Here is a 144,179-nt window from a genome sequence, read left to right on the forward strand (position 1 = left end):
TTTCAAATCTTTTTGCCACCCTTTGCCTGTCATGTTTACTCTAATAAAGTCTATGTTAGTTCGTACGTAATAGTTTAATTGTGTTTCATGTTATCATATCTTCTTTATAATATTTCTGTTATAGGTACTGCCAATTTTTACCACATTTCTATGGTAACTTCTTTCCTTATCTCTTTACACTTTGAGGACAAAGCGTTCGATTGTTTGGGGGAGGGATAGAAACATTTGCAAAAATTAGGCACTTTTAGGATGTAAATTACGCACTTTTTTTTTATAAAATATTAAAAATCATAAATATTGTTTATACTAGGCACTTAGTGCTAATGGTATTGTTCCCTTCTCCATGATGATATTAGTTTAGAAATCTCACATATTGTTTGAATTAGGATTTAATTTTTGAAACTTAGATTAATACGTAGGTAATAGGCATTGCATCCTTTCACGAACATCTTGCATGAGCATCTTTGATTGTATTTGGTAGTATTTTTCTGAGACCTAGATTAGAGTACTTAATACATATTCTGTGAGCATTCAGCCTAAAAGCCTCATAAGAGTGAAATATCTGAGTAATGACACAAGGGAAAAGTCAAATCCGAGTAGAGAAATCATACATCCACTTGCTTGATCACCACACCATATCCTAAGCGAGAATTTAGGCCCTCTTTGGATCGATATAGCTAAAAATTCACACCTATATGAAATTTATTATCCGTTAGTCGCCCCACTGAGCCTTTCATTAGCATTTTCACAAACCACAAATCATTTGCCCAATAAAACAAAATAAAAAATAAAATCAGCCTACCTATCTAAATAAGTCTGAGAATAGGATGAGTGAAGAAAAGAGAAGAAAAAAAACCTGTGTAAACAAAAATTAGTTAGTTACTTCAGAAAAGAAAAAGAAAAGAAAATTTCCATCCACAGAAAAAGAAAAGAAAAGAAAGTTTCCAAAAAGAAAGAAAAATAAAAGTTAAAACTCCAAAAATAGAATCAAAAGGAGTCAAAAGCCAAAATAAGGGCTAAGTATGGAGCAAAAAGTGTAGAAGTAAAAGAGCAAGGTTTTCTGTAGTTACATAATATGAAGACCCTATTTTCTAAGACTTGTCTTTTTGAATATCCATTTCCTTCCTTCTTTAACCAACACCTACGCCCCGTATCACCAAATAAAGACCTCTAGCTCAATTAGGAATAGGTTGGTCTGATAGTAAGTGGTAGATGTGTTTGATCGACCTCGGCTTCTGTAGGGGGGATTTTCCGTCACTTAACAGATGACACATGTATGAGAAATAACCTAAGACTATAGATGTCCAGAATGAGACTTTGACCATCGGATTAGTTCTGTGAATAAGTAATCTCGTGCTTAGCACGAGTGTTTAGTGGACATGTGTCAGGCACATGTCTGACCGCCTTCAAACATAATAGTTACCCCAGTCATTAGGAACTGATATAGACAGTTCCTGAACATAAGGAAACTGAAGATGACAATCTTTGATGATAAGGAAGGAATCATGATGACATATCTTAGGAGTTACCTTTTAGATATAATCTTCCCATACACGATGGGACATTATGATCAACAAGAAAACTTACCTCTCATAAGATATGGTCTAAATTCAAACTTCCATAAGAAGAGGAATCCTAATAGGAAGACAGAGTCCAAAGATGGAAGGGAACTCACAAGCGGTGAGGATAGCCCTAGCCTAGGACTCTCGTTGCCATTCCTATATAAACCATAGGGATTCGCTCTTAGGAACTACGCAAAATAGGGTTTGATTCTCCAATAGGAGATACGTAGGCAGCCGTCAGACGGTTCAACCCTGAACTCACCATCATCTCATCCCTTCTCTATTTAGCAGAGGATTCCAAATCACAAGGCACAAAGAAAGATTAGGGGATACTTGGAATTTGCCCTACAACTTCCTTGGATTGTCATTGAGATTGTGAGGAAACGTGTGCCCACTGCACACTAGAGTTAGCAAACTTAAATGGAAAAATCAGAGTGTTATGTGTTTTGACACATTCCTTGTGAGAACCTACTTAGGCACCCTACCCAAAAGTTTCAGAAATGGACCTGCCATTGCATTTCATATCATAGTTCATTGTATAGTTGTTTATCTTAAGATGATTTGATTATTATGCATGTATTCGTTTAACTTTTAGAATGATCATCCTTGTTTAAATACTATAGTGAGATGTATAGATTCTGAGATAAATTAGGAAACAATTACTTTTATTTCTTAGTCGTTGTAGTATAAATAAAGTTTGTGTGTACTTTCTCTAGAAACTCTCACGATGCTATAACTCGTCTACTCGAGAATTCCTAGTGGTTTAAGGCATTATTGTATATGGTCAATGCAGTCACACTCAGCGAAATGAGACTAGTTAAAAATGCATTTTTGGCCACTTATTTTAATTTTACATATTTGCTTGAGGACAAGCAAAATGATGTTTGGGGGTGGTTTGATAAGAGCCCAAAACTGTAGTTTAAACCCTTTAATAATATTTCTATTTAGCCAATTATGTTATTAATAATATAGGTTTATCACTAATTACGTGATTTGAGTATTTCAGGCTTCGGAGTTGAATAAATATCAATTCGTTACTAATTGGGCGCTAAAATGAGCTAAAGTGATTGCTAGAGAAGTTCCATGAAAAAAGCCTAAGTTTAATGGAGAAAAAGCCCTTAAAAAGCCCAAGTCAACACTGTTAAGTGAAAGACAAACTGGATTAGAGAGTTGAAAAAAAGTCAACAGAACTTCAAAAGGCCATATCTTTAGACGCAGACCTCGGATTTGGGCCTATTTTATATCAAAATAACCGACTCAGAAAGCTCTTTCCAATGGTCCAGGCCTTGACTCGATCAGAGTAGTATAAGTTTGTGAAAATTTGCACTACAGTAACACGACCAGAATTAGAAATCTTGGATTCAACCAATTAGGTTATGGACTTGATTTATGGGTCCATAACCTAACCTAAAAACCCATGCACGATTTTGTATCATTATATAAGAGAATAAAAACCTTAAACTCTCTCTCTCTCTCTCCTTTCCATTAGTTAGAATAAATTTGGGTTCTCTCTCTCTCTCTCTCTCTCTCTCTCTCTCTCTCTCTCTCTCTCTCTCTCTCTCTCTCTCTCTCTCTCCTTTTTAGTTTTAGTTTATGAGTTTAGTTTGTAGCCTCCATTAGAACATTTTAATAAAAGTTTAGTTTATTCAATTTAATTAATTCTTCTTTATATTTTGTCTTCCTTTCATTATTTTAGTTTAATTAATCCAATGATATTAGGCTAATCCCCCTATTAGAGGGAGTGATTATGAAGCCTAATGAGAAATATATTGCTTAGTATAATTATTTAATTGTGTATGTATTTTAATGAGTTTAGTTTATTGTATGACTTCCAAAATAAGCATATAGTAAATTAAACTAGGGATTGTTGTAATTAAGTCAAGAGACTTGGTTGTAATAATCCTACATGCTAGTAATAATGACTATAGAGATGTAAGTTGTTGATAGGGATGATAAAGTTTGAGGCTTTAGGTTGGATCATTGTGTAAAAACCTAAAGATGATCTCTTTTCAATGAATAATTCTATTCTTGCTTGAAACTAATCATTAGGTGAATTGATTACTCTTCTCTATAACTTTCTCTTCCATCAAAACCCTATTTCTATTAGTTTAGTTAATTTAAATTTATTTGAATCCGTAGTATAATCGTAGAATAGAAATCTCTCAACATAATATTACTCTCACCATTGTTTCTTTGTGATTTAAATTAGTTGAATTTCTTTTATGTCTTGGTAGTTTAGGAGTGGAACGAATCCGTACTTTTTATATTACTTCATTATTATTTGAGAGTAGGAATATTGATCTAAGCACTTGTTTAGTTAATTGATTATTTTTGTTTACGCATAGATAGTTAGTTTAAATAAATTAGTGAATATCACCTACCACCAATATGTTGTTCACCTTGCCAAGGTAAGACTTTCTTCTCTGTTCAATGTTCAATTTCTCTCATTGTGTTACTTACACATCCTATATTCTTTTCCAGTTAGTGAATGACTTTTTGGCCATGAAAGAACCCATCTTTGCAGCCTCCGCCAATACATCCACTGATGTCATGACCACTGGTGAGCTGATCTGGGCAAAAGAGGCTGCCGAGAAGAGAACTGAGGAGCTGCAGATCCAGGCTGACCAGCTCTTGGGGAAAGAGAAGAAATCTGATACTGGCTTCAAGAATATAAGAGACATTATCTCCAACCTTCGGAGCTCTCTGGAAAAAGCCCAAAAAAGAGCTGCTGATGCTGCCACTTGGAAAGTGAAGTTCTTGGAATTGCGCGCCCACTTCACCACCTTGCGAGCAAAACATGACCAGGTCCAAGGGTAACTTCATCGTAGGAACACCGAGATGGGAACCCTTGGCCAAGTCATTGCCCATGCAAATGACGTCATGTTAGGCTATGAGAGGGCTCTAAAAGAAAAGTGTATTCGCTCTGATAAGAAGGTTGGTGACCTCTTGGCGAAGACCACTGAATTCTATTCTCAAGTGGTGAAGGAGGTGAAGAAGAGGTCAGCTGAAAACGTCATTCGCTTTGCTCTGAGAGTGCTTGATGTTTCTGAAGAGTCTTTCAATGCTGCCAGACAAGTTAAGTTTGAGGAGGCTATTGAGGCTACGGGGTATGTCTCTCAGTTGGATGATTAGAGGCGAGTGACCAACCCTTTCATCTTGTTTTCTGATCTAGACACCAGTATCTCAGCTATCCAGGATGAACTTATGCCTGATGCCTCCTCATCTTCTGAATAAGACACCGATGATGACATGCCTCCCATTCAGCTTCCTTTTTTGCCAATTCCAACTTCAAGTCAGTGTTCTATTCAACCTTCAACCATTCCAACTAATCCAACCACACAGTCCGTTCTTGAGAGTGAAACAAGAGTTCTTGACGATGGTGCAGTAGCAAGCACTGATGGTGAACCAAAGTTTGATTCTACCCCTGCTTCATAAACCTTTCAGTTGATGATTCACATAAACAATTATTTTTAAACAATTATTTCATGGGTCCGTAATATGGAGCTATGTAGCTCACATACTATTTTACTTACTGAGCTTTGCAGCTCTTCTAGTTTATGTATGCATACTACTTACTTACTGATAAACGGTAATTTATGGTTTGATTCTTTTAGTCCGAAGTCCACAGTCTAAAGTCCAAAGTCCAAAGTCAGTAAGCGTCCGTTTAGTCAAGTTACCTTACTCACGTGGGTTGGTAGGATAGGTTGATTAAGGGATCGTCCATACCTTAGGGTTAATTAGGCAAGGTTCACAATTGGATTTACAATTTTTAGTAAGTAGGATTTTAGGTTATTTAGTTGGTTTAAGTAAATTAACGGTAATGCAAGTAACGTAAAATAATAACGATTGATTTCTACGTAAAATAAACAGGGATAGAGAAACAGGAAAAGGGTTAACCGTACTCATGCAAGAATCAGTTTCAACAGCTATAATACCACATCACTACAGCTCTAATCCGTCTCGAGTTCATAGACAAACCCGAGACAGCGTCGAGTATCGATCTCTAGTGAGATGCACGCATATCTAAGCTCATTTCACTAGCATAAGGAGTTGAACTAATATTCCATCTTTGGAATATCATTTTAGCTCCTGGTTCGATTCTACATCAGCTGAACAAAATCAGAGAGCTATCTGACACCATAGAGTCTCGCGCGAGACATTTTGGGTCTCTCGCGAGACTGTTTTGGAGCATCAGCACTCCAAACTTGGATAGTCTCAATCATTTTGTGACCGGATGCATAATCTACACCTAATTCCTAAGTAGTGATTCTAGAACATTAAGGTATCAATCTGGATCCTCACATGAGCATCATTAACCCTCCCCTTGGGAGGATTTTAGCTCATGGTCATAATGGATGGATTGATCTTATTGTATACACTAAACAAGTAAATAAAGAACAGGAATTTAACTTGAAAAGAACTGACTTTTATTAAGTAAAGAACTTATAGTACTTGAAGCTTGGAAAGCTACTAGAAGGAGAAAGCTACGTAGTGGAAATAAAAGTAATACAAGAATATAAAGCTAACCACTAAAGTCTAAAACTAAAACTGAAAACTAAAGTCTAACAAAGGTAAGGTCCCCTTCTCCTATATATATCTAGCCCCTCACATGAAGCCCCCATTTATATGTTTTGTTTTTATTCAAATAGCAACAATCTAAACTTTGTAATACAAAGTTTGTCTTATCTTGCTTTAATTTGGCTTTTTGTCTTTTTGTTAAATCAATTCATACATTGATTTGTTTCGTATTTTCCTCTTGCAAGGTGGCACACAATTGTGACCATCACTTGCCACCTGCCTATGCTAACTCGTCATGCCTTTTGGCCCCCACAGAGTGGGTCCACGCTGTATCCAGTGGCGGCTCGGATTTTGGCATTTTTATAACTTTTTGTCTTTGTGTAGAGCTCATCTCCCTGGTCGTTCTGGCAATTCACTTTCCGAACTTAGCGTCTAGTTTGAAAGATGTGAGATTCAGAAGTTTGCTGCTTCTTTACACGTGGACCCGTTCTGCACTAGTTTTGTCCTTTTGAAATCTTCGGCTCTAATCAGGCTATGTTGGCTTCACTGGGGCTGAGTGGGAAGACTTCGAGTATGCACAGTATTCCCATACTTTGATGCATGTTTTATCATCATATTCACGTTAACTACGAAAACCTACAAAAGTACGAAAATATAATTATTTCATGATTATTAAACACATAATTAACCAAAATACTATGTCTCTACGGGGTTTAGTACGTATTATAGTTTTGGGTGCTTATCACTTACTGAACTCTGCAGCTCTTCTAGTTTATGCATACATTTATAGCATTTTATGTTATATGAAATATGTTACTATGCATACTCTACCCCTGATGCCCCCAAAGTTCATTTGAAACAACAATAGGTGACCCTAGTAGGCTAAATAGATTAAAATGAGGCATAACCAGAATCTGATCAGGATATCATGGAAGCCATTCAAGTTAACTGTAATTAAGAGTTCAATCGCAATAGAGGCATATGTCTTTGCGAAAGTAACTTGGTGTCATGAGCACGACACTGTGTTTCATAACGACAGGTCCTATTTATTTAAAAAATGAATAGGTTATCGTCCAAATAGTAGTAAGGGAGTCTTCCTCAGTGCCATCATGTTGATATAGTTCCAGGCCAATGATTGCGTGCTAGGATCTGGATCCAACCAAGATCTTCCTAGCAACCCCTATGTTTGATGTATTGAGAGCTCTAGGAATTGGCATACAGTTCAGGCTCTCAAGAACACTATCTTTTGTTCCAAGTCAAACTGGCATACAGTTTACTAAACAGTTAGTGTGGTCCGATTCCCTAAAGGCTTAACCCATCGAGGATAATCGCAGTTTGAAAGAACTGGCATACAGTTCCAGGTGAGTGGGGATGTGAAAGGAACTGGCATACAGTTCACCTTTCCCATACTCAGTATCACTGGTTCTAAAACAAATTGGCATACAATATTCTTGAATAGATAGTGAGAAGATAATTCCCTAAAGGCTTAGTCCAATGTGGATCATAAATAAAGAACTGATGCAAGGAAGAAATTCGATGGCAAGGTAAGGAACTTTATTGATGACATGGAGAGGAGTAAACAATGCATAAAGACGCATAGAATAACAATTTACTGATAGTATTTGCGAAGGTGCTGTGCGTTTCATGGTTTGGCAAGAACATCTCCTTCAACTGTGCGTAGGTAGTAAAAACCAGTTTGACCAACCTTGTCAATGATGTATGGTCCTTCCCAATTGGGCCCAAGGTTGTTGTTGGGCTTTGGGATCTCGCGCAGAACCAGATCTCCAGATTTAAAAGATCAAATCCAGACTCTCTTGTCGTATGATCTCTTCATAATTTGATGGTTAGCGGCTAAGCGAAATGCAGCACCTTCTCACTTCTCATCTAGGAGATCTATTTCTCTACATAACAACTCCTCCTTGTCCAGAATGCGCACAACGTCTGACTTCTGAGTGGGATCTACCAGTTCAGGAGGTATGACATCCTCAGTTCTGTATGTCACTGAGAATGGGGGACTCACCAATTGATCGTCTGGGTGTAGTTTGGTATTCCCATAGGACCTTAGGTAGTTCCTCAACCCATAATCCTTTGGCGTCATCTAATTTACACTTCATGTTATCTAAAATGACCCTATTAGAGGCTTCAGCTTGACTATTCCCTTGTGGATACCTTGGAGTTAAGAACAGATGGGTAATGTGAAACTCCTCACAGAGTTCAACGACCATTCCTCCAGCGAACTGTTGCCCATTATCAGAGATGATAACCTTAGGTATGCCAAACCTGCAGACAATGTTGTTCCAAATAAACTTTCTGACATCCTGTTCTTGAATGAAGACAAGGGGAACTACTTCTATCCACTTGGTGAAGTAATCCGTTGCAACCAGTAAGAATCTGACATTGCCGGGAGCGGGTGGTAAAGGTCCTATAATGTCAGTTCCCCACTGTGCAAATGGTCATGGGCTGGCCAATGGGTGCAGTTCCGCTGCTGGAGCATGGATAAGCAGAGTATATTGCTGACACTTTTTACATTTGCGGGCGAAAACATGTGCATCCTTTTGCATATAAGGCCAAAAGTATTCTTGCCTTAAGATCTTGAAAGCTAGTGTTCTGCCCCCAGCGTGGTTGCCACAAATTCTTTCATGAACCTCTCGCATGCATAACATGTTCAGTGAGGACTGGGGAGAGACATCTGAGATGAGTTCCAAGAAAGGACTTCTTGTACAAATCATCTTCAATGAGGGTGAATCTTTGTATCTTTGTAAACAGACGCCTTGCTACATTCTTATCCTCAGGGAGTGTCCCATCTTTGAGGTAGGACTTGTATGGATCCATCCAATTTTGAGCGATGGCTAGAATAACTGGTGTAACTGTGAGTGCTTGGATGTTGGATTTCTCTTGGAACTCTATAGGGATGGAACGACACTCGTTATTGCCTAACATCGAGGCAATATATGTCAAAGCATCTGCGTGCTAATTTTTGAATCGAGATAGCTGATAAAACTGAATGTTTTCAAACTTGCCCTAAATAACCCTCACCAGTTCCAGGTATTTGGCCATTCGTTCGTCCCTGGCCTAATATCCTCCATCAACTTGGAACACAACCAGTTGTGAGTCACTAAAAACTATGAGGTATGTTAGGCCCAGGTCGAGAGCCATTGTGAGGCCAGCAAGTGTTGCCTTATATTCTGCCTTATTGTTAAAGGCCTTCCAACCCAGCCGAATTGATTTCTCCAATCGCATGTTGTCAGGACTAACTAACACAGCTCTCACTCCTGCGCAATCTCTGTCATTTGAAGACCCATCCACGAACAGTCGCCATCCGGAGCTTGACTCCCATGGGTCTGGACGGGCGTTTGGAGGTTCAAGTAGGATGCCCTCATCTGAACTGGGTGTTGTTGAGTCGTACCCAGTGTAGGCCATTGAGAAATCTCACAAGAATTCTGCTAGTGCCTGACCCTTCTCTGAGATTCGTAGAACATAGATAATATCATATTCTGATAGTTACACTGAGCACTTAGCTAACCTCCCTGACCTATTTGGCCTTTCCAGAACTGATAATAATTGGTATTCTGTGATTACCTTGATAGTGTGGGACTGGAAGGACGGTCGTAACTTCTCTGCTGCAAAAACAAGGGCTAAAGCAACTCTTTCGAGTTTAGGATATCTTGTTTCTGCTGGTAAGAGCGTTCGGCTCAAGAAATAGACAGGTTTTTCAACCTTCTTTTCATCCACGCGTATCAGTACAGAACTGATACCATAGTCAGATGAACAGAAATAAAGACCCAAAACTTCTCCCTCAATTAGTTTGGAAAGAATTGGTGGTGCCCCAGGTATGTTTTGAGCTGATTGAATGCTTTTTGGCATTCTTCCGTCCATGCAAAGGAGGTATTTTTTCTAAGTAACTGAAACAGAGGTTTGCACTTATCTGAACTCTTGGAGATGAACCTGTTCAGAGCTGCTAACCTGCTTGTAACCTTTTGAACCTCTTTCATATTCTTGGGTGAAGGCATTTCTATGAGCGCCCGGATCTGATCTGGGTTTGCCTCAATTCCTCGCTTAGTAACCAGATACCCTAAAAACTTCCCTGACGATACGGCGAAAGCACATTTCACAGGACTGAGTTTCATGCAATACTCTTGGAGAACGTCAAATACATGTTTCAAGTGGGAGAGATGATCTCCCCGTTTCAGACTCTTGATTAGGAGATCGTCTACATACACCTCTACAATGTCACCCATTAATTTTTCAAGCATTTTGTTCACCAAGCACTGGTACGAGGACCCCGCATTTTTCAATCTGAATGGAATGACCTGATAACAGTATAGGCCATCCTCGGTTGTGAAACTTGCATGCTTGTGGTCTTCCTCATGCAATGGGATCTGGTTGTAGCCAGATGACCCATCTGTGAAAGATAACAGTTCATGTCCAGCCGTCGCATCTACCAATTTGTCAATTCGTGGTAGAGGGTAACTGTCTTTTGGACATGCGCGGTTTAGATCCGTGAAGTCGATACAGATTCTCCATGACCCATTCTTCTTACGTACTGGGACAATATTGGAGATCTAGGTGGGGAAATTGATCCCCCTGACAAAATTAGTTGCCTTTAGTTTTTCAACTTCGGCTTTTACGGCTTTGGACCTGTCAGTACCTATCATTCTCGATTTCTACTTGACCACTACTGCATCACTGCAGACATTGAGTCGGTGGCATGCCACGTGGGGGTCAATTCCTGGCATTTCTTCGAATGACCAAGCAAACACGTCTGTGTGTTCTCGAAGGAAATGTATTAGAGCCTGACGCTCTTCAGAACTCAACAAGGTGCCGATGAAATTGGTTTTTGGTGAGCTATCTCCCACAATTTCCACTTCCTCTAACGGCTCCAGTAAGGGGGGACCCTCCCTCTCTCTTGGGACCAGATCTGGGAGAGGGGGATCCAACTGTAATTGCTATTTGGCGGGTTGCCCCACCTCCATTAGTTTAAAAGGGTGTGGGGACTGCTTCATTGCCATAGCATAGCATACTTCAGCAACCCACCTGATCCCCTCTGATTGTCTCAATATTCCCATTATGTGGGAACTTCAGACATTGGTGATAGGTGCTTGGAATAGCTTGGAGTCTGTGCAGCCAGGTCCTGCCCAAGATTATGTGATAGGGTGTATTAACTTTTACCACAACAAAGTTTATGATGAGAGTTACCTGACCAGTAGCTATGGATAGTTGGATTTCCCCAACTGTCAGAGCTTTATCCCCATTGAATCCATATAGGTTGGAGTTGGTGGCGACCATCTCAGAATTAGGAATCTGCAGCTTCTTGAATCCATCGTAGTATATCACATCTGCTGAGCTGCCTGGATCAACAAATATGCGATGCAAATCATAATCTCCAAAAGGGAGTGTCAAAACAAGTGCATCTTCATGTGGGCTTTGGATGCTACAATAGTCGGCCTCAGTGAAGAGGATAAGTGGATCTTTGTGGGGTATCGCGTTGACTTGTGCGCCCATAGTCAGTTTGCTATTCATGATCCTCATTTGCTTGGCGATGCGCATTTGATGTCGCGCACCCTTTTCAGTGACCTACCCACTTCGTTTGCTTGCCTTTCCAAAAATCATATTTAGCTAAAGGCGGCCATTGAGCGGTCCAGTTCCTGGGGGATCCTGAACTGACGTATTGATCTCTTCAGATTGTACTGCATTCGCCTGTTCATGTGCTACAAACTGCTTTAAATACCCCCTTTCAATCAGATCATGTAGTTCATTTTTCAGGGTCCTGCAGGCTCTAGTGTTGTGACCCTTACTCTTATGGAACTTGCAGTAGGTCTTTTGGTCTCTGGTACCCAAGGAGCCTGGCTTAAGCGGAGCTGGCCATTTGAGGTAACTCTGATTTTTTATTTAGTCCAGAACCTCATCTGGCATTTTGTTCAAAGGGGCGAAGTTTTTGTCCATTGAGGGAAGAGCTTCTTCAGCTCCTTCCACTCGTGGCTTTTTATGTGGTTTTCCATCGGCGATACTGGTTACATTCTGGTACTGTCCTCTGGGCATCCGTCCCTTTGATGGGGATTCAGCCCTTTAGCGGCCACGATTATGGTCTCTTTTCGGCTTTTGAGGGGGAGAGTTCCCTTCTCGAGGGGCCACAGGAGCTGTTCGACTAACCTTTTTTGCTTCCTGATGTATGTTCAAGACATCCTCCTCCCGCCCCGCATGAGTCTCAACCCTGTCTAGGAGTTCCTCTAAATCACGGGGTGGTTTCCTGGAAAGGGATCCGAATAAGGCGTTGTTTTCATCCAACCCTTGTTTAAAAGCTATTATTGCAGTCTATTCATCGTAAGACTCTATCTGGATTGAAATTTCCATGAATCATTGCATGTAGAACCTCAATGCTTCTCCGTCCTTTTTCTTGATATTGAACAATGCGTCAATCCGCTTTGGTTGGTGCTTGTTGCATGAGTACCTGTCTATGAAGGTCCTAAACATTTCTTCTGAGAACCTGATATGCCGCTCAGGTAACCTATGGTACCACTGGAGCGTAGATCCAGATAGGGAAGCTTTGAACTCTTGACACATGCCGTGGTCATACCTTTCATATTGTCACATGGTTGCTCGATATCTAAATACGTGATCCACCAGATCTGACTTGCCATTGAAGACACTAAACTTCAGTTGCCGGTAGCCGCGGGGGTAAGGCTTTCTCATTATTTGAGATCCGAAAGGAGTTTTGCCTGCCCCCATTATAGCATATTGAACAAGGGAGTCATGCATTTTTCTCCCTTTGCCTGTCATCCGATGCATCTAACGTATCAGGTCATTCTTCTCAATTTCCCATGCAGCTCCTTTGGTGGAATACTTCTTGGTCTGAGCTATTTTCCTATGTCTAGAGTCGACGTCACGATCCTGGTCAGTTGACACTGGTTCGGATGCCATATCCGAGTTTTCATCTAAGTTGTTGTATTCCAACTCAGATGTCTCACGTCGAGCTGGGCCTCCACGCCTTGGGTTCTTTGTACGACCACCTTCTGGAAGGCCGCATCATCAAGATCAATGAGTGGCTCCTTCCCTGTGTCAGATTGATACAAATACCTTAGCAACTATATTTCTAGTTCAAGATTGCTTTTTTGCTATTCCAAAGCCTATACTGCCTGGCTTGCCTGAACAGACTCTGGGTTGGTGAGGACAACATTCTCATCATCTTGACACACCTCTTGAGCGTTATTCCTGGGGTTTGCACCAGGAGCAGCTGGTCTATCGGTGCTGGTCATAGGTCTTTGGAGGGGGTTATTCACGTCATGGTGACCGATGTTCTCCCTTACTTCAGGTATCTCATGCTCTTCTTCTCTCACGGCGACGCTGCGCATGGTAGCGCCACCCTTTGTCTTCTTTGCTCCTGCAATCACAATGGTAAGAGTTTTTAAACTAAATCAATCGTTTGAATGAATCTTTTCCTGCTTTCATCCCCACAGACGGCGCCACAAGATCTAGGGGAGTTTTCGTGTATCCCCTAATCTACCTCTGTGCATTGTGATCCAGAAGCTTTGACTGAGTATAGAAGGGATGAGATGATTGTGAGTTCAGGGTTACACCACCTGGCGGCTGCCTATGTATCTCCTTGTTTATTTAGGAGAATCAAACCCTATTTTGCGTAGTTCCTAAGAGTGAATCCCTATGGTTTATATAGGAAGAGCTACGAGAGTCTTAGCGTTAGGACTGTCCTCACCTCTTATGAGTTCCCTCCCATTTTTGGACTCTGCCTTCCTATTAAGATTCCTCTCCTTATGGAATTCTGAATCTATTCCATATCTTGTGAGAGATAAGTTTCTTTATTGATCATAATGTCCCAACGTGTATGGGAAGATTATATCTAAAAGGTAACTCCTAAGATATGTTATCACGATTCCTTCATTTTCATCAGAGATCGCCATCTTCAGTTTCCTTCTGTTTAGGAACTGTCTATATCAGTTCCTAACGACTTGGATAACTGTCATACTTAGAGGCGGTCAGCCACGTACCTAGCACATGTCCACTAAACACTCGTGCTAGGCATGAGATCACTTATCCACAGAATTGATCCGATGGTCCTCATCTCATTCTAGACATCTATAGTCTTAGGTTATTTCCCATACACGTGTCATCTATTTAATGACGGGAAATCCCCCTTACAAGAGCCATGAATGATAGCATCACCCTCTTCGATAGGAAAATGCCGCACTGAAAAATTAGGTGGCAGCTCAGAACCCCAACGGAGTCACAGCTGAGGACAGTATTAACGAAGTGAACCAGCAAATCAACGAGCTATCCTAGCGAATCGACCAGAGTACTGTAAAAAAGGATGCCACTCAGATCATCCAGAAGATGCTGAAAACTTATCGAGCATCCTCGTTCACACCGAAGATACACAATAAACCCTCCCCGCACGATTTCATACAGTCGCTCTTCGCGATGTATGATGGCAGTTCGTGTCCAGGTCAACACGTAGCTCGCTACATCCAGAGACTCACACTCTATAGTACGCAAGAGTTCGACTACTTGCAGTGCCGCTTGTTTCCTGCAAGTCGGAAAGAAGGAGCCCTCGACTGGTTCTACTCACTGGAACCAAACTCCGTCGATAGCTTCGAGAAGCTAACTGACCAGTTCGCTAATCATTACGTCCATAACAGAGGTAAGAAGACCGACGTCGACTCACTCTTCATGCTGTTTCAGAAGAAGGACGAGTCAATCCGCTCCTTCTTATGGCGATTCAAGATAGACTTGTTGTCTATAGAAAGCGACCTCCAAGAGTCCTTTGCAACCTTGGCATTCACCAAGGCAATCCGGAAAAACACCTGGCTATATAGGTCGCTCATGAAAGAGCGACCTGAAAAACTGGAAGACTTGTACACTCGCGTGTACAAATATATTAAGCTACAGGAAGCTTTAGATAATGATAAGAGCCCAAAACTGTAGTTTTAACCCCTTAATAATATTACATATAGACCAATTATGTTTATAATAAATAAAAGTTAGTATTGTTTACGTACTTTGGTGTATTTCAGGTCTTGAAGTCAACTATGTGAAGAAATATGTCACTTTTATAAGAGAAAGGAACAAAGGTTGGTTGCTAAGAAGTTTTATGGTTAAAGCCCAAGTTTCAAGGAGAAAAAAAAAATTTTAAAGCCCAATCAAAATTGAAAAGTCAAAGTCAACGGGAGCAGAAATAGAACATAAAAGTCAACAGAACTTCCGCATGCAGTATATTTGGACTCAGACCTCGGAATTGGGCATATTATATGTCAAAACGACCGTATCAGAAAGAGCTTTCTAATGGTCTAGGTTTTGATCCAATCAGAGGAGAAAAAGTAGATGAAAAGACTGTTGTAGTAATTTCCAACAGAGAAACCCTTTTTGGACTTAAGTAATTAAGTTTTGGGCTTGATTTAGTGGCCCAAAATATAGCTTAAAAGCTTATGCACGAATTGTAAACCTAGCCCTCTCCTATATAAAGAGGATTAAGGCAAAACTCTAAATATCTTTTACCTCATATCTCTTACCTTTTCTCTGTAGTCTAAACCTAGTTTATGTTTTATTAGCCTAGTTTAATACAATTCAAGTTATTTTTAATCAAATAGTATTTTAATTATGTCTTTTTCTTCTTATTATATATTCAATGATAGTCTAATAATGAACCATAGCTAAACCTCCATTAGAGGGGTTTGATTGAAGCTTTGATGAAGACTTAATGTGTTAGTATAAAATAGTTGTATTTAAGAGCTTCAAGTCTAGAGGATAATTCATTCACCATGAGAATGGGTTTCAACTTCCTCTCATGCTAATTATTAGTTGGTTAGAGATGCCATGAATAATTAGGGATAAAAAGACCTAACATTTATGTTGAACCTTGTGTGAAAACATAAAGATTAGGGTTACAACAAACTCTATACTAGCATGTTAGGGATTAATCAATGTGGATTTCAAATCTCCCTAATTCTTTATTCATATTCACATCTTATTATTTAATTGTCATAGTTCAATTTAGAATACATTAAATCATAGTTTTCACCATATTAGTTATATTTAGAATCATTACTCTCGTCTTGTTTAATTGTTAATCACGAATTGAATTAGTATTTTCTAAGCAACTAGGAGTGGAACGAATTCTTACTCTAGTTTTATTGCATGATAATTGATAGTAGAAACTTTGATCAAAAGATTGGAAAGTATCGTTTACTTTTTCCTAGCCAAATTAGTTAAGATAGGTAAAAGAGTAGTTTTTGGTGTATCAGATAACGACGGTGAACAAGAGGAAGTCGCAGCAATCTCAGACGCTGCCCCGTCCTCAAAAAAAACGACCCAGATCGGAGGGACAAAAGTCTGGTATCAGGATGCACACGAAGCGCGAGTTTGTAGTGCTAACAAGATCTCCAAGCTACATACTGGAGAAAATAAAATCAGCGGCCTATGACCGACTAGAGGTAAAGCGGCCAGAAGACACATCAGGAAAGCCATACTACGTTTTCCACAAAGCAAAGTGTCATGAGACCAACGAATGCCACGGACTCAAGCACTACCTCCAAGACCTCATTGAGGCATGCCATATCAAGCATTATACTGATATAGCCGATGGCAACCTGCGCCATAAGCTCATGGCTCACAGAGAGCGAATCGAAGCTGAACTCCTCCACGCCACCACAACTGAGATCGCTCCCGCCCACGAGGACGCTCTATGGACCGATCTCGTCATGATCGTTGCCAACATTCATCTGATAGAGATAATAACAGAATGATCAACATGATCACCTTCCAGGACGACTCTGTCATGTTCACAAGGGAGAAAAGGAGACGGGTAGACGCCCTCTAAGAAGTCTATTAGTTCTCCTCACAAGTGGCTCCTGCCCAACACGCAACTGCCCGCAACTCAGGAGACATCACTTTCATTGAGGGCGACCACAACAAGGTGTGTCTCCCACACAATGATGCCCTAGTGGTCCACATCAAGATAAGCAACTGGACTGTCAAGCGTGTCCTGATCGACCTAGGCAGTTCATGTGACATCCTATTCTACCGAACTCTAAAGGAGATGAACATGCCCAGGTCAGTCCTGATTGATCCAATAGCCCCCCTCTATGGCTTCAACGGATCACAAGCTGACCCAATAGGAGACATCATTCTACCTGTCTCAGTTGGGTTGCACAAAGATAAGGTCAACATCAACACGCGCTTCAGCGTTTTGGATGTCAACTCGTCCTATACTGCTATTTTAGGGCGACATTGGATCCACAAGATGCAAGCAATTCCATCAACGCTCCATCAAGTTTTACGCTTCTCTGGCCCCAGAGGCATGATGGAACTCAAAAGCAACCAGCTCGATGCCCATAATTACAATCAGATCCTCTCAGTCAACAAGCCTACTGGGGCTTCACTTAAAAACAAGGGAGAGATCGCTAAAACTAAGCTAGCAGAAGACTTTATCTCTGAGGTCAAGATCCTGACTAAGGCCCCCTGAATCGAACTGACAAAGGAGAACATTGGGGGCTCAGTCCAAAATGTCCCTCCAAAAGTGAAGACCCCAGAGGTCGCCCCACCCCTTCCGGTCAAGGAGACACCTCCAGCGACTAAGACCCAGAGCTCGCTCAGCCTACTGAGGCGGCTACTCAGACCGAGCTGAAGGAAAAGGTCAACCTAGGAACCACGGATGACCCCAAGTTCGTTTATGTCAAGGCACAACTTGTAAGTTTTTTATCATTAAATAAAGATGTTTTTGCTTGGTCGTACATCAATATGCCTAGAATTGACCCAAATATTGCATGTCATAAATTAAATGTTAACCCAAATGCTAAGCCAGTTCGCCAACGACCTCGAAAGTTATCCCTTAGGTTCTAAAAAACAATCAAAGAATAAGTCGAAAATCTTAAAAAAGTTGGCTTCATTAGGAAGGTCGATTACCCTGAATAGGTCGCTAACATCGTAGCAGTCCCAAAAAAGAATGGCATAGTTCGTCTTTGCGTGGACTTTACCAACCTAAATCTAGAAACTCCTAAGGATAGCTTCCCCTTACCAAGAATCGACCGACTTGTGGACCAGACCTATGGCCACAAGCTCTTGTCATTTATGGATGCCTACAGTGGCTTCAACCAAATCCCATTAGCAGAAGAAGACCAAGAGAAAACCTCATTTGTAACAGAGCAAGGAATTTACTGTTACAATGTCCTCCCATTCGGCCTCAAGAACGCTGGAGCGACCTACCAGCGACTCGTCACCGATATGTTCCAAGACATGTTAGGTGACACTATGGAAGTCTACATAGACGACATGGTCGTCAAAAGTAAGAAAGCTGGAGATTACTTAGATCATCTCACTCAAGTGTTCTCTAGACTTCGGCGAACTCAGATGAAACTTAACCCTAAGAAATGCCTCTTTGGAACGTCCTCTGGGAAATTTCTAGGTTATCAGGTCTCACAACATGGAATAGAAGCAAACCCGTATTAGATTCGAGCGTTCTTGGAAATTCCCGACCCAAAAACAAATAAGCAGATACAGAAGCGGTCAGGAATGGTAGCAGCTCTAAACCGATTCATATCGAGAGCATCAAACAAATGCCGACCTTTTCTACAAATTCTCAAGAAGGGCGCACAGTTTTCATGGAACGAGCAATGCAACCAAGCGTTCTCTACTCTCAAGGACTATTTGACAACAGCACCTGTGCTAGCAAAACCGATTGATAGTGAAACACTGGAGCTGTACTTATCTGTTTGTGACTTCGCTATCAGTTCAGTTCTTTTCAAAGAGGAGCAGAACACAGAGAAACCGATCTACTTCACAAGCAAAACTTTATTGCCAGCTGAGAAGAACTACTCCCACATTGAAAAGGCAATACTGGCACTACTCTATTCAGCAAGAAAGTTCAGGCTCTACTTCCAAGCACACCCAATCAAAGTGCTCACCGACCTGCCACTAAAGAAGATACTTCTTAAAGCCAACAAGACAACTCGCATGGTAGTATGGGCAGAAGAACTTGGTGAGCACCACATTGAGTTCACCCCAAGAACCTCTCAGAAGGGTCAGGTCATTGCTAATTTCTTAGTAGATTTCCCAGTTGACGACCTAAACTGGAAACCCAAGGTCAACACCCCGACCTCAAAACAACATGACGCGTCAGTATGGTCACTCTTCGACTCTTCGTAGATGGAGCCAGCAACCCAGGTGGTAGCGGAGTCGGAGTAGTCCTAGTGTCACAAAATGGTTCTATGGTGGAAAAATCAGTTCGCATCAATTTTGCGACGTCCAACAATGAAGCTGGATATGAAGCCCTAATCATGGGACTTCACATGGCATTAGAACTCAACGTTCAGGAGCTCAAGGTCTTCAGCGATTCACAACTTGTCGTCCACCAGGTTGCCCATGAGTATACCACCAATGAAGGTAACCTTTCTAAGTACCTTCAAATTATATATCAATTACTGCCTTCTTTCAAGAAGGTCACCATACAACATTTCCTACAGGAAGAGAATCGCCACGCTAACAGCTTAGCGTACCTCACGACTCAAACACCGAACTGTGACCCAAGGAAGCTACTCATCGAGATAGTCGATCGACCTGCTTACCAAAATGAGCACGTCCTAAAAGTTACCGACCCGCCCACTCTCTGATAGTTAGATGAGTCAAACATGGATGCAACCTATCATAGATTATATCCAGCTCGGCAAAGCACCAACAGATCGCACCAAGGCCAGACAGGTTCAATACCAGTCAGGTCGCTATTGCCTAGCAAATGGCAAATTTTTCAGAAAATCCGCCGGAAGACCCCATCTGAGGTGCATAAGCCCAGAACAGGGTCAGATGATTTTCGCATAAATCCACGAAGGAGAATGCGGAAACCACGTAGGAGGTCACTCTCTGGCTCACAAAGCGATCTCACAAGGATACTTCTGGCCAAGAATGCAGATCGATGCCAAGAAGTATGTACTCAAATGCATTAAGTGTCAAACATTTGGCCACAACATCATCCAGCCAGCTCGCGAACTGATCAACATTGCCAGGCCTTGGCCATTTCACATGTGGGGATTGGACATCATGGGTCCATTCATTCCACATAAAAGCACAGCCTTTCGGTTCGTCCTAGCTGCAACAGACTACTTCACCAAATGGGTGGAAGCAATTCCCTTGGCTCATGTTGAAGAATCCAACATCATTACCAGATTTGGCCTCCCCCACACATTGGTGATGGATAATGGCTCTCAATTCAAGGGAAAAACAATCAAAGAATTTTTGGCCAAGTGGAAGATCGTTCATGCATTCTCCACTCTCCAGTACGCTCAGAGCAATGGTCAAGCAGAAGCTAATAACAAAGCAATTCTAGAGAACTTGAAAAAGAAGATCGAAAAGAACAAAAGCCAGTGGCTAATGCAGCTAGAAAACATTCTATAGCCTCATAGAATGACATCTCGTTCTAGCACAGGCGAGTCACCATTCTCACTATGCTATGGTACTGAGGCCTTTATCCCTACTGAGCTAACAATTACAACGACTCGATCTAAGATCGTCGAATCTGGTTAGAACGATTCCATTCTTGCATGAGAGGTCGACTTACTTGAAAAACGACACGACCTAACAGCCATTCGAGTAGCATCCTACCATCAAACTCTGAGAAAGACATATAACAAGTGAGTAAACCCTCAAAGCTTTCAACCTGGCAACCTAGTCTTGAAGTCCCTTACATAGTGGAACGAGTCGTTGGCAATTGAGCATATTGGATCAAAACCCAAGATGGACAAGCACTCAAAACCCAAGATGGGCAAGCACTTCCACGTCCTTGGAATACTTTCTTGTTAAAGAAATTTTATCAATAAATAATTCCATTTTCATGAGTTCTTACTCTTAGCATTATACATATAGTTCTTATTTTGCATCTCTCAAAGAGCAGAACGCTCACTCGAACTAAAACGCTCTACAAGGCTTAAACGTTCTCCACATTAAAACGTTCACTCGAGCTCAGGGCTACATAGCTCACATGCTACATAGCCTTAACACTTCTCGCTAGTTGGAGACCTATATTTCTAGGGCCAACTAAGTGCAGAACACTCTCTAAAAGCAAAACATTCAAACGAACTTAAACGCTCTCCAAAGCTCAAACGTTCTGAACGACCAAACGCTCACTCGAGCTCAGGGCTACATAGCTCACACACCTCTCACTAGTTCAAAACCTACATTTCTAGGGTTAACTTAGTGTAGAATGCGCTCTAAGAGCAGCACGCTTACTTAAGCTACAACGCTCACTCGAGCTCAAAGGCTTCATAGCTCCAACACTTCTCACCAGTTGAATACCTACAACTCGAGGATCAACTTATCGCAGAACGCTTACTCAATCGAGCTAGAATGCTTCAAGCCATCCTAAGTCTTTTTAGACGACAGAACATACGTCTCTAGGTCAAGTTCCTACTAAGATATTAAAGCAACATGCAACACGCATTCAGACAAAAGTAAGATCATACTTCAAAGTAAACATGCAGTTCATAAGTGCAAAATATAAACTGCCTGAACACACTCAGGAAACCAATTCTTTAAAACTACCGAACTTCCACTTAATTATGTGGAAACCAGTTCGTCAAGATCTTAAAATTAAAGCAGATAATAAAGGCGAACTGCCTAGGTCGCCCCAGGTTATCAACTTTTAATGTATCTGGCCAATGCCACGTAACAACAATAAATAAGGTGAACTGCCCAGGCAAGCCCAAGAAACCAGCTCTATTGTATCACAGCAACCAATCACAAATATAAGCCAAAACACGGAAACATTCATTCATAGCTGACAAGATTCAAGAAACATTCGGCAAATTCTCAGTGGCTAGGGAATCCAGCACGTCCTCCAAAGCAACTCCATCCAGGGAGGGATTCGAGGCAACATCATTCACAAGAACAAGACCTTCAAATACAAGAAGAACGGTACTAGCATCTCCAGGTGCGACTAACACTATTACACCTAAAGCCCCACGTTCTAGTTCCGGCCTCCTGTAAAGCAAGGTATTTCTGCTCCAGATCATTGTAGTCCTTGGCCAGCTCAGTCGCCTCTCCAAACAGAGTCTCATAGGCGTCTTTCGCTGCCTTGGCTGCAGCTGTTGCCTTCTCCACGTACCCAGTGTACTGTGCCACCTCGTCATTCGCTTCCTCCAACGCCCCTGCCATGACCATTTTTTCCAGAGCGACCTAATCGTACTGCTTCTTCAGTTCGTCAAAGCTAGACTAAAGTGAGACTTGAACAATACGTACGTTCTCCAGTTCTTCCTTCATCTTTTCTCGTTCGCTCTTTTCAGCCTCAGCGATCAAGGCCAGCTCTTTCAGTTTCTGGTACCTAGATAGTACCTACGAAGCAACAACACGCTTATACATCAACGTACCGTTCTGCATACGTATAGAAAAAAGCTAAATAACACAAGCACTTACCAGACAATACCCAAGATCCATCGCCATCACGTTGGTAGCAAGGTCTCCCATGGCGTCCAGGTTTTGCCGATCTCCATCGAGAGCAATGCTTTCTAGCAAGCAGCTTACTATAAGAGCTGACTGGAAGCTACAATCAGTGGTCAACACACCGAGTCTCACTAGTGTTAGGATCGACATAGGAGACCCCCTTCTCAAGAGCACCGCCCTTTCCAGAACTAGTCTTGGTACCAACCTTACTCAAAGCCTTTTCTTTGCCTCTACTAGCAGGCGGAGCAATAGCACCAGCAACACTATTTTTCTCATTTTCGAGGGAGTTTAGATCCACATCTCTCAAGTCAACCCTCTGGAACGACCTACCCCGGGAACTCGAGCCACCATCAGTTTGCCCACTCGTCCTCTCGACAGAACGATAACTTGAATCCCCCTGCATAATACCCTCCAGATGAGCCACCTTGGTTGCCCTATCATCATCAGCACCAGCCTTCCTCTTTAACAAATTGCCCGGTACACGAACTGGCACACTAAGTTCATCTATATCCACCAGAGCAGGCCTGCTCCTCCGAGAGTATTCCCGGGAAGTCGGCTCATAACCAGGGTGGTGACCTTTCCCACCAGAACGCTTGGTCACACCACCATCACCCCCAGAGGTCCCACCACCACCTACAGGCCTCTCCGGCCTACTTCAGCTCTTGTTCCAAGCCTCCCTCGTTATAATGCCACTCTCTTCCCTTTCCATAACAAGTTCATTAGAAGACTCACTATCAGCCTGACCACGAGCTTTTTTCTTCTGACTTCTCCTCTTCAGCCTTATACGATGACTTCCCCTCTCCACAAAGCAGGTCGCTACCTCGGGCAACTTCTCCCGCTTATCAGAATGTCTAAGCTTAGCGAACTTCTTGATCACACCATGGTTCAATCGCCTGGTAATAACGACCTCTGCAAAACAAAGAACACCGACGTTAATTCAGTAAAACACATATTACTCAATATACAGCAAAAGACACCAAAAGACACCAAAACATACCAGAAAGTTGCAAACCCTAGTTTGCACTCTAAACCCACTAGCGCAAAAATCTCCAATTAACAGCAAGGGCCTCCTCTCCCAATGCTCGTTACTCACACCATCCAGAACGCTCGACTTCCTTGTCCGCGTCTGCAAACTGAAATTATTGGCACGAGATCGCTTCACAGCAAAGTGCTCAAGAATATCAGCAATCTCAATACGATACTCCCCACTATCGTTTAACAGATCGAACACTCTAAGCAACCGCCAGGTGTTGCCAACGAACTGGCATGGCGCTTTCTTACAAAAGTTCAAAAATTTGCAAGTAAGTTTTGAGAACGGTATCCTCATACCAGCTCGTAATTGCCCCTCACAGACAACTACCCCAAAACCTAGTGGTATGTAACAGTTGCTAAACACGTCTGCATCCTCCCCCAGTTCGTATATCTCTAGGTCGCTTACATGTATATCATATGCTTCTCTTAACTCTACAAAAGCTTTCGCAGCACGTTTATCTAATACCCTAGGCGGTACACCACTAGAGGATGACAAAAACCTATTCCCAGAACTGCTCGCCACAGCGACCACAGAGGCAGAACCAACTTCTTCAACTTTCTCACTCAATGAAACCTCTCGAATCTCATCAGATCGAGTATCATCTGAATCAGACATACTTTCTCTTCTTTCACAAGTTACCAACAACAACTAACAACTACAAACGACCTCACAACCCAACAGAAAAAGTAAAATGGCAGAAGAAAAATCGCAAAACAAAAATGGCAGAGAAAAAGAGACTAACCTTACGCTCTCGTTCTCAGTAGGATGCAAAGTGATGAACCCTTCAGTTCTCCAGGCGTATATCACAAGCCACCGGTTCATTTCCCAAAGAAGTGTAATCATTTTATTTAACCCTAACGTGCCACGTCTCCCCACAAAACGAGGTGGTTCAGTTGCAACTTTTCAAATCAGTTGTCCCACGTGCCTTCCACGTGCCAACGTAAATCTCTCACCAGATCGCTATCAAAAAACAAACGACCTGCTAAGAGGGGGCTATGTGTGGGACTAATATATACTTATAGTAAATATTAAGCACGTGTCCAGCACACCAAGGCGACCACACTCATCCACATGACGAAGTCGCTTATTATCAGTTCATACAAGTCAAGCGACCTCATTAGCACCAGAACGTTAGGCGTCCAGAGCGCTCTACTCCCAGACGCCCATGTCCAGAACGTTAAGCGTCCAGAACGGTCACATCAGCTAGCACCACAACAACTAGTAACGTATGGCCTGGCTGTCACCTTAAAGACCGGAGCTTCAGATGTGCACACCATTACTCCACCACAAGACGCCTTCATGGCTCATTAAATGTCATCAAATCCAGAACTTGACCTGATGCTGGAGAGGAGGAAGCGCGGGCATCTTTGCCTATATAAAGAAGAGGAGGAACTTGATTCAAGTCTCCCCCCAACAGAAAGAACTTGATACGTAGGCAGTTCGCTCAGAACGAACTTGGTCAATTCAATCCCACAAACACCATTCCCCCCGATTATTGCCTACATTTGTAAGATCAACCAATTAGAACCTCTACAATATACATTACCTGGAGCTGAACCAAAGTCTAGTTTCTTTCTTTCATGATTCAAATTCACTTCTCATTTTGCACCCAACTTCACTAAAATGAACCTCATGACAGACAAACCGAATTTTTTTAGTCCAAACGACCTAGCTATGTTGCCCAAGAGAGTCCCCAAACGACCCCGCCATGTCGTCCTGGAGACTGCCCAAACGACCCCGCCATATTGTCTAGCTAAAAACCTAAGAGTTTTGTCTCAAATGACACGCGAAGACCGCTTGAGTGTAAACTGAAACGACATGGCGAAACCATTTGAGTGTATACTCAAACGACATGGCGAGACCGTTTTATTATACACTCAAACGATATGGCAAAACCGTTTGAATGTATACTCAAACGACATGGCGAGACCATTTGAGTGTACACTCAAACGACCCGAGGGTTTCGCTATGGCGAGACCGGTTGAATTAGTTGTTGGGCCTGGGCTTTGATGGCAAACTTGTAATATGGAAAACTTGTAATATTTCTTTTTTTTGGGGGGGGGGGGTTGCCCAATCCAATTTGATGAGTGCCCAATTAAATCACCATCTTAATTAGACAATGCTTGGGCTTTATCGAAAACATAGACTCTATTAGGACAGATTCGGGTAGATGAAAGGTCAAGTATACTCTTAACCGCCCGAAATTAAAAATGGCCCGAGTAGATGAAATGTCAAGTATACCCCTAGCATGAAATAATAAACAGCCTGACCCAACTGAAATTAACAACCCGACCCGATGTATATAGTATGAACAATTTGTTCATACCTATTTGGGGTCATTGTTCATACCTCAACATAATATATGATCAGTAATAACACTTATTATTTAGACATGAACAATCATTGTTCATACCTATTTGGATCGTTCATACCTTAACATGAGATATGGACACTCATTGTTCATACCTATTTGGGGTATGAATAATCAATGTTCATAGCTCAACATAATGTATGATCAATAAGAACACTTATTAGAGTATGAACACTCATTGTTCATACCTATTTGGGGTATGAACAATCAATGTTCATACCTCAACATAATGTATGATCAGTAAAAACTTATTGGAGTATGAACAATCATTGTTTATACCTTAACATGAGCGATGAACAATCATACATTAATATTTTGTATAAGGTACGTTCACCTATTTGGATATGAACAACCATTGTTCATACATCAACATAAGATATGAATACTCATTGTTTATAGCAAAACGACGGAAAAGGTCAAATCGGAAAATATTTATTTTTAATCCGGACTAGTTGTCCTTACGGGTTATTTTCACTCGAAAATTGATTTTTAGGGTTATTTTCATCTAAAAATTGTCTTTGAGAGTGATTAAAAAAAAACGTTGGTTGTAAGAGTTATTTTCATCTAAAAATTGTCTTTGAGAGTGATTAAAAAAAAACGTTGGTTGTAAGAATTATTTTCACTCAAAAATGGGCCTTGAGACCAATTTTTTGTTGAAAAAGTGTGCTTGAGATTGAAATTAAATACTGTTTTATCTGACAAATTTATAGGCACATATGCTTTTTTTAGTGCGACTTTTCTTATAACCTCGACAGAGGAAATGACATGAAGATGCAATGATAACTTGAAAGGGTTAACCTTGGTCGACAATTATTACATCAGGGTTGGAATCAAATTAAATAGAGAAAAAAAAACATTGTTATACAGTATCTATAGGGTGATCTTGGACTTGACACACTCATAAAAACACTCCCGTACCCCAACTTTCAAAATAAATAAATAAAATGATTTTAACACATTTAGGTTCATAAATTACCATTTTTTTTTTATTATTAAGTGTACTCAAGACCCAAAAAGTAATTTATTTAATATACATGGTGGGAGTCCATACGTACTAAACCCTAGATACTCTACGTTTTTCACTTGTAACTAAAAAAGAACGTGTTCATCTTTATTTTCTTCTTCGTGTTGATCAAAGGAAAAAAAAAATGCCCTTGATTTCTTTTTTCAATCAAAAGAACAAATACCCAAAAAACGTGTTGTTATTTTTCTTTTTTTTAATCATTTTGCTTCTATTGGAAATATCCCAAATTAATTTGAGAGATATTATTGGATTGATGCAGTTAGTGGTTTTTTGTTAATCTCGGTAGTAGGTATGGCAAAAACTTAAGTTGGTTATGGGTACGGGGAGTGTTTTTATGGGTGTGTCCAAGATCTCCCTATCTATATTCTTACTTTACACGAACAAAAAAGACTGATCTCTAGAAGTAAACTGCCAAACTGTAGGTCAAATATATTTACAATCAACGGTACCCACGACTGTTTCTTAATTTCTATTTGTCGCTGTATCAGAGGTTTACAGTAGTAAATTAGCCTCATCATGCCTTTTCAGTTTGTTCCCTGATAGTTCTGTGTTTTCTTTGACTTTCCAGACGAGAAGAAATTTGAGAGCATTTCCTTTTGGTTTCCTCTATCTCCTTTTCTAGCTCTTCAATCTGCAAGGACAAAATGCACAAACACATAATACATATTAAGTCAACCTTTCAGATGAAATATGTCAATAAATAAATATCAATCTCTAGCTATACCGTTTGTTTTAAGTCGGTCTCCTTCTCTCTGTGTTGTTCACACCTGTATAAAACAGTATTGTGTCAAATTTAGAATAACTTACAATTTTCTCTCCAACAACATATCTTGGTATATTCCAAACATAAAACACACAAGAAATCCAATAAAAATAGTTACAGAATGTTTTTACAACACCAACACCAATTTTGGAATATGCACACGAGATCAATGCATGAAAACGTACCTCATGAATAATTCTATGTTCTCATCACATATCTGATCAACCAATGCAGAACCTGTGCCATCTTTAGACGAACCCTGGAAGACAATAAATAACAGATTATGTTATAGATATCCGTTGTTCAAAACTGAAATATGATTCAACTATAGATTCATTTTGTGACTTACAGGATGCCCACTTCCTTCCCTTTGATTCCTTGCATTTGCTTGCATCTGACTATCCTGAAGAAATAATTGAGTGAGATATGATGTGTTAAGATCTATCACAAAAAACCAAAATTATAGCACTCACTGCTGCAAGTCCAATGATAGGTTGCACATCGGAGAAATCTCTATACATATCAGAAGTCTGTTGTCCATTGCTTGAAACATGCATATTAGCTGCAAGTCCAATCACAGGGTGATCAAGATTCATCCCCTGTTGCATATTAGCTGAAAGACCAATGACAGGTTGCCCAGTAGCCAATTCACTCTGGACATTAGCTACATCAATAGGACATTCCTTCTGCATGTTACGTATATAAGGAATCTGTGGTCGTGCTCCTAAAAAGTGGAAATGGCTTTTCCTACATTTTCCAGATAAAAACCCTAAGAATCCAAGTGAGGTAATCAAATAAAATTTAAAAAGCAGCATGAAGCAATGGCAAATAAAATCATTAAGCACTAAACTAGTGGCTACCTTGCGTGCTTCTCTAATTGTTGGTCATACACTCATGAGCATGGAAGGGTTTCAATGTTTCATGTTGTTTTGTTTCCCCTCCTATTGGTAAGAATTTGATCTTTTGAAGGACTACAATATTGTTTTTTGTAAGTTTTTTCTTCTTGTGATATAAGTTTTGATAGAGATAGAAAGCAACTTACCTACAACCTTTTCTCATACAGTTTTGTTTTTTATCAGTAAAGAGAAATTTTAATAAATCAAAGAAAGTAGGTCGTAATAACCTACAAGACTGCAAGTACAAAGCAACACTAAAACCTACAAGACTACAAGTACAAAGCAACACTAAGTAACACAACAACCCAAAGGGAAACCACATACTCCCCTAGTCCAGAATCTCTGCACATAATACCCTCTCATCTAGCTACAAATTGTTTAAACCGATTATTTCTAAGATCCACAAGACTGTGCTCCAATAACAAACCCTTTTATGGCTAACATGGTCTGATGGCCTTATCTCCATAGTTGTACTCTAAAAGATGCGTCTATTGCATTCCAACCCCACACATGATTGCAAAAGGTATCATATTCCATATCCTTTGCCCTCTAGATGAGAATGGTCATGTATACCAGTATACCACTGAGTAAGGACACCACCCAACCAGGACAAACCCAAACCAACCCAGACTGCCGATGAAAATAAGACCAAACTTATCAAGGCCAAGGACAACACAAAAGTACATGATTAATAGACTCCTTTACCATCGAACATAAGGACAATGGTGTAAAGTTTGACCCTAAAATTATTTTTCTAAATATTATCAACAACAATAAAACACTCTTAAGCTGCAGACCAATCAAAAGAAACAATTCTCACAGGAACCCTGGAGCCCCAGACTCTTGGACCTGGAAAAAGAGGAAAAGAAGGAACATCATTGGTTGGAGGATGCGAAGAACAACATCATCTCTTGTCAGGGTACCAAACCATTGAATCCAAGTCCTGTTGAATCAGATTCCTGAATCCAAGCCCAGCCATAAGAGAGGCTAATCGTCGATTACACAATCATTAGATGACACAATAATTGAAGGCCCCTTAAAATTCCGAGGGTCCAAGAAATACCTTTATCAAATCCGTGCGCCCTTTACGCTCGAGTGCTCAGACATGTCTAACAAAGTAACAAACACCACCTTTAGAGGTCCATCTCCCAACCAAAGGTCTTCCCAAAACAGACTATTATTACCAACTCCAAGTTCACGCCTCATTCCTCTTTTAAGCATGGACTACAACCTCATGATGCGTCTTCAAATGCCACAACCTCATAGAATGCGAACAGGACAACTCTCCCAAGTAAGATTTCAGGAAACCTTGACACATATACTCTTCTCCACAATCTATCCCCCTCTAAACCAAACCTCGAAAGCCCCCTAAAAGAGTCAAACTAAAGGTGCGGATATTCTCATATTCCTAAGACCTAATCCCCGTCTTTTTGGGCAAGCAAACCATATCACCATTAACAAGGTGAAACCTCTAATGCTCATGCTTAAACCCCACAAAAAGTTCTAATGAGCGACTCAATCCTATGGGCAAAACTCATTGGCACATGAAAAATGAACACAGAGTAAACAGGAAGGTTGAATATCGTGCTCTTAATGAGCACAAGCCGTTCCCACCATTGACAAGTACCTACCCGTCCAAACAATAAGCTTCTTGCCAAACCACTCAATATACACCGTTTAGTATCTACAGAGATGAATAGAATAGTTTCATGTGACCACAAGCCACTTCTAGCAAACTCTGCAACCAGAGAGGACAGAGACGCAAGAGAGTAGGGCTTGAGAACACGGTTTAAAGATTTGGGTCAGGTGCCTTGATGGGGTGAGAAACTTTCACTACAATTATGTTACAGTGGCTAGGTACTTGACTTTTTTAGATGCCCTAAAATTTATGTAGCTATAATTATATTTTGCTCATACTTAAAACCAAGGGTAGTGAGTTTCAGGAAATTTAGTACCAAGAACACAGCTATATTGAAACTTAAAGTTCTTCAGAGAAACAAGAGACCATAGAAAACACTTCTATTACTGAACAATGGAATGAAACTTCAGACTACCACCTACTCCCAGGTGATGCTTGTTCATTCTTGCATGTTGGAACATGCATCTTTTCTCTCTATGTGGGAGCAACCCTTTTCATATGCACTAAAACTATATTTTTTTATAAACAAATTATAACCAATTAGAACACCATGAAAAGAATTTTGAATTTTCATTTCCTTAATGCAAATTTGCATTAGAGTTTGTTGACCAGACATCAGACGCTTCGATTATAAAAACATATATCAATAAGTTGCATAACATTAACCTACCAGAAATCAATAATCATTTGTTTAAGCCTAGTTTCCAGCCGAATAAACAATGCTGATCTTTCAAAATCTTGTTTGTCGTGTGCTGGTTCAATAAAGTTTGCTTCAAGAACACCTGACATGCATACACCGAAGTGATTAATGTCAGTAATTGAGTAACTTTTATTATTATTATTATTGGTGTTAAAATGAAGTATATCCGTACCAATAACACCATTGCCTCTGCTACTGCCATCATTTGTGACTTTCCAGAAGGGCTGAATCAATGAAAATAGGGCTCATTTAGGGAATGTGAAGTCAATGCTTCTTATTTGCATCAAGTAGAAATGAAAAATGAAAAGATTTACAACTAACATGTAACATGTATTAAAACTTGTTACATAAAAGAATAAATTAAATTAAATCTTGTTACTGGTTATAAAAGCATACCCTGATGAGGCGATTTTTGTGATAGACATTGAACCCAGAAATAGGAAGCTCCGGCGCCTCTTTTGCAAATCCAATCTTTGTTTTTACTGAAACCTAAAAACCCAAATTGTCATGTCTACTTATGGAAAACATGAAACACGAAAGTGTAGCTTCAGAGGTATTCAATGAGTAATATGTCCCACGAGCAGGGTTCTTTAATAAGATCAAGCAGCACATGCCAAACGCTATAATTTGGGGTTTTTCAAAGGAGCGGAATAGAAGGGTGCTTGAGCATTAGATGAATTTGCGAAGAATCATTACTGATTTGAAGGACCTTCTCTTTGATTGGGCGTCCTGGAACCCTACATTTAGAAGGCTTATGTTTCAAGACTGATGGTGATAGTGTTTAGTATTTTACGTAATTATGGGCTGTTTTTCTCCATAGTGCCTTGCTAGCGGTGCAATGGTGCATGAGATGGGATCGTTTAACCCAATGTCTCTTTGATGCATTGCAATTTGCCTGCTGATTAATAATGTTCAATGACTTTAATCCCATCAAACAAAAAACAAGCAGCCTTTTTGTGGATAAGCGTCAAGCAGAACTATGAATATTAGTGAGTATCAAGCAGAAACATGAATAATAAAGAGCGGATATGCATCTGCTCTCCCATGAAAGGTTTAGTTTACATAATTGATATTGCGAAGTTCAGTCATGACTATAGATGTCCAGAAAAAACCTCTATATGCATGGATGAAAACCAAATACCATAGTACAACAGCAGAAATTTAGGCTAGCGTTTTTAGGCCATAAAGCAGGAAAGGAAACCCAATGCTTTGAACTTTATATTGCTTAGTTTAGTTAGTTATGAGTTCTTTAAATTCATAAAAGGATAGTGCTGACATAGGAAAGGATGATACCATCTCAGCTTTTAGGAGGACTAGTGATATGCAGGCCATCTGAAAAGTTGGTACTTTCTAGGTTTTATGTCAACCTGTATTTTAAAACTCCTCCTGGTGCTTAGACTCTACAGGCAGTATTCTAAAAATCGGTCTAGGCGGCCGCCTAGGCGGTGCCCAACCGAGTCGCCTAGGCCTAAGTCGGTTCAAAAAGCAGTCTAGGCAAGCTAGGCAGACTAATCGGCCTCTAGGCAGGCCAATTAGTAGGGCTACGTGGACTAATCGGCTCAATTCTTATTTTTTTATTTTTTTTTTCAAAAAATAATTAAATGTCAAAAATAAAAGGCCCGTAAAAAGGCTTAAGATTTGAATGAGTTTAAAAGACTAGAGCCCAATGTAAATTATATGCCACTATAAGAATGAGAATGTGTTTTTTAACTTTTTTATATGAAGTCACTCTTTGGTCTCCCTATTCAACTCGAGCAGATCACTTGCCATCTTCTTCAACTGTTATGCCCTTTTGTAATAAATACTTTTGTTTGTGTTTATTTTTTTATTTTTTTTAATTATGGTAAATGTTTGATTTCTTCACTTCTTGTAGTACAGTGTGTGCGACGACTATATATTATAATATATTTATTAGAAAAAAACCTGCCTAGAGCACAGCCCGCCTACCCACTGCCCGCCTACCACCTAACGTTTTTTAGAACATTGCTTACAGGTACTTCATTGCAATTTACAATGTATAGGCCACTCTTTGGTCTCCCTATTCAACTCGAGCAGATCACTTGCCATCTTCTTCAACTGTTATGCCCTTTTGTAACAAGTACTTTTGTTTGTGTTTATTTTTTCATTTTTTTTAATTATGGTAAATGTTTGATTTCTTCACTTCTTGTAGTACAGTGTGTGCGACGACTATATATTATAATATATTTATTAGAAAAAAACCTGCCTAGAACACTGCCCGCCTACCACCTAACGTTTTTTAGAACATTGCTTACAGGTACTTCATTGCAATTTACAATGTATAGGCCCAAAATGCAGTATAGACGTGGTGAACAGAGAAATCAAACTTAAGGTTGGGGATGTTGTGGGAGGAACCAAGCATGCAGGAGTAGAAAGACAGATTAGGATTACACTAACGAAACTATACGCTTTCAAGGGACCCCTTTCGAAAAAAACGATCCAAATCAACAAATCTATTACTCAAACTGCATCTTACCTCTTTTGAAGCCTTAGCAAGCTGCGGTCTGTACATAACCACAGTCATGTATTTCAAGTCATCCGCAATACTATATTGCTGAACAGGCTTTCCTCTTAATATGATACTGAAATTTTTAAACCTTCTAAGATATAAAACTGAAGCATATGCCTGCACGAGTAATCATTTACTTATTGACACATAAAAAACTTAAATATGATATTTGAAAATATATACCAAAACAAGGAAGGAAAAATGAAAGAGAAAAAAAAAGAAAAACGGACCCTTAGTGAAAAACGGATGTGATACGAAATATGAGACTCAATCAACACGTCACGTTTTTTCAGTGACTTACTGACTTCGTCCCTCAAACGTATATCCTGCATTTAAAATAACAAGAACCACGTCATCAAACATAAAACAACACTAAAATGCTCTATATACCTTGCAGAATTAGCACATATGCACCCATGGATTTTGATAACATGCAATAGTCCTTTTTAACCGACAATGGCTCTTAGATAACAATAACTATCTCAAGAGAAGTTTATCAAGTTTGAAATTCCCATGAAAGATTGGTAGGCCTCATTCATCTCTTTCAAGTATATTCATGAAATAACACTCTTAAGGATCCCGCTTAAATGTTTAACATAGCCACACATGAGATTGAAAGCCTTGCATAACAGTATATAAGCCCCTCGGCCTCTCCTTCATTGCCAATTGGTTTTGAATCGGATACTCCAAAGTGTAAGATGGTATCAGAGTGAAATATTGTATTTGGTCCAAAGCGCCCATTTACTCCACATCACCCAAGTATGTTTATCCATGCGTTAGCCTCAAGTAATGCCACGCCTAAAGGGGCTTGTTGAGATGTTTAATACAGTCTCACATAGGACACTGAAAACCATGTGTAACAGTATATAAGTTTTCGGCCTTTCCATTCATTTCCATTTGTTTTTGAGTTGAATGCAATGTTTAGAGCCTTGCAATACAGTTTCCAATTGCTTTTGAGTTAGAAGCTCTAAAGCTTAAAATGGTGTTAGAGCAGGCTGTTGTATTTGGCCCAAACGGCCCGTTTACTCCATGTAACCCAAGTATGTTTGTTTACATGAGAAGGGGCATGTTCAGATGTTTAATATAGTCCCACATGGGACATTGTAAGCCATGCATAACAGTATATAAGTTTCCTTCACCTATTGGTTTTGAGATTTACGAGATACAAAATCAGTAGACACCTACCAGTTTTCAACAATAAAAAATGACTTTATTCATTGGAAAGAGAAAAATGACTACTCTAAAATACAAACATGCATAGTGGCAGGTGCCAACGAGCAAAGTTGGTAAAATATAGGTCTGGGGATCAAACCCCGCCAGTATCAATGAGTTACTAATCTCATTTAAAAATAAAAAATAAAAATAAAATAAAGCATGCATGCATAGTGTCATTTTAAATAAAAAATGCAATCAAGAGGTCATGCAATAGGATCCAAGATGTATATAATATGCCTTGAAGATCAATAAATATGCAAGAAATGTCGTCAAGAAAGCTCCACTTGAAAATTTATTGGCATCGCATGCTCTTTGAGTTTCATTTACATTTAATCTACATTCCACTTAATAATCCATTGCTTATTATAACACACCACATCGTTGATGATTTTAAAATCATTGCACCAAGAAATATCACCGCTTCCACAAAAAGTAGACCAATAACTTTTTGTTGTTTTAATTATCCCAGTGCTAACCAAAATAATTAGTTATCCAAATGCTTCGTTTTAAAATATCTTTACGGCTATTCCTTGAGCATTATAACTTCTGAAAATTATGCTATTGAGAGCATTATCACTGTGGGATGAGGATACAATAGATGCAGTAGAGAATTAAATTTTTGTTAGCACAAATGCATGTTTCCAAATTAACAAATAAGTAATCCTTTATAATATGCCTTCAAGACAAAAAGATAACTCGAAATTGAAAGGTGACTTAGAGTAACAGATGAAAATATTATGGAGGCAACATGCATCAATAAGTAAAAGGTGGCATACCTCCTCATCAGCATCAAAATCTAGCTCCAGAAGACCATCATCATTTAGCCATAAGTTATAAACAACTATTTTGGTCCCATGAGCTCCAAGATCCTCAAACTACAAAGAACAAAGCAATCTAAGAGTTAAAACAAGGCCAAAGTAAAATAATTCTCAATAGAGTCAAATTAGACGCAACGGCAATAAAGTTAAAGTTTTTAAGACCATTTCATGACTGAAACATCTGCAATAGATATTTGGTGTGAAAGCTGGAGAAGGAAATAAGGAATAAGTGAATAAAAAAACTATGAATCACAATGAAAATTAAAAAAGTCAAAAAACAAAAACTTCGTAGAAACCCCTTTTATGAAAGAAACTGGAAATGACAAGAAATTTATAGAAATAATAAAGCACTTTAGATGGGCATTCTTGTCCATGGAGGACAATGAGAAAAAAATTGAGGTAAATTAGGTAAGCATCTAGTCTCAACTCTCAGGTATCAACCATAGGAGCCTTTATCAGCTGAGTCTTTATCCTCCTAATTGATGCAATCTACAGCTCCAAAACCACCATTCTGAGACTCAATCTGCCACCCATATCTTTAACAGTTTTATTGTTATTTAGAATTAGGACCTTTTTTTATGGGTATCTCCAATCACGAAATTAGTTTGATTAGTTTTAGGCTAGGCTTCTTCTTTCCACGCCGTCTAGAAGTAAATAAGAAAATAGGTGATGCTGAGCATCAGTTTGTTGCTACCAAGCTATAGGTGTGCGCCTATGTGTTCAATCAAGCTCATGGGTCGTGAGCCTACTAGTTTAGTTGATGTTTTATTGTTATTAGTATAAATAAGAGGCTTGTAATTAGGGTTCTTTAGAGTTGTGCTATTGAGAATATTTTAAAGAGAAATAGAGATTTGTTTTAGTTTTAATTGTTTTGTTTAATTCAAAAGTAGATTATGATAAACTGAAGCTTCCGCCAGTTTAATCTACATCATTTGGTATCGGAGCACGAATCATTCCCAAGTAAAATCCAATATTCTTTTTTCTTCTTCGTTCTTTGGGAAAAAAAATTTGTACGGTTCATAAGTATTGTTCACGGAAATACTGTTTACCGGACACTATTCATCTGGTATTGTTTACAGTGTTATCGTTCACCCGAAAATTATTTTTCCGTCTTTTATTTTTTTTTCTCATCAAAGATTCAATTTTTTTCCCTATTTAAAGATTAAAGCTTTAATCTTTACAGAGTTATGTCAACTGAGAATACAGGTATGACAGAGTTAGAATTGCTTCAATTCTATGAAGATGATTAGGATGAAGGATAGGGCACTAGCGCTCTAATTAACTGGGATGCGCCTAATCCCAATCTAGGTGAGCCTTTATGGGATGCACCAAATATTGAGGACACCGTACTAAGAACATCGCCGACTTCAACTGTTCAAGCAAAACCACTAGCTCAGAGTTACCCAAAACAACATCCACGAGACCTAGTAATGGCAACATCACACTTCTCCTTAGTTGCAACACCAGCAAGGATCATTGGGGAGGGTGATAAGGAGACATGGAAGCACCATTTTATTTTCAGAACCAGATGTATCAATAAAGGTAAATTGTGTACTGTTGTTGTTGATGGTGGTTCTATTGATAATCTAGTTTTCCAGGAGATGGTCAATAAACTAGGACTACAAACCATTAAACATCCTAAACCGTTTTCTATCCAATGGTGTAAAAAGGGAGATCCAGTGGCACTCAATCATCAATGTTTAGTTCCACTAACTATAGGACCTTACGATGATACAGTAATGTGCACTGTTATTCCAATGGACGTCCGTCATCTCCTACTAGGGCGTCCCTGGCAGTTTGATCACAAGAGTATTCACGATGGCGCTAAGAGCACTCACTCATTCTTGTATAATGGCAAGAGATTAATCTTGGAACCACTCAAACCACCAGACATAGAAAGCACTATGTGTACGACATTCTTGGCTAAAGCACAGGAATCCGGTATGTTTTTCTCTCTTACATCACATGATGAAAATAAGTATGATAAAAAACTAGAAATCGAGACAGCAGGCCCTGTTCAAGCTACACCAAGCCCCACAGTGGCCAGCCATGATGCATCCACTTCTATACCCGTTATAGCTTATTCTACTTCTTCTTCTAGTGAGGATTTATTTGTTGGCGATGGATGTAATATGGAGTTCAACTGTGTTGATTGGGATTTCCCTCCTATTTTTTATGATTGTCCGGAGGAACATGATAGTTTTTTTGATACTTCACCAATATTTGATGAATACGGAGTACATAAATCTGGATTTTGTGTCACTACTCCCTCTTTGTCTGAGAATCTTTTTGTTGAGTATGTCGATCCGGTTTAAGAGGATTTTGATATTCAGTATACAAAGCTCTTTAGTTATATACATCTAAAGTTACAATTGGAAGTATGCGTATTTTCTGTTTTGGGATATGGTAGTATTTCCATAGAGCAGAGAAATCATGTTGGTGGTTTTACATCTTTCTTCTTGCATCGCTTTGCATATGGTGATTTTGCAAACTTGCAGATATTATGGTGCATTCTTCTTCTTGTGAGTAATTATCTAGGCAAAATTCGAGGTCGAATTCGTTTGAACAGCGGGAGAGTGGTGGGCATCAGCTACAGTGAATTCTAGCAGTCAATTGCGTATACAAACTTGAGACGAGCTCTTTTCAAGATGAGGAGAATGATGCAGAGCATTAGTTCGTTGCTACCAAACTATAGGCGTGCACCTATGTGTTCAATTAAGCCCATGGGCTCATTAGTTGCTGCTTTATTGTTATTAGTACAAATAAGAGGCTTGTAATTAGGGTTCTTTAGAGTTGTGTTATTGAGAATATTTCAAAGAGATAAAGATTTATTTTAGTTTTAGTTGTTTTGTTTAATTCAAGAGTAGATTATGATAAACTGAAGCATCCGCCAGTTTAATCCGCATCAATAGGCCTATAGAGTACTAAGATAAGGGAGATAGCAAGAGAAACCAATTCTAAAAACAATTTTTACAAATCAAAATAAGCTAATTTCGTTTTACAACTTAAAGCCATATTTATAGACTTCCGACCACTTCAAAACGGAAAAAGAAACATCTAGAAAAAACCTAATTGATACTAATATCTAAAAGGATCTAAAACAGTCTAACATCCTCAAAACATCAATATAGAAACACCCTAAATAGTAAATACCTAAAAAACTAAATACATTAGAGAGCTGACTTTTGATACAAATGCTATCTTTTTGGACCGGATCTTCTCAATTTCTTTTTTCAATCAACCTGCATCAATAACAGTGTTATAAAAATCGGTCTAGGCGGCCACCTAGGCAGTCTCTATGCGCTAGGTGGTGCCCAACCGACTCGCCTAGGCCTAAGTCGTTTAAAAAATCGGTGGACCAATTAGGCGGACTAATCGGCCTCTAGGCGGTCCAATCAAGCTTTTTTTTATTTTTTTTTATTATTATTATATATATATTTTTTTAATGATTAAATGTCAAAAATTAAAGACCCGTGTAGGTTTAAGATAATTTGAATGAGTTTAAAAGACTAAAGCCCAATGTAAATTATATGCCACTATAAAAAAGAGTGTTTTTATATGAAGTCGATCTTCTTCAACTATTACGTCTTTTTGTAATAAGTATCTTTGTTTGTGTTTATTTTTTGAGTTATGGTAAATGATTTTCTTCATTTCTTGTAGTATAGGTGTGTATTACTATATATATTATAAGATATATATTAGGGGAGAAAAAACTGCCTAGCACCTAGTCTAGACGCTCTCCCACCGACCAACTACCGCCTAGCATTTTTTAGAACATTGATCAATAACTCAACATTTAATGACTGATTTGCATTCGAGATCCTGTAAGCAACTTAAGTTGACCTGTGTCCATAATCTGAATATGGATGTTGCGTCCTTTGTCCTTGTTCGCAAAGAAAAGGGGTTTTCGTGCCTCTTTTTATTGGTAAAAGTTATATTTCATTCTGACAAAGATGTGTTACATACTTACAAAGAGAATCTAAGAAGTTGTGCCTCTCCACAACAAACCAAATATCCCATTTAGAAAGAAAAAAAAGTTTCATAATTATATCATCCCATCTCCATACTTGGAATCTAAACTCCTTTAGGTACGTGACACCCATAGACCAATATTACAAGATTTTTTTCATGATCAAACACATAGCTTTGTCCTTGTTCACTAAAATTCTCTGATTGCGCTCGTTCCTACTCACCCACACTACTGCCATATTGTGATGTCTCGACCGAGGGCCTCCCTTATATTCTTCGAGGGGGAGGGAGGGTTCCAAGGTTTAATCAGACATGGTTGGCCATCAGACAACAAAGTAGCACATATTGTCATGATCCACATCCTCTTCTACCTCTCTACAAATTGAGCTTTCATTATCGATCTCTGTACCGCGATAAGTTTGTCCATAGATCGATTGCCTAAGAGGCCATCCAAGTAAAAAGTAACTCTACTCGGATATATTGCAAGGAAACTACATTATATCATGCCCCCTTTAGCTTTCTTCTACTCGGATCTTTGCAAGCTAACAACTAAAATCCGCTTCACCGTGAACGACCTGTCTTTGTTCCATTTCCAAGTTTTACTGTCTTCCCTCCCCAAACTCTTCACCTACTCGATAAATAGTCACCAAGAACTCTGCGAACATATTGATCTCCACATCATATAAATTTCTTCTCAAGGCCACTGGTTTAGGACAAGAAGGATGATTTTGGCGACTAGCATATTCTATTTTAGTACCAGTAGAATTAGGAATTGTTTTATTTAGTACTGTACTTATCCGATTAGAATTAGGATTGGTTTCTATTTTCAATTACTTGAAGTCCAAGGAACCATACCGATAAATATAGATTCTCTATTGTTTTGCTGAACCAACCGTAATGATCTATTGAATTGAAGAATTACTCTTCCAAGTTTGTCATTGTTACTATCTCTTTTCTTCTTCACATTATTCATGATCTTCTTTTTAACCATTAATCTAATTTCTTACCTCCCTTCTTCACTTCTTTACTATTCGAGATTTCCATATCTCTTTCTTCTAAATCCAACTATCGTTCTTCATTAGCCACTTCGCAAGGACAATAAATCACAAATAGTAAAACAAAAACAAAGGCTACCAACGAATTCATCGATAGAAAGAGAACACTATATACAATAAAAGATACCAAGATAGTCTAGAAGTTTAAGCAAAACCTGTAGCATTAGTTCCTGCTCAGAAGCAAATGGAGACCACTCAAGGATAGTTCCCAAGTTACATGACCAATCATTCAGTGAGCTATGAATTATCGGTTGCCTTCGATCTCCCAAACTTTCATAATCAATCTGCATAGTCAGTTTAATACTATGTTCAACATTGAAGATTGGAGAAGGCTTCAACATATTTACCAACAAAAGAGAGGGTAAAATGTAGATGTGACATCCCTGTTAGGAACAAGCTTCACTGAGAGGGAGTTGGAACTTAAATAGTGGGAAACTTACCATTGGAACGATAACATCATCCTGCCCAGTTTTCCTTAAGAATGTATATGAAAGAAGACCAATGCTTTGTGTTGAATGGCTAAAACAAGAATAACATAACATAAATGGAAATTTCAGCCAACCAAAAAAACAAGAAAATAACCAACCAGAAGCTTCTTTTAAGGGAGCACCACATTCATACTTGTGACTGGTACAGAAAAAATATATACAAAGCTCCAGACTGACTCATACCAACTACTGATTCCACTTCTTTCTTTTTGTTGGTAAGACTAAATTATTAATTTCATTAATGAGGAACCAAAGGTACACTGAAAAAATGGTGGAGAGGGGGAATAGGCATTTCGATTGAAGCTAAAACATCCCAACTAGGTTGCATGCCTTGCCTGGTGCAAACTTATCATTTGTCATTCCGCCTCTATGCTCCGTTAGAGAGGCACTAAGGATAGCAATACAACAATTTACATCACATCTGACTCCCAATTACAAAGGAGGTCTTAAAAGTTCAGTCGACTGAAATTCGAATTCCCCAAATGGCCAAATCGCATATAAAAAGAAACTCTTTGACCTGAAGGACAATGCACTGAAAGCTTTAGCCTCATAATCAAACACCATAAGAGAGTATTTGTTGTATTTTTGGATTTTTCGGTATCAAAACTCACAATATTGCAAATTTTTATCCGCAACATTTCCATTTTTGAAACTCTAGACTAGACTTTTTAAATGAGACCAGTCATGTTTACCAAAACGGGTATCTTTTGGCTTCATGAATGAGCCAAACAGTGCGCCATTATGTTGTGTCAATGGCTTTCATTTTAGTGGCATGTCATGTCATAGGCGCCCGTAGTGGGAAATAGTCACATGGGAACGCCAGAGCACGCTGTCATGTCATGTGTAGACACTGGTCACCACTAGTGTACTTAATTACTTATACATTAGTAACTCCTAAACAGAGCTGTTAGAATTAGATTGACTAGTATGATACACGTGCTACGCACCTGTGGGTTAAACACTCTCCTCTGAAATTTAATTATCAATAGAGGGGCAAAACCGTCACAAAAATGGACCAAGAGTCGCACATAAAAAAATAATTAAGTACTATTACAGTACTGTAGGTGGGAGCCGGATCTTTTTAAGTAGTTAAGATATCTTTACCGTTTATTTTTATCAGTATAACTCATTAGATTGACAAAGTATTTAAATTAGACAAATACCCGAGATATATGCTAGAGGCTAATACAACCAAAAATGTTCCAAGACCCTATTAAACAAAACAAAAAAAAGGAGTAAACTATTACATGGAAATAAAGTCCCAAAAGGCATAAAAGGAAAAAAATAATAATGAATTTGATGAATTTCCACTGTTCCACAATGCCAGCACAGCATTTGACCCACCAAAATGAATGACAGCTTTACAAGCAATGAGGATCCCAAATACAAAGCAATAGAGCTTTCCTGGGCTCATCGTTATATGGGGATTGATAATGGTCTCCTTCTTTATTTTGTTGTTGTTGTTGTTGTTGTTTTTTTTTTTTTTTTTTCGGTAAAAGTGATATTCCATTAAAAAAAGAAAAATAGGCTGAGAAGGCCTACATTACAAGAGAACAACCGAAAAATAAATATTTACAAGCGATGAAACAAACCATAAGAAAAAAACAAAAAACCTGACATGCACCGTCACCCCAAGTCTAAAAACATAAGACGATCCCATCTAGCAACAAAATCCTCAAAGAAGCATCCTCTAAACTCTTTGAAGACTTTAGACCACCGAAATACCAAAGCTTTTATCGAGAGAACTGTCTTCTTACGCGAAATAGAGATGTCATCAAAGTGACGACGGTTTCGCTCTAGCCAAATCCCCCACATGATCGCAAAAGGTAATAAGCTCCACATGCGATTTCCAGAAGAGGAGAAAGGGCCATGACTCCAACCTTTACGCAAATCCAATACCCGGCCCGGGCATACCCAAGTCATTCCAGACTCTAAAAGAAAAGCAAACCATATTTTCCAAGAAAAAGGACACCAAAGAAGTACATGATTCACAGACTCACCATCTTTTCTACACAACTGACAATAATTGACCAAACACATTTTCCGACGTCTAAGATTATCAATGGTAAGGATGTGTTCCAAAGAAGCACACCATGCAAAAAAAGCAATCTTGGAGGGAATTTTGGACTTCTAAATTATAGTCCCAGGGAATTCAAGAATGAGGCTAGGACTATTAGCATTAGACAACCAAGAAACGATAGAAAAATAAAAAGACTTAACCGAGAAGATACCTTTATTCTTTGGGACACCACACTCTTTTATCACCATTTTGTGCATTCGGGATAGTCACATCAAGCCTTGCCATCAGTGAAGCTAGGTCTCCAATTTCCCAATCATTCAAAGCCCTACGCAGTCCCAGATTCCAAGATATGCCTCCCTCGGATCTAACCATACAATCAGAAATGGGTTTCCCTTTGACCCTGGATAGACCAAACAACAAAGGAAAAGCAGAGGCTAAAGCCCCACCACCTGTCCAATGATCCTCCCAAAAAAGAATCTCATCTCCTGTTGCAAAACTGTATCGAATACCTCTTAAGAACAAAGGGAGCACCTTAAGAATTGCCCTCCACACTCCACACTCCACACTCCACACCCATAAACTATGGACACCGGACCACTCTCCCACCCAAAATGTCTCTCCCCAAATCGAGACACAACCACCTTCCTACCTTGTAAGATTGTTGTTTCTCTTGTATTTCTCTTTTCTCATTGTAAGATCCCTGCCTACCTTTTACTTTGTATTTGTTACCATTTCGTATAAATATTGACAGTTAACCAATCGGGGAAGAAAAAACCTTCTATCACTTCTAAGCGTCGCTAAACTCCCAAAATGTCTTCTTTATTTATTACGTGCATCACCCCCACCACCAGAGGGGTAGGGGACCTCGTTAACAACCTCGCTTGCCAATCAAAAAAAAAAACACCCAAAATGTCCACAATGTCTTCTTTATTTATCTTTCACGACCTCTTAAAAGGCTATGTGAAAACCATCACCCCAAGCTTGAAGCTCGTTCTTAGAACTTTAAGCAATAGTAAAAAGAAGATTACTTTTTTTATTGGGTAAAAGATATTATATTGATATGATTTAAAGGATTACATCAACAACCAAAAACTCGCCATGGCCAAGTTTCCAGTAAAAAGAGATGCGCCCTACCCTGCCTAACAGCTACTAAACCAAGTAACAAATAGATTACAAATAATAAAAAGACAGAATTAGTAAAAAGAACTGAAGAAGATAAATGCTATAATATGTGTTTTGAAAAGCATCAGTAACTTGGAAGTGTGCATATTACCTTCCATGAGACTTGCGACTGAAAACAATTACATCAGCACCTAGTCGCATGGTACTTGTTTTAAACCCATTACCATCTGCAGAAGTTGAAACATTAAATGGGTCTTATTAAAAACGCACAAAACAATTGAAAGTAGATCTAGGTGCTGAAATGAGAAGTAACTATGCAAGCATTTAAAAAGTTTGCTGCCATGATGTTGTGTGGGGTGGGTGTGTAGGGAGGGAGGGGACAACATAGAATTTTTGGATAGTGCAAGAGTACATAATGCCACAGACAATAGCACCGAATAGGATATGAACGTAATTTATCCAATTAAACCATAACTGAAGGGGAAAAAAAAGAGCACATGAAGTATACACTGTCCAATTGCGGTTGCCTTCTTATTTGAGTACCCTAAGCTCATACATTGGCGCAAGGACTCAGGATCCATTCCCCCACCATCATCTGCAAGGTCATATTGCTACAAGTGTTGTAAGCATATTACCAGAATAATAATTTCGTTCTGATTATAAGATATACGCATTTTACCTCGAAAAAGCAAAGCAGGAGAGTGATCCTTTGGGTTATATATTCTATCCAACTTCACAAAAGTTGCGCCTTTGCTTATCTGGGAAGTCATGCATTCACATTAGAGTGCAGAAAATGAGTGAAACGGGTCCATGGTTGAAGCTGTTTTATTTAAGCCCATGACCAGAATCATTAATCAGTTTTGGAGATAATTAATGGCTTTCTTTTCTTCTATTGCTAAGGATTGGAAAAAATGTTCCAACAATGAAAATGTAGTAACATGTTACTTACCTCATCAACAGCATTATCCAGAAGCTCCGCTATTGCTGTAAAAATAAAACTCCAAATACCATAACTGATTAACGAAAAAGAAACAAAAATTGTTTTAAAAAAAAAAAAAGGATTACCTCCAAAAGCCCATTTATGGGAGGTTGCGTTAGAATGCAAGAACTTAGGGTGCACACGTGCATGCTCTAACAGAGCTAAACATTCAATTTAGCATTAATTAGAATTTAAAATTGTAATAAAACAAAAAAATTATTAGAATAGAAAAGACAAAACAACCTTGTTCATGTAAGGATTTGGTTAAACCAACATCATATCCCCCAGCTTTCCAGAAACTTCTAAACTCCAATGAATGGTTATTCTTTTGCGATGACGATGTTCCTTTTTCATTATCATCTCCGTCATCACTACTACTACCGAGGTCGACAACGTTCATCTAGTTTTTATTGTTTTTCAGGTAACAAATTTTGAACAAGGTTTTTTATTTTTAATTGACAAAATCAGTTTAGTGGGCTTGGGCTTCAAATATCAACTGAAAGTACGTTGATTAACGAGCCCATCACAACAGTCAGCAGAGTTAAGACTTTCAGACAGTTTGCTGATAGATAAAAATTCCACTCTTGCCACTTTCCAATGTTTACAAAGGCTTGCAATCAACGTATTGAATCTAATGGTATCTTGATCAACACCTGCTAGCTCCAACATCAACCACTTTTTCTACACTTCTGTGTCTGGATAGACAAATCTACCTCAGTTGTAAATAGTTATCAAAATATTTGAAAGTAGTTAAATCAAAAAAGAGAAGGCTAAAATATGGTACCTGTGGACCAAAACCTTCGAAGAAAATTGGAACTTCCAAGTTTGAGACATAACATATTAAAAGCAAAAGGGAAAGCCTGGTGGGAGTTCATATTCTGTCTGTTGGATAGTTAGGAAATTCTGTAAAACAAACAAACAAACAAAAGAAGAAATAAAAAACCTTAGTTGTTTTGCCGAGAAAATTATTGCCGAAAAAGATAAGAAAAAATAATGATTAAGTTACCAAACGATTTTGTCTGTGATGAAAAGTATAACGGATAAAATGAAACAAGTTCAGAAAAGATGGTTCCCCGGGATCTTCGTAATGAGCATATCTTTCATGAATTACTGAACCTTCAGTAATGTAATACTGAAAATTGAAATACGGGTGTTCACGCTGAAGTCCTACCAACGCATCATTAATTTCATACCAAAATACTGAATTATGAGTCAAAGAATCTAACATATACACAAAGTCTCTTCTTCTGGCAGAACTCCATAGGCAATAGTGGTTCAAAATATGATCTGTATACAAAGCGGACTATATATATATATCTTATATATAATGGGAAAACTTTCCCCGTTTATTAGTCCCCGTATTCACTATTTTAGACCAATCTTTTAAATCAAAAGGATACCCAAAAGTTTCACCAATAAAATTTTCCCAAAACTTATGTCCAAGGGTAAATTTGTCATTCAACAAAAAAAAATAAAAAACACGGAAAATTAATCGGTAATTTAAAGCATCTTCCGGACTATAAAACTCAACGTCTTCGTAAAACAGAGACACCGTTTCGCGTTTTCCCAATTAAAAAAACAAAAACTGTTCGTTCCTCTTTTCCGTTCCTTTCCCAATTAAAACCCTGATATCAAATCAAGCCCTTTGCAACCAACCAACCCTGTTTTCCATTTTCAACCCATTTTTCCATTTTCAGAATCAAAGGTAATACTTTCTTTCATTTTCGTTTTCTAATCCTGTAACACTTTCTTCCCAATAAAACTTGACGAAAAGTTTTTGATTGCTTTGGTTATCCAGATTACCTTCCAACCGTCAATGACCCATTGGTTCACCACGGAAGAGGTGTCTTCAATTTTCCTCTTTCTAATTTTAGTGTTTTATCTTAGTGATTGAATTTTTTTCCAAATTACAGATAACCCGTCACTAATTGTTCGCACTAATGAATTTTAGGATGACTTATTTTCAGTACATTTACTTTTTATTGGTTTGATACTATTCTATCATTCTACTTAAATTTCTTTGTTTATACAGTGATAGCAGTCATTGTACATTTTCAGGACTTATCAGTTACTAAATGTGTTGTCCTGAGTTTGGCGATCATCAGGTATATTGACACTTCAGGATTTATATTTAATTTCATTGTCAGTTTCTTCGTTTTATACCGATCTTTTGTGGGTTTGTGTTTCTCTTACATGTTGATTCACGTCGTCATAAGACATCTCTTTCCATCTTTAAAAAAAAAAAAAAAAAAAATCCTTTTGCACTATGGATGCCTTGCTTTGCCATGGAAGAGGTCAGCTTAGTGTTCATATACTTTCAGCTTAGCGTTTAATTTACTTTTTCAGTTTAACCTATGCACCAATGGTGTTATGTTTAGCTTCAAAATTTAATCCACTTTCACTCGCCTTCTTTTAGTTCTTTCCTACCATTCTTCTGTGGGCTTGACCGTTTGACAAGGAACAAACTTAAAACTTATCAAATTCTGATCTCAGTTGAGTGTTTTCGTTTCTTGTATTGATGACATTCTTTTTTGGTTTATCCTGTTATGGTCCCTGTAGCGTATAATGCAATTCTAAGGATGATTTTTCTTCTTCCCAGAACTATCATTCCAACGTATTTTTTTAGTTAAGGTTGTTGATTCTTATGGTGTATAAAAAAAAAGAGGAGTGGAAAGCATGACTAGCTTGGAGAATTGAAGAGAAAAATAACCGATTTAGCACCTTTTTTTTTTACTTTTGGTCTCTTGAAAGAAAAATCGGTCAGTGTGTTTTCACTTTTTTTTCAAACTCAAAAACTCCACCTTAGAACTTCTAATATCAATTGCCCTTCCATCAATTTGATTTAGTTATTTCCGCTTACAACCAATTGTACTTTAACGATCAAGTGGTGTAGTATGCATTTCTCTCGTTCTTTTTCTTGTTTTGATTTTAATTTATGTTCGAGTTTCTATTTCCTAATATTTTTTAGTTTTTAGTTTTTATTAGCATAGTTCACTCCATCAGCGTTGATTTTATCAGGTTAGGAGTTCAACAGTCTAAATCTCGATCCTAATTACCCCCTTATGACTTATGATTGTGTTTGTTTCCTTTAAATGGTTTTTACTTTTTAGGAACTATATCATGTATAATTGACCGAGAATTTTTCTTATTTTATTTATTTGTCTGTTTTTAGATGCATGTCTATGAATGAGTTATTTGACACCATTGCTACACAATTTTTGGTCTATTTCTTTTCGATCCTGTAAGGCTTGCTTCTTTGTTTTTTATTGCTTGAGGTCTGTGATATTTTTTTGGAGGCACTGTGAAGTTTTGGTTCACCTTAAAACAACACAAAGTTTAAGTGGGTGAGAGTTGACTATTTGACACAAACCAACTTTGGTTTTACCGATGATAATTAAACCATATGTCGTGTTTTTAGTGTAACTCATTATGCAAGGTTGGGTTTTGAGCGGTGGTGTCATGCTTATCAGGTTAGGAGTTCAACAGTCTAATTCTCGATCCTAATTACGCCCTTATGACTTATGATTGTGTTTGTTTCCTTTAAATGGTTTTTACTTTTTAGGAACTATATCATGTATAATTGACCGAGAATTTTTCTTATTTTATTTATTTGTCTGTTTTTAGATGCATGTCTATGAATGAGTTATTTGACACCATTGCTACACAAATTTTGGTCTATTTCTTTTCGATCCTGTAAGGCTTGCTTCTTTGTTTTTTATTGCTTGAGGTCTGTGATTTTTTTGGAGGCACTTTGAAGTTTTGGTTCACCTTAAAACAACACAAAGTTTAAGTGGGTGAGAGTTGACTATTTGACACAAACCAACTTTGGATTTACCGATGATAATTAAACCATATGTCGTGTTTTTAGTCTAACTCATTATGCAAGGTTGGGTTTTGAGCAGTGGTGTCATGGTTATGGTTATCTTTTGCAGAACCCTTTGCAGAATGAATGTTTGCCGATTGCAAAGCAACAAAGTGAAACCAGTACTAGGTATGGTTCAATTATTCATTTTTTGTTGTTTGTAGTTATGATATGGTGTGAGATTTTCTGGGCAATTGCAGCAACGAAGTTCTATTTAAATTTGTGCGTATATATATACACACACACATATATATGAATGTGTGTGTGTATATATATATGTGTGTTTGTGCTTATTGAAAGAATTGGAACTCATTTTGATTAAAAGGTGGAGTTATTGGTGGAACTCATTTTGAATAAAAGGTGGAACTCATTTTGAACTCAAGTATGTTGCCAACATTATTCCCTCCCCCCAAAACCCTTTTCCATAAGTAAATAAGAAACTATTCCCTTGCAGTCTGTTGAATTTTCCCATAGAAAATTATTATTCTCTGTAGAAATGTGCCATATTTGAAAAGGATCTTTTCGCGTGCGAATTTCAGAGTCACTTAAGCTTTTCTTGCAATGGTTACTGGGAATTACGAGCAAATGAACAGCTAATGGTTGAGCAGGCTCTTCTAATTTAAGGGCAGAGGTGGAATTAAGGGCAAAGGGCAAAGATGGAATTAAAGGAGAAGGCTAACAGAGAGGCTGCAGAGACCAGGCTGCGGATGGCAGCGATGCTACAAGCAGAGCAAGCTCGTGCTGAGATGCTTGCTCATCCTATGCGAGGGAATGCTTTTGGGTATCAGGCTGATGTTGGTTCGGTTGGTCATAACTTGGGAGGACCTGAACAGGTAGTTCACATGGACGAGATGGTTCATGGATGAACAGAGAGAGGAACAAGAACCAACTGAGGATTTCTTGAATGATGAGAATGAACACGGAAACTTAATTTGGGATACAAGATGTGTGGTGGGGAGCAGGGCACTTTGATTTGAATTCTAGGTGACATAAATTGTGAGAGGAGCCTTGGACTTATTTGACATTTCTGCCTAGAACTGGACGACGATATTATATAGACAACCAAGATTCAACACTAACGCAATGGGGAAGAGCAGAAACAAAAAGAAATATAAGAAAAATGGTGCAGCTTCGATGGATATCTCGACGCCCACAGTATCAGACACTCCCCAAGCAATTGACATAACGAAGTTACTGACTAAAGATTCATTAGCGGTGTTCTCAAAGAGAAAGATCAAGAAGGGAGTGCCCATGAAGAGATCAAAGAGTGTTAGAAAGATGAAAGCCATCAAGAAGGCTATATCCAAAAATGAGAAGTCAGAAGAGAAAATCACGAAAAGTGAAAAAAAAATGTGGAGAACTAAATCTGCAAAATTCATGCTAATAGAGTTTAAACACCCTTAACATTGTTGAGAAGCGTTAGAATGCTACAAAGGAGATGGTGCATCGCGAATGCCCTTGGCTATTTGAACAGGTCCATCTCTAGATGAAGTGTTATTACCACTTTTTTGTGTGTGTCGTTGAGATATAATTCATTTACCCTGTACCAAGTTTTGCAGAACAAATTTTGGAATTGTCTGGGAAAGAAAAAAAAAATGAGCTCCACAATTGATATGTATATTCTTTACACATGAGGATGCTGATAGGGATCTAATTCGATAATTGTTTCCCCCCAAAACCTTTTTTTTCCCATTGAACCTTACCAAAAGCTTGCTCTTTAAGTAGGAAAAATGAAATTATTGAATTTTGTCTCTGTGCAACCTTACACGCAGTCTTTCTTTTTTTTTTTTTTTTTTTTTTTTTGGGTTTAGGGGTATGTGACTTTATTCACCTCTTTATGGTTCAAAACCTTTGTCCAATGCAAAGGTGAATACCAAGGTGACTATTTTCCCAAGTCAAAACGAGGGTGAAGCCTTTAATCGAGATAGTGGTGAGTTGTGAACTTCGGACGAGGCGTTGGATTCCGTTTTGTGTGTTTTTATAAAAAAAAGCGGTTTTTTTCGGACGGAATGTTTCATTCCGTCCTCGTGTTTTCGATTTTTTAAAACTTTAGTCGGTATGTTTCATTCCGTCCGGTCGTTTTTCGATTTTTACATTCGACGGAATCCAACATCTGTCGAGATTATTATTTTTTTCACCTTTGCATTGGGCAGCCTCACTTTGCTTTTCACCAAAGCGGTGGAAAAGAGGGGAAATCTTGTCGAGGTGAAAAATAGTAGCTTGCAATCCTTGCATTGGGAATGCTCTAAGGAACAGATACTTAAGTTAGCGAGGCCCAGGAAAGGAACAGATACTTAAGTTAGCGAGGCCGGAAAAAGGAAATAGAAAGGAAGGAAAACAAACAACAACGGACTTATCACTTTAAAATTGTTCCCGTTTTAAACCGTAATTATAAATACAAAAATTGTTCCGTTGTCAAGCCTAACTTCTTCTCTTGCTTCCCAATTTCTCATGTGGCATCTTTGGCACTGGGGAATAGCATTATCGCAAAAAAAAAAAAGGTTTGCTCATTACTATCTTCTTGTCTCTTCTACAACACTTTGCATATATCAAATTTAAATGGACACAATTTTATCATTACTGCATTGTTTCATCGTTTTTTTTTTTCATAGTACTATAGTGAAAGACATTAAATAGGTATGCATAAATTTGCATTTATCAATCTCTAAGAACGGACTTGAATTAGTTCTCAAGTATTGAGGGCCCTAGAAGTATGTATTTTTCAGTCCTTTTTCACTATGGTGAATTGTTTATTACTAATTATGGTGATGGAAGCAACTCATTTTTAGACTCTAACTTTATGACTATATTTGGTTTTTAGATATTTTTTTGTTGGAAGAAATGTTAGAGCAGTATTTAAGTTCATTTTACATATTTTCAAATTTGTTTCAGCTATTTTTTTTTCAAATTGGGATTGTTATAGTGCATTCTTCTTATATTGACAACTCATACGCAGATCAGGAGTGTATTAGTGCATTCATTTTGTAGCTACTGATTCACATATGAGTTATGTCGTGCTATATTTGAAATCAAATCCCAGGAGTTAGCAATTCATCTTAATTAATTATTTTTGCGTCTTCTACTTTGTGTCCTACTCAAACCTACCTCTCTCTTTTAAGAACGTAGAATTTAGGCGAATATATGACATGGTAAATAAGATAGAGAATTTGGACGAGAGAAACCAAATAAGATGGTTTGAAATTTGTGCCTTAGGTTAGTTTTCGGTGACAAATAGAGAATGTGTCTCATTGTTACCCGTCCATTTATCAGGTGAAATTTACTCAAAAGCAATTAACCATATCATCGTCCACAAGTCCTTTTTTCAAATCTGGATTAGCTTAATTAAATTGTTATTTGGCGGCAACGGATGCCGTGGTAGATTTTGAATAAATACTCTTTGATTTGTCATGCAACAGTTATGTTAATAATGGTTATTATATTTGGTTTGCCATGCAATGGTGATGCAACATCATTTCCGTAAATAGTTGTTATATAAAAGCTTGACCCTAGAGGGGTAAAAGGCTAGCCTCTTTCCCTGATGTCTAAAATTCTCAATGAGGGATAAGGTTAGGTTAGAAGCCTTCCTAAATAATCTGCAATCAAGTGATATTAAAGTGTGCAAACCAGTCAGGACTTAGATAAGTTACCTGTTGCATAACAGAGTCTGACAGAAAGTCCAATTTAGGTAGTTTTTCATCCAAGCCAAACCAACAGACATAACCCCCGAACTGCAACTATGTTAGTACCATAGGACTTTCCAACTGACCATCAAATCCTGGCCAGAGCATGCTTAATTTGGAGAACCAGGACTCAATAACTTATTCTAGAACTGACTGCATGACTATAGTTCCTGGTGTACATTGAGAAAGCTGCTAATATAAATGAACTGGGTATATGTATGCGCCTTGAACCTGATTCACAAGTAGCTAGCAGTTCAAGCTTTTGTAGGGTATGTCATGCCTTGGTAGCTGGAAGGAAGATGGCTACAACGTCAAGCCATACTCTCTTATGAGAACATTGATCCCTTTCTTTCTTTTGTAAATGGTAATGTTAGGGAAAGAGCTAATATTTGGCAACACTTCTCTTAACGAAAATGTTCCACGAGACTATCATTTGGGTCAAATTTTTTTTAATTCTCTTAAACCATTTGGGGTACACTGATATGAATCCAACAATGTTCCTCAATCACATATAAATGCTCGACAAGATAATTACACAACTAGCAACACAAAGGTTAACTTCATTAACATAATGCCTATTTTTTTGGTAAATTAGTTTGTGGCATATAAACTAATAATTATATATTGACTAAATTACCTCTTGAATATATTTAATGCATAACATGGCAGAGCATAAAAAGCGAATCGAACAAAGAATACAACTAGCGTATTGAAATGTTTTGTTTTTTTCTTATTGAACTTTTTTAATTTACTATTCTAATTTACATGCTTTCATTACTTTGATTTTCTCCACAACAAATTTTCTTTTATAGCACGTGCAACGCACGTGCCCATTTACTAGTATATATAATTAGAATTGTGTTTGAGGGTAGACGAGACAATGTGCAGAGTCCAGATTGCGTCTAAACTTTAAATACTGTTGAGGAAGTCTGCTTGAATAACGTTTTATGATTATTTTGAAACAGTAAATTAACGTGCTCTAAATAAAAACATCTCATACTCTAAAAAACACATTTTAGGTCATCTCCAATGGGGGTGTAGAATTGCACCTCCACGTAGGTGCCATACGAAAAACTCCCACTACGTATTAATCTTACATATTTGGATTGTAAAACGTGGGCGTCATTTATGTCACTCCAAGTGACACCGATTCTCACGTTTACATATAGCCAAAATTAGAATTAGAGAGGGGCGTCACTTGGAATGACATCCAAACATATATTTAAACTGCACACCATAAAAGCATTTAGTAGTTTTTAATTTTCAAAATTGTAGATCTCACTTCAATGGCATGAGCAACCATTGCTGGAGTTTGAAAGGAATAAAATATATTTTTCTTAAGCACTAGGATATGCAAACCAAACGAAAGTTTGCAATCAGAATGCACAAAATTTGGAAACGGCATCTTGTCGATGACACAAAATTTAAACACAAGTTTGCTTACCCTTGAGGATGATCTAATAGACTTTTAAGGCTCAATATCTCATTAGGTATTTCAACAGGTACGATATTGAAGTAGTCTTCAAAGAGTTGAATAAGAGTTTTTACTGCGGTGTAATCATGCTCCAGCGCCGGCATTTCATCTGCACAATTGGGCTCGTCATGATTAGAATCTCATAATTGATAAAGAGAGTAAAAAACTTAACCCATATTCTCTCTCTTTCTTTTTGTTTTGATTTGAAGTAAATGCAGGGTCGTCGTATACATCCCTTGAATAAGAAACTTGAGCAGGAGATACAGTGATGTAAAATGCAAAATATATATTATGCTACAGATTCACATTGATACTAAATTCAAATAATGTATCCATAACTTAAAGCGTCCTTTATCCACCTCTCCAGAGGACTATCCCTTATTACACAATATAAATACTATTGCCACAATTTCAAAAATAGCTCCTCTTCAACCCAACAACATCTACTTGACCAACTTTATTACATTGACAAATACAAACAAACACTGCAGAACTGTGGGGGTGCAAAGGGCAAAACTTCCTTCCACCAAACTACTGTGCATATCACCTGATTGCCTTCTCCAAACGGTTTAAATGAAAGAATAGACGGACTCGTACCAATATAAATTCAAATCCAATATTCTCAGAGCACTGTAGACTAGGAGATGCACATCACTCATCCCCGTCAGTAACCAATGCAAATGAAAATGGGTAGAACTTGTAACCATCCCCCTCATAGAACTTGTTCTGGAACTCTACCCAGTGAAGACGCAAGGCGTGTAGGAAGGCACTCAATGTTTCTATCACCAGCAATACACCAACAGTAGCACAGACAAAAACGATGATGCCAACAACAAGAATAAGGATATTGTTGTACCTGTCGGGAAGAACAAACATATCACTACTTCGAAGTTATGGAACTCCCTATCAAGTTATTCCTTCCCCTTAGTGGAGCTGTGTTTATTAATGTTACAACGAGAGAGAAAAAATATATAAAATAAAATTGAAGATGTGGCAGAAACGTACCCCCAAACAAGTAGTAAGACCTTCTCATAGAGTACTTTCGACAACTCTGAATGGGCAAGACTGGAGCAAAAGAAATAATCATCAACACACATAAGAAGTGAGAACAGACACTAAACATGGTCAGAAAATAAGAGAGCATCCTCCTTGCATACATCCTCATGCATAAAACTTCATGAATAAAGCGATGCAACAAACTAGGCGGAAAATATGAATCCTTGTCAGTTCAATTTCAAACTTAGTACATTGTACACAGTCCACATCCAATGGTGCATAAAGCCAATCAATGCACCAAAACACATGCGACAGACATGGAAGGAAGCTCCTCAACCATTCTTTCATCCCAACCTAAATCAACAACTATATTGGTGGACGTCAACACACGTATCTGAAGCAGTAAGCGTAAGGAGATTAAGCTTGCACTTCAAGTTTTACAACTTGTACAACACTTCAGATAGTAATGTTCTTTTACATAGACCAGGCGAACAAACGGCCGAATTCCAAGGGCAAGAGTGAAAGGATTAAGAAGTGAAGGAAGGAAAGTAAAGACCTGACTGATCCATAGTCAGGTCTTTGTTCGTTGCTTAAGAAGTGAAGGAAGGAAAGTTTTTTTTATATTAATTTACTCCCTCATTTACCTAACTTTCTTCGTTGCTTGTTCCTTAGATAGCAATCGTGTGGCCTGTAAGTCAGCGGGATTTAAGACAAGCAGTCAGTGCATAGAGCACAAATACGGACTCGTTCTGCGAAACAAAAGGTCCCAATATCTCCTCTCGTCACAACTTCATAGGCAAACATGGAATGAAGCTTATATGTTGATATTGTGGTCAAGAGGATCTTAATTATGAAGATCATCCTATATCAGCTCATTCATATTGTCAACCACATCATTGCTTTTCAATTTATGGTAATATGGATTAGTAACCTTCCATATTAGCTGCATACCTACATATGTGCACTGCATATAGACTAGCATACAATAACGCATGGAACACATCAGAAGAGAGATGATTCACATTGTACAGAGCATACCTGAGTTCCCACAACCGAAGATACGACGCCGTATTTGAGACAGCTCCAAGGACAAACTCTATCGTATGTATTAGTTGGTGTACAAAAACTTCGCTAAACTCGAATTCCTCGTGACCATGGGAATCATGATGCACTTCAACTTCAAGAGATTCATCAGCACTGTGAAGTGGTTGGTAAGATTGACCTTGGTGCCTCTGAAAGAAACTCAATCATTAGAAACAAAATAAAGTGCCTAGAAAATTTCAACAAAAAAGAAATTAATTGTACCTCTTGATGTTGTTTCTTCAAAATAAAAGGTTTTGGAAGTAGCATCCATGGTACAGCAACAAGAGCTAGCAACAGTAGCACAATCTGGTATTAAAACAGAAGAAACGAATGAGGCTGGTCTAAATTGCAAGCAGCCAGTCATATATAGATATCCTCTTAAACTAATTCATGTTGGTATCTAATAAGCCACGATGAACTGATAAAATTTGCTAAGAAGAGGAGTGAGCATTGGATTTATCATATTGTTGGTATCTTCTGTAACGATGAATCAAATAGATACACAGCAAGTTAGCAAAATATATATATAAACAGGTGCAAAAGATATTGACTTTCGTCAAGTTTTAGAAGTAATTAGAGCAATGGTTGGTTTTAGAAACTGAAAGCAAAAAACAGCTTACATAGTTTTAAGTATAATTGTTAACACATGATCTTTTGTCTACCATAAATCTCGGTATGCATACAATAAACGGATGTAAGTGATCAACCAAATAGCTTGCTCCAAATACTTTATACATTGAGAAAACTTAAGGTCATCAGGAATAAAATTAATGTGTTTCATTGCACAAAAAAACCCAGTTTTCTTATAGGTTAGAGTACTTAGTTCTCACAGTGGATTAAAAGACAATGAATAGACAAATAACCCATTGAAACAATCAAAGATCATTGACAAAACACCACAAAAAAAAAATCCTAGAGAATTCAATGATACTACATTCTTTCTGGTTCAAACCATTGATAAAACTTAATTCCCTTGTTGACTAAAAAGAGGAGAGAAACTTACTGTTATAGGAAAAAAATTGTAACCTAAAGGTAGTAAATAACTAACCCATATTAATCTACCAACAAAAAAGAAAAAAGATGAGACATTGTATAGAGATTGCGATAAATGAGAAGATAGATATGCAAAAACATTTTCAATTAATGACCTTTATTGCTTTCAACTTGATTCAATTTAAAAAACATTTAACTATGCAAATAGATACTGAAACATAAAGCCATTAAACGGAATAAAATTGCTTGCTTGTTGAACACCTATTGGTTAGAAATAACCGAACCAACAAAACATGGAAGCATCAGGTATCAAATGGGATACATCAAACTTGCGTGTCCAATAACTCATGTCTTTGCTTCTATTCTTTGATTGCCCTGTAAGTTAAATAAGGGTGGGGTAAGCCCTTCCCTTCCCTACTTTTCGGGTGCTGTGATGAGATCAATGATCAAAGAGAGCGACACTCAAGACATAACTAAAGTAAAACACATTGACATGTTTTACATGATCAAAGTTTTGGGTAGAGATGATAGAGCCGGTGCAGATACCATAGAGAGCTGCGTGGGTTCTTGAAAGTGAGAAAATAAAAAAACATTTATGACCGAAACAAATTTTCTTAAGAGTTTATGACGGAACAAATTAGTTTTGGCAAAGTTTCCACTTTCAACCAATTTAGGAGAGGTGATTATAATTGTGCGAATAGACGAAGGAGAATTAAACAAATGTAGGGAGAACTGATTGCCTCTCACCACTACCCAATGGTTTATTTAGAAAACTGATTCCACTTAAACTCATAGCATCCCAGTCCATTCTATATAAAGCATTTTCCTCCTCCAAACAACTATACCAACCCTTCAACTTCCTCCTTGAGGAAGAACAAATACCAAACCAAACTATGTTAGATTTTTCAAGAAGGTCAAGAATTGGAGCTATTATTAATTCTAGATAGAAAAGCAGTCACCATTTCAAATTCATTTAAAAGTTATATCTCAGCTGTTGTAAATTAGATTAAAAGCAGTCATATACATACAGAAACAATATGAAACTTTTATTTCCAACAGTTACAGAGAATTGAAACTAAAATGACAAACTTCTCAAAGCCTTTAACAAGCATTAATGCCTTGTCCAAAACTTAACTATATCTGATTATGAAAGATGTTTTTCCTCAGTTAGGAAAATCATATACTGCAACAAGTAAAAGAAGTACAAACGATAGGCATATAGACTACAGTTCAATACAAGAAAATAACAAACATACCAACCATAATGGTAAGAAATAACAGAGGCACAGAGATTATGTTTCACATCCATGAAGATCAGGCATCAGTATCATCAGTGGCTTTTCCCCCAAAAGGATCGTGGGTAGGGCCAACATCCTCCCCAATATGGCGTTGAACCAGGCTTTGCAAATCAGCCATAACCTTGTGCTCACGTTTTGCTTTCTCCTCATAGTTGAACATTGCCAATGCCCTCTTATCCTCGGCACTGTAGACTTGGTTTTCCTTTCTGATACGAATGGCATTCATCCTTTGATGCCTACTACCACTCATAACATAACCAAGGTCTTCAAACCTCTGAATCTCATCAGCCGAAAGACCCACTTCTCCTCTTCTAGGAATACGCTTCCCCTGCTGCACATACTGAGCAATAGCATCACCTTCACCAGGCCGCAAAGCTCCTCCATAACTTATATGCCCTTCAGCCCTCGGCAAAGGCATAGGACCCACAATTCCTGATATTCTTCCTTTTGGTTATTCGATACTCAATCCTTTTAATTCCTCATCAGATTCATCACCTCATATTCATCATTTTAGTTGTTGTTGTTCTGGTGAAACGCGGGGTGAGCTTCTCTCTCTGCTACGGTGGCCTTTTTCGTCGTCGTAATCGCCTCTTCTTCACATTATTGTGTGTGTTGTGAGGTTTTATTTATTATGGACGACTCAGTTGGGCTTATTTAGGCAAGGTCTAAACCATTTTCGTAGGGAAAAATTTGCGTACTAATAACAAGTGTCTATGTTGTGGTGCAATTAGGCCAATGTGCATCCTTGTTTTCAGAACGGGATTGCTGTTGAAGAAATCCACCGCTTATAGGGAAATCTTTTTGGTAAGGGACATGGTGAAAGCATAATAATCATTATCCTTATATATACTAGTGGAGGGCACGTGCTACGCACGTGAATGATGGCAAGTATATTGTAATTTGTTATGGTAAAGATCGCAATTTGATTATTATTATTGAAAGAACTAATTTACAACACATTCGAAAGTATTTTTAATGCCACAAAGTTAGAGCACCATCAATCATACACTCTTTCACTGGTGCAGTTCTTTATTCCATTTCTCATATGACTTCTCCAGCACTCACTACACTTTGAGATAATCTCAGAACTTAATAAACAAATAAAATGGTTGGAAATCTAGTTTGAGTATCTATCTAGGTTCTATTACAATGGTATTGTAATATATGAATTATGCGTAATAGTTTCTAGGTTCCCTTCTTTCTTTGCAACATCCGCTTGAAATTATCGGCCTCTCGCAATGTATGTGAGATGCACCCGATGCGTGGTCAAGTTTTTTGGCTGCCCTCTTCCATCTTCTTTGTTAGGGTCCATGGAATGGTAGTTTTTCTAAATAGGGAATTGCCGACATAGAGATGAGATTGAAATTGAGATCTGTCGAAGTTGAGACACGTGCTCTTTGATTGGGTTCTGTGAAGAGAATGATGAGATGATCTTGGTGTATGATTACATGGCAATGGCACTCTAAGGGAGCATATATATATAAGAGCAACAACCCTCAACTCTCATGGAAGCAAAGGTTGGGGATTTGCATTGGAGCCGCTAGAGGACTTTACTACCTTCATAAAGGTGCCAAGTACACCATCATTCACTTTCGGATGTAAAGACCACCAATATTACGGTGGACTACAATTGGGTCGCCAAGGTATCGATTTTGGACTCTCAAAACAGGTCAAAATCTCAACCGGACCCATGTTAATCTTGTGGTGAAAGGGAGCTTTGGTTACTTGGATCCCGAGTATTTCCGGCGACGGTAGGTTGACGGACAAATCGATACTCTTTTCGGTGTTGTCCGCTTTGAGGTCTTATGTGCAAGGCACGCACTAAACCCTACCCTTCCAAAGGAGCAAGTAAGTCTAGATGATTGGGCTCTGACTTGCCAAAGGAAGGGAATTCTCGAGGACATTATCGATCCCCGGCTAAAGGGAAAGGTGAACCCGAAGTGCTTAAACAAATTTGTAAAAGCTTGGTGAGAAATGATTATCCGATCAAGGGAAGGATAAGCCCATCTATGGGTGGCGTGTTGTGGAACCTTGAGTTTGCTCTCCGGTTGCATGAAAATCCAAATGGTGCAAGCCTCACTGCAGATGAAAGGTCTAGTAGAACAACTGGAGCCATTAACAGTGGGACTAATGGAAGCAATGGAGGCAAGAGCTCAATAGATGAACAACAGCACTTTTTATTGAAATAGTTTACATTACTGAACCAATTGACATCACATGACCACCAAGGGTTCTAGATGTCTGTTCAGACATTTATTGAAATAGAAAATATTTAGAGTCATCATCTCCTAAAATATTACAAAATCTTTTCTTTTAATCTTCTTCCACTTAGCACGCACCAAGCTTGATTCCTGTAAAACAAAGCATAAATATTAATATCAGTTTCAAAGGGTAATAGATAAATATTTAAGGTTGCTATTTAATGCATTTAATGGATGTCAGAAACATGCAATACCTTAGTCATATTTCTTCCGCATTCTCTTATATTTATGGCGTTTGGTGGTTAAACATTCTGAAGTATTATCCCCTTTTGTAGCAGGAAATTCCTATCATACAGTGTAATAAAATGTGAGTATAACAATATGTATACTAAATTTTTAAAAGCATATGTGGAATAGAAGTGTGACAGTGAACCTAACCTCACATTCAATTACTTCTATGTTTGAAGTACCACATTCCAATTGTGTACTAAGATCTTCATTTGCTTTCAATGAGCATTACCCTATATATACAATAATAATGTATTTGTTTAAATATATAGATATCTTGATATGCACATTATAATACAAAATGTTAGAATATATTTTACCGTTTCAAATTGGTGCGGAAACACTCTAGTAGTTGTCAATGACTGCCTCACTTCACCCAAAGTTTGTATTCATTGACTTTTAGTTCAAACACAAATGAGCGACCAATTAGCTTGTTCAATATGTCTTTAACAACTTGAGATCCATTTGGCTGTCCAAAAAAAAATGAGTTAAAAGGAATAGAGTTATTTTATTATGCGATTACACTATGTGCTAAAAAGGATAATATTTGATTTACCGATTGATTGATATCTTTCAACTTTCGGATCAGATTGTTGCACTAACGACTCAGCCTTATTTCCAAATCTGATCATTTCGAGGTATCCATTATGATCCTTAATTGCAGTACTTTCGTAAATGAAAACGATGCTTTTTTAGTAAGAAGATTGCACTAAAAAAGATTGACGATTGAAATATGTTATTATTTATACCTTGGTATTGGAGATGAGACAAATTTATTGCATTTGTTGCACCATTGATCAACCAGTTTCTTTCCGACATTTATTCTTATCATACGAAGTCGTAATAAGGTTCATATGCATGTATTACTTCACAAATTGTTGCTGCACATGTAAAGCTTCTTCCCTGCATATATCATAATTCTTATAACTCACACACACCAAGTTATTCTAATATTAATGTATACTAACCTTGCATATATTATAAATTATATATAAATGCATTACAACTTTAGTGGTTTCAGCAGCAATTTCTAAAAGCGTCTTTTTCTATTCCTTACGGATCTCTCTTCCACATTTGATTGAGTTGATGAAGAACCAATCAACACTCAACTTTTCCATCGTCAAAACTGTATAATCGTGAAAACAATCATGAAAGGATTTCATGTATCAACAACAATACACTATCAATGTGAAGACCATGTCTAGGAATTCATCGAAAAAAATAAAGAAATAAAAAAGAGCACTGTTCATGATACTTCTAACTTCAGGATTTCCAAGTTAAATAACAATTGAGTTGAATTTGTCGATGATGAAATGGTATTCATCTGTATTAACAATACTTATTAAATTATAAGCAAGAAGGGGTAAATAAATGATAAGCTTGAACATTACCAAAGAATTCCCCGATGTCAGTGAAGTGACAACCAAAACAGGGACCACTTGTAGCGGTTTCAATCACATCTTTGTCTATTAAATTGGTATGTATTTCCCGGAGAGGGTAACCTTAGCCGGCTTCGCTTGGTTGTTATTGTAGGCGTTAGCATATAGGTATATTTAAGAAAATAGACAAAATATGCTAACAAATTATATAAGCAAGAAAGGAGAAATGAATACCGGCCGTTGTCCAAATAAATTTCTCCGAGTGTGTGCGCCTGTGGTCTCCATTATTTCTGAAATTTTGTTAATCTTCCATAGGCATCTGCAACGAAAAGTTGTGTTAAAATAATGATCTAAACCGATAACTTTATAAATAGACAATGATTAAATACCGAGCAGTTTCTAATATCACCGAAACGAAGTAAGCTAAATCGCCAAATTCGAGAAAATCAAAGTCATACATTGGGATTTCGAATGTATTCCATTAATTGTCTTAACAATTGTGTCCCAATTGAAAAAAGCCTACACTTGTTTGAGCGGGGACGATAGTCATTGAGAACTGATGTAACACTAAAGTTTTCAATGTGAAGAACCTCGTCCTTCTTGTAGAAGAGGCGATAGTGATTGTGCATGCCGTTTGAGCGGTAGCATGTAATTGAACTCCCTGTAATATTAATACAAAAAGATCATAAGGTTTAAGTTGTTTTATCATTGTGTATTAAGAAATGATTAAAATAATAGTTTAACTTTTGCTACTTACAGTTTCATCAATTAATATCATATCTATCCTCATGTTGCCTATTTGTTTGTCTAACGGAATGTTTTGATCGACAACATTCCATTTTCTAGATAGTCGAACCTTGATTTTGCAACTATCCATTCCAATGAGATATGTCGGATAAAGGATGATATCGAGTCTCTTCCATATCCATTTGAAACTGAAGAATAAGCGAGGAAGCCGGCGTCAATAAATTCATCAAAGCGATCATGGAGGCGAGAGAGCATACAAAATTAATGTTGGAATTTTGAAATGAAAAATATATATCTAAAGCAATATACCTTTTCCATAAAAAGTGATGTAGTTTCTGAAGGTTTATGAGGATAGTATAGGTTATTTTGTCGATCTCCTCCCGAGGTCTTGAAAGAGAGAGCAAGCGAGGATTAAGCTTAAAAACGAGAGAATTGAACTTAAGTAGAAGCCCATATTTATAGTGACAATCACATTTCTAATGAGAACAGTTATAAACTTTTTTTTTTGTAGCAACTGATTGGAAGTTGGCAACGTTTGGAAAGTTTGAACACATTTGAGCGGACACATTTGAAAGGGTTCCATGTGTTGGTATACATGGACATAGGAGAATGGGCTATTTGAAAGTGATACACTTGTTATTTGACAAATTTCCATTATGCCTATTCAGGAGGTTTTAAGTTTTGTACATATGTCGGTGGGGTTACAATACTTATGCCAAATTCAAATTCTATTTGAGTAACCAATTTTTTATTTGGAGAAGTAGAATTGCCAATTTAAAAGGTAGAGTAATATCCGGTGCTAAAAATTAAAGTGAATATAAATATTGTGAACCATGACTTTGAAGTGAAATTATCTAATAAAGCCTTTGAAATAATTGACAGCAAAACCATGCCAGAAATGAGAGGGTCTACAATGTTTCAAAGGCGCATTAATACTTTTAATGGTAGCAATAAGAATACAATTTTCATATGATGGATCATTTTTCAAACATGATTGTCATTTTGCATCTCGGAAATATTCTGAGAGTGTAAAATCTCGAGGAATTTATTCTTCACAGACTGCCAACATCAAAATTGCCACTATGGTAAATATCCCAGAGTGCAAATGTGAAATTGCCAATTTTAATCTTATTAACGTGTCCGTGTCAGACACATATTGTATGTAATTTATCTCGAATTTTGATATTTTGCCGTGTCCAACAATTCTTTATCGTGTCCAATCCAATACGGAGTGTCAATGGAACCTAGTTTTATTTCTACTCGAGAGGGATATTTGCAAAGCGTAACACTTGATTGGTTGTGGCTCATAGGCAAATGGTGGTCTCCTGAATAAATAATTTCTGTATAGTGATAGAATTGAAGCGTCTTCCACAATATTTGAGTTAGTATTAAAGCTACTCTTGCTGAGTTAGTATCAATTGGGTGCAATCCTGTAGCCTTCAAGTAAATTTCTTGAAGTACAGCATATGTAGTAACAACTTGTCGAGAGTTATAGAGCCTTCTTTAATTAGTACAGAAAACCGTCATTGTTTTCATTTTCTGTAGTCTTCTAACCATCTCTTCTAAGAAAATGATCATTTTGTTTGGGTGGTTTTGGTGTTGCTAATGCGAAGTTACTTGCACGCATAACTGAACATGTGTCGTTTACATTGCCCAGAGAGCAATGTTAGCAACATGTACGCTAATGTTGGACCATCATGCTTTATGATATCTAGAATCAGAAGATCACTCTGTTTTGATCACTGTGGAACAAAAGTTACTAACTGAAGTAAAAAACTCAAGCTAAAGACATGGAGTCGCAAAATCTATTAGTTGTACACTTTTGTTTTTATACTTTTCCAATGAAACGAACGTATCGATTGGATCCCTATAAGAAAGTAACTTGTACATGCTTAGATCTTGAATAGATAAAGGTTGACATGTGTGGCATCAAACAAAAAGGCCACATAGTGTTTGATAAGCATGTACTTCGATTCGCTTTCTGGGTATTGAACTTGTAAAGTGCAGCTTTAAGTTCGGTGACCTACATAGTGTGCGGTGAAGCTCTTGAAAGGATTCTGTACAGATTATAATGATAGTACAATAATGTCAGCTATAACCATAATAAAATGACAATACAAAAGGTACACTATACTTTCGAGGAAGGTTATATAAGAATCTCTTGAAAATGCCCCTTTTACTATAAGTGTAACGCGTACCCTAACCGAAAGTAATTTGGGTTTGGGTTGAGGAACTTGCAATGCAGAGGAGATTACATCAGCTGCCTAACTGATTAAAGATGTAAGTGAAAAAAAGATGATTAGCCAAAGAAAATAATAACATTAACAATAATAATAATCAAGAATAATAGTGAGAGAGACATTACATTCTCGATTATTGGGAATGAGATGATTCTTCATCACCATTTGAAAACAATATGTCCCGATACGACACATTTCTTGTATATGTTCCACTATGTCTAGGTAAGTTTCCATTTTTCACCAAAACTTTTGTGTTATTCCTTGAAACGCCCTCGATAATGCAACATATAGTTGTCCATGTGTAAAAACATGATCATCAAGATATATACCGACAACTGGAATAGTTTGTCCTTGCGATTTGTTAATAGTCAAAGCAAAGCTAAGTTTAACTGGAAACTGTTTTTTTCTTGTGAAAGTGAAGGGCATCTGTTCATTTTCCTTTGGTTTGAGAGGTATACGTGGTATAAACTCGTTTACCTCTAAATTGTCGGATGCAATTTCAGCATATATAGAATTGTCATAAAACCGAAGACAAATTAATCTAGTACCATTACAAAATCCTATACTTGGATTAATGTTCCTAAGAAGCATGATGGGACAACCTTTTTTTAATACTAATTCATGGGGTGGCAATCCCCCAGGAGCAATAGAATTTAAGAATTCTTGTTGATATAAGCTACGAACATCATCAGGAACGCTATCAAATGAATAATATATTGTTTCTTCCCCTGGAAAAAGTCTAATAACTTTGTTGTTAAGTTTATCTACAACATCATTTCTTGGTGCTAATAACGCTCTGTTAACAACGTAGTCACTATTACATCCATTAAGACTTAGAGAGGGATAAACAAAATTTATTAACGCATCTATCGATTGTTCACCAGTCCATTGTATTATCATATCATCTGGCAATCTAATCATGTCATCAATCACATAAGGTTCTTCACCATTACCAATACGCAACAGAAATTCAGCAAACATTGGATCGTTTCTAGCACGCATATTTTGGTTTAAATGAATAATTTCAACTTTTGACCAAAACAAAGACTTGATTACAGATGCATCAATAGTTTGAGCTATAGTAGAACGAGGAACTACTGGAAGTGTTTGACGGAAATCACCTCCAAGAACTAAGACTTTCCCAAAAAAAAAAAGATCGAGATGCAGTAAAGTCTTTTAAGGATGTATCTGACCTCAAAGGCATGTCGATGAGCCATAGTTGCCTCATCCCAAATAAGTATGTCCCGAAGACACAAAAGCTTGGCAACATCGATTTGTTTGCTAAATCTACAATTTGGATGAACCATCTATGTTAATTGGAATGCCAAATCTAGAATGTGCAGTTCGTCCCCCAGGTAACGATATTGCTGCAATTCCGGATGTTGCAGTTGCAATTGCAATATGACCTTCATTCCTTAAGTAAGCAAGAATTGCTCGATATAAGAAAGTTTTGCCTGTGCCTCCTGGTCCATCTATGAAAAAAATAGAATTTCTTTTTTCTTTAACAGATGGAATGATCCTATCAAAAGCCAATCTTTGTTCAACATTTAGGTTTTGAATGGCCATGATATCTTCTTCTGGGATTTCCAAAGATATCTCTTCATTTATTAATTGTGATAAACCACTATCATGATTATTGTTCATAGTAATTTTGGGGAGATCGTAATCGGAAATACCTTTACCGCTCTGAACTTGGCCTAAAATATTATCAAGATCTTTAAGCAAGCGATTAACCGAATTATCAACATTAGCATTTCCATCGCTTGATGAGGCATAGTCCTCTATCATAAAAGGATGAAACTCATCCCATAAGTCTCGTACACCATTTGGCTGGCAATAGACTAATATTGTAGCAAACAATTGTCTCAAAGCGGAAGGCATATGTGTAGTTGCTGCCTCTCTCAGACAACTCTTAATGCTATCGTCGGTTTCAAGCAAGCCTCTTTTTTCTGCTGATTCTTTAAAAGTAGAACACGGTGTGCCATTCACTATTAACAAATCATCAAAAGATGTCGGACCTCGGACATGGAGCAATAATAGGCGTAAATAATAGCGTTCTCCCTCAGTAGGAGACACTGTATTCATTCTTCCTATCGTACGTCGATTGAGACTGCGTCGTATCCACTCTTTTCTTTTGAGATCCCAATAAAAATATTCTGGAAATTCCAAGTAAAGAAATTTCCGTGCTTCTTCAAAAATACTATTAGTTTTAAAAAACTCTGTAAGCATTGTCTTGGATCTATGCTCGTTATCTACTATATCTTTAACTTTCTCATGCCTATAGTAAGTAACTTGTTGTCTATTAGGCAAATGTAACTGCAAAGCTACAACAGAAGGAAATATTCCATTCAAAGGGAACTTATAAAGTCTCCAAAAAGATTCATGTGGGAGATCCATCTCGCATTAACAAATTCGGATATCTCGATCGACCTCCACATGACTTAGTACTAACCCCAAACGACACCCTATCTGGACCTTTATAGACATACTTATATAAATATTTAACAGAAGTTATACTGGAACAAATCTCGACATTTATATGACAATCATATTTTAAAAGCAAATAAGGATTGTATGGAATTACCCAACGATTATCTAGCGTATGTTTTCCTTTAGGGACATGCCTCCCATTATCCGTCTCATATATGCAAACATATGAATTGCATTACCTAGTGAAGTAGCGCGGAAGCAAATGCTTTTGGAAATCCACTTTTACAACGTCTATCTTTCATACAAACGGCATTCATATTTTTTAATTCCACATGCATTATGCATCATATGCTTTACAACCGCATTATACAAATCAATTTCGATCCTCGGGATCGGGGAATTTCAGCGGATACTATTTCATCTATATCTTGAGGATTTTTATTTTGTCATTTTCATCAAGGATGAGCAATATATGAGCATGGGGCAGTCCTCTTTTTGAAATTCTATAACATGAACTTGTGCAATAACCCCCCTAATATATGCTTGCGAAATAGGTCATCTTTTAATTCTTCTAACGATGAATGAAATAGTCTAGTGACTGCATCAGGTCTATCTTGTGTCTGCTGACCAAAATCTATCTCTAATAATTGAGGACCAAGATTGATTGCATGTAGCGATAATAAATAAATCAGGTTTTCCGTACCTCCTTACTAATCCCATAGCATCTTGATAGCGGTGATGCATATCCGTGGACTACCGTATAAGAGGATGGAAGTATCGTTCTTCTACCAATATTGCCTAGTTATCACAATTAAATATATTAGGTAACTATAACATAACAAAACAAATTAATATGAAAAACTGTACAAAAAGTGTCATACGCATTGGTTTCTCGAATTTAGAGCATCTTGTAAACCTTGATACAATTCGGCTCTAATGTTTGCACGATTATCACGATAATATCTAAGTGCCATTGTTTCTATTTTTACACGGATGTCAACAACAAATTGTTGAAGAAGGCGACAACCAAGAAGAAAACAAAGATACCTCGCAAAGGACGAATCACGGAATATATAATGAAAGAATTATTTATAATTATAAAATGAATTTGATTTTAAAAAAGGAAGACAAGTAAAATATCTTAAAAAGCAAAGAAGAAATTTATATTTACTTGAAGAATATAAGAATAGTAAAAGCGACAACTAATTCTTCTCATTACTACTACGATGTACACTCGAGTCCCACCCATATTCACCGAATGGCAATAAAAGAGGATATTGCAATGGATCGTAATATCCCGATTTATGCGGAATTGGCCGAATATGGCTGTTTGTGTTTGAACTATTATATCTCTTGGTTCCAATAGTTACGGATCATTATCACCAATCAAGGCGGAAGCAACTTGCGATTACATTTGGCAAGGTGTGTTCCCTACGATCAATTTTCAACTCTTTAATGATTAGTCCGCATTGTTGTAAGTCGTCCCTCTCGTCAATTTGTCTAAACACACCTACAAATGGATTATTGCAATTATCCAAGATAGATTTTATCTTAGAAATAATGTGTATATTTAAATTTTCATTTTCAGCATGACGATTTTCAATCTCATGATCAGTGTCAAAGATATACAGTTGCAAAAATCTAGGTTTGCTACCAGTGTTGGTAAGAGGCTCCCTATTTTATGATAAATAGAACCCGTGCGTGCGATATGAAAAAACACCATCCCTACCACTTGCAATTTTTTATCCAGTCAACACCCATCAAGTAAATGAAAAAATATGATTGTAAGAACGTATGTTTTCTCTAAAATGTTGTCCACATTCACCTTGATCAAGAAACAACTCTTTTAGTTCATCTGGTGCTGTTGGCCTTGGAAGATTTATTCTACCTTTAGAACAACAAATTTCTGGGGTTTCATGAATAAATCGTTTTGCTCCACAATATTGACAAATAGTCGGAGTGGGTATCATGTAAGGGGTGAAGTTATGATCCAGAATGAATCCTCTCGCGCATCTATAAAACCCTTTGCTAATCCTAGAAGTTTGTGTTGATGCTATACGCGTAGACAATGTATTTGAGCTTTGAATGTGGTGAACTAAATAACAAAACGTAGATTGACTGTGTTAGCAAACTATAATGACCAACATGCATTAAATTATAATGTAGATAATTAATAGAGAAAATTTTGATGATAAATTTGTACCTCTAGTTGTAAGATTATGTAATATGTCTGTATCTTGAGAACTCCTATTCCTTGCTTGCCGGCGAATATGTAAAAGACGCATCCTGATGGGATTTGTAGAATTGTTGTTCAATCCTGCATGAGAGGGTTTTTTTTTTTAAAATGTATATATCTATTATAACGAAAGTTATGGTTGTATTTGCGCATGAGGTTTAAAAATGATGGGAAACATTAGAAAATTTCAATATTTATTTGAGACATGACTACATATAATATGGACTTCTTATTAGTGTCTTTATACTGTTTCACTAATTCAATTTTAACCCTAAAAAATATTTTCATTATGCTTAAATAAAATTCAACATCAGAAGCATAATGAATCCTTAAAAATAAAATGCATGTTAGAAAAAAAGTAAAACTAAATAATTTTTTAATAAGAAAGGCCATTACAGAGTAGTAGAGTTGTACCTGCCGTTTGGTTTACACGCTGGTGATAGCGATTTCTATCCCTAATCATACGGGTATTTCGCCGCTGTTCATTCTCAGGGATCCATTGCTGGTGTCTACGAAGCCGTTCAACACTTTTCATTATCTGTTATCCATATTACTTAGAAAATCAGAGTACCATAAAACCGGGAAAAAATAATAATAAAAAAGAATAAGATTTAAGAAGCTAATGAGAAGAAAATAAGAAAATTCGGAGATCGATGTTACCCAAACATTGATAAACAGCAGAATCGAAAACCCGTGAGAAGACTATCTAAATTCTAGAAGTTTATAGCCTAAGCTTAAGCATAAATAAATCAGAAAATTGAAATTAGGAATAGTAAAAATGTTTAAATTCACTGAACTCACCTCTTCCATTGCAATTGAATAGAGGTGATTTAGTTGAACATGATTTACTACTACTTAACCCAATGCAGCACGTTAAAGGTAAATCACATGAAACAACTAAAAAAATTGGGGCCTTCATTAAAGATTAAGAAAAGCATATAAATATAATAATATAAACAGGAACAACTTTGTTTGTTACAACCACTAATGGCGACTTGGTGAATGACATCAAACAACGAGCGTACCATCACGCGGTGTATAAACATGCTTTTCAATCTGCTAATCTTCGTAATTGATCACCGTTCAACATCATTGGCCGATAGATAGGAAAACAAAATAACGCTAAACTAATAGAAAAATAGCATGTAGAAGATCAGGCAATAATTGGGCATGGGTATTTCTTTTTGCCATAAGCGAACATTAAAAGTAAAACGTTTGATTACAAAAAAAGCAAGCCGTTTTGTTCAACAGCACTATCTCAAGAGCATGTGTTCAAAGTAAAAAATAGAAACTTAATTTAAGAGGAATGGGTAAAACACCATACCATTGCGCTCGAAACGGGAAGTTGTGAATCACAATTGATGAAATAGAAGTGCTCTGAAATCAGAACGATCCTTAATATTGAAATGTAAAATTCAAAATTGACTCTCTCCTCTTTGATTTTCAGAACTCCAAGCGCGACAGGAAAGGGATTGGATTATTTTGAAGAACAGAAACAGATCGATTTTTCAGACGGTCGAATATGGGAAAAAGGAGATAGGATGGTCAGAAGAAACACTCTTAGAATTGAGAGAGAGAGAGAGAGAGAGAGAGAGCGCTTTCTGTGTGATAAGAAGAGTCGGGATTTTTAGAGCATAACTGTTTTTTTTGCAAATTACCGGAATGCCCCAATGTTTAAAGGGCATTAAGAGTTTGAGTGGTGAAAGTTTTCGGAACCCTTTTTTAAATAAAGTTTGGGCTAAATAATTTTTTGGTCCAACTAATTGAAAGCCGGGACTTTCTAATTATATAGTAGAATAGATATATATATATATATATATATATATATATATATATATATATATATATATATATATATATATATATATTATAGCTATACTCTCTCGACTCTATTTTTTAAGGCTTTACATAGTCTCCAACTTTTTCTAAACTCTAATATCAATTACAAAAAAAAAAATCCAAATCTTTAAATATATATTATAGTTATACCCTCACCGAAATTGTATTAAACTTACCTCAAAGAAGAATAATTAACTGGAAATCGGAAACTGGATGCAACTGCATTAAACTAACCTTAGAGAATAATTAACGGGAAATCAGAAACGGAATGAAAATGCATTGAAAAACCCTCAAAAAGTGATTAACGAGAAATTGGAAACTAGATGGAAATGCATTGAGCTAACTATAAAATATAGTTGTATTATTTGTAGTGGGAATGTCTCGACATTTGAAATGGTGTTTATCATATCTCTCTTTCGCATGATTGAGAATGTTTTTCTATTCAAATAGCTTCAATATGATTCTCTCCTCATTTGATATTTTCACAAAACTTCAGTCAAACTACTATTATTAAACAACAACAAAAAGTCGAAAAGGTTTTAACAAAGGTGGGTTCTCTTTATATATTTCTATGGAGAGTGGGGTTTTAGGTTGCAAGAAATGTGGATGAGTGATCAATATAATATTCATATCTCATAACTGTATAATTGCAAGTATTTTTATAATAGTTTAATAGTTAGGAGAAATAATTAGAAGTCAAAAAAAAAAAAAAAAAAAAAAAAAAAAAAAAAAAAGGAAAGATAAACCCAATGGCTTCTACAAGTAAAACCTTTACATTCCCTTCTATAAATTCGATATTTCTTGCAATATTTGAGGAAGAATAAGGAGAGTAACCATGGTTAATCCCACCAAGTCTTGCAAGGCTAGAGAGTCCGATCTACGTGTTCACTTCAAGAACACTAGATAGACAACACATTCAATAAAAAGATTTAGCGGGGAAGACAAAAAGGTATTTGGAGGATGTGCTCACGATAAGCACCCAAAACCGTAATATTTAACCCGAGAGACATAGCATTTTGGTCGATTATGTGTTTAATAATCATGTAATAATTATATTTTTCGACTTTGCGGGATTCAGCAGTTAAAATAAATATAGTGATAAAACATGCATCGAAATGCGGGGAATCTGGGGAATAATTGAAGTTTCCACTCGACCCCCGTGAAGCCCAACAAAGCCCGACTAAAGCCAAAGTTTCCAAAAGAAGCGAGAACCGGTCGCGGAGCGGGCCCACATATATAAAGAAGCGAACAAACTTCCCAAGCTCAAATCGGATAAATCTAGATCTTGAAGCGTTGGCTAGTGAAGGCGCCAAATCTGGTGAATCTGGGAATATTTGGAATTCCCACTCCGATCCCCGTGAAGCCCAACAAAGTCGATTAGAGGAAGTTTCCAAAAGAACAAAACCAAGATGTAAAGCGGGCTCATATAAAAAGCGAGAAAACTTCCAAAGCTCAAATCGGATAAATCTAGGTGCCGAAGCGTTGGCTAGTGAAGCTGCCATAGCGACCGGGACTCTAAACTTCTGTAAAGAGGACAAAAGTCGTAAAAACGCCAAAATTGGCGCTTAATGGACACACTCTGCGGGCCCGTAAGGCATGATGAAATAAAGATAGGCGGTGGCAAAGGATGGTTTCAAATTGATATTATTGGCAGAGAGACACGCACTACCAGCGGTGATGCGTGTCTCTTGCCGTGGTAATATCAATACAAAAATTTGAATTGAATTGACATAAGTTTAAAAACAAAATCTTAAATCAGCAAAAGCGACAAAAATTAAAAGCGGTTGAAAACAAAGTTTTGTTTGAACCATTCAATTAGCATAAAACAAAATCTTAAATATTCACGGATCACTCTTGTATCAGCCTATATATATGAAGGGGTCGCCTTCATTAGAAGGCCTTCAGCATATTAATGCTTTAGCTATGCTTAGTTTTTTTTCTTCAGTACTTACATTCCGCCATTTCCATTTCAAGCAGCCTTTAAAAAATCGTAAAGTTATTTTACCCGTAATAATGGTCATTTCTTTTCTAGTTTAATTTACATCGCATTTATTTACTTAATGTATACAACAAGTTTTATTATTTCTTCTATGATGATAAGCTAATCCCCCTCGGGGAGGGTTATCTTTGCTTTCGTGTGAAAACCGGATTGACTCGTTAATATTCTAGAATCACTACTTAGGAATTAGGCATAGAATTAACATCCGTCCAAAAAAATGGCTGAGGATACAAAGTTGGATCGGGCGATGCTCCGGAGACGATCTGCTTGCGATCTACGGTGTCGGGAACGGCTCTCGGTCAAATCCGGTGATGTGAAATCGAGCGGGCTGAATGAAATAATATACCAGAGATGAGGTATTATTGAAACTCCTTATGCTAGTGAAATGCGATCTAGAGATGTGGGCATGCACTAGGGATCAATACTCAACGTCGTCTCCAAAACGAGACGAACTAGAGATGTAGTGATTTGGTAATAAAAACTGTTGAAAAATGATTCTTGCATGAGCATGATTAACTCTCTCCCTGTTTCTCTAATTTTGTTTACCTACATTTAATCGCCGTAGTAATTTACATTACCATTAAATTAATTAAAACCAACTAAAAAGAAACCTAAAAATCCTACTCACTAAAAGTTGTAATTCCAGTTGTGAACCTATCCGAGCCCTAAGGTTTGAACGATCCCTTACTCGACCTATCCTACTAATCCCACGTGAGTAAGGTAACTTGACTAAAACGTACGACTATACGGACGTTGGAATTCGGACTTTGGACTTGGGTCTTTGGACTTCGGACTTTGGACTGTAGACCTCGGACTTAAGAAAATAAGTAACTGAAAACCAAATAAACGTTCGAATAAAATCACAGCTTATCAAATAAAACGCTGCGCCTTCGAAGGACTCTGGACTTAACGTAATAACTGGAATACATCCATAAAAACCCCCTCCCTTACCTCCTCATCTTTTTAATTTTCATTTCTGTTACAATATTAACGAGTTACGGAATAGTTTACCTCAACTTTTCTACTAACAAATATCTGTGAACCAAGTTTGTTTATTTTCATTAGCACAGTCCCTAAATTACTCCGTAGGAATTTGGAAATCTTGAGAACGGACAAAAGAGTCTCGGACGAGACTTAATTAGTAGCGATGAGACTAACACGGAGTATCAACACTCCGGTTTTCGTGCACTGAGCCACTTTCCTTTTCATTACTCTTTTGGGCTCTTTGGTCCTGCTTTTACTAGTAAGCATAAGCTTCGGGGAGTAGTCGATCGCTATCTGAGGAATCGCGGGGCCGCCAGGGTTTCAAACTCTTAAACTCCTCAAACTTTGTCGAGGATATTATTTGCTATAACCTGTTTTACCTCATATATTTGTATGTTGGCATGAGAACTCTGTGCATGTAAAGGTGGTTTCGTCATCACATATTCACGTAACACAATTAATATGATTGAATATATTTTGATATATCGTAGAAGCGTCAAACCACCGCTTAGAATATTTTTGTATGTGTATGTTACATCAATTTACGTTACCGCGGTATTCAATTGCATGAGTTAAGTTCTCGACATCCCCTAGCTCACATATAACTTACAAATAGTTGCACATTATAAGTAATATAGATTTGCATGGGTAGACTTTTCGTAAAACTAGTATATGTTAGTTAGTTTCTATTTTGGCATCTATCGTTTTTAATTGCATATTTCGTAATCACGGCTCCATAATACACTAATTACGTAAATTAAAAAAATTAAAAACCAAAAAATTAAAAATTAAAATTAAAAATTTCATCTAAATCATCTTAATAACACCCGCATAATACACCATCATAAATCATCATCCTATTCCATCGATTGCCTAGAAACTTGGAAAAAAATTGAGGTTGCCTAATTAAGGAGCGTCTATACGAACAACAACCTCCCTCAATTCTCTCCGGTGACACGGCTCTTTGGAATATTCACGCGATTATCCTAGCTTCCCGCCGAAGTTAGCAATTTCGGGGAAGGCGTGCTTCAACTCCCTCCAGTCATTATTCGTTCCTTATGAGCACTAAATTAAAATTTATATTTGTATGAGACTACGGTCTGGCAAACATAAGGAATTAGAACTTACATATCATCGTCGAAAATACAAGAAACAACTATTTATGTTATCTCCTAGGCATAGTTCATCTTCCGTAAATCAACCTCGTCAAACATCTCCGTTTCCATTATCTCCTTTAATTATGGCTGAAGAAAATCTCACAGTCGAGAAACCCCTTCGATTTCTATCTTGCCGCTACGGGAAAGGACGCTTCGCATTAAACTTCGATGCGATTGTAGGTGATTTTCATATTCCGCCAAACATTTTCGGTTTGTTACGATTTACCATGGTTTAGACCATGAAAACCGTGACAATAATCATCTTCGCCGGATGCAACAAGTAGTCACCACTTTCCGCCATTAGGCCGTTACCAACGAACAAGTCTTGCTTAGGTTGTTTCCCTTCACCTTAGGCGATAAAGCTTCGGTTTGGCTCGCCCGGACAAGCGCCCAATCCATTGACACATGGGCCAAACTTGTTCAAGCATTCATGATAAAGTTCTATACTCGAGAAAACTACAGAAATGCTTCAAAAGATTCAATTCTTTCGCCAAAGACACCGGGGAATCCTTTTGAAGCGTGGAGCAGATTCTTGATCTACTTCTCGAATGTCCCCATCATCAACTCAACACCGCAGTATTAGTCCGTTCATTCTTTAATGGTCTCTCGACCATCAAAAGGAAACATTAGATATCATGAGCGGTGGTTGTTTCATGACACAAGGGCTTATTTGAAGCATACACTTTTCGGAGAAACGGGCCTCACGAAGCACCTATCGGGAAACACCGATTCTTCTAGATCTTCTAAAGACACTCCTACCAAAGTTACGTCTATGTTCGAGGTCAAACCCGATCCGAATTAAAACTCTAATCGAGTCCCTAAACAAAAGGTCGATGCTCTTTCGATACAAGTAAATGAACAAAACCCAAAGCGGTCATGGCTGCCAACGCTTCCCCATGCCCTCTTTGCTTAAGTCCCGAAAACGCCCGATTCTTATTATCCTTTGGTATACGAAAGTGTCCTCCCCAACCTTCAAGAGACTTGTGCTTTCAACATCCCTAATGCACCTTGGCGACAACATCCGAATTTAGCTTAGGGCCCCTCGCCCAACAACAAGCTCCTTCGGTGGCAACAACGTTCCTGTACGACCACCCGCGAACTACAATTCCTATCGTCAAGGAAATCCTCCATAATTTCAGCAAGGGCAAAGTAATTTTCCCAACAACGCAAATATGGGGTACCAAAACAACCGCAACCTTGTTCCCGCTAACCAAGGATATGGCTACCAAAATCAACCCGTGAATAATAACCGTGAACTAGTTCCTGCTGCTCCTTTGGTACAATCCACGGCCGGTAAAACGGTGAAACTTTCCTGACATACATGAATTAACAGAATCAAATCCTAGCTTCTATCGGTCTCTTCTTCATTGTTAGCTCGGGATAAAAGTCAAAGGCGTGTTCCCCGGCCAAGCGATTCAAACCCTAAGCCTACAAACACCGCCTTTGAACTCAACAATGCACCGGGACCTAGTAATCCAAGCGGGTGAGGTAAATGCCATCACCACTCTTCGTTATGGCCGAACCATCGACAATAATATACGTATGCCAGATGAGGAATCGACGGAAGTCACGACTGACGTCCTTCCAACTCCTACCTCGCAACCTATAACGAATGAAGTTGTACCTTCAAAATCTACACCTACGTCCCTAGGAAAAGATACCACTGATCCTTATACGCGATTCCGTCCAAAAGCTCCGTTCCCTGCCCGTTTGGTAAAGAACAAACATGACGAACATTTTGATGAGATCCGTGAAACCTTCAAAAATTTGACCATAAACTTACCTTTCCTAGATGCGCTAAAGCATTTTCCCAAGCATGCCAAGTTTTTTGAAGGACATGTGCACCACCAAACGACGTCTGAATGTACCTCAACAAAGCGTTCCTCACCCGGCGGTTTCCCTCGATTACCACTACCAATGGTGTGGTAAAGTATGAGACCTGTGTCGACCAACCGTACCATGCATCGCGTTGGGCGACAAGTATACCGCCACTGCGACTTTTTAGACCTAGGTGCCGGTGTTAACCTATTTCCCTACTACTTATTTAGCGGTTAGGGTCTTCATGAATTGAAACCTACTAATATGACTCTGCTGACTTCGCGGATCGCTTCCATCAAGTACCCAAAGGCATAGTAGAGAACGTTATAGTAAAGGTCAAGATTTTACTACCCGGTTGACTTTGTCATTCTAGATATTTGAAGTAGCGTGACTCCATCCCTATCATCTTGGGACGCCCTTTCCTTGCAACCGCCAACGCCTCATAAATTGTCCGGGGGGTTCAATGACATTGTCTTTCGGGAACCTTTCATCGAACTCAACGTGTTCAAATTAATGAAACAGTTTCGATCCTATAATGGGATTAGATTAGCTTGGTTGATAGTCCGGAACATGATTATTTCACAAACTCTTTCCCCTAGGCGCAGATACACCAATTTTTTCTTTTGATAATCCGGAGTTTGACGATGACTTCGTGCATAAAGGATGTCCATGCATTATTAGAGTCGCACCACTATTTGACCCTAATGCTTCGGTGCAAACTAATTGGAAAAACAGATTCGCTCTTTTCCATTGAAGAGATGATCCTCACGAATCCTTGATCCCCAATCCCCAACTCGGATTTAAAACATCTACCCCTCGATTTGAAATGCGTGCATCGATCCCGATGGTAGTCACCCTATAATAATTTCTGCTCCCTTGACTCTACGACGAAGAGACACGTTTGATTCATGTCATTCGTGAACACGGCTCGCTATCGGATGGTCCTTAGATGATATCAAGGGGATAGACCCAGCATATGCACACATCGTATACATCTTGATGACGCACAAAGACATCATGAGAACCCTGGCAACGCCTTAACCCGCCATGAAGGAAGTAGTGAGAGAGGAAGTTTTACGTTTACTTGATCGCGGGTATCATATACCCTATCTCTCGGATAAGTGACTGGGTTAGTCTGTCCATGTTATTCCCAAAAAGTCCGGCATTCAAGTTGTATAAAATGAAAATGGTGAGTGCATCTCCACTCGCATTCCTTTGAAATGGAGAATTTGCATTGACTATCGCAAACTTAATGCCGGAACCCCGTGCGGATCACTTCCCTCTCCCATTTATTGACCCGGATGCTAGAACGTTTAGCGGTCATCTTACTACTTTTTTTTCTTGATGGCTATTAGGATACTTCCAAATTGTCATCGATCCGCCGATCAAGAAAAGACAACTTTCACATGTCCCTTTGGAACCTTTGCATACAGACGAATGCCTTTTGGTCTTTGTAATTCCCGGGCACTTTCCAACGTTTGCATGCTTCACATTTTTAGTGATATGGTGGAACGTTATATGGAAGTCTTCATGGACGACTTTTCCATTTACGGAAATTCCTTTACTTATTTGTTTATCCAACTTTCTAAAGTATTAGCGCGTTGCGTAAGAAAAAAATCTGGTACTCAATGGGAGAAGTGTCATTTCATGGTTACCAAAGGACTTGTTCTAGGTCATATTGTTTCAAAAGCGGGATAGAGGTCGATAAAGCTAAAATTGTTAAAATTTCTTCGCTACCTTTCCGCGTCACGGGTTAAGTGATATCCGTGCCTTTTAGGCCACTTGTTGGTTTTCTGAGGAGATTCATCAGGATTTTTCTAAAGTTGCTTTCGACCCTTAACCAATCTCCGGCTTAAGGATCACGATTCGATTTCAATTTCAATTGCAAACAAGCTTTTGATACTCTAAAACCGCTCGACTACCGGCTCCTATCATTCAACCCCCGATTGGTCTCAACCATTCAAACGATGCGCCAAGGTGTTACAATGTGGTTTTCTTGGCCTCTACCCTTTTTCGCGATGCACACGAACATTGCATAGCTTGCATTAATTTGTTAACACCTAGGTCGAATTACCAAAGCGAAATATGATGCCCCTAAATCCTATCTTAATTGTGGAAATTTTTTTATGTTTGGGGCATTGATTTTATGGGACCCTTCCCTATTTCTCAAAGGTTTTCTATACATTTTAGTCGATTTGTAGACTATGTGTCCAAATGGATTGAGGCACTTTCGATGTCGCTCAAATGACCATAAGACTGTCGTGAGATTTGTAAAAGAAAACATTTTCTCTTGTTTTGGTGTCCCCAAAGCTATCATCGATGATGGGGTACACATTTTTGTAACAAAATTTTTGGGTTTTAATGAAGAAATATGGAGTTACTCACAAGATTGCTACTCCATACCACCCACAAAACAAGTGGCCAAGTGGAAGTCTCCAAAACGGAGAGATAAAGTCTATTACGGATAAACATCAACCCTCAAGGAAGGATCGGTCTCTCGCTTATCGGATGCCTTGTGGGCATACCGAACAAGCATTTAAGACACCTATAAGGATGTCTCCTACCGCATTGTTTTGGAAAACCTTGTCATCTGCCGGTTGAACTTGAGCATCGTGCCTTTTGGGCCATCAAAAAGCCTCAATTACAATATCATCGGCAGCGAAGAAGTTTAAAATTAAATTAAACGAAATGGGAGATTCGAGTGATGCTTATGATCTCGAAATCTACAAAGCTAATATGAAAAGAGTGCGACAAGCACATTTTCGTAAGGATTTCAAAATTGGCCAAAAGTTTTCTTTGTCTAACTCCAGATTACACATCTTTCCCGGTAAATTGAAAACACGATGGTGCGGTCCTTTCATTTGTGTCACGCGTGAAACATTATGGGGCAATCTCTTTGCTTAATCCAAAAGATAACAGCCTAATTTCAAGTCAATGGACAACGCTAAAACATTAATTACCACGTAATTACGCTCACCGGATGTTGAACGGTTCTTCTTAGCCGGAAAGATACCTGAGACTAGATGTTTTCGTTTTTGGCATACTCAATCTTGTTTCTATAAGGGTACGCCATTTTGGTAGCCGGGCCATCTTCTATCTTATGATCTCCAAAGTTCTTTGAAGTGTGTGTGTGGTTGCAAGCCGGAACCTTAGTCAACGAAAACTCTTTTCTGGCAGTATAAATGTCTTCTTCAGAACACGAGCAAACGTGCTTTTCGAAAGCGATGGGTACCTAAAACTTCACCTCCTTCCTTCTCTTCCCTTTTCTACTCTCTACCTCCCGAACTTCAGCTAATCATTTGGTGTAAGTCTCACTCATCACGAATAGGAAATGGTCGTAGTTCTTTTTGCTCGAAAAAGGCGGCTTGTGAGGATGGGTTGGTGTATGCATTGCCAAACACCCTTCGTCTCTAGGCCGGACTTCCTATCCGATACTAGCCGGTTTAAAGTATACTTTTGTCTAACACCACCGTACAGCGGGATAATCTTTGTCGGCGCCGTTTCTCCCACAGGTTGGGATTCGTCTTAAGAATCGGATGTTAAAAGACTCGATTCGTCTTGAGGATCTGACGTTAAAAGACTCACCTTGTAAATATGTTTATATTGTTGCCTTTTCCCTTTGCATTAAGTTTTGCACATAGGATTCGTGTCAAACCTCAGATGTTGTATACTTGGAACACAAACGGGCAATGGATTCCACCAGACCAACCCTAGAATTGGTTACTTTGAGTCCCGAGGCGGTTTGAGGATACCAGATGTAGCGCCGGTCCGTACCGGTCGCCTCTAACCCCATAATACATAGAGGTGAAGCCACAATCTGGCTGGATTGGGTTAAGCCCAGGTCGACATGACAATTGTCTATGATTTAAGATGGTGACTCCCTGGACATCCGGTGTTTTTCACGATATCTCCCTTGTATGTAAATAAACCTTTACACTCTCCTTTTCTAGTAAAAAAAAAATGTGACTTTCAAGAATGACTCATACAATTGGATAGAATTTTTCGCGCCCGATCATTTCGATATCTCATTCGGTCCAATTGGAGTCCAAACGAAGTCATGGGTGCGCATTTAGATTTTTAGGTTTAAATCGGGCTTTAGGCTTGATTTGGGCTTCGAAAAAATTTTTGGCCCAACCAAAATATCGATTTCTCGGTCCATTTAAACCCAAAACCCCGATAACAGCGTCGCAAATAAATGATTCGTCTTCCTAAAAATCGGATCTTGCCCCCGAATTAGTCTCCCGGGCAGACAGGCCCATTACTAAAACCAGTCTCATGGCGAGACCCCTCCGCTCAGATCAAGATTTCCTTCCATTCGGATCATCACAATTCTCCCTCTCATCAATAATCAATAGCCATCCCTCTCTGCGACCAGCAATGGCGGAAACAAAGCTTAATTTTGTGTTGAATTTTTTTGGGAATTTGTTTGAAAACGGGATGTTTGCTCCATTCTTTGATCGCGAAATTCACTCAGAGGATGGGAGAGTTTGTTATATGCCCAATGGAGGGCTTTTATTCTAAGGATTTGGTGATGAAATTCTACGACAATGGAAGCTTTAATGGCGACCATTTTGGGTCACCGTCGAGGGTGTCGGCGCGCGAAGTCACACCGGTGTTGCTCTCCGGGATCACGGGCATTCCAGCGGGTTGACCACGTCATCGACTTCGACAGCAGTCCGTGTACCCGCGGACTTCACGACCTAATGCTCGACCGCCTAATCGAGGGAGATTACAACATCGACGGAAATGCGCGTTTCGGTCGGCGACGGAACCGGACTAGCGATGATTTCAATGGCTGGGACTGAACGTCATTGGCTCGAAGCCTTCCGACATCAACAAGACCTTCCTCCACCTTCTCGGATCCTCCGGAGAAAAGGGTAACTTCGCATCTTAGGTCAGCCCCCTTGCCGTTCTAGTAACGCAAGTCATGATTAATCTGGGATTTCGTACGCCACCCACTACTCCCTATACCACAATATGAGAATATCTGGTCTTTAAGAAATGCATACAAGACCTTGGGAACCCGGCACCTAGGGCTGCCGAGCACGCCGCGTAGGATCCTCTCACCCACCATACTTTGATGAGGCTGCCATGGTAAGATCACCCAACCCATAGAGGCCATCGTCTTTGTGAGCGGTGGTCCGAGAGACATGTACACTTTCGCCCAGTATCGATGAGGCGTACCTTGGGCGAGTTAAGGACGATATGACCACTTCGCCACGAGTCGATGCCGGACGGCATGGGCGAATTCCGGAAGAAATGAGAGCCTCCATGGCGCATTTCAGACAATATGCTTTCGCGGAACTAGTTTCAGCGAATGTTCATGGTGAACCAAAGATCGATTCCAGCTCGGTGATGGATACTCTTGGTGATATCCAGAGCAGTTAGCCTCCGCGGGGTCAGACCGCGACGACGTCATAGACTCTGGTTCTTTTAGCCTGGCGGCCAGAGGATTACGCTCAGCACCGCGAGGATCATCAGTAGCTAGATTTATTTTTTTTCCGGTCTTGTATAATATTTATATATGATATTTTATTTACGTGTTTGCATTTTCTAGCTTAATAGTATATGGTTCCTAAATATTTCTATCTTGATATATTAGCTATATCTAATATTATAGTATATAGGTAGGAACATATATTGGTAATAATAAATTATATACATATATATAAATATATTTCACATGTCATACTTAAACAACAAACTTTAACGTAAGTAACACGTTCAGAAACCGATAATGAAAACGCATCTAGAAAACGGTCATGAACCACATCTAAAAACGGTCGAAAAAACGGTCATGACCACATCTAGAAAGCGGTTAAAACGGCAATTTTCTTTCTATAAATAAGTTCAACTCTTTCCATATTCACTCATTTCATATTCTTCCTCTACACTTCTTATTCTAAAAACCGTTTTTGGATCACTCCAAGCTCAAGATTCATGGATGCACTAGAAAAGTTTGAGCAGCAGCAGATTGAATATGCTACTCAAGTCTTCATGCTCGGTTGTTTTATTATAGTCATGTTGTTCATGTGGCATATAGTTCTATCTAACATTTAGGTTTGTATTTAAGTCATCGTATCATTATGTTGTGTTTCCATACCGTTGTACGTTCTTACATCTTATTGTAATCATATATCTACAGTTTCCTTGTCTTTCTACTTACGTTTTTATAAAAAAAAAAAAAAAAAAAAAAGGCACTCCTTGTCACATGCCCCAATCTTCTCATCCACACTACACCCACTTTTGTGCATATCTTAGAAGATACCGTGGCCTAACTACCCTATGACACCTCGAAAGCGTATCTTTTACACTTTGGGATGGGTGCCTATTTATAACAAGGATAGACACCTCAAAAATTTAACTTCCCTTTTCCAAAATAATTTTTCACCACTCCATCTTTAATGGCCCTCACTAGAAGTTTAGGTTTTTTGAGCAAAATTTTATGGAAAATTTCAAAATGGTCTTTTTCATCCTTTTTTGACGAAATATTACTGTCGAGGATGGTACCCTCTTTTACACCATAAGCAAACATTTTATTCGGAGAATTGGTCTTGTTATTTTATAAAAGCGGTTATTTCCAAAGCGGACAATTCTTTGTCGTGCTAACGGATCGCGAGCATGAATTGACTATGGAAATCATCTATGAGGTACTTCAAATTCCTATTACAAACCAAGGAGTACATAGCCGGGATTCACCTTTCGATAATATCCGGCATCGATGTTTGCAACTATCCTTCCGCGGCCGAATCTGACCGGGAAAACCGTATTGTTTATCGGCGATCTTTGCAAAAGAACCAATTATCACGTGATCAATGGGTAGCTCATAATGTCATTGGCGTCAAGACTTCGAAATAACCAAACCCCTCCTCCATTTACTGCGGGTGTTGCGGACTAAGCTGCAATGATTTTGCATTATTAAATTTCTGCGGAATCGATTGCGCGTGCCGAGGAAAAGGCAGCCCTTTACCGACCATTGTGACACTTATCATGATACATTGGGGTTTTTCTAGTACTTCTCCTCACACACCTCTTGAACAGCTAACATTTCTTACCATTCACTTTCGGTATATGTAGGAGCGGATTGCGGAACACGTTGCGTTGCAGAAGAACCATGCCGGTGCGAGGAACCAACGAAGATTGTTCCACCGACAACATCTTTCATGAAAATGCATTATCTGGCGTATTTAATCCCATGGAAGGGCTTAATGCTTAATTCAACAAGGACTGATGACATTATTCAAAGCGTCCAAATTATTATCACCGCCTTCTTGAATTTCGAGGACTGCGGACAATAAACTAAGAGGAACAACTTGTTGAGATGTTTAATACAGTCTCACATAGAGACCGGCCATTATTAATAGCAGTATATAAGTTTTTTGACCTTTCATTCATTTCATTTGTTTTGGAGTTGAATGCAATGTTGGAAGCCTTGCAATACAGTTTCCAATTGCTTTTTGAGTTAAGCTCTAAAAGCTTAAAAAATGGTGTTAAGAGCAGAGCTGTTGTATTTGGCCAAGCGGCCGTTTACTCCATGTAACTTAAAGTATGTTTGTTTACATGAGAAGGGGGCATGTTCAGATGTTTAATATAGTCCCATGGGACATTGTAAATAACCATACATAACAGTATATAAGTTTCCTTCACCTATTGGTTTTGAGATTTCTGAGATACAAAATCAGTAGACACCTACAGTTTTCAACAATAAAAAATGGCTTTATTCATTGGAAAGAAAAATGACTACTCTAAGAAATACAAACATGCATAGTGGCAGGTGCCAGCGAGCAAAAGTTAGTAAAATATGGGTCTGGGGATCAAACCCATCAGTATCAATGAGTTACTAATCTCATTTAAAAAAAAAATAAAAATAAAATAAAGCATGCATGCATAGTGTCATTTTAAATAAAAAAAATGCAATCAAGAGGTCATGCAATAGGATCAAGATGTATATAATATGCCTTGAAGATCAATAAATATGCAAGAAATGTCGTCAAGAAGCTCCCACTTGAAAATTTATTGGCATCATGCTCTTTGAGTTTCATTTACATTTTAATCTACATTCCATAATAATCCATTTGCTTATTATAACCACCACATCGTTGATGATTTTAAAAAATCATTGCACCAAGAAATATCACCTTCCACAAAAGTAGACCAATAACTTTTGTTGTTTTGAATTATCAGTGCTAACCAAAATAATTAGTTATCCAAATGCTTCGTTTTAAAATATCTTTCGTGGCTATTCCTTGAGCATTATAACTTCTGAAAATTATGCTATTGAGAGCATTATCACTGTGGGATGAGGATACAATAGATGCAGTAGAGAATTAAATTTTGTTAGCACAAATGCATGTTTCCAAATTAACAAATAAGTAATCCTTTATAATGTGCCTTCAAGACAAAAGATAACTTCGAAATTGAAGGTGACTTAGGTAACAGATGAAAATATTATGGAGGCAACATGCATCAATAAAAGTAAAAGGTGGCATACCTCCTCATCAGCATCAAAATCTGGCTCAGAAGACCATCATCATTTAAGCAAAATAAGTTATAAACAACTATTTTGGTCCCATGAGCTCCAAGATCCTCAAACTACAAAGAACAAAGCAATCTAAGAGTTAAAAACAAGGCCAAAGTAAAATAATTCTCAATAGAGTCAAATTAGGCCCTTAGCGGCAATAAAGTTAAAGTTTTAAGACCATTTCATGACTGAAACATCTGCAATAGATATTTGGTGTGAAAGCTGGGAAGGAAATAAAAGGAATAAAGTGAATAAAAAACTATGAATCACAATGAAAATTAAAAAAGTAAAAAACAAAAAATTAGAAACCCTTTTATGAGAAAGAAACTGGAAATGACAAAGAAATTTATAGAAATAATAAAGCATTTTTTAGATGGGCATTCTTGTCCATGGAGGGACAATGAGAAAAAAATTGAGGTAAATTAGGTAAGCATCTAGTCTCAACTCTCAGGTATCAACCATAGGAGCCTTTATCAGCTGAGTCTTTATCCTCCTAATTGATGCAATCTACAGCTCCAAAACCACCATTCTGAGACTCAATCTGCCACCCATATCTTTAACAGTTTTATTGTTATTTAGAATTAGGACCTTTTTTTATGGGTATCTCCAATCCGAAATTAGTTTGATTAGTTTTAGGCTAGGCTTCTTCTTTCCACCGTCTAGAAGTAAATAAGAAAATAGGTGATGCTGAGCATCAGTTTGTTGCTACCAAGCTATAGGTGTGCCTATGTGTTCAATCAAGCTCATGGATTAGGTGAGCCTACTAGTTTAGTTGATGTTTTATTGTTATTAGTATAAATAAGAGGCTTGTAATTAGGGTTCTTTAGAGTTGTGCTATTGAGAATATTTTAAAAGAAATAGAGATTTGTTTTAGTTTTAATTGTTTTGTTTAATTCAAAAGTAGATTATGATAAGCTGAAGCTTCCGCCGGTTTAATCTACATCATTTGGTATCGAACGCGAATCATTCCCAAGTAAAATCAATATTCTTTTTTCTTCTTCGCCGTTCTTTGGGAAAAAAAAAATTTGTGCGGTTCATAAGTATTGTTCGCGGAAATCTTGTTTACGGACACTATTCATCGGTATTGTTTACGGTGTTATCGTTCACCCGAAAATTATTTTTCCGTCTTTTATTTTTTTTTTTTTCTCATCAAAGATTCAATTTTTTTCCCTATTTAAAGATTAAAGCTTTAATCTTCTGAGTTATAATCAGCGAGAATCTGAGGTATGGCCGAGTTAGAATTGCTTCAATTCTATGAAGATGATTAGGATGAAGGATAGGGCTTTAAGCTGGCTCTAATTAAGCTGGGATCGCCTAATCCCGATCTAGGTGAGCCTTTATGGGATGCACCAAATATTGAGGGACACCATTACTAAGAACATCGCCGACTTCAACTGTTCAAGCAAAACCACTAGCTTTCGAGTTACCCAAAAACAACATCCCGCGAGACCTAGTAATGGCAACATCGCTTCTCCTTAGTTGCAACACCAGCCAGGATCATTGGGGAGGGTGATAAGGAGACATGGAAGCACCATTTTATTTTCAGAACCCGGATGTATCAATAAAGGTAAATTGTGTCTTGTTGTTGTTGATGGTGGTTCTATTGATAATCTAGTTTTTCGAGGGAGATGGTCAATAAACTAGGACTACAAACCATTAAACATCCTAAACCGTTTTTCTATCAAATGGTGTAAAAGGGAGATCGGTGGCACTCAATCATCAATGTTTAGTTCCACTAACTATAGGACCTTTACGATGATCTGATAATGTGCCTTTGTTATTCCAATGGGCGTCCGTCATCTCCTACTAGGGCGTCCTGGCGGTTTGATCACAAGAGTATTCCACGATGAAGCTAAGAGCACTCACTCATTCTTGTATAATGGCAAGAGATTAATCTTGGAACCACTCAAACCACCGGACATAGAAAGCTATATGTGTAATGCGACATTCTTGGCTAAAAGCACGGGAATCGGTATGTTTTTCTCTTACATCACATGATGAAAATAAGTATGATAAAAAACTAGAAATCGAGACAGCAGGCCCTGTTCAAGCTACACCAAGCCCTACAGTGGCCAGCCATGATGCATCCACTTCTATACCGTTATAGCTTATTCTACTTCTTCTTCTAGTGAGGATTTATTTGTTGGCGATGGATGTAATATGGAGTTCAATTTGTGTTGATTGGGATTTCCCTCCTATTTTTTATGATTGTCGGAGGAACATGATAGTTTTTGATACTTCACCAATATTTGATGAATACGAATTACATAAATCTGGATTTTTGTGTCACTACTCCCTCTTTGTCTGAGAATCTTTTTGTTGAGTATGTCGATCCGGTTTAAGAGGATTTTGATATTCAGTATACAAAGCTCTTTAGTTATATACATCTAAAGTTACAATTGGAAGTATGCGTATTTTCTGTTTTGGGATATGGTAGTATTTCCATAGAGCAGAGAAATCATGTTGGTGGTTTTACATCTTTCTTCTTGCATCGCTTTGCATATGGTGATTTTGCAAACTTGCAGATATTATGGTGCATTCTTCTTCTTGTGAGTAATTATCTAGGCAAAATTCGAGGTCGAATTCGTTTGAACAGCGGGAGAGTGGTGGGCATCAGCTACAGTGAATTCTAGCAGTCAATTGCGTATACAAACTTGAGACGAGCTCTTTTCAAGATGAGGAGAATGATGCAGAGCATTAGTTCGTTGCTACCAAACTATAGGCGTGCACCTATGTGTTCAATTAAGCCCATGGGCTCATTAGTTGCTGCTTTATTGTTATTAGTACAAATAAGAGGCTTGTAATTAGGGTTCTTTAGAGTTGTGTTATTGAGAATATTTCAAAGAGATAAAGATTTATTTTAGTTTTAGTTGTTTTGTTTAATTCAAGAGTAGATTATGATAAACTGGAAGCATCCAAAGGTTTAATCCGCATCAATAGGCCTATAGAGTACTAAGATAAGGGGAGATAGCAAGAGAAACCAATTCTAAAACAATTTTTACAAATCAAAATAAGCTAATTTCGTTTTACAACTTAAAGCCATATTTATAGACTTAGACCACTTCAAAGCGGAAAAGAAACATCTAGAAAAAAACCTAATTGATACTAATATCTAAAAAGGATCTAAAACAGTCTAACATCCTCAAAACATCAATATAGAAACACCCTAAATAGTAAATACCTAAAAAACTAAATACATTAGAGAGCTGACTTTTTTTTGATACAAATGCTATCTTTTTGGACCGGATCTTCTCAATTTCTTTTTCAATCAACCTGCATCAATAACAGTGTTATAAAAATCGGTCTAGGGCGGCCACCTAGGCAGTCTCTATCGCAGCTAGGTGGTGCCCAACCGACTTCGCCCTAGGCCTAAGTCGTTTAAAAAATCGGTGGACCAATTAGGCGGACTAATCGGCCCTAGGGCGGTCCAATCAAGCTTTTTATTTTTTTATTATTATTTATATATATATTTTTTAATGATTAAATGTCAAAAATTAAAGACCCGTGTAGGTTTAAGATAATTTGAATGAGTTTAAAAGACTAAAGCCCAATGTAAATTATATGCCACTATAAAAAAGAGTGTTTTTATATGAAGTCGATCTTCTTCAACTATTACGTCTTTTTGTAATAAGTATCTTTGTTTGTGTTTATTTTTTGAGTTATGGTAAATGATTTTCTTCATTTCTTGTAGTATAGGTGTGTATTACTATATATATTATAAGATATATATTAGGGGAGAAAAAACTGCCTAGCACCTAGTCTAGACGCTCTCCCACCGACCAACTACCGCCTAGCATTTTTTAGAACATTGATCAATAACTCAACATTTAATGACTGATTTGCATTCGAGATCCTGTAAGCAACTTAAGTTGACCTGTGTCCATAATCTGAATATGGATGTTGCGTCCTTTGTCCTTGTTCGCAAAGAAAAGGGGTTTTCGTGCCTCTTTTTATTGGTAAAAGTTATATTTCATTCTGACAAAGATGTGTTACATACTTACAAAGAGAATCTAAGAAGTTGTGCCTCTCCACAACAAACCAAATATCCCATTTAGAAAGAAAAAAAAGTTTCATAATTATATCATCCCATCTCCATACTTGGAATCTAAACTCCTTTAGGTACGTGACACCCATAGACCAATATTACAAGATTTTTTTCATGATCAAACACATAGCTTTGTCCTTGTTCACTAAAATTCTCTGATTGCGCTGCGTTCCTACTCACCCACACTACTGCCATATTGTGATGATGTCTCGACCGAGGGCCTCCCTTATATTCTTCTTCGGGGAGGGAGGGTTCCAAGGTTTAATCAGACATGGTTGGCCATCAGACAACAAAGTAGCACATATTGTCATGATCCACATCCTCTTCTACCTCTCTACAAATTGAGCTTTCATTATCGATCTCTGTACGCGATAAGTTTGTCCATAGATCGATTGCCTAAGAGGCCATCCAAGTAAAAGTAACTCTACTCGGATATATTGCAAAGGAAACTACATTATATCATGCCCCTTTAGCTTTCTTCTACTCGGATCTTTGCAAGCTAACAACTAAAATCCGGCTTCACCGTGAGCGACCTGTCTTTGTTCCATTTCAAGTTTTACTGTCTTCCCTCCCCAAACTCTTCACCTACTCGATAAATAGTCACCAAGAACTCTCGAACATATTGATCTCCACATCATATAAATTTCTTCTCAAGGCCACTGGTTTAGGACAAGAAGGATGATTTTGGCGACTAGCATATTCTATTTTAGTACCAGTAGAATTAGGAATTGTTTTATTTAGTACTGTACTTATCCGATTAGAATTAGGATTGGTTTCTATTTTCAATTACTTGAAGTCCAAGGAACCATACCGATAAATATAGATTCTCTATTGTTTTGCTGAACCAACCGTAATGATCTATTGAATTGAAGAATTACTCTTCCAAGTTTGTCATTGTTACTATCTCTTTTCTTCTTCACATTATTCATGATCTTCTTTTTAACCATTAATCTAATTTCTTACCTCCCTTCTTCACTTCTTTACTATTCGAGATTTCCATATCTCTTTCTTCTAAATCCAACTATCGTTCTTCATTAGCCGCTTCCCAAGGACAATAAATCACAAATAGTAAAAAAAAAAACAAAGGCTACCAACGAATTCATCGATAGAAAGAGAACACTATATACAATAAAAGATACCAAGATAGTCTAGAAGTTTAAGCAAAACCTGTAGCATTAGTTCCTGCTCAGAAGCAAATGGAGACCACTCAAGGATAGTTCCCAAGTTACATGACCAATCATTCAGTGAGCTATGAATTATCGGTTGCCTTCGATCTCCCAAACTTTCATAATCAATCTGCATAGTCAGTTTAATACTATGTTCAACATTGAAGATTGGAGAAGGCTTCAACATATTTACCAACAAAGAGAGGGTAAAATGTAGATGTGACATCCCTGTTAGGAACAAGCTTCACTGAGAGGGAGTTGGAACTTAAATAGTGGGAAACTTACCATTGGAACGATAACATCATCCTGCCCAGTTTTCCTTAAGAATGTATATGAAAGAAGACCAATGCTTTGTGTTGAATGGCTAAAACAAGAATAACATAACATAAATGGAAATTTCAGCCAACCAAAAACAAGAAAATAACCAACCAGAAGCTTCTTTTAAGGGAGCACCACATTCATACTTGTGACTGGTACAGAAAAAATATATACAAAGCTCCAGACTGACTCATACCAACTACTGATTCCACTTCTTTCTTTTTGTTGGTAAGACTAAATTATTAATTTCATTAATGAGGAACCAAAGGTACACTGAAAAAATGGTGGAGAGGGGGAATAGGCATTTCGATTGAAGCTAAAACATCCCAACTAGGTTGCATGCCTTGCCTGGTGCAAACTTATCATTTGTCATTCCGCCTCTATGCTCCGTTAGAGAGGCACTAAGGATAGCAATACAACAATTTACATCACATCTGACTCCCAATTACAAAGGAGGTCTTAAAAGTTCAGTCGACTGAAATTCGAATTCCCCAAATGGCCAAATCGCATATAAAAAGAAACTCTTTGACCTGAAGGACAATGCACTGAAAGCTTTAGCCTCATAATCAAACACCATAAGAGAGTATTTGTTGTATTTTTGGATTTTTCGGTATCAAAACTCACAATATTGCAAATTTTTATCCGCAACATTTCCATTTTTGAAACTCTAGACTAGACTTTTTAAATGAGACCAGTCATGTTTACCAAAACGGGTATCTTTTGGCTTCATGAATGAGCCAAACAGTGCGCCATTATGTTGTGTCAATGGCTTTCATTTTAGTGGCATGTCATAGGCGCGCCGTAGTGGGCGTAGTCACATGGGAACGCCAGAGCACGCTGTCATGTCATGTGTAGACACTGGTCACCACTAGTGTACTTAATTACTTATACATTAGTAACTCCTAAACAGAGCTGTTAGAATTAGATTGACTAGTATGATACACGTGCTACGCACCTGTGGGTTAAACACTCTCCTCTGAAATTTAATTATCAATAGAGGGGCAAAACAGTCATAAAATAAATAAAGTAAGGGGCAAAACCGTCACAAAAATGGACCAAGAGTCGCACATAAAAAAATAATTAAGTACTATTACAGTACTGTAGGTGGGAGCCGGATCTTTTTAAGTAGTTAAGATATCTTTACCGTTTATTTTTATCAGTATAACTCATTAGATTGACAAAGTATTTAAATTAGACAAATACCCGAGATATATGCTAGAGGCTAATACAACCAAAAATGTTCCAAGACCCTATTAAACAAAACAAAAAAAAGGAGTAAACTATTACATGGAAATAAAGTCCCAAAAGGCATAAAAGGAAAAAAATAATAATGAATTTGATGAATTTCCACTGTTCCACAATGCCAGCACAGCATTTGACCCACCAAAATGAATGACAGCTTTACAAGCAATGAGGATCCCAAATACAAAGCAATAGAGCTTTCCTGGGCTCATCGTTATATGGGGATTGATAATGGTCTCCTTCTTTATTTTGTTGTTGTTGTTGTTGTTTTTTTTTTTTTTTTTTTCGGTAAAAGTGATATTCCATTAAAAAAAGAAAAATAGGCTGAGAAGGCCTACATTACAAGAGAACAACCGAAAAATAAATATTTACAAGCGATGAAACAAACCATAAGAAAAAACAAAACCCCGACATGCACCGTCACCCCAAGTCTAAAAACATAAGGCGATCCCATCTAGCAACAAAATCCTCAAAGAAGCATCCTCTAAACTCTTTGAAGACTTTAGACCACCGAAATACCAAAGCTTTTATCGAGAGAACTGTCTTCTTACGCGAAATAGAGATGTCATCAAAGTGACGACGGTTTCGCTCTAGCCAAATCCCCCACATGATCGCAAAAGGTAATAAGCTCCACATGCGATTTCCATAAGAGGAGAAAGGGCCATGACTCCAACCTTTACGCAAATCCAATACCCGGCCCGGGCATACCCAAGTCATTCCAGACTCTAAAAGAAAAGCAAACCATATTTTCCAAGAAAAAGGACACCAAAGAAGTACATGATTCACAGACTCACCATCTTTTCTACACAACTGACAATAATTGACCAAACACATTTTCCGACGTCTAAGATTATCAATGGTAAGGATGTGTTCCAAGGAAGCACACCATGCAAAAAAAGCAATCTTGGAGGGAATTTTGGACTTCTAAATTATAGTCCCAGGGAATTCAAGAATGAGGCTAGGACTATTAGCATTAGACAACCAAGAAACGATAGAAAAATAAAAAGACTTAACCGAGAAGATACCTTTATTGCTGGGACACCACACTCTTTTATCACCATTTTGTGCATTCGGGATAGTCACATCAAGCCTTGCCATCAGTGAAGCTAGGTCTCCAATTTCCCAATCATTCAAAGCCCTACGCAGTCCCAGATTCCAAGATATGCCTCCCTCGGATCTAACCATACAATCAGAAATGGGTTTCCCTTTGACCCTGGATAGACCAAACAACAAAGGAAAAGCAGAGGCTAAAGCCCCACCACCGGTCCAATGATCCTCCCAAAAAAGAATCTCATCTCCTGTTGCAAAACTGTATCGAATACCTCTTAAGAACAAAGGGAGCACCTTAAGAATTGCCCTCCACACTCCACACTCCACACTCCACACCCATAAACTATGGACACCGGACCACTCTCCCACCCAAAATGTCTCTCCCCAAATCGAGACACAACCACCTTCCTACCTTGTAAGATTGTTGTTTCTCTTGTATTTCTCTTTTCTCATTGTAAGATCCCTGCCTACCTTTTACTTTGTATTTGTTACCATTTCATTTATAAATATTGTGGTTAACCAATCGGGGAAGAAAAACCTTCTATCACTTCTAAGCGTCGCTAAACTCCCAAAATGTCTTCTTTATTTATTACGTGCATCACCCCCACCACCAGAGGGGTAGGGGACCTCGTTAACAACCTCGCTTGCCAATCAAAAAAAAAAACACCCAAAATGTCCACAATGTCTTCTTTATTTATCTTTCACGACCTCTTAAAAGGCTATGTGAAAACCATCACCCCAAGCTTGAAGCTCGTTCTTAGAACTTTAAGCAATAGTAAAAAGAAGATTACTTTTTTTATTGGGTAAAAGATATTATATTGATATGATTTAAAGGATTACATCAACAACCAAAAACTCGCCATGGCCAAGTTTCCAGTAAAAAGAGATGCGCCCTACCCTGCCTAACAGCTACTAAACCAAGTAACAAATAGATTACAAATAATAAAAAGACAGAATTAGTAAAAAGAACTGAAGAAGATAAATGCTATAATATGTGTTTTGAAAAGCATCAGTAACTTGGAAGTGTGCATATTACCTTCCATGAGACTTGCGACTGAAAACAATTACATCAGCACCTAGTCGCATGGTACTTGTTTTAAACCCATTACCATCTGCAGAAGTTGAAACATTAAATGGGTCTTATTAAAAACGCACAAAACAATTGAAAGTAGATCTAGGTGCTGAAATGAGAAGTAACTATGCAAGCATTTAAAAAGTTTGCTGCCATGATGTTGTGTGGGGTGGGTGTGTAGGGAGGGAGGGGACAACATAGAATTTTTGGATAGTGCAAGAGTACATAATGCCACAGACAATAGCACCCGAATAGGATATGAGCGTAATTTATCCAATTAAACCATAACTGAAGGGGGAAAAAAAGAGCACATGAAGTATACACTGTCCAATTGCGGTTGCCTTCTTATTTGAGTACCCTAAGCTCATACATTGGCGCAAGGACTCAGGATCCATTCCCCCACCATCATCTGCAAGGTCATATTGCTACAAGTGTTGTAAGCATATTACCAGAATAATAATTTCGTTCTGATTATAAGATATACGCATTTTACCTCGAAAAAGCAAAGCAGGAGAGTGATCCTTTGGGTTATATATTCTATCCAACTTCACAAAAGTTGCGCCTTTGCTTATCTGGGAAGTCATGCATTCACATTAGAGTGCAGAAAATGAGTGAAACGGGTCCATGGTTGAAGCTGTTTTATTTAAGCCCATGACCAGAATCATTAATCAGTTTTTGGAGATAATTAATGGCTTTCTTTTCTTCTATTGCTAAGGATTGGAAAAAAATGTTCCAACAATGAAAATGTAGTAACATGTTACTTACCTCATCAACAGCATTATCCAGAAGCTCCGCTATTGCTGTAAAAATAAAACTCCAAATACCATAACTGATTAACGAAAAAGAAACAAAAATTGTTTTAAAAAAAAAAAAGGATTACCTCCAAAAGCCCATTTATGGGAGGTTGCGTTAGAATGCAAGAACTTAGGGTGCACACGTGCATGCTCTAACAGAGCTAAACATTCAATTTAGCATTAATTAGAATTTAAAATTGTAATAAAACAAAAATTATTAGAATAGAAAAGACAAAACAACCTTGTTCATGTAAGGATTTGGTTAAACCAACATCATATCCCCCAGCTTTCCAGAAACTTCTAAACTCCAATGAATGGTTATTCTTTTGCGATGACGATGTTCCTTTTTCATTATCATCTCCGTCATCACTACTACTACCGAGGTCGACAACGTTCATCTAGTTTTTATTGTTTTTCAGGTAACAAATTTTGAACAAGGTTTTTTATTTTTAATTGACAAAATCAGTTTAGTGGGCTTGGGCTTCAAATATCAACTGAAAGTACGTTGATTAACGAGCCCATCACAACAGTCAGCAGAGTTAAGACTTTCAGACAGTTTGCTGATAGATAAAAATTCCACTCTTGCCACTTTCCAATGTTTACAAAGGCTTGCAATCAACGTATTGAATCTAATGGTATCTTGATCAACACCTGCTAGCTCCAACATCAACCACTTTTTCTACACTTCTGTGTCTGGATAGACAAATCTACCTCAGTTGTAAATAGTTATCAAAATATTTGAAAGTAGTTAAATCAAAAAAGAGAAGGCTAAAATATGGTACCTGTGGACCAAAACCTTCGAAGAAAATTGGAACTTCCAAGTTTGAGACATAACATATTAAAAGCAAAAGGGAAAGCCTGGTGGGAGTTCATATTCTGTCTGTTGGATAGTTAGGAAATTCTGTAAAACAAACAAACAAACAAAAGAAGAAATAAAAAACCTTAGTTGTTTTGCCGAGAAAATTATTGCCGAAAAAGATAAGAAAAAATAATGATTAAGTTACCAAACGATTTTGTCTGTGATGAAAAGTATAACGGATAAAATGAAACAAGTTCAGAAAAAGATGGTTCCCCGGGATCTTCGTAATGAGCATATCTTTCATGAATTACTGAACCTTCAGTAATGTAATACTGAAAATTGAAATACGGGTGTTCACGCTGAAGTCCTACCAACGCATCATTAATTTCATACCAAAATACTGAATTATGAGTCAAAGAATCTAACATATACACAAAGTCTCTTCTTCTGGCAGAACTCCATAGGCAATAGTGGTTCAAAATATGATCTGTATACAAAGCGGACTATATATATATATCTTATATATAATGGGAAAACTTTCCCCGTTTATTAGTCCCCGTATTCACTATTTTAGACCAATCTTTTAAATCAAAAGGATACCCAAAAGTTTCACCAATAAAATTTTCCCAAAACTTATGTCCAAGGGTAAATTTGTCATTCAACAAAAAAAAATAAAAAACACGGAAAATTAATCGGTAATTTAAAGCATCTTCCGGACTATAAAACTCAACGTCTTCGTAAAAGCGGGGAGACACCGTTTAGCGTTTTCCCAATTAAAAACAAAAACATTTCGTTCCTCTTTTCCGTTCCTTTCCCAATTAAAACCCGATATCAAATCAAGCCCTTTGCAACCAACCAACCCCTCGTTTTCCATTTTCAACCCATTTTTCCATTTTCAGAATCAAAGGTAATACTTTCTTTCATTTTCGTTTTTCTAATCCTGTAACACTTTCTTCCCAATAAAACTTGACGAAAAGTTTTTGATTGCTTTGGTTATCCAGATTACCTTCCAACCGTCAATGACCCATTGGTTCACCACGGAAGAGGTGTCTTCAATTTTCCTCTTTCTAATTTTAGTGTTTTATCTTAGTGATTGAATTTTTTTCCAAATTACAGATAACCCGTCATTAATTGTTCGCACTAATGAATTTTAGGATGACTTATTTTCAAAGACATTTACTTTTTATTGGTTTGATACTATTCTATCATTCTACTTAAATTTCTTTGTTTATACACGGTGATAGCAGTCATTGTACATTTTCAGGACTTATCGGTTACTAAATGTGTTGTCCACGAGTTTGGCGATCATCGGGTATATTGACACGCCGGATTTATATTTAATTTCATTGCCAGTTTCTTCGTTTTATACCGATCTTTTGTGGGTTTGTGTTTCTCTTACATGTTGATTCACGTCGTCATAAGACATCTCTTTCCATCTATAAAAAAAAAAAAAAAAAAAAAAAAAATCCTTTTGCACAATGGATGCCTTACTTTGCCATGGAATAGGTAAGCTTAGTGTTCATATACTTTCAGCTTAGCGTTTAATTTACTTTTTCAGTTTAACCTATGCACCAATGGTGTTATGTTTAGCTTCAAAATTTAATCCACTTTCACTCGCCTTCTTTTAGTTCTTTCCTACCATTCTTCTGTGGGCTTGACCGTTTGATAAGGAACAAACTTAAAACTTATCAAATTCTGATCTCAGTTGAGTGTTTTCGTTTCTTGTATTGATGACATTCTTTTTTGGTTTATCCTGTTATGGTCCCTGTGAGCATTATAATGCAATTCTAAGGATGATTTTTCTTCTTCCCAGAACTATCATTCCAACGTATTTTTTAGTTAAGGTTGTTGATTCTTATGGTGTATAAAAAAAAAGGAGGTGGAAAGCATGACTAGCTTGGAGAATTGAAGAGAAAAATAACCGATTTAGCACTTTTTTTTTTACTTTTGGTCTCTTGAAAGAAAAATCGGTCGATGTGTTTTCACTTTTTTTTTTCAAACTCAAAAACTCCACCTTAGAACTTCTAATATCAATTGCCCTTCCATCAATTTGATTTAGTTATTTCCGCTTACAACCAATTGTACTTTAACGATCAAGTGGTGTAGTATGCATTTTCGTTCTTTTCTTGTTTGATTTTAATTTATGTTCGAAGTTTCTATTTCCTAATATTTTTTTAGTTTTAGTTTTTATTAGCATAGTTCACTCCATCAGCGTTGATTTTATCAGGTTAGGAGTTCAACAGTCTAAATCTCGATCCTAATTACCCCCTTATGACTTATGATTGTGTTTGTTTCCTTTAAATGGTTTTTACTTTTTAGGAACTATATCATGTATAATTGACCGAGAATTTTTCTTATTTTATTTATTTGTCTGTTTTTAGATGCATGTCTATGAATGAGTTATTTGACACCATTGCTACACAATTTTTGGTCTATTTCTTTTCGATCCTGTAAGGCTTGCTTCTTTGTTTTTTATTGCTTGAGGTCTGTGATTTTTTTTTGGAGGCACTGTGAAGTTTTGGTTCACCTTAAAACAACACAAAGTTTAAGTGGGTGAGAGTTGACTATTTGACACAAACCAACTTTGGTTTTACCGATGATAATTAAACCATATGTCGTGTTTTTAGTGTAACTCATTATGCAAGGTTGGGTTTTGAGCGGTGGTGTCATGCTTATCAGGTTAGGAGTTCAACAGTCTAATTCTCGATCCTAATTACGCCCTTATGACTTATGATTGTGTTTGTTTCCTTTAAATGGTTTTTACTTTTTAGGAACTATATCATGTATAATTGACCGAGAATTTTTCTTATTTTATTTATTTGTCTGTTTTTAGATGCATGTCTATGAATGAGTTATTTGACACCATTGCTACACAAATTTTGGTCTATTTCTTTTCGATCCTGTAAGGCTTGCTTCTTTGTTTTTTATTGCTTGAGGTCTGTGATTTTTTTTGGAGGCACTTTGAAGTTTTGGTTCACCTTAAAACAACACAAAGTTTAAGTGGGTGAGAGTTGACTATTTGACACAAACCAACTTTGGATTTACCGATGATAATTAAACCATATGTCGTGTTTTTAGTCTAACTCATTATGCAAGGTTGGGTTTTGAGCAGTGGTGTCATGGTTATGGTTATCTTTTGCAGAACCCTTTGCAGAATGAATGTTTGCCGATTGCAAAGCAACAAAGTGAAACCAGTACTAGGTATGGTTCAATTATTCATTTTTTGTTGTTTGTAGTTATGATATGGTGTGAGATTTTCGGGCAATTGCAGCAACGAAGTTCTATTTAAATTTGTAGCGATATATATACACACACATATATATATGAATGTGTGTGTGTATATATATATGTGTGTTTGTGCTTATTGAAAGAATTGGAACTCATTTTGATTAAAAGGTGGAGTTATTGGTGGAACTCATTTTGAATAAAAGGTGGAACTCATTTTGAACTCAAGTATGTTGCCAACATTATTCCCTCCCCCCAAAACCCTTTTCCATAAGTAAATAAGAAACTATTCCCTTGCTGTCTGTTGAATTTTCCCATAGAAAATTATTATTCTCTGTAGAAATGTGCCATATTTGAAAAGGATCTTTTAGGCGTCGCATAAATTCGTGAGTCACTTAAGCTTTTCTTGCAATGGTTACCGGGAATTACGAGCAAATGAAGCGACTAATGGTTGAGCAGGCTCTTCTAATTTAAGGGCAGAGGTGGAATTAAGGGCAAAGGGCAAAGATGGAATTGAAGGAGAAGGCTAACAGAGAGGCTGCAGAGACCAGGCTGCGGATGGCAGCGATGCTACAAGCAGAGAGCAAGCTTCGTCTTTGAGATGCTTGCTCATCCTATCGAGGGAATGCTTTTGGGTATCAGGTGATGTTGGTTCGGTTGGTCATAACTTGGGAGGACCGAGCAATGTAGTTCACATGGGCCGAGATGGTTCATGGATGAAGAGAGAGGAACAAGAACCAACTGAGGATTTCTTGAATGATGAGAATGAACCTGGAAACAGAGAGACTGGGATACAAGATGTGTGGTGGGGAGCAGGGCACTTTGATTTGAATTCTAGGTGACATAAATTGTGAGAGGAGCCTTGGACTTATTTGACATTTTCGCCTAGAACCGGGACGACGCATTTATATTATATAGACAACCAAGATTCAACACTAACGCAATGGGGAAGAGCAGAAACAAAAAGAAATATAAGAAAAATGGTGCAGCTTCGATGGATATCTCGGCGCTACGATGTCGATCGACACTCCCCAAGCAATTGACATAACGTGGTTCTGACTAAAGATTACATTAACGGTGTTCTCAACAGAAAGATCAAGAAGGGAGTGCCCATGAAGAGATCAAAGAGTGTTAGAAAGATGAAAGCCATCAAGAAGGCTATATCCAAAAATGAGAAGTCAGAAGAGAAAATCACGAAAAGTGAAAAAAAAATGTGGAGAACTAAATCTGCAAAATTGCTGTACGAATAGAGTTTAAACACCCTTAACATTGTTGAGAGCAGTAGAATGCTACAAAGGAGATGGTCTGTCGCAATGCCCTTGGCTATTTGAACAGGTCCATCTCTAGATGAAGTGTTATTACCACTTTTTTGTGTGTGTCGTTGAGATATAATTCATTTACCCTGTACCAAGTTTTGCAGAACAAATTTTGGAATTGTCTGGGAAAGAAAAAAAAAATGAGCTCCACAATTGATATGTATATTCTTTACACATGAGGATGCTGATAGGGATCTAATTCGATAATTGTTTCCCCCCAAAACCTTTTTTTTCCCATTGAACCTTACCAAAAGCTTGCTCTTTAAGTAGGAAAAATGAAATTATTGAATTTTGTCTCTGTGCAACCTTACACGCATTTTTTTTTTTTTTTTTTTTTTTTTTGTTGGGGTATGTGACTTTATTCACCTCTTTATGGTTCAAAACCTTTGTCCAATGCAAAGGTGAATACCAAGGTGACTATTTTCCCAAGTCAAAACGAGGGTGAAGCCTTTAATCGAGATAGTGGCTGAGTTGTGAACTTCGGACGAGACGTTGGATTCCGTTTCGCGGTGTTTTTTTATAAAAAACGGTTTTTTTTTCGGACGGAATGTTTCATTCCGCCAGCGCGGTTTTCGATTTTTTTAAAACTTTAGTCGGTATGTTTCATTCCGTCCGGTGCGTTTTTTCGATTTTTACATTCCGACGGAATCCAACATCCTGTCCGAGATTATTTTTTTCACCTTTGCATTGGGCAGCCTCACTTTGCTTTTCACCAAAACGGTGGAAAAGAGGGGAAATACTGTCGAGGTGAAAAATAGTAGCTTGCAATCCTTGCATTGGGAATGCTCTAAGGAACAGATACTTAAGTTAGCGAGGCCCAGGAAAGGAACAGATACTTAAGTTAGCGAGGCCCAGGAAAGGAACAAACAACAACAGACTTATCACGAAAATTGTTCCGTTTAGCGAAACCGTAATTATAAATACAAAAATTGTTCCGTTGTCAAGCCTAACTTCTTCTCTTGCTTCCCAATTTCTCATGTGGCATCTTTGGCACCAGGGAATAGCATTATCGTGCAAAAAAAAAGGTTTGCTCATTACTATCTTCTGTCTCTTCTACAACACTTTGCATATATCAAATTTAAATGGACACAATTTTATCATTACTGCATTGTTTCATCGTTTTTTTTTCATAGTACTATAGTGAAAGACATTAAATAGGTATGCATAAATTTGCATTTATCAATCTCTAAGAACGGACTTGAATTAGTTCTCAAGTATTGAGGGCCCTAGAAGTATGTATTTTTCAGTCCTTTTTCACTATGGTGAATTGTTTATTACTAATTATGGTGATGGAAGCAACTCATTTTTAGACTCTAACTTTATGACTATATTTGGTTTTTAGATATTTTTTTGTTGGAAGAAATGTTAGAGCAGTATTTAAGTTCATTTTACATATTTTCAAATTTGTTTCATCTATTTTTTTTTTTCAAATTGGGATTGTTATAGTGCATTCTTCTTATATTGACAACTCATACGCAGATCAGGAGTGTATTAGTGCATTCATTTTGTAGCTACTGATTCACATATGAGTTATGTCGTGCTATATTTGAAATCAAATCCCAGGAGTTAGCAATTCATCTTAATTAATTATTTTGCGTCTTCTACTTTGTGTCCTACTCAAACCTACCTCTCTGTTTAAGAACGTAGAATTTAGGCCGAATATATGACATGGTAAATAAGATAGAGAATTTGGACGAGAAACCAAATAAGATGGTTTGAAATTTGTGCCTTAGGTTAGTTTCAGTGACAAATAGAGAATGTGTCTCATTGTTACCCGTCCATTTATCAGGTGAAATTTACTCAAAAGCAATTAACCATATACTGTCCACAAGTCCTTTTTCCAGTCCTGGATTAGCTTAATTAAATTGTTATTTGGCAGGCAACGGATGCCGTGGTAGATTGCGAATAAATACTCTTTGATTTGTCATGCAACAGTTATGTTAATAATGGTTATTATATTTGGTTTGCCATGCAACAGTGATGCAACATCATTTCCGTAAATAGTTGTTATATAAAACAGCCTAACAGGTAAGCTGCGCCTCTTTCCCTGATGTCTAAAATTCTCAATGAGGGATAAGGTTAGGTTAGAAGCCTTCCTAAATAATCTGCAATCAAGTGATATTAAAGTGTGCAAACCAGTCAGGACTTAGATAAGTTACCTGTTGCATAACAGAGTCTGACAGAAAGTCCAATTTAGGTAGTTTTTCATCCAAGCCAAACCAACAGACATAACCCCGAATCGCAACTATGTTAGTACCATAGGACTTTCCAACCGACCATCAAATCCTCGGCGAGCATGCTTAATTTGGAGAACCGGGACTCAATAACTTATTCTAGAATTTGCATGACTATAGTTCCGGTGTACATTGAGAAATTTGCTAATATAAATGAACTGGGTATATGTATGCCTTGAACCTGATTCACAAGTAGCTAGCAGTTCAAGCTTTTGTAGGGTATGTCATGCCTTGGTAGCTGGAAGGAAGATGGCTACAACGTCAAGCCATACTCTCTTATGAGAACATTGATCCCTTTCTTTCACTGTAAATGGTAATGTTAGGGAAAGAGCTAATATTTGGCAACACTTCTCTTAACGAAAATGTTCCACGAGACTATCATTTGGGTCAAATTTTTTTTAATTCTCTTAAACCATTTGGGGTACACTGATATGAATCCAACAATGTTCCTCAATCACATATAAATGCTCGACAAGATAATTACACAACTAGCAACACAAAGGTTAACTTCATTAACATAATGCCTATTTTTTTGGTAAATTAGTTTGTGGCATATAAACTAATAATTATATATTGACTAAATTACCTCTTCGAATATATTTAATCGCAACATGGCAGAGCATAAAAAAACGAATCGAACAAAGAATACAACTAGCGTATTGAAATGTTTTTTTTTCTTATTGAACTTTTTAATTTACTATTCTAATTTACATGCTTTCATTACTTTGATTTTCTCCACAACAAATTTTCTTTTATAGCACGTGCAACGCACGTGCCCATTTACTAGTATATATAATTAGAATTGTGTTTGAGGGTAGACGAGACAATGTGCAGAGTCCAGATTGCGTCTAAACTTTAAATACTGTTGAGGAAGTCTGCTTGAATAACGTTTTATGATTATTTTGAAACAGTAAATTAACGTGCTCTAAATAAAAACATCTCATACTCTAAAAAACACATTTTAGGTCATCTCCAATGGGGGTGTAGAATTGCACCTCCACGTAGGTGCCATACGAAAAACTCCCACTACGTATTAATCTTACATATTTGGATTGTAAAACGTGGGCGTCATTTATGTCACTCCAAGTGACACCGATTCTCACGTTTACATATAGCCAAAATTAGAATTAGAGAGGGGCGTCACTTGGAATGACATCCAAACATATATTTAAACTGCACACCATAAAAGCATTTAGTAGTTTTTAATTTTCAAAATTGTAGATCTCACTTCAATGGCATGAGCAACCATTGCTGGAGTTTGAAAGGAATAAAATATATTTTTCTTAAGCACTAGGATATGCAAACCAAACGAAAGTTTGCAATCAGAATGCACAAAATTTGGAAACGGCATCTTGTCGATGACAAAATTTAAACACAAGTTTGCTTACCCTTGAGGATGATCTAATAGACTTTTAAGGCTCAATATCTCATTAGGTATTTCAACAGGTACGATATTGAAGTAGTCTTCAAAGAGTTGAATAAGAGTTTTTACTGCGGTGTAATCATGCTCCAGCGCCGGCATTTCATCTGCACAATTGGGCTCGTCATGATTAGAATCTCATAATTGATAAAGAGAGTAAAAACTTAACCCATATTCTCTCTCTTTCTTTTTGTTTTTGATTTGAAGTAAATGCAGGGTCGTCGTATACATCCCTTGAATAAGAAACTTGAGCAGGAGATACAGTGATGTAAAATGCAAAAATATATATTATGCTACAGATTCACATTGATACTAAATTCAAATAATGTATCCATAACTTAAAGCGTCCTTTATCCACCTCTCCAGAGGACTATCCCTTATTACACAATATAAATACTATTGCCACAATTTCAAAAATAGCTCCTCTTCAACCCAACAACATCTACTTGACCAACTTTATTACATTGACAAATACAAACAAACACTGCAGAACTGTGGGGGTGCAAAGGGCAAAACTTCCTTCCACCAAACTACTGTGCATATCACCTGATTGCCTTCTCCAAACGGTTTAAATGAAAGAATAGACGGACTCGTACCAATATAAATTCAAATCCAATATTCTCAGAGCACTGTAGACTAGGAGATGCACATCACTCATCCCCGTCAGTAACCAATGCAAATGAAAATGGGTAGAACTTGTAACCATCCCCCTCATAGAACTTGTTCTGGAACTCTACCCAGTGAAGACGCAAGGCGTGTAGGAAGGCACTCAATGTTTCTATCACCAGCAATACACCAACAGTAGCACAGACAAAAACGATGATGCCAACAACAAGAATAAGGATATTGTTGTACCTGTCGGGAAGAACAAACATATCACTACTTCGAAGTTATGGAACTCCCTATCAAGTTATTCCTTCCCCTTAGTGGAGCTGTGTTTATTAATGTTACAACGAGAGAGAAAAAATATATAAAATAAAATTGAAGATGTGGCAGAAACGTACCCCCAAACAAGTAGTAAGACCTTCTCATAGAGTACACTCGACAACTCTGAATGGGCAAGACTGGAGCAAAAGAAATAATCATCAACACACATAAGAAGTGAGAACAGACACTAAACATGGTCAGAAAATAAGAGAGCATCCTCCTTGCATACATCCTCATGCATAAAACTTCATGAATAAAGCGATGCAACAAACTAGGCGGAAAATATGAATCCTTGTCAGTTCAATTTCAAACTTAGTACATTGTACACAGTCCACATCCAATGGTGCATAAAGCCAATCAATGCACCAAAACACATGCGACAGACATGGAAGGAAGCTCCTCAACCATTCTTTCATCCCAACCTAAATCAACAACTATATTGGTGGACGTCAACACACGTATCTGAAGCAGTAAGCGTAAGGAGATTAAGCTTGCACTTCAAGTTTTACAACTTGTACAACACTTCAGATAGTAATGTTCTTTTACATAGACCAGGCGAACAAACGGCCGAATTCCAAGGGCAAGAGTGAAAGGATTAAGAAGTGAAGAAGGAAGGAAAGTAAAGACCTGACTGATCCATAGTCAGGTCTTTGTTAGATTTGCTTAAGAAGTGAAGGAAGGAAAGTTTTTTTATATTAATTTACTCCCTCATTTACCTAACTTTTTCGTTGCTTGTTCCTTAGATAGCAATCGTGTGGCCTGTAAGTCAGCGGGATTTAAGACAAGCAGTCAGTGCATAGAGCACAAATACGGACTCGTTCTGCGAAACAAAAGGTCCCAATATCTCCTCTCGTCACAACTTCATAGGCAAACATGGAATGAAGCTTATATGTTGATATTGTGGTCAAGAGGATCTTAATTATGAAGATCATCCTATATCAGCTCATTCATATTGTCAACCACATCATTGCTTTTCAATTTATGGTAATATGGATTAGTAACCTTCCATATTAGCTGCATACCTACATATGTGCACTGCATATAGACTAGCATACAATAACGCATGGAACACATCAGAAGAGAGATGATTCACATTGTACAGAGCATACCTGAGTTCCCACAACCCGAAGATCTGACGCCCGTATTTGAGACAGCTCAAGGACAAACTCTATCATTATGTATTAGTTGGTGTACAAAAACTTAAGCTAAACTCGAATTCCTCGTGACCATGGGAATCATGATGCACTTCAACTTCAAGAGATTCATCAGCACTGTGAAGTGGTTGGTAAGATTGACCTTGGTGCCTCTGAAAGAAACTCAATCATTAGAAACAAAATAAAGTGCCTAGAAAATTTCAACAAAAAGAACATTAATTGTACCTCTTGATGTTGTTTCTTCAAAATAAAAGGTTTTGGAAGTAGCATCCATGGTACAGCAACAAGAGCTAGCAACAGTAGCACAATCTGGTATTAAAACAGAAGAAAGCGAATGAGGCTGGTCTAAATTGCAAGCAGCCAGTCATATATAGATATCCTCTTAAACTAATTCATGTTGGTATCTAATAAGCCACGATGAACTGATAAAATTTGCTAAGAAGAGGAGTGAGCATTGGATTTATCATATTGTTGGTATCTTCTGTAGCGATGAATCAAATAGATACACAGCAAGTTAGCAAAATATATATATAAACAGGTGCAAAAGATATTGACTTTCGTCAAGTTTTAGAAGTAATTAGAGCAATGGTTGGTTTTAGAAACTGAAAGCAAAAAACAGCTTACATAGTTTTAAGTATAATTGTTAACACATGATCTTTTGTCTACCATAAATCTCGGTATGCATACAATAAACGGATGTAAGTGATCAACCAAATAGCTTGCTCCAAATACTTTATACATTGAGAAAACTTAAGGTCATCAGGAATAAAATTAATGTGTTTCATTGCACAAAAAAACCCAGTTTTCTTATAGGTTAGAGTACTTAGTTCTCACAGTGGATTAAAAGACAATGAATAGACAAATAACCCATTGAAACAATCAAAGATCATTGACAAAACACCAAAAAAAAAAAAAAAATCCTAGAGAATTCAATGATACTACATTCTTTCTGGTTCAAACCATTGATAAAACTTAATTCCCTTGTTGACTAAAAAGAGGAGAGAAACTTACTGTTATAGGAAAAAAATTGTAACCTAAAGGTAGTAAATAACTAACCCATATTAATCTACCAACAAAAAAGAAAAAAGATGAGACATTGTATAGAGATTGCGATAAATGAGAAGATAGATATGCAAAAACATTTTCAATTAATGACCTTTATTGCTTTCAACTTGATTCAATTTAAAAAACATTTAACTATGCAAATAGATACTGAAACATAAAGCCATTAAACGGAATAAAATTGCTTGCTTGTTGAACACCTATTGGTTAGAAATAACCGAACCAACAAAACATGGAAGCATCAGGTATCAAATGGGATACATCAAACTTGCGTGTCCAGTAACTCATGTCTTTGCTTCTATTCTTTGATTGCCCTGTAAGTTAAATAAGGGTGGGGTAAGCCCTTCCCTTCCCTACTTTTCGGGTGCTGTGATGAGATCAATGATCAAAGAGAGCGACACTCAAGACATAACTAAAGTAAAACACATTGACATGTTTTACATGATCAAAGTTTTGGGTAGAGATGATAGAGCCGGTGCAGATACCATAGAGAGCTGCGTGGGTTCTTGAAAGTGAGAAAATAAAAAAACATTTATGACCGAAACAAATTTTCTTAAGAGTAATTAGTTTTGGCAAAGTTTCCACTTTCAACCAATTTAGGAGAGGTGATTATAATTGTGCGAATAGACGAAGGAGAATTAAACAAATGTAGGGAGAACTGATTGCCTCTCACCACTACCCAATGGTTTATTTAGAAAACTGATTCCACTTAAACTCATAGCATCCCAGTCCATTCTATATAAAGCATTTTCCTCCTCCAAACAACTATACCAACCCTTCAACTTCCTCCTTGAGGAAGAACAAATACCAAACCAAACTATGTTAGATTTTTCAAGAAGGTCAAGAATTGGAGCTATTATTAATTCTAGATAGAAAAGCAGTCACCATTTCAAATTCATTTAAAAGTTATATCTCAGCTGTTGTAAATTCGTTAAAAGCAGTCATATACATACAGAAACAATATGAAACTTTTATTTCCAACAGTTACAGAGAATTGAAACTAAAATGACAAACTTCTCAAAGCCTTTAACAAGCATTAATGCCTTGTCCAAAACTTAACTATATCTGATTATGAAAGATGTTTTTCCTCAGTTAGGAAAATCATATACTGCAACAAGTAAAAGAAGTACAAACGATAGGCATATAGACTACAGTTCAATACAAGAAAATAACAAACATACCAACCATAATGGTAAGAAATAACAGAGGCACAGAGATTATGTTTCACATCCATGAAGATCAGGCATCAGTGGCTTTTCCCCCAAAAGGATCGTGGGTAGGGCCAACATCCTCCCCAATATGGCGTTGAACCAGGCTTTGCAAATCAGCCATAACCTTGTGCTCATAGTTGAACATTGCCAATGCCCTCTTATCCTCGGCACTGTAGACTTGGTTTTCCTTTCTGATAACATAACCAAGGTCTTCAAACCTCTGAATCTCATCAGCCGAAAGACCCACTTCTCCTCTTCTAGGAATACGCTTCCCCTGCTGCACATACTGAGCAATAGCATCACCTTCACCAGGCCGCAAAGCTCCTCCATAACTTATATGCCCTTCAGCCCTCGGCAAAGGCATAGGACCCACAATTCCTGATATTCTTCCTTTTGGTTATTCGATACTCAATCCTTTTAATTCCTCATCAGATTCATCACCTCATATTCATCATTTTAGTTGTTGTTGTTCTGGTGAAACGCGGGGTGAGCTTCTCTCTCTGCTACGGTGTCTTTCTGGGATTTCGAGTCTTGAGGTACGGCGGTGGCCTTTTTCGTCGTCGTAATCGCCTCTTCTTCACATTATTGTGTGTGTTGTGAGGTTTTATTTATTATGGACGACTCAGTTGGGCTTATTTAGGCAAAGTCTAAACCATTTTCGTAGGGAAAATTTTGCGTACTAATAACAAGTGTCTATGTTGTGGTGCAATTAGGCCAATGTGCATCCTTGTTTTCAGAACGGGATTGCTGTTGAAGAAATCCACCGCTTATAGGGAAATCTTTTTGGTAAGGGACATGGTGAAAGCATAATAATCATTATCCTATATATATATATATATATATATATATATATATATATATATTATAGCTATACTCTCTTGGCTCTATTTTTTAAGGCTTTACATAGTCTCCAACTTTTTCTAAACTCTAATATCAATTACAGGAAAAAAAAATCCAAATCTTTAAATATATATTATAGTTATACCCTCACCGAAATTGTATTAAACTTACCTCAAAGAAGAATAATTAATTGGAAATCGGAAACTGGATGCAACTGCATTAAACTAACCTTAGAGAATAATTAACGGGAAATCAGAAACGGAATGAAAATGCATTGAAAAACCTCAAAGAGTGATTAACGAGAAATTGGAAACTAGATGGAAATGCATTGAGCTAACTATAAAATATAGTTGTATTATTTGTAGTGGGAATGTCTCGACATTTGAAATGGTGTTTATCATATCTCTCTTTCGCATGATTGAGAATGTTTTTCTATTCAAATAGCTTCAATATGATTCTCTCCTCATTTGATATTTTCACAAAACTTCAGTCAAACTACTATTATTAAACAACAACAAAAAGTCGAAAGGTTTTAACAAAGGTGGGTTCTTTATATATTTCTATGGAGAGTGGGGTTTTTAGGTTGCAAGAAATGTGGATGAGTGATCAATATAATATTCATATCTCATAACTGTATAATTGCAAGTATTTTTTATAATAGTTTAATAGTTAGGAGAAATAATTAAAAAAAAAAAAAAAAAAAAAAAAAAAAAAAAAAAAAAAAGGAAAGATAAACCCAATGGCTTCTACAAGTAAAACCTTTACATTCCCTTCTATAAATTCGATATTTCTTGCAATATTTCAGAAGAATAAGGAGAGTAACCATGGTTAATCCCACCAAGTCTTGCAAGGCTAGAGGGTCTGATCTACGTGTTCACTTCAAGAACACTAGATAGACAACACATTCAATAAAAAAGATTTAACTGGGGAAGACAAAAAGGTATTTGGAGGATGTGCTCGCTGATAAGCACCCAAAACTGTAATATTTAACCCTGAGAGACATAGCATTTTGGTCGATTATGTGTTTAATAATCATGTAATAATTATATTTTCGTACTTTTGCAGGATTCCGCAGTTAAAATAAATATAGTGATAAAAACATGCATCGGAAATGCGGGAATCACGGGAATAATTGAAGTTTCCCACTCGACCCCGTGAAGCCCAACAAAGCCCGACTAAAGCCAAAGTTTCCAAAACGAGAACGGTCGCGGAACGCCCACATATATAAAGAAGTTAAACAAACTTCCCAAGCTCAAATCGGATAAATCTAGATGCCGACGCGTTGGCTAGTGAAGTTCGCCAATCTGAGAATACGGGGAATATTTGGAATTCCCACTCAATCCCCGTGAAGCCCAACAAAGTCGACTAGAGCGAAGTTTCCAAAAGAACAAAACCAGTACAGAACGGGCTCACATATAAAGAAGCAGAAAACTTCCAAAGCTCAAATCGGATAAATCTAGGTGCCAGCGTTGGCTAGTGAAAGGCGCCATAGCGACCCGGCTACTTAACTGAACTGCAAGGACAAAAAGTCGTAAAAACGCCAAAATTGGCGCCGCCACTGGACACACTCTGCGGGCCCAGAAGGCATGATGAGTCAGCATAGGCAGGTGGCAAAGGATGGTTTCAAATTGATACCACGGCAAGAGAAGACACCGCACCACCCGGTGGTGCGTGTCTTCTCTGCCAGTGGTATCAATTTGCAAAGGTGGTTTGAATTGACATAAGCTAAAAACAAAATCTTAAATCAAAGAAAGCGACAAAAATTAAAAGCGGTTGAAAACAAAGTTTTGTTTGAACCATTCAATTAGCATAAAACAAAATCTTAAATATTCACGGATCACTCTTGTATCGGCTATATATATGAAGGGTCGCCTTCATTAGAAGGCCTTCAAAGATATTAATGCTTTAGCTATGCTTGTTTTTTTTCTTGAAGACTTACATTCCGCCATTTCCATTTCAAGCCTTAAATAATCGTAAGTTATTTTACCCGTAATAATAACAGTCATTTCTTTTCTAGTTTAATTTCGTCCTGCATTTATTTACTTAATGTATACAACAAGTTTTATTATTTCTTCTATGATGATAAGCTAATCCCCCCGGGAGGGTTATCTTTGCTTTCGTGTGAAAATCGGATTGACTTCGTTAATATTCTAGAATCACTACTTAGGAATTAGGCATAGAATTAACATCGGTCCCAAAATGGCGAGACTGCACAAAGTTGGACTGGCGATGCTCCAGAGATCTCGGCGCGTCTTCTGCGGTGTGTCGACTGACTCTCCAATTCGTCCAGCTGATGTGAAATCGAGCCAGGAGCTGAAATAATATACCAGAGATGAGGTATTATTGAAACTCCTTATGCTAGTGAAATGCGATCTAGAGATGTGGGCATGCACTAGGGATCAATACTTCAACGTCGTCTCCAAGCGAGGGCGAACTAGAGATGTAGTGATTTGGTAATAAAAACTGTTGAAAAATGATTCTTGCATGAGCATGATTAACTCTCTCCCTGTTTCTCTAATTTTGTTTACCTACATTTAATCGCCGTAGTAATTTACATTACCATTAAATTAATTAAAACCAACTAAAAAGAAACCTAAAAATCCTACTCACTAAAAGTTGTAATTCCAGTTGTGAACCTATCCGAGCCCTAAGGTTTGAACGATCCCTTACTCGACCTATCCTACTAATCCCACGTGAGTAAGGTAACTTGACTAAAACGTACCACTATACGGACGTTGGAATTTGGACTTTGGACTTGGGTCTTTGGACTTCGGACTTTGGACTGTAGACCTCGGACTTAAGAAAATAAGTAACTGAAAACCAAATAAACGTTCGAATAAAATCACAGCTTATCAAATGGCGCCGCTGCACGCCGAAGGACTCTGGACTTAACGTAATAACTGGAATACATCCATAAAAACCCCCTCCCTTACCTCCTCATCTTTTTAATTTTCATTTCTGTTACAATATTAACGAGTTACGGAATAGTTTACCTCAACTTTTTCTACTAACAAATATCTGTGAACCAAGTTTGTTTATTTTCATTAGCACAGTCTAAGTACTCGTAGGAATTTGAAAATCTTGAAGCAGGACAAAAGAGTCTCGGACGAGACTGAATTAGTAAACGCGTGAGACTAACTGGAGTATCAACCTCCGGTTTTCAGTCTGAGCCACTTTCCTTTTCGATTACTCTTTTGGGCTCTTTGGTCTGTTTTACTAGTAAGCATAAGCTCGGGAGTAGTCGATCGCTATACGAGAAATCGCGGGACGCCAGGTTTCAAACTCTTAAACTCCTCAAACTTTGTCGAGGATATTATTTGCTATAACCTGTTTTACCTCATATATTTGTATGTTGGCATGAGAACTCTGTGCATGTAAAGGTGGTTCGTCATCACATATTCACGTAACACAATTAATATGATTCGAATATATTTTGATATATGCGTAGCGTCAAACCACCTGCTTAGAATATTTTTGTATGTGTATGTTACATCAATTTACGTACACGGTATTCAATTGCATGAGTTCGTTCTCGACATCCCCCTAGCTCACATATAACTTACAAATAGTTGCACGTATAAGTAATATAGATTTGCATGGGTAGACTTTTTGCGTAAACTAGTATATGTTAGTTAGTTTCTATTTTGGCATCTATCGTTTTTAATTGCATATTTAAAAAATTTCATCTAAAATCTTAACGGCTCCATAATACACTAATTCACGTAAATTAAAAAAAAAAAAATTAAAACCAAAAAATTAAAAATTAAAAATAAAAAAGTCATTATTCGTTCCTTATGAGCACTAAATTAAAATTTATATTTGTATGAGACTACGGTCTGGCAAACATAAGGAATTAGAACTTACATATCATCGTCGAAAATACAAGAAACAACTATTTATGTTATCTCCTAGGCATAGTTCATCTTCCGTAAATCAACCTCGTCAAACATCTCCGTTTCCATTATCTCCTTTAATTATGGTGAAGAAAAATCTCACGCGGTCGAGAAACCCCTTTCGATTTCTATCTTTGCCTTTACGGGGAAGGACACGCTTCGCATTAAACTCGATCGCGATTGTAGGTGATTTTCATATTCCGCCAAACATTTTCGGTTTGTTACTGTTTTACCATGGTTTAGACCATGAAAACCGTACAATCATCTTCGTCCGGATGCAACAAGTAGTCACCACTTTCCGCCATTCGACCGTTACCAACGAACAAGTCTTGCTTAGGTTGTTTCCTTTCACCTTAGCCGATAAAGCTTCGGTTTGGCTCGCCCGGACAAAGCGCCCGCAATCCATTGACACATGGGCCAAACTTGTTCAAGCATTCATGATAAAGTTCTATACTCGTAAGAAAACTACGAAATGCTTCAAAAGATTCAATTCTTTCGCCAAAGACCCGAGGGGATCCTTTTTTCGGGCGTGGAGCAGATTTCTTGATCTACTTATCGAATGTCCCCATCATCAACTCAACACCGCTGTATTAGTCCGTTCATTCTTTAATGGTCTCTCGACCATCAAAAGGAAACATTAGATATCATGAACGGTGGTTGTTTCATGGACAAGGGCGCCATCGAAGCATACACTTTTCTTGAGAAACAGCCTCACGAAGCACCTATGGGGAAAACACCGATTCTTCTAGATCTTCTAAAGACACTCCTACCAAAGTTACGTCTATGTTCGAGGTCAAACCCGATCCGAATTAAAACTCTAATCGAAGTCCCTAAACAAAAGGTCGATGCTCTTTTCGATACAAGTAAATGAACAAAACCCAAACAGTCATGGTCGCCAACGCTTCCCCATGCCCTCTTTGCTTAAGTCCCGAAAGCACGCCCGATTCTTATTATCCTTTGGTATACGAGTGTCCTCCCCAACCTTCCGAAGAGACTTGTGCTTTCAACATCCCTAATGCACCTTGGCGACAACATCCGAATTTAGCTTGGCACCCCCGCCCAACAACAAGCTCCTTCGGTGGCAACAACGCGTTCTGTCACGACCACCCACCACGAACTACAATTCCTATCGTCAAGGAAATCCTCCATAATTTCAGCAAAGGGCAAAGTAATTTTCCCAACAACGCAAATATGGGGTACCAAAACAAACCGAACCTTGTTCCCGCTAACCAAGGATATGGCTACCAAAATCAACCCGTGAATAATAACCGTGAACTAGTTCCTGCTGCTCCTTTTGGTACAATCCACGGCCGGTAAAAGCGGTGAAACTTTCCCGACATACATGAATTAACGAATCAAATCCTAGCTTCTATCCAACATCTCTTGGTTTGTTAGCTTTCGGGATAAAAGTCAAAAGGCGCGGTTCCCTGGCCAAGCGGTTCAAACCCTAAGCCTACAAAAACGCCTTTGAACTCAACAATGCACCGGGACCTAGTAATCCAAGCCGGGGTGAGGTAAATGCCATCACCACTCTTCGTTATGGCGAACCATCGACAATAATATCGTTATGCGGATGAGGAATCGACGGAAGTCACGACCGACGTCCTTCCAACTCCTACCTCGCATGAACCTATAACGAGCGAAGTTGTACCTTCAAAATCTACACCTACGTCCCTAGGAAAAGATACCGCGATCCTTATCGCGATTCCGTCCAAAAGCTCCGTTCCCGCCCGTTTGGTAAAGAACAAACATGACGAACATTTTGATGAGATCCGTGGAAACCTTCAAAAATTTGACCATAAACTTACCTTTCCTAGATCGCTAAAGCATTTTCCCAAGCATGCCAAGTTTTTGAAGGACATGTGCACCACCAAACGGCGTCACGAATGTACCTCAACAAGCGTTCCTCAGCGGCGGTTTCCCTCGATTACCACTACCAATGGTGTGGTAAAGTACAAGGACCAGTCGAATTAACCGTACCATGCACGCGACAAATACCGCCATCTTGCACTTTTTAGACCTAGGTGCCGGTGTTAACCTATTTCCCTACTACTTATTTAAGCAGTTAGGTCTTCATGAATTGAAACCTACTAATATGACTCTGCAACTCGCGGATCGCTCCATCAAGTACCCAAAGGCATAGTAGAGAACGTTATAGTAAAGGTCCAAGATTTTTACTACCCAGTTGACTTTGTCATTCTAGATACTGAAGTAGCCTGTGACTCCATCCCTATCATCTTGGGACGTCCTTTCCTTGCAACTGCCAACGCTCTCATAAATTGTCGGGGCGGTTCAATGACATTTGTCTTTCGGGAACCTTTCATTTAACTCAACGTGTTCAAATTAATGAAACAGTTTCCCGATCCTATAATGGAGGGCGAGATTAGCTTGGTTGATAGTCTGGAACATGATTATTTCACAAACTCTTTTCCCCTAGACGAGATACACCAATTTTTTTCTTTTGATAATCCGGAGTTTGACGATGACTCGTACATAAAGGATGTCCATGCATTATTAGAGTCAGTACCACTATTTGACCCTAATGCTTCAGTGCAAACTAATTCAGAAAAACCAGATTCGCTCTTTTCCATTGAAGAGATGATCCCTCACGAATCCTTGATCCCCAATCCCCCAACTCCGGATTTAAAACATCTACCCCCTGATTTGAAGTACGTGCATCTCGATCCCGATGGTAGTCACCCTATAATAATTTCTGCTCACTTGACTACAGACGAAGAGACACGTTTGATTCATGTCATTCGTGAACACCGCTCCGCTATCGGATGGTCCTTAGATGATATCAAGGGGATAGACCCTAGCATATGCACACATCGTATACATCTTGATGACGGCACAAAGACATCGCGAGAACCACAACGCCGCCTTAACCCCGCCATGAAGGAAGTAGTGAGAGAGGAAGTTTTACGTTTACTTGATGCGGGTATCATATACCCTATCTCAGATAGTGACTGGGTTAGTCCTGTCCATGTTATTCCCAAAAAGTCCGGCATTCAAGTTGTATAAAATGAAAATGGTGAGTGCATCTCCACTCGCATTCCTTTGAAATGGAGAATTTGCATTGACTATCGCAAACTTAATGCCAGAACCCGTAAAGATCACTTCCCTCTCCCATTTATTGACCAGATGCTAGAACGTTTAGCCGGTCATGCTTACTACTTTTTTCTTGATGGCTATTCCGGATACTTCCAAATTGTCATCGATCCTGCCGATCAAGAAAAGACAACTTTCACATGTCCCTTTGGAACCTTTGCATACAGACGAATGCCTTTTGGTCTTTGTAATTCCCCAGGCACTTTCCAACGCTGCATGCTTCACATTTTTAGTGATATGGTGGAACGTTATATGGAAGTCTTCATGGACGACTTTTCCATTTACGGAAATTCCTTTAACGATTGTTTATCCAACCTTTCTAAAGTATTAGCTTGGCGTTTGCGAAGAGAAAAATCTGGTACTCAATTGGGAGAAGTGTCATTTCATGGTTACCAAAGGACTTGTTCTAGGTCATATTGTTTCAAAAGGCGGGATAGAGGTCGATAAAGCTAAAATTGTTAAAATTTCTTCGCTACCTTTCCTAATGCGTCTGATTCGTGATATCCGTGCCTTTTTAGGCCGCGGCGGGTTTTACTGAGAGATTCATTCAGGATTTTTCTAAAGTTGCTCGACCTTTAACCAATCTCCGCTAAGGATCGCAAGATTCGATTTCAATTTCAATTGCAAACAAGCTTTTGATACTCTAAAAACCGCTCTGACTACCGCTCCTATCATTCAACCCCCTGATTGGTCTCAACCATTCGAACTGATGCGGCCAAGGTGTTACAATGTGGTTTTTACTGGCCTACCCTTTTTCGCGATGCACACGAACATTGCATAGCTTGCATTCGCTGTTAACACCTAGGTCGAATTACCAAACGAAATATGATGCCCCTAAATCCTATCTTAATTGTGGAAATTTTTTATGTTTGGGGCATTGATTTTATGGGACCCTTCCCTATTTCTCAAGGTTTTCTATACATTTTAGTCGTTGTAGACTATGTGTCCAAATGGATTGAGGCACTCGCATGTCGCTCAAATGACCATAAGACTGTCGTGAGATTTGTAAAAGAAAACATTTTCTCTTGTTTTGGTGTCCCCAAAGCTATCATCAGTGATGGGGGTACACATTTTTGTAACAAAATTTTTGGGTTTTTAATGAAGAAATATGGAGTTACTCACAAGATTGCTACTCCATACCACCCACAAACAAGTGGCCAAGTGGAAGTCTCCAACAGAGAGATAAAGTCTATTCTGGATAAAACTGTCAACCCCTCAAGGAAGGATTTGGTCTCTCCGCTTATCGGATGCCTTGTGGGCATACCGAACAACATTTAAGACACCTATAAGGATGTCTCCTTACCGCATTGTTTTTGGAAAACCTTGTCATCTCGCCGGTTGAACTTGAGCATCGTGCCTTTTGGGCCATCAAAAGCCTCAATTACAATATCATCGAGGCAAAGCGGAAGTTTAAAACCGCAATTAAATGAAATGGAGGAGATTCGAGTGATGCTTATGATCTCTCAAAATCCTACAAAGCTAATATGAAAAGAGTGCACGACAAGCACATTTTGGCGTAAGGATTTCAAAATTGGCCAAAAGTTTTCTTTGACAACTCAGATTACACATCTTTCCCGGTAAATTGAAAACACGATGGTGCGGTCCTTTCATTGGTCAATTTGTGAAACATTATGGGGCAATCTCTTTGCTTAATCCAAAAGATAACAAATAATTTCAAGTCAATGGACAACGCCTAAAACATTAATTACCCACTAATTACGCCACCGGATGTTGAACGGACTTCTTAGCCGGAATCCAAGATATACGGACTAGATGTTTCGTTTGGCGTACTCAATCTTGTTTCTATAGAGGGTACGCCATTTTGGTAGCCGGGCCATCTTCTATCTTATGATCTCCAAAGTTCTTTGAAGTGTGTGGTTGCAAGCGCCGGAACCTTAGTCAACGAAAACTCTTTTACAGAACTGAGTATAAATGTCTTCTGCAACACGAGCAAACGTGCTTTTCGGTAAACGATGGGTACCTAAAACTTCACCTCCTTCCTTCTCTTCCCTTTTCTACTCTCTACCTCCCGAACTTCAGCTAATCATTTGGTGTAAGTCTCACTCATCACGAATAGGAAATGGTCGTAGTTCTTTTGCTCGTAAAGGCCGTGCGCGAAGGATGGGTTGGTGTATGCATTGCCAAACACCCTTCTGTCTAGGCCCAGACTTCCTATCCGATACTAGCCAGTTTAAAGTATACTTTTGTCTAACACCAGCTGCGCAGGATAATCTTTGTCGCCGCGCCGTTTCTCCCACAGGTTGGGATTCGTCTTAAGAATCGGATGTTAAAAGACTCGATTCGTCTTGAGGATCTGACGTTAAAAGACTCACCTTGTAAATATGTTTATATTGTTGCCTTTTCCCTTTGCATTAAGTTTTGCACATAGGATTCGTGTCAAACCTCAGATGTTGTATACTTGGAACACAAACGGGCAATGGATTCCACCAGACCAACCCTAGAATTGGTTACTTTGAGTCCCTTGGGGCGGTTTGAGGATAGCCGTATGTAGCGCGCACGGTCCAGGTACCGTCCTGCCCCTAACCCCATAATACATAGAGGTGAAGCCACAATCTGGCTGGATTGGGTTCGCCCCAGAGCCGACATGACAATTGTCTATGATTTAAGATGGTGACTCCCCTGGACATCCAGTGTTTTTCACGTATATCTCCCTTGTATGTAAATAAAACCTTTACACTCTCCTTTTCTAGTAAAAAAAAAAATGTGACTTTCAAGAATGACTCATACAATTGGATAGAATTTTTCGTGCCGATCATTTCGATATCTCATTCGTCCAATTCGGAGTCCAAACGAGTCATGGGTACGCATTTAGATTTTTAGGTTTAAATCAGGCTTTAGGCTTGATTTGGGCTTCGAGAAAATTTTTGGCCCAACCAAAATATCGATTTCTCGGTCCATTTAAACCCAAAAAACCCGATAACACGCGTCACAAATAAATGATTCGTCTTCCTAAAAAATCGGATCTTGCCCCCTCTCGAATTAGTCTCGCACGAGACAGGCCCACACTAAAACCAGGTCTCGCGCGAGACCCTCACAGCTCGATCAAGATTTCCTTCCGTCAGATCATCACAATTCTCCCTCTCATCAGTAATCAATAGCCATCCTCTCTACGACCAAGCAATGGCGGAAAAAGTAATTTGTGTTGAATTTTTTTGGGAATTTGTTTGAAAGCGGGATGTTTGCTCCATTCTTTGATCACGAAATTCACTCTAGAGGATGGGAGAGTTTGTTATATGCCAATGGAGGGCTTTATTCTAAGGATTTGGTGATGAAATTCTACGACAATGGAAGCTTTAATGGCGACCATTTTTGGGTCACCGCCGAGGGTGGCGCCCGCGAAGTCACACCGGTGTTGCTCTCCGGGATCGGGCATTCCACGGGTTGACCACGTCATCGACTTCAAAGAGCAGTCAGGTACCCACCGGACTTTCGACCTAATGCTCGACACGCTAATCGAGGGAGAGTACAACATCGACGGAAATGCGCGTATTATATTTCGGTCACGGAACCGGAATAGCTTAAGATGACTCAATGGCTGGGGACCGAACGTCATTGGCTCGAAGCCTTCCGACATCAACAAGACCTTCCTCCACCTTCTCTGGATCCTCCAGGAGCGAAAGGGTAACTTCTGCATCTTAGGTCAGCCCCCCTTGCCGTTCTAGTAACGCAAGTCATGATTAATCTGGGATTTCATGGTCACACCCACTACTCCCTATACCACAATATGAGAATATCTTTGGTCTTTAAGAAATGCATACAAGACCCTTGGGAACCCACAAGCACCTAGGGCTGCCGAGCACGCTTAGCGTAGGATCCTCTCACCCACCATACTTTGATGAGGCGCCGCCATGAGTAAGATCACCCAACCCATAGAGGCCATACGTCGTGAGCGATTGGTCCGAGAGACATGTACACTTTCGCCCGGTGTATCGATGAGGCGTACCTTTGGGCGAAGTTAAGGACGAGATATGACCACTGCCACGAAGTCGATGACGAGATGCGGCATGGGGCGAATTCAAAGCAGAAATGAGAGCCTCCATGACTGCATTTCGGGACAATATGCTTACTCGCCCGGAACTAGTTTCATTGAATGTTCATGGTGAACCGGCATCGTTTGAATTTCGGTGATGGATACTCTTGGTGATATCCAGGAGCAGTTAGCCTCCACGGGAGCTCGTACTGCACGACGTCGCAGGACTCCTGGTTCTTCTTCTGCAGCCCGAGGATTCGCTCTGACCCGGAGGATCATCAGTAGCTAGATTTATTTTTTTCCGGTCTTGTATAATATTTATATATGATATTTTATTTACGTGTTTGCATTTTCTAGCTTAATAGTATATGGTTCCTAAATATTTCTATCTTGATATATTAGCTATATCTAATATTATAGTATATAGGTAGGAACATATATTGGTAATAATAAATTATATACATATATATAAATATATTTCACATGTCATACTTAAACAACAAACTTTAACGTAAGTAACACGTTCAGAAACCGATAATGAAAACGCATCTAGAAAACGGTCATGAACCACATCTAAAAAACGGTCAGAAAACGGTCATGACCACATCTAGAAAACGGTCATGACCACATCTAGAAAACGGTCAGAAAACGGCAATTTTCTTTCTATAAATAAGTTCAACTCTTCCTCCATATTCACTCATTTCATATTCTTCCCTCTACACTTCTTATTCTAAAACCGTTTTGGATCACTCCAAGCTCAAGATTCATGGATGCACTAGAAAAGTTTGAGCGGCCAGTTAGATTGAATATGCTACTCAAGTCTTCATGCTTTCGGTTGTTTTATTATAGTCATGTTGTTCATGTGGCATATAGTTCTATCTAACATTTAGGTTTGTATTTAAGTCATCGTATCATTATGTTGTGTTTCCATACCGTTGTACGTTCTTACATCTTATTGTAATCATATATCTACAGTTTCCTTGTCTTTCTACTTACGTTTTTATAAAAAAAAAAAAAAAAAAGGCACTCCTTGTCACATGCCCCAATCTTCTCATCCACACTACACCCACTTTTGTGCATATCTTAGAAGATACACGTGGCCTAACTACCCTATGACACCTCGAAACGTATCTTTTACACTTTCGGATGGGTGCCTATTTATAACAAGGATAGACACCTCAAAAATTTAACTTCCCTTTTTCCAAAATAATTTTTCACCACTCCATCTTTAATGGCCCTCACTAGAAGTTTCGTGCCTGAGCAAAATTTTATGGAAAATTTCCAAAATGGTCTTTTTCATCCTTTTTTTGACACTGAAATATTACGTCGAGGATGGTACCCTCTTTTACACCATAAGCAAACATTTTATTCCAGAGAATTGGTCTTGTTATTTTATAAAAGCGGTTATTTCCAAAGCGGACAATTCTTTTTGTCCGTGCTAACGGATCGAGCATGAATTGACTATGGAAATCATCTATGAGGTACTTCAAATTCCTATTACAAACCAAGGAGTACACCTTCGATTCACCTTTCGATAATATCCGGCATCGATGTTTGCAACTATCCTTCCGGCCGAATACAACCGAAAAACCGTATTGTTTATCAGCGATCTTTGCAAAAGAACCAATTATCTGTGATCCAATGGGTAGCTCATAATGTCATTGGCACGCCCAAGACTTCGAAATAACCAAACCCTCCTCCATTTACTCACGGGTGTTGCGGACTAACTGCAATGATTTTTGCATTATTAAATTTCTCCGGAATCGATTGACGCGTGCGGAAAAAGGCAGCCCCTTTACCAACCATTGTGACACTTATCATGATACATTGGGTTTTTCTAGTACTTCTCCTCACACACCTCTTGAGCGCTAACATTCTTACCATTCACTCGGTATGTAGGAACGGATTCTCGGAACCCGGCGTTGCAAAGAACCATGTCGGTGCAGGAACCAACGAAGATTGTTCCACCGACAACATCTTTCATGAAAATGCATTATGCAACGTATTTAATCCCATGGAAGGGCTTCGCTTAATTCAACAAGGACTGATGACATTATTCAAACGTCAGAACATTATTATCACCAGCCTTCTTGAATTTCAGGACCTGCGGACAATAAACTAAGAGGAACAAGCACAATTCTTGCATAGCCACAACCAATTCTTGGCAAATCACACTCTCATAATGGAGAACCACGCCGAGATTTACCAGACAGAAAGCAAAATGTTGCAACAGGCTGTTGCAAGGATTGACGGCATAGAAAATCTTATAAACGGATCCCTCCCACAAAAGGATCCTCGCCGTTACTTGGGCCAATGAAACCATTTAAATTTTGCAATTTTATATTATTTATCATTTTCTTTTTATTTTTTTTTAATTTTTGTATGGTAATTTGTTTTTACTTAATTATTCTCATCATACTCTAATATTTGTTTATCCTTGTCTAAACAGGTCACATTTTTTTTCACACAATGGAAGCTCCAAAGATGATTCGAACAATTTTTCCATTCATTCTTTGAATTCTCCGGCATATGGACATCTTTTCGAGACTACATCACTCAAGTTGGTTGGAACTCTCTCATTCTACACCGGAGCGGACATACTCCCGAGGTTTGGCGGTTTATTTTTATGATAACATGGAAGATCTACCGGTGTCCGGGGTTTCCCTTTGAATGGGTTTACACTACGTATTGGTAACACCGACACGCTTTTTATGAGCCAACGGTGGCTATGGCTCTAGACCTTCCTCCTCTTCCCGGATCTCTCCATTCAATACATGATAGAGAATGACCTTAATGACTATTCTAGGGAAGATTTTTTTTGCCCGGTATGGCGATGGCCTTGCCCACGTCAAAACGCGTGCGAAGGCGGCCGATGGTCAAAATTTACTATTCCACTAGCCGGTATGACCATGAATGTTGAAGCGCCATATTATTTATTCTTTTTTGAACATCATGGGGATTGGCATTTTTCCTTTGCATCAAAGTCGGCATGTAAGACATTCCATGCATTGGCCCAAAGAACATACCACCTTCGACATTCTGAGAACTAGTAATTGAGAATCTTAAGAAGGCTCGGTCTTTTCGGCAACACTATATCACCACACCCGATTCTGACATGCGGGGATAGTGAGGACGATACTTCCCGACTTTGCAGCCACCTTCGGGATTTGGGTAAAGGTCGACTCTATGTGTCCAACAAACAAGATAATTCGTTCTTTGCGATTTCGGACATGGACACGCCCTGCAAGGTATCTTAAGAAAGTTCGTTCTTTCCCTGATGATGATAAAATGATAGCTCATCTAGACAATGCAAAGAAGAGGAAGTGGAGTGAAGTCTGGAAAGCTATGATAGATTGGCGGGATGCGAAGGAATGACATTTCTATAGGGATGAGGCAAGGAGGGACTATCCCCCAGTTCAAGGATGGGGCAATGTGAGTTAATGCATGTACATATTTGTTTTACGTTTTTATGTGAAATAAATAAATAACCTAACGGTGTGCTACTCTAACAGTGTGCTTCTACTTTTATGATGTATAATATATAGTGTGTTACAATAAATTTCTATGGAAGATGTCAGCTATATTTTTGCTCAAGCCTCTCAGGTAAACTCTTTCTTCCGATCCTCTTAACACTTTGAGGACACAGTGTCCGACTGTTTGGGGGTGGTGAGAACCTTTTGCAAAAATTAGGCATGCATAGTTGTATATAGTTACTTAATGTCTAAATAAACGTATTTAGTGATAAATTCTCGTTTTTCTTTCTATGATGAAAAATATTTAGAAATCTCACCCTAGCATCAAAATTAGGACTTGTTCTTAGAAACTTAATTTAATACGTATGCAATAGTTTTTACATCTTTTCATGAGCATTCATGCACTGACTATCATTAAATGTACACAGCAGTAAGTTTATGGGACCCACGGTTAGACAACTTAATTTCCATATCCTGTAAGAATCTAACCAAAAGCCTCAAAATGTATGATATATGAGTAATGACACAGAGGAGTAGTTCTTCCGAATAGAGAAGTTCACACGTCTACTTACTTGATCACTACCTAAAATCCTAGGCGAGAATTTAGGCCTTCTTTGGATCGATATAGCCAAAAAATTTTTGAAAAAAAAAAAAAAAAAAAAAAGATTTTTACCGCTAGTCGCCCTTAATCGAACCTTTCATTAATCCTTTCTACTTCACCAAAAAAAAAAAATCATTACCCATCTAGTAACCACAAATAAATAAGCCTACCTAGATGATGAGTATGAGAAATAGGATGAAGTGCAGAAAAATGAAGAGAAAAACTTTGTCACAAATCAAAATCAGTTACCTGTTTCAAAAGAAAAAGAAAATAGAAATATGTTTCCAAAAATCAAAAGAAATATCAAGGTTAGAATTCCCCCCAAAGATCAAATCAAAAGGGAATACAAAAGCTTGAAAAATCCAAGTATGGAAACCATGTTAGAAGCGGGGAAAAAAAAATATATTTCTCTAGTATAAATATCTCGAAGACCTTATTCTCTCATACTTATCATTTTTGAATTTTCCATTCCAGTTTCTTTTACACTACCACCTAAGCCCCATAACACCTAATAAAGACCTCTAGCTTAATTAGGAATAGGATAGTATGATAATAAGTAGTAGTTGTGACTTCTCGACCTCGGCTCCTCTGATTGTCATTGAGTATGTGAGGAAATGTGTGCCCACTGCACACTGGAGATAGCAAAGCTTGAGTGGAAAAATAAAAGAGAAATTGTGTTTCGACACATACCTGTGAGAACCTACTTAAGGACGCTTATCCAAAGGATCCAAAACGCCCCGCTTCGTACATTTCATTATTAGATCACTGCATACATGCTCATACGTAGATGTTTCGATTATTGTATGTATATTAACTTGAATTTGAAGAATAAAATCCTTGTTTCCCTTGCTAGTGAGATGTCTAGATACACGAGATTAATTAAGGAAACAAGCCTTTGTTCTTGAAGTCGTTGTAGTATAAATGAAGTTTGTAAGTATCTTCGGGAAAACTCTCACGAGGTTATAACTCGTCCACTAGGGAATTCCTAGTGGTTCAAGGCCTTGTTGCATCTGATCAATGCAACCGCACTCTGCGAAATGAGATTTAGCTTAGAATGACAACACATTTTTACCACTTATCGTTTTAATGTCTCTTCTTTGCTTCGAGGACAAGCAAAGTCTGTTTTGGGGGTAATGTGATAAGCACCAAAACCTGTAATATTAAACCCCGAGAGACATAACATTTTGGTCGATTATGTGTTTAATAATCATGTAATAATTATATTTTCGCATACTTTTCTGAGGATTCCGCAGTTAAAATAAATATAGTGATAAAACATGCATCGAAGTACGGGAATACGGGAATAATTGAAGTTTCCCACTCGACCCCCGTGAAGCCCAACAAAGCCTGACTAAAGCCAAAGTTTCCAAAAGAACAAAACGGTCTTGGAGCGGGCCCACATATAAAAAGAAGCAAACAAACTTCCCAAGCTCAAATCGGATAAATCTAGATGCCGGCGTTGGCTAGTGAAGCTGCCAAATCTGAGAATCTGAGGAATATTTGGAATTCCCACTCAATCCCCGTGAAGCCCAACAAAGCCTGACTAGAGCCGAAGTTTCCAAAAGAACAAAACCGGTCGCGAGCGGCCCACATATAAAAAGCGAGGAAACTTCCGAAGCTCAAATCGGATAAATCTAGGTGCCGACGTTGGCTAGTGAAGGCTGGCATAGCGACCCGGCGACGAAACTCGTCAAAAAAGGACAAAAGTCGTAAAAACGCCAAAATCGACGCCGCCATTGGACACACTCTGCGGGCCCAGAAGGCATGATGAGTCAGCATAGGCAGGTGGCAAAGGATGGTTTCAAATTGATACCACCTGGCAAGAGAGAAGACACGTACCAATTCAAACTAGGTGGTTTGAATTGACATAAGCTAAAAACAAAATCTTAAATCAGCAAAAGGACAAAAATTAAAACAGTTGAAAACAAAGTTTTGTTTCGAACCATTCAATTAGCATAAAAACAAAATCTTAAATATTCACGGATCACTCTTGTATCGCCTATATATATATGAAGGGTCGCCTTCATTAGAAGGCCTTCAGCATATTAATGCTTTAGCTATGCTTAGTTTTTTTCTTCTTCATGACTTACATTCCGCCATTTCCATTTCAAAGAAATTTTAAATCGTAAGTTATTTTACCCGTAATAACATCATTTCTTTTCTAGTTTAATTTACGTCCTGCATTTATTTACTTAATGTATACAACCAAGTTTTATTATTCTTTCTATGATGATAAGCTAATCCCCCTCGGGGAGGGTTATCTTTGCTCGTGTGAAAATCCGGATTGACTTCGTTAATATTCTAGAATCACTACTTAGGAATTAGGCATAGAATTAACATCCGGTCCAAAAAATGGAGAGGCGTACAAAGTTGGATCGCGATGCTCGGGGATGATCTCGCGCGACTCTGCGGTGTCGATGACTCTCCAATTCGTCCGGTGATGTGAAATCGAGCCAGGAGTTTGAAATAATATACGAGAGATGAGGTATTATTGAAACTCCTTATGCTAGTGAAATCGACCTAGAGATGTGGGCATGCACTAGGGATCAATACTCGACGGCGTCGTCTAAAGCGAGGCGAACTAGAGATGTAGTGATTTGGTAATAAAACTGTTGAAAAATGATTCTTGCATGAGCATGATTAACTCTCTCCTCGTTTCTCTAATTTTGTTTACCTACATTTAATCGCCGTAGTAATTTACATTACCATTAAATTAATTAAAACCAACTAAAAAGAAACCTAAAAATCCTACTCACTAAAAGTTGTAATTCCAGTTGTGAACCTATCCGAGCCCTAAGGTTTGGACGATCCCTTACTCGACCTATCCTACCAATCCCACGTGAGTAAGGTAACTTGACTAAAACGTACGACTATACGGACGTTGGAATTTGGACTTTGGACTTGGGTCTTTGGACTTCGGACTTTGGACTGTGGACCTCGGACTTAAGAAAATAAGTAACTGAAAACCAAATAAACGTTCGAATAAAATAGCGTTTATCACTCGCACACAAACTAGAAAGAGGTTGGGCGTTTTTGTAGGGGTGTTGGGCGTACTACCCAGGCAAAGAATCGCCATTCAAATGGGCAAGGGCGCTGGCCAGTGAAATCTGCCAAATTCATTCTTGACTTGCTGAAAATGGAGAGAGTAATGTTGATGTGAAAGGACTGGATGTCGATTCATACATTGTATGTTTCACACATCCAAGTAAACTAAGCCCAGAAGTAAAGGCATAGGACATACCGTGCCCATGGATGAATCAACCGTACATGTCATCTCCTTGCTATATTGAATTGACTTTGTCTCAGAAGGAAGAACGACTCATTGTAGCTCTTTCTAGAGATCAACTGAAAGACTTTTCTAGAACTTCTTAATATGATCAGCATATAGGAAATTCTTAATGAAACTTGGACAATATAGTTAGTATTATGTCGCCATATCATAAACACAAACATCACTAAAAACCAATACTTTGATAAGGTAGGGCTCCCAACTATGTTTCATCAAGTAGTGTTGAAACAACTCTATACAAAGTATTGCTTTTGTAATACTGACTATTGCCATGTGTTTCGTCAAGTGCTGATGAGAGAACTCTCTACAAAGTAATTTTTGTATAATTTTGTAATGCTCGATTGTCTGCTCATTCTCTCCCCCTATACCCTATACCTGAAGATGATCGCCCAGAGAGTTTCTTTTGTCGAATTCACCTCTCCCACGCCCAATATTTACATCACTGGACGGTGTAGATAGGGCTATCAATGGGTTTCGATAACCCGATAACCGATCCGAACCAAACCGATAAAAAACGATTTGGATTGGGATAATTTGATTTATTTTCTACCGACCCAAAACCGACCCAAACCGATAAGATATTGGTTTGGTTTCAGGTTTGCCCTCCACCGAACCGATATGAACCCGAACCCGAACCGATAAGATGACATTTTAGTAATATTTAAGATTAATTTTGTATATGTTTATCAATTATGTGATTGAAATTAATTGATTTAATTTAAGATTTAATTGATTTTATAGTTTTCAGTTCGGGTTCAGTTTGCAATATTTCTTATCGGTTCAGTTCAGTTTCAGATTCTCAATTTTCTTATCGGTTCGATTTGGTTTCGGGTTCCCAACTTTCTTATCGGTTTGGGTTCAGATTTTTCAGAACCCGACCCAAACCGATCCATTGACAGCCCTAGGTGTAGACATGATTTGACAAAAGGATCGAGATTCGAAAGAATAAACAGAGTCCAAGTCTGATTAGCCTGATCCACTATCTCGAAATGGAGAATATGAGAAACCTCTACATTTTCTCTCTATTTTGCTCTTTTAGAGCCATACAAAGTTCGTTGGTTCAAGGACGATGTTAATAATGTATACATGGTCATGAAATAGTACACTATAACTTAGACGAGAACCATGTGAAATGAATAATTTCAAAACCTCAAAGTATAATTAACGGGAAATTGGAAACTGAATTCCTTAAAAAAAAATGGAAACTGGATGAAATGCAACTACATCAAACTAATAACCTCAAACAATAATTGACGGGAAATCAGAAACTAGATGCACATGCATTGAACTAACATCAAAATATTGATATCCGGATCAAATATATTGAGCTAACCTCAAAGAATAATTAATGAAAAATTGGAAAATGTATGCAACTGCATGGAACTAACCCCAAAAAATAATTAATAGATAATTATACTCAAAGAATAATTTGCATCGAACTATGCTCAAAGAATAATTAACGGGAAATCAGAAACTGGGCAACTACATGAAACTAACCTTAAAGAGAATCGGAAATTAGATGCAAATGTATCGAACTAACCTCAAAAATAATTAATGGGTAATCGGAAACTGGATGCAAATGCATTGAACTAACTTCAAAGAATATTTAACGGGAAATCGAAAACTAGATGCAAATGCAGTAAACTAACCTCAAAAGATAATTAATGAGAAATCTCATAAAATAATTAATAGGAAATTAGAAACTTGATGCAAATGCATTCAACTAACCTTAAAAAATAATTAACAGAAAATCGAAAATTGAAAATTGGATAATCTTTGATGATCCCACATAGTGAATCATGTATAATTTTATTTTATGTCGTGCTTGCAAAGAGGCTTTAGAAGGATCAATAGAAGTTGGTATTACACACCACCACCTTAGATAATTAACGAGAAATTGGAAACTAGATGCAAATGAATTCAACTAACCTAAAAAATAATTAACATGAAATCACAAACTGTATGCAACTACATTGAACTAAACTTAAAGAATAATTAGCATGAAATTAGAAACTAGATGCAAGTGCATTTTTTAACTAATTAAACTCTAAAAATAATTAACGAGAAATTGGAAACTGAATGCAATTGCATTGAACTAATCTCATAGAATAATTAACAGAAAATCAGAAACTGAATTCAAATGTAATGAACTAAACTCAAAGAATAATTAACGAAAAAAAAATGGAAACTAGCATATAGATACAAATGCATCGAGCGAACTAACCTCAAATCTCAAAGAATAATTGACGGGAAATCGACAATTGGATGCAAATGCATTAAACCAACCTCAAAGAAAAATTAATGAGATATCGGAAACATAATGCAACTACGCGGAACAAACCTCAAATAATAATTAACGGGAAATTGAAAACTATCATCAAATTAACATCAAAATATAATTAATGAGAAATCAAAAATTAGATGCAACTGTATTGAACTAGCCTTAATGAATAATTAACGGGAAATCAGAAATTTGATGCAACTGTATTGAACTAACCTTAATGAATAATTAACAGAAAATAGAAAATTGGATGCAACTACATTGAATTAACCTCAATGAATAATTAAAGGGAAATTATAAACTAGATGCAACTACATCGAACTAACCTCAAAGAAGAATTAACGGGAAATCGAAAACTAGATGGAACTGCATGGAACTAACCTCAAAAAATAATTAACGAAAAATCGGCAACTAGATACAAATGCATTGAACTAGCCTAAAAAAATATTTAACAAGAAATTAGAAACTAAATGACCTAACTTCACAGAATAATTAACATAAAATCAGATGCTGGACGCAACTGCTTGGAACTGACCTCAAAGAATAATTAACGGGAAATCAGATACTGGACACAACTTCATGGAACTAATCTCAAAGAATAATTAACGGAAAATTAGAAGATGGATGCAACTGTATGGAACTAACCTTAAAGAATATTTATCGAGAAATCAGAAACTACATAATTAACCTAAATAATAACTAACGTGAAATCGAAAACTAGATGCACAATCATTGAACTAACCTAAAAAAATAATTAACATAAAATTGGAAACTGGATGTAACAACATAGAACTAACTTCATAGAATAATTAACAGAAAATCAGAAATTGAATGCAAGTGTAATGAGTGTGTTATTTTAATGGAGAGTGAGGTTTTCATGTTGCAAGAAATTTGAATGAGTGATCAATATAATAATCATATCTCATAGTTCTGCACAGTTGCTAATATTTTCATAACAATTTAATATAACAGCACCCGTTCGTAGGACGGGTTCGAAAGCTAGTGTGTATACCATAAGACAATATCTTTCTTCTCAATGTCCCTATTCCTACATTATATAATCAAGCCAAAATAATTAGTATTTTGAACTAATCGAGAACCATTCAGATTCACTGGTAGATTTGTTACCTTGCACTCCAATAATTTGTTAGACTTTTTTTTTTTTTTTAAATCAATGGGCCTTATAGCGTATTAAGATATCTAAATTTTGGGCTGTCTTTTAATTTTCATTTTTTTAATAGGTTTTATGATAAATGTTGGCTTCATTCTTAGCCTATTAGTATACTTAACAAGTAGTCTCACTTTCACCACTTGTATCTCTAATTTCCACACATGTATTCTCACTCTCATTTTTTTATGAAAGCAAATGGGTTAACCATCTCTCAAGTATCTATCTATAGTTAACTTTAGCGAAGAAGTAAATTCAGTCGCTCTTAAAAATACTTTTATTTTCCCTACTATCCCTTACTTGAACTCACTCTAGTTTTTTATAGTTTCCTAATTTTCTATCGTTAGTTCGTTGCCTAGTTCATGATAAGTTTACTGATGTACATGTAATGTGTAAAGTAAGGTTTTTCATCTATCACGAAAAAGAAATCCAATGCTGAAATTTATAGGTTGTTGATGGTTAAATTTATAGGTTTTTTCATCTCTTGATTGATTTCTAAAGCATTTGTGCTGGGAATGGTGATAAGATCCCAAAACTGTAGTTTTAACCCTTTAACAGTCATACTTTTAGACCAATTATGTGAGTAATAATTAAGAGTTAACACTGATTACGTGTTTTTATGCATTTCAGGCTTCAAAGTCCATTATGTGCAGAAATGTGCCACTTTAGCGAGATAAAGGAGCAAAGGTCGATTACTAAGGAGTTCCGTGATTAAAGGCCAAGTTTCGAGAAGACAAAGCCTTTCTAAAAGCCCGGTCAAAAGCTGAAAAGTCGACGGGCCTAAACAAAGACACAAAGTCGTGAGAACTTCCGAAGGACATATCTTTGGACTCAGACCTCGGAATGGGGCCTACCTTATGTCAAAACGACCGGCTCGGAAAGAGCTTTGCAATGGTCTAAGCCTTGACCCAATCAGAGGAGCAGAAGTGGACGGAAAGTCTGTTGAAGCCAACTGCAGCTGAAGAGGCCTTTTTAGACTGAAAGAATTGGGTTTTGGGCCTGATTCTCTGGCCCAAAACATGGCTCCAAGCCCATGCACGATTTTTGGATCTGAATGTATAAAAACAAAAGCTTAGCTCTTTGTTAATGGTAGATAGTTAGACCTAGAAATAGATTAGATTAGTAGCCTCCATTAATGAATTCTAGATCTAGTTTTTCATGTAGATTAATTAAGTTTAGTTCCATTTCAATTATTGTATTAGATTAAACCTTTGAATCTTGTTCTTCATTTTGATTAGATCAATAAAGTAGTATTTTTATCAATTTTGATTTTGTCATTTCCATTCCTAGATCTAATTTCAATTCCTGTCTTTATTTCATTGAGTCATTAAATTAGATTTCATTATTGTTTAATTACGTAAATTTCAATTATTTATATCATGTTTAGTTTAAATGTAATCGAAATGATTAGCAGAATGATTCTCGGCTAAACCTCCATTAGAGGGGGTTGAGAAGCCTTGATGAAAGCTTGATTCCGAATATCGTAGAATCGTCATAATTTCCTTTCCACTCTAGAAACGATTAGTTCACCATGAGAATGGGTTTAATCGTTCACATGCTAGTTATGAATTGGTAGGAATGCCATGTGTAATTAGGGATTAGGAAGAACCAATTGTTTTGCGAAGCAGTTCAATTCGGATTACGACGATTCGTCGTTAATAGGATTAAGTCGAGTTAAGGTGGAATCAATCCCCCTCTAACTCCTTATCATAGAATCAACGTAGCATTCCCTTAGTTATTCCCATCGTCGACTAGTTGCATTTCGTGGGTAGTTGCATCGTAGTCTAGTTGCCTTTTTCGTAAATCTCTCATTAGACTTTAAGTAGAGAGTACAAACACGTGAGAACACAGCATGCGGAAGGACTAGGAGTGGAACGAATCACTCTACTCCACTATATCTCATAGACTTGAGAGTAGAATCTTTGATAAATATAGGCACTTAAGATAGTTTTAGTTTACTTACGTTTTGATTTCATCGTTCATTTCGTGAGTAGACTAATTATTTTACTTTTATCAAATGGCGTCGCTGCCATCTTAGTTTCACTTTCGCATTGTTTTCGTAGTGTTAGTACTTTTCTTAAAGTCCCATTTCACCCACCCACCCGTGTTTGATTCATACTGTGGTTATCCGATTCAACGTTGGAAAATTCGGGAAAATTACACCGAAGCCGACAAGGCTTCTAGTAGAGCGCACTGCTCTATAGCTGGAGCAAAGAGCGACCAGCCCCATGTGGGAGCGACCACCCCTAAAAACACTGTAATTTGAAAATTACCGGAGCGATCCGCTTCTATCCGCGCACCAGCCTTTGTTAATTTTTTCCGGATTTTGGCGGTTTTGATTCGAACTTTGATTTTTCATATTTTTCAGTGTTCTAACTCGTTATATACACCGAACACGCGTAAACAAGACGCTATTCATAAGCGAAGCAAGGACGAATCGTATTCCTTTCTTCCACACCTCGCCTCTGTTAGAGGTTTATACTAGTATATCGTAATTGTTTGGAGTGTTGATGTGTTTAGCTAAGTTTGGTTTTAGCCTTGTATGAGATTAAGGTCCGGCCGAACAAAACACCGAACGCCATTACACAACAACGCCAACAAACAAGTCTATCTAGTATACCACCCACTACACCTCTAGCTACTATTTCACACACATCACCGACACAATGCCCGACGAAGAAGAGAGGCCTCTCTCTAACTTCTACAAAGCCTTGAGCGATAGCCCCAAATCTTGCATCGTTCTAGCGGACCAAATGGGGATTTCGAATCCCCCAAATATTTTAATTTGTTACCCGCTTTTCATGGATTAGACCATGAAAAACCTTATCGGCACACATCGTAGGATTGAACAAGTCCTAACAACATTCCACCATCCTACGGTTGGTACGGAACAAATTAAATTAAGGGTATTCCCTTTCACCTAGCCCGATAAAGGCGTCTTGGTTAATCGCCCAAACGCCTAATTTCGTGGACTCGTGGGCTAAACTTGTTCAGCTTGTTTATGGAACATTTTACCCACCCCTAAAGACGGATGAGATGCTTTCCAAGATTCATTTCTTTTCGACAAAATCCTCATGAAACATTTTCGAGTCTTGGAATCGTTTCACCGATCTCCTTATAGAGTGTCCACATCATAACTTAGCTTAAAGACACGTTAGTTCGTGCCTTTTCAAAGGACTTCTACACCACCATAAAGAAGTCCTTGACATAATGAATGGGGGTAGTTTCTTAAGCAAAGGAGCCGGAGGCTTATAAAATTTTAGAGGACCAAACTAAGCTTAAATAACAGGGGGGGTAGTGGACGATTACTCCCGCTCCGCTTAATTCTTCTTCAACATTTAAGGCTACCGGTATGTTTGAGGTTAAATCAGATCCCGAGCTTAAAACTCTAATTGAATCCCTCACAAAAAGGTAGAGGCCATTTACGTACAACAAAAGCCAATCCCTGTCATGAATGTAAATTCAAATCCATGTAGTTTCGTTGGAGCCCGAAAGCATCCCGACTCCCATCGTCTATAGCCTATGAACAGGGCTTGTTCCATTAATAGTGAACCTAACCCCGGAGACAAAATCCCAACTTCGGTTGGAGAAATAACCAAAACGCCACACCTCAAGGGTACAATAACCAATATGTTAGGCCTACATACGGCTTTTAACCAAGCCCCACTACGACAAGGGCGGTGGGAATTTTAATAATTATAACAAACAAGTGCAACCTCGACAAGGTCAAGCACAAGGTCAAAGTAGTTATAATAATTATAATGCTAGTAGAGGTATCGTTAGGTAAATAATAACTACCCAAATCCACCCATAAATAATTCACTTGAAATAGTTCAAATCCACACCACCCGTGACTACTACACCCCACAACAACGGATCGCCTTGACACGCCCTTCATACAAGTGAGCCAAAACTTTTCCAAACCATGGCTCAATCTAACCAACAACTTCTACAATCCATTAATAATTTAACCAAACAGTTGGCTCAAGATAAAGCCCAACCCAAAGGTGTGTTTCCAAGTAACGAAATACCTAATCTTAAAACAACAAATACAGCCTTTGAGGTAACCGATAATACTAGTAGTGAATATGAAAATGTAGGTGAGCTAAAGGCCATCACCACTCCGCTCGGGCAGAGTGGTTGATAACAAAGTAACTATGCCTATAGTTACCACACCAAGATCCCTACACCGCTATATTACTAGATACGAAATAGAAACTGAAGAGCCTACCACCGTAGAGGTACCCGGTTACAACAAAACCTAAGAAACAGGAAGCCACGGTTAAACACCCAGGTAATACCATTGCTAAATATAGGCGAAACCACCGTTTCCACAAAAATTAGCCCGTGTTAACTAGGGATACAAATTACGAGGAGATTAGGGATGTTTTCAAGAATCTAACTATAAACCTTCCCTTCCTCGAAGCTATAAAAAGCTACCACACCATGCGAAGTTTCTTAAGAAATTGTACTACTACTAGGCGCGAAGACCAATATACCAAAAGGCGCCTTTTAACGTAACAATTCCCAACTCTATCCGAACATAATGGAATTGTTAAGTACAAGGACCACGGTCGCCCCATCATAATGCACCTTAGGAGATTCTTATCTGACGACAGCGTTATTAGACTTGGGGGCTAGTGTCAACTTACTCTCTGTTTTATTTGTATAGACAAATAGGTCTAGACGAGATGCAACCCACTAGAATGGCGTTGCAATTAGCTCGATCGGTCTATTAAGTATCCTAAGGGTGTCGCCGAAAATGTTCCGTAAAAATTCAGGATTTTTACTATCCGCTGATTTCGTCATCCTCGACACAAAAGTCGATTAACGACTCGTCCGATCATTTTAGGGACCTTTTCCGCAATTGCCAATGCGCTCATTAATTGCCGCGATGGTTCAATGTCCATTCTTTTGGCCATCTTGCTGTTGAAGTCAATGTTTTAAAACAAAGACACAGTTACCCGATTCGCCTATGGATGGAGAGGTTAGCATGATCAAGCGTTTCGAGAGATTATTTCAACAACACGCTCCCCGATAATCATATGCCCAAATTTCTTTCCTTTGGAAGTTCAGACTCCAACATTTCCATCCCTACACTAGTCGATACACATATTACGGATGAGGATGAGATAGATGACTTTCTCAAAGATGTAAAGGACTATCATAGTAACGAGGATATGACCAATCTAGATGAGCAATTCGATGAGTTTCTTCGAGAAGGTGATGAATCACCCTATCAAGAACTACTTTGCACAACATCCACCTCGATTCCCCTCCTTCCACCCTTTCAAAGGAATCTCGAGTTTGCACTCGATCCTTTTGTTTCTCCTGTGCTCCATAATTTTTTAAATCCACCTAGTAAACAAATACTTCAGAAGGACAAACCATTTGACACCTTCATTTTCAGACTTGAGACAGTCCCTACACACACCATGAATGAGTTTTGTGTTAAAACCACATCCTCATTGTTTACATGCTGTCCTTCTACAACTTATCCATATCCACCATATTCTCCACAACCATTCACTTTTCCACACTTATTTACTAGAACACTCACTCATTCAAAAATGAAAAAGAAGGTGCATGTTAGGTTACGTAATAGGGTTATCCGACTTCGCTTTCATTTCACTAGGTTGGGTCATAGGAAATCTTGGTGCTTGATTGTGTTTGGATATGTTTTCTGTGATATTTATTTATGGAAAGATCCACAATTATTTCGGTTGTTGATATATGATAAACTGCATGTTCATACATATGTTTAGACAAGTCTCGAGTATCTGACTATAAACGACTCAACTTTTGTGTTTGGTGCATGTCCTTTCATTTCCATATATTGGTGAGTGCACCATTAAGGTAACCGGGCCCTCTCTATGGAGTGTGTGGCTGTAAGTACCGGAACCTAAGTCCACGTTTAAACATAATTCACGTTTTCCACTCTTGCATGTTTTCTCGGATTTTTGAGTCATGTTTCTCTATGGGGTGAATTATGTCTTTATTGTTTATTGTTTTTATTTTTAAAATTAAAAAAATATATATATATATATATTAAAGAATAAGCGTAGTAACCTAGGAAGTCTCGAATCGACTTTAAAAGACCATTGCTAAAACAAATTTTCTAAGCCGTTGTAAAAATTTGTTTGGGGGGGTGGGGTGTTAAATGTTTCCGTACTAAATATTTATGTCCCATTAGAGTTGCTTAGGCCATTTTATTATATTACGATTCGGGTTGACATAATCCATGAATTTAGAGTTCAATTGTTCGTATAACGTACGTCATGCACGCACTTCGAGGCATTTTCCACTATCTTATATGTCAGCCACGGTCGGAATGGAGTGTTTTATGGATCATTGGATTGGAAATTCTCTCCTGATCATTTTCATATCTCATTCGCAAAAATCGGACCGGTAACGAAGCGGCAATTTTGATTTGAAGTTTCGCAAAAAATCGGGAAAAAATCACAAATTTCGATTTTGGGCTTGGGCCCAACCCGCGCCCACCGATAGCGCGACCGCGCCCTTACCTTTAGCAGCACTCGCGATCTTCTTCTCCATTCCGCCATTAACGCCAAGCTCCAAAAACCTAAAAAAAACAAAATCAAAATAAAAAGAAAACGAGAATTAACCCGCCCCAAAATCAAATCCCAACCCAAATCGACTCCAAACACCACCGACCACCACTCCCACCGATTTACATCACTAAAAACCACCGAAAATTCAAAATTTTGGTGCTGCCGCGCCACCACTCCACCACCACCACTGTTGCTTCAACCGGTCGATTAAAATCCCACCACTACATCACATTTAAACCCCTACTACATTCCAAACTTCCAATGGCTCAACAACGCCGAATTTTGCCGGAGCAAGCTTTTACCGCCGACCATTTCGCGCCGTTTTACTTTACGGTGATTGAGATGATCGGTCCGAGACTGGAGTAGCTTGTGGTATTTTCGACCGAAGCCTATTACCACGAGGACTTAGTCCGACGGTTCTACGATCTGAGGGAGTTGGAAGGGACGAGGATTTTTGTTGTTGTGGCGAAGAGAAGGAAAGAAGTGACGATTGGTTGTTGGTCGAGATTCTAGGCATTCCGCCTAGAATCCATCCGGATGTCACCCTACAGAGTCCCAAAGATAATGGGGTAGAACCATTGATGCGAGACAGTTATTGGAGGGGACTACAATGCAAGATCGCATTGTGTTCGACAAGCTTCCCTTAGGACCAACCCGGCCGGCTACAGCCCGATGGATTGGTGAACGCGATCGAGGAAGGGAAGGTCGGCCGATATCGGCCTGAATCGCCTCCATATCTTATGGATACTCGAGGAGAGCGGAAGTATGACTTCGCATCTTAGAGTTTTTACCGAGCATGATTAGGGGAGTAGGGAGGTCTGTTGCCCCTCCCCCTTGTGTTGATAACAAAGATCATGCTCAAGTTGAAAAGCTCAGCGATCGATCGGACATACATCACTCTCCACCGTAACCCTCGTGATCTATAAGGAGTGTGTCCACGGGTTTGGAGATCGGGCCGAGGATAGAGAAGAAGAAGAAGAGGATGGAGGAGCTGAGAATGCCGAGGAGGTCGGGGACATCGGGATGCCTCCGGGATGAGGAGGACTTGACCTGTTTTGATCGCGGATGCCTTGGAGAGTCTTTGGACGGATGCAAAACGCATGGCTGTGATTCATTGAGGCATCGCGTTTAACACTATATCTGTGAAGACCTCCGAACTTCGGCAACAACGATGCATCACAACTTCGAGCTCCGCACCTGGAGAGAGGGCGAGAGGTGGGAACGAGATGAGCCGAGCTAGAAGCTTCGGCGCCCGATTCGAAGACGAGTTGTCGACACGATTCCCACCACCTCGGGGACTCTCCCGAGGACACACAATCCGCACGAGCGCCGCCGCGAAGGGCGAGTCTAATGGTGCCGCTCTTGAGAGCTTCAGGAGCAGTCTCGAAGGCGTGTGCCTTCCGCCACCGATTCGGAGTAGCTAGGGATAGTATAGTTTGATGTTTTATGTTTTATTTGTAGTTTCATTACTGTTATTTATTTTTATGTAAGTTTATTTCCGTAAGTTGAATTTTGTAGTAAAATGTACTCCGCATGAATTATTTTTAATATAATGGGTTATTTTCATTATGCGTGGTTGTTTAATATTGACCCCACCTTCCCAACTTGTTTGGGGGTGGTTTTATCTATTCCAGCATGATTTTTATATAACCCTCGTGTTAGAATTTATTGCGGAGTCAAGATGAAAATATGGCTGTTTAGGCATATATATGAATAAATATCATGGTAGGATGAAATCTAGATTAAATAGGTACATTCTATCATAAAATCAACCTAAAAGATACTGGGTTTGAATTAGAATCAAGAAAATGAGTTGTTTCCGTTTTGGGTTTGGAAATTTTAGGATTTCAGGAAACCGCCGTGAATTAGTTTTGGCAACTTCGATCCATTTTAGCAACTTTAAACCTATATAAACTTGATACAATCTATCCTCACAACTCACACTACACCTAAACTCCATCACTCACCTTTCACTCCCCGCGATTCCCTCGTTTGGCTCATTTTCCGAAGTTTACGCAACTCGAAGCGCTCAAGGCTCAGATATATTTTCTGAGTTTTTGTCGAGGCTGGGCAGCGCTTCAAGCTGAGCGACCCGCACTCAAACACTGGAAATTTCAATTTCTTCAGAGCGCGACCGCGCCCTATCAGAGCGCACTCGCGCCCTGACTTCCGTGGACCAGGAAATTTCCAGTTTTTCGTGCGTAGTATCCGGATCATTCGCAGCTATTCCAAAGCGTAATTTTGAGATGACATCTCCAACATTGATACCGGAACAGTCTTTCGAAGATTTGTTCCAAAGCACTACTTATGGTGCTTGGTTTTGTGGGTTTATCACATTCGTTGGTCGGGAGCCGCTTATGGTAAGACCGGATGCACTTTATTCTCCGACTCTAGCATCTTATTTTTACGATAACGCATTTTCTTTGAAAGACCGGATGGAGAACAAGTGTTCTCCATCAACATTGATAATGAACCAATGGAAATTACCGGGTTCTTGCTAGCATTTGTTCTTGGATCTGGCTATGCCGCTGAAATACAAGACCCATGGTGCTATTGGGTCGATAATATGTATGTCTACACTTACGAAGTTTTTTGCATGAGTCGTATGGCGCGGGCATTTTCGTTATTGAGGACCAAGGGGAATATAACGTCGCCTTTGGTAGCCTGTCCATGAACATAGGAACTGTTATGTTTTGGATCATGCTAAACATTTTAGGGGAATGGCATTTTTCTTCTGTGAATGATGCCACTTGCAGCGTCTTCCTTGCTTTAGCCACGGGACGTATGTGTCATGACCTTCCCCGAACCTTGATGTCTAGTTTAGCTCGATCCCATAGCATGAGGCATAAGTACCTTCTTATGCCCGTTCTAGTTTCTCGTATTATGCTATGTTTCTTTCCTATTTTTTGTACACGCTTCACGGATTGGATTACGGTCGACACTGTACGACCCACCAATAGTATTATTCGATCTTTTCCGCAATGACTTGGCAAGGGTGGAGGATACAACCTCATCCGGTTGCACCCTACACCCCGTCGGACCAAGTGGCTCTTAATAGGTTAGCAATAATAGATGATAAATGGCGGGGAAGCCGGCAAATTATCATGGCATGGCAGGGGTTGAAGGAACCTCACTTCTTTATGGAAGAAGAGAATGAGGAAGATGACGAAAGTAATACGGGGGATAAGGTAAGTTTTCATTCTAGTTAGTTAATGCTTATGTCCCAAGCAATTTCATTCTTGTTAACCCCATAATGGGTAGAACTCGTGATAGAGTTGTGTCGGTTTATTTCCTATATTAGTACGTTCTAACCTTGTTTTCTGAGGATGTTCCGAATTTCCACGCGTTTCAATGGTATTTTTCCTACCCTCTTTATTTAATTGCTTTGAGGACAAAGCATGTTTTTTTGTTTGGGGGATAGATAGAAACACATGTAATTAAGGCATCCGTTAGGATATAGATATGTATAATATGCATTTATTTCTAGTTAAAATTTTAAAAATTCAAAAAATATAAATAAATAAGTTCATGCTATACACTTAGGAATATTGGTATTGTTTCTTTCTCCATGCTCTTAACAATCTAGAAGTCTCAATAGGCTGTTGCATCAGGAATAATTGTTAGAAACTTAGGTTAATATGTAGGTAATAATATTTGCATCTATCTATAAATATATTACATGAGTATCTATGATTGTTAGCAAGTAAGTTTCTGAAATCTAGGCTAGAGTATTTATTCTACAAATCCTGTGAGAATATAGCCTAAAAGCCTTTATATGAGCAAAACATTTGAGAAATGACACAAGGGAGAAGTAAAATCGGATAGAGAAATCACACGCCTACTTGCTTGATCACTATGCCATATCCTAAGCGAGAATTTAGGCCCTTTTTGGATCGATATAGCCAAAAATTCAAACCTATGAATTATTTCCCGCTAGTCGCCCCTCTGAGCCTTTCTTTAACCTTCCATAAACCACAAATCCTTTACCCTGTTACAAAAACAAAACAAAATAATAATAAAAAAATAATAATTCAACCCACCCAATTTAGAATAAGTCTGAGAATAGAATGAGGAAGAAAGAAGAAGAGAAAAACCTGTGTAAACAAAAGTTAGTTAATTGCTTCAGAAAATAAAGAAAAGAAGTTTCCATCCAAGGAAAAGAAAAATAAAAATAGAAATAAAATAAAAACTCCAAAAATAGAATAAAAGGGAGTCAAAAGCCAAAAAAAAAAAAAAAAAAGAAAAAAAAAATATGGCTAAGGATGGAAACAAAGTGTAGAAGCAAAAGTAAATAACAAGGTTTTCTCTAGTTACATAATATGAAGACTCTATTATCTCGGACTTGTCATTTTTGAATATCCATTTCCTTCCTTCTTAAACCATCTCCTAATCTCCATGAACACCTAATAAAGACCTCTAGCTCAATTAGGAATAGGCTAGTGTGATAGTAAGTGGCAGATGTGTTTGATCGACTCGCTTCCTTGTTGTCATTGAGATTGTAAGGTAAAGTGTGCCCATCAAGCACTAGAGTAGCTAAACTTGAGTGGAAAAATCAGAGTGTTGTATCTTGATTATTATTGTGAGAACCTACTTAAGGACGCTATTCCGAGTTTCAGAAACGGACCTGCTAAACATTTCATAGTATTACTCATTGTATATATGTTTATTATAGATGATTGATTATTATGCATATATTAACTTAGGTTTTTGACTTGGTTATTCTTGTTCATAGCTAGTGAGATGTATAGATAGTTTGGAGCATGAATAAGGAAACAATAGTTTTATTTCTTAGTCGTTGTAGTATAGATGAAGTTTGTGAGTACCTTCACTGGAAAACTCTCACGAGGCTATAACTCGTCCACTAGGGAATTCCTAGTGGTTTAAGGCCTTGTTGCATATGGTCAATGCAATCGCACTCGGCGAAACGAGAAGTAGATAGAACTCCATTTTTGGTCACTTATGTTAATTTCTCATCTTTGCTTGAGGACAAGCAAAACTGTAGTTTTAACCCTTTAACAGTCATACTTTTAGACCAATTATGTGAGTAATAATTAAGAGTTAACACTGATTACGTGTTTTTATGCATTTCAGGCTTCAAAGTCCATTATGTGCAGAAATGTGCCACTTTAGCGAGATAAAGGAGCAAAGGTTGGTTACTAAGGAGTTCCATGATTAAAGGCCAAGTTTCGAGAAGACAAAGCCTTTCTAAAAGCCCGGTCAAAGCTGAAAAGTCGACGGGCGAAAGCAAAGACACAAAGTCGTGAGAACTTCCGAAGGACATATCTTTGGACTCAGACCTCGGAATGGGGCCTACCTTATGTCAAAACGACCAGCTCGGAAAGAGCTTTCCAATGGTCTAAGCCTTGACCGAATCAGAGGAGCAAAAGTGGACGTAAAGTCTGTTGAAGCCAACTGCAGCTGAAGAGGCCTTTTTGGAGTGAAAGAATTGGGTTTTGGGCCTGATTCTCTGGCCCAAAACATGGCTCCAAGCCCATGCATTATTTTTGGATCTGAATGTATAAAAACAAAAGTTTAGCTCTTTGTTAATGGTAGATAGTTAGACCTAAAAA

The 144,179-nt window shown here is 38.1% G+C and overlaps 7 protein-coding genes, 3 long non-coding RNA genes and 1 pseudogene across 15 annotated transcripts; 1 reads left to right on the top strand and 10 right to left on the bottom strand.

Moving 5' to 3' along the window:
* Nucleotides 1-27,337: 27,337 nt before the first annotated feature.
* LOC147493105 (protein MICRORCHIDIA 2-like) lies at nucleotides 27,338-45,833 on the bottom strand. Of its 2 annotated transcripts, none has more exons than XR_015200426.1 (19): nucleotides 45,374-45,530; nucleotides 45,217-45,291; nucleotides 45,101-45,135; nucleotides 44,831-44,909; nucleotides 44,660-44,746; nucleotides 44,303-44,378; nucleotides 40,962-41,040; nucleotides 40,677-40,805; nucleotides 35,456-35,554; nucleotides 33,695-33,790; nucleotides 33,432-33,581; nucleotides 31,334-31,426; nucleotides 31,110-31,161; nucleotides 30,908-31,019; nucleotides 28,176-28,449; nucleotides 28,052-28,100; nucleotides 27,888-27,961; nucleotides 27,664-27,706; nucleotides 27,338-27,570 (listed from the first exon to the last, which is right to left on the bottom strand). XR_015200426.1 is itself a non-coding variant. In XM_086569570.1 (19 exons), exons 1-19 carry the CDS (start codon nucleotides 45,528-45,530, stop codon nucleotides 27,454-27,456), a joined length of 1,881 nt encoding a protein of 626 aa, XP_086425696.1. In that variant the 5' UTR covers nucleotides 45,531-45,833; the 3' UTR covers nucleotides 27,338-27,453. The 2 variants fall into 2 exon arrangements, 1 of the variants encoding a protein (XP_086425696.1); XM_086569570.1 differs by having other exon boundaries at nucleotides 28,052-28,105; nucleotides 45,374-45,833.
* Nucleotides 45,433-49,839, top strand: LOC147493106 (uncharacterized). The gene is made up of 3 exons (XR_015200427.1): nucleotides 45,433-45,551; nucleotides 47,189-47,235; nucleotides 49,063-49,839. It is a non-coding gene; the product is annotated as an uncharacterized LOC147493106 (long non-coding RNA).
* Nucleotides 49,840-54,412: 4,573 nt separating this feature from the next.
* LOC147493107 (V-type proton ATPase subunit a3-like) lies at nucleotides 54,413-58,607 on the bottom strand. 2 transcript variants are annotated; one of them, XM_086566729.1, is made up of 5 exons: nucleotides 58,479-58,607; nucleotides 56,448-56,531; nucleotides 56,181-56,374; nucleotides 55,152-55,211; nucleotides 54,413-55,002 (listed from the first exon to the last, which is right to left on the bottom strand). In XM_086566729.1, exons 1-5 carry the CDS (start codon nucleotides 58,479-58,481, stop codon nucleotides 54,798-54,800), a joined length of 546 nt encoding a protein of 181 aa, XP_086422855.1. In that variant the 5' UTR covers nucleotides 58,482-58,607; the 3' UTR covers nucleotides 54,413-54,797. The 2 variants fall into 2 exon arrangements, with proteins under 2 accessions (XP_086422855.1, XP_086422857.1); XM_086566731.1 differs by having other exon boundaries at nucleotides 58,475-58,607.
* LOC147493108 (uncharacterized) lies at nucleotides 58,533-58,934 on the bottom strand. The gene has a single exon (XM_086567749.1). It carries the CDS (start codon nucleotides 58,932-58,934, stop codon nucleotides 58,533-58,535), a length of 402 nt encoding a protein of 133 aa, XP_086423875.1.
* Nucleotides 58,935-60,523: 1,589 nt separating this feature from the next.
* On the bottom strand, nucleotides 60,524-61,229 carry LOC147493109 (uncharacterized). Its single transcript, XR_015197329.1, has 3 exons — nucleotides 61,156-61,229; nucleotides 60,972-61,062; nucleotides 60,524-60,867 (listed from the first exon to the last, which is right to left on the bottom strand). It is a non-coding gene; the product is annotated as an uncharacterized LOC147493109 (long non-coding RNA).
* A 3,635-nt stretch (nucleotides 61,230-64,864) lies between these two features.
* LOC147493110 (uncharacterized) lies at nucleotides 64,865-68,020 on the bottom strand. The gene is made up of 3 exons (XM_086568929.1): nucleotides 65,497-68,020; nucleotides 65,330-65,399; nucleotides 64,865-65,188 (listed from the first exon to the last, which is right to left on the bottom strand). Exon 1 carries the CDS (start codon nucleotides 67,766-67,768, stop codon nucleotides 66,659-66,661), a length of 1,110 nt encoding a protein of 369 aa, XP_086425055.1. The 5' UTR covers nucleotides 67,769-68,020; the 3' UTR covers nucleotides 64,865-65,188; nucleotides 65,330-65,399; nucleotides 65,497-66,658.
* LOC147493111 (uncharacterized) lies at nucleotides 65,609-66,373 on the bottom strand. The gene has a single exon (XM_086567750.1). It carries the CDS (start codon nucleotides 66,371-66,373, stop codon nucleotides 65,609-65,611), a length of 765 nt encoding a protein of 254 aa, XP_086423876.1.
* Nucleotides 68,021-69,292: 1,272 nt separating the features above from the next.
* LOC147493112 (uncharacterized) lies at nucleotides 69,293-71,647 on the bottom strand. Of its 3 annotated transcripts, none has more exons than XR_015198742.1 (4): nucleotides 71,362-71,647; nucleotides 70,452-70,575; nucleotides 70,005-70,118; nucleotides 69,293-69,311 (listed from the first exon to the last, which is right to left on the bottom strand). It is a non-coding gene; the product is annotated as an uncharacterized LOC147493112 (long non-coding RNA). The 3 variants fall into 3 exon arrangements; XR_015198743.1 differs by lacking the exon at nucleotides 69,293-69,311 and adding an exon at nucleotides 69,586-69,896; XR_015198741.1 differs by lacking the exon at nucleotides 69,293-69,311 and having other exon boundaries at nucleotides 69,583-70,118; nucleotides 71,362-71,643.
* A 13,834-nt stretch (nucleotides 71,648-85,481) lies between these two features.
* Nucleotides 85,482-96,955, bottom strand: LOC147493113 (protein MICRORCHIDIA 2-like). The gene is given in 12 exon segments (XM_086567751.1): nucleotides 85,482-85,523; nucleotides 86,326-86,354; nucleotides 86,357-86,426; nucleotides 91,568-91,696; nucleotides 91,852-91,930; nucleotides 95,213-95,288; nucleotides 95,571-95,657; nucleotides 95,742-95,820; nucleotides 96,014-96,048; nucleotides 96,129-96,203; nucleotides 96,284-96,735; nucleotides 96,825-96,955. Coding segments are annotated over 11 exon segments (858 nt in total). The 5' UTR covers nucleotides 96,441-96,735; nucleotides 96,825-96,955.
* An 8,345-nt stretch (nucleotides 96,956-105,300) lies between these two features.
* On the bottom strand, nucleotides 105,301-110,182 carry LOC147493114 (V-type proton ATPase subunit a3-like; annotated as a pseudogene). Its single transcript, XR_015199785.1, has 5 exons — nucleotides 109,365-110,182; nucleotides 107,343-107,426; nucleotides 107,073-107,269; nucleotides 106,041-106,100; nucleotides 105,301-105,891 (listed from the first exon to the last, which is right to left on the bottom strand). The product of XR_015199785.1 is annotated as a V-type proton ATPase subunit a3-like (transcript).
* Nucleotides 109,419-109,754, bottom strand: LOC147493115 (uncharacterized). Its single transcript, XM_086567752.1, has one exon. The coding sequence runs from the start codon at nucleotides 109,752-109,754 to the stop codon at nucleotides 109,419-109,421; it is 336 nt and encodes a 111-aa protein (XP_086423878.1).
* Nucleotides 110,183-144,179: the final 33,997 nt, after the last annotated feature.

Source organism: Coptis chinensis, chromosome 6, assembly GCF_015680905.1.
Source record: "Coptis chinensis isolate HL-2020 chromosome 6, ASM1568090v1, whole genome shotgun sequence".
Lineage (NCBI taxonomy): Eukaryota > Viridiplantae > Streptophyta > Magnoliopsida > Ranunculales > Ranunculaceae > Coptis > Coptis chinensis.

What these genes read in the sequence shown, in the direction of transcription:
- LOC147493115 (XM_086567752.1), bottom strand. Translation starts at nt 109,754, where the DNA reads ATGCCTTTGCCGAGGGCTGAAGGGCATATAAGTTATGGAGGAGCTTTG.
- LOC147493111 (XM_086567750.1), bottom strand. Translation starts at nt 66,373, where the DNA reads ATGCGTGCTAGAAACGATCCAATGTTTGCTGAATTTCTGTTGCGTATT.
- LOC147493105 (XM_086569570.1), bottom strand. Translation starts at nt 45,530, where the DNA reads ATGAACGTTGTCGACCTCGGTAGTAGTAGTGATGACGGAGATGATAAT. An exon ending in TCCTGCTTTGCTTTTTCGAG is followed by an intron (nt 44,747 to 44,830) that starts GTAAAATGCGTA and finishes ATGACCTTGCAG; the next exon opens with ATGATGGTGGGGGAATGGAT. An exon ending in AGCAGGAACTAATGCTACAG is followed by an intron (nt 35,555 to 40,676) that starts GTTTTGCTTAAA and finishes TGTTCTTTGTAG; the next exon opens with TTTGAGGATCTTGGAGCTCA.
- LOC147493108 (XM_086567749.1), bottom strand. Translation starts at nt 58,934, where the DNA reads ATGCCTTTGCCGAGGGCTGAAGGGCATATAAGTTATGGAGGAGCTTTG.
- LOC147493107 (XM_086566729.1), bottom strand. An exon ending in TGAAGAAACAACATCAAGAG is followed by an intron (nt 56,375 to 56,447) that starts GTACAATTAATT and finishes AGTTTCTTTCAG; the next exon opens with AGGCACCAAGGTCAATCTTA. An exon ending in CTTCGGTTGTGGGAACTCAG is followed by an intron (nt 55,212 to 56,180) that starts GTATGCTCTGTA and finishes CTTTTGCTCCAG; the next exon opens with TCTTGCCCATTCAGAGTTGT.
- LOC147493110 (XM_086568929.1), bottom strand. Translation starts at nt 67,768, where the DNA reads ATGGATCTCCCACATGAATCTTTTTGGAGACTTTATAAGTTCCCTTTG.